Source organism: Erithacus rubecula, assembly GCF_903797595.1.
Source record: "Erithacus rubecula genome assembly, chromosome: 2".
Taxonomy (NCBI): Eukaryota; Metazoa; Chordata; class Aves; order Passeriformes; family Muscicapidae; genus Erithacus; species Erithacus rubecula.
This window is the reverse complement of record NC_136685.1, coordinates 98,437,610-98,581,788: the sequence shown is the minus strand read 5'-3', so window position 1 is coordinate 98,581,788 and position 144,179 is coordinate 98,437,610. Positions and strand designations below refer to the sequence as shown.

The following is a 144,179-nucleotide window of genomic DNA, read 5'->3' as shown; positions in this document are numbered from 1 at the left end:
AGTCTGGTTTGGCTTAATACACTTCTGTGAATTGTTTGTGGGAATAGAGTGAGGGAGAGAAGATCTGAAGTGAAAATGTTTAAGAACTAATACAGAAAATTATTGTCAGACAGACTTTAAGAAACATTCTTAGCAATTTTCATCAAGGTTTCTGTGTACTTTTTAATATATCTAATATTATTCTTATTCAGAGAGATGGAAAAGGAGATTTTCCTTTACATCCATTTTTCCTAGCAATACATATTAGGCAATAATAATTAAACCACCTGTAGTTGATCAAGGTATTTTGATGCCTGTGTGTTCTACATACTAACTGTGACTAAAACACAGGTGCAGAAACCAAAAATTATGAATCACTTTTTCTTTTTTTTTTTTTTTTTTTTTGTGTGGCTTCACCTGGAATGAAGACAAAGCTGTCTTTGGATCAAGAAGCAAATGTGACCTCATGATTTCCTGGTGTTGGGAACTGCTAGCCAGCCTCCACTGTCAGCCACACCTATGTCAACTCATGCAATTCAAACTAAGGAAATTTAGTTATTTCAGATTTAAATTACTCTAACTAAAGAATATTCTAACTAAAAGGAAGAGACAGACTTCCAGTGACTTTTACAGGCTTCAATGGAACATGTTTACAAGAATCTGATGTTCACATAATTAAATAATAGGAATAATGGGTAACAAAAGCTATATTTGGGTATTAATATTTCAGTCATATTTATTCTTCAAATATATGGAGAGTTGTCTGGTTTTGTTTAGTTTTTTTTTAATCGTTAAGCTTATACTACATAAAGTATGAGTGAGAACAATGCAAGCCCTGTTATACTAAAGTTCTGGGCCAGCAGGAAAGGGCTAAAAGCCCAAATATGCCTTGAAATAAACTATAAGATCCTCCAAGATGTGAAACCCACAATTTTAATTAGTTAGATTGCGAAAGATCAAGTCTGATTAAAGTGATCTCATTTTCTCATTAAAAAAGACTCAAGCTTCTTCAAGACTGAATTTCAGATTTTCACATCCACTGGAAAGCAGACTTCTAAAGTCTCAGATTGAATGATTTGGTATCACAGACAACAAGTCAGTAACCTCTGTGACTCTTTAAAAGAAACGGAACAAGAGCAATTTTTCCCAAGAGTGATATCCCAAAATTATGCATCTGGTGGGTAAAATCAGACAAGAAGTGACATACAAAAGTGACAAACCAAAACTGAAAACACTCACATAATGTTTTAGAAAAAACCTTTGCAAGAATTTTCCCTGTAGATCAAATTCAGCACTTGGAGAACTTTCAGCCTGTGTCTTAACCAACAGAATTTTCAAGCTCCATTTGCTATCTTTGCCATTTAGGAGAGCAGGATCTATCCTTACAAGATGAAACAGACTATGAGAGAGGTTATGCTTACATTCAGCTTGCTAAGAATGTTGGCTTGTTGAGAGGACCCACTGATTATACTATGTAAGTTCCTATGGATGGATTTAAGCAAGTTCTTCCCTGTATGGAGTACTGGAGCCATATCAAACACAATTAACTTCATTGTAACTCAGCAGAGCACACAGCAACCAGGTGTCATTGAAGCCAAGGTCTTGGCTGGAATCGAAGAATAGTGGAGGATTTATATGGCTGTGGAGACCATCTACAGTTATATTGAACAGGATTAAAAAACCCACACACATTTTAAAGAACATAAATCTCCAGGTTTTAAGGCATGAGGCAATTTTTCTCGGAAAAGAGAAGAAACTTTCCCTCTAAGTAAGTTATTTCACAATGGTGGTGGGGAGAAGCAACATTTCTAACCACAGAAAAGGGCCTCAGCCAACCAATTGTGATCACCTGATGTTTAACACTGAAGCCTCAGGTATGGTACTTGCATACCATGGCCATTTCTGTCTTACCTCAACCAGACCAACAAAACTTCAAGGGTTCAAATACCTCTTTTGAGACAATAGTAAAAATAAATGAAGTGATCACAGCAGTAATGTGGATCAGTGTTAATATTGCGAACATATAAAAGTTACCCTCTTAGTGTGAAGCTTAATGTAGAAATTCTAAACAAAACAAACATTAATTGTAGATGAGCAGGAAAAACAAAAACTTCTGAAAGGTGTAGCGAGTCCTCAGTAATTCCATTCCCATTGCTACTAGCTGCTGTTGTTAAACTGAAACCTCAGCTCAATGCAAGTTGCTGGGGATGTCATATTATTGACTGAGACTCTTATAGCCTAGGTATACAACCACCAAGCTACCAGTTCTCAAAATCCTTGAAGAGGCTGAAATTGTCAGTTGCTATCCCTGCTTCTTGCTCCCTCTCACACAATTCCAGAAGAATATAAGTGTGATCAGAGGCAGTGTCTCTGATCAAAAGGGAGAGGAAAAAGAGGGTAAGAAAAGGGAGCTACATACCCATCTGACATTATGCTGTGGAATGGGTACATGCAAATCCAAAGAAAACTGTGGTGATGCTGAAAGAGAGACTCACTGGGGTCTCTTGGGTAAATCCATGCCTGAGTTTCACCACAGCAACTGCAGGGAGAACATGGCCTAATTCTTTCCACAGTCAATTTGTGAGCAGGTGTGCTGGAGTGAGAGATTTCTGCTGCACAACACCAGTGACACAATCATAAAGAATTAAAAAAAAAGCAGAGATGAAAAATCAATAATAGCTGGACATTCACTTAAACAAATGCATCATCCCATAAACAGTGCAGCAGCTTTCAAATGTAAACAAGAAAAGGTGAACTTTGTTCACATTATGTCTCCAGCTGTTTTGTGTTTCAAGACTGTGCACCACAGCTGGCCTGATGAGCCCTGAATCCTGGGAAAAAGGAGAAATATTTAACCTAACTTAAACAGAAAGAAGCAAGCCTCAATGGTGAGAGATAACAGGTGGGAGTTGTGCTCTGCTGCTGTGCCTGGAGGGTAAAATCTGGCATGCAGAGGTAGCTTTAGAACAAAAGTCGTCACAGCTGCTGTTTGCTGTTCTCCTGAAGTCCTTCCCTATTTATTCAGCATCACTGACAGCACCCTAGCAACATTAGTTTAAGTCACCGTCAATTGTTATAAAATTAGCTTATGGTCCTGAAGCCAGGGCAAAATGTGGGTGACATTATCTGCACATCTGTGCTTCTCCATGTCTGTGCAGAGAATACATGGTGAAAATGTGAATTCAAGCCTCACTCCCAGCTAAAATACTGAATAATTGCAGTGAAACATGTTTTTAGCCCGCAATCCTAAAAATCACTCTTGTAATGAAAAAAACAAAAAACTCAGGAGCAGTCCATATTTGCCAGACAATGGTGTTAATAATAAACCATTCATTTATCCTAGCAAAGGGGAAAGTCTGATTTAGACCCCCCTGACTCTTTGTTTTCTTGCTGAATTTTTTCTCTAACTGGCTTTAATGTCAGGCTCTCAAGACTGCAGTGGCCTTTTGGGTTCTGAGCCTCTTTCTTAAGCACAAAAGGCAGCCCCAACATCAGCAGATTTACAGTGTGTGTTAAAACTGGGTGTTTGGGCCCTCCTTAATGCAGATACAGTATACCCACCTCCTGTATCATCAGCACACTACACATAATGTGCCAAACCTTAAGCCACAAAGATTCCAAGGTGTTTGCTGTTATTGATTTGCAGCTAACAAATGGAATATGACAACTGGAAAAACAGGTTTAAACCAGCATAGCTTCAAACTTACACTGACATGTACCCTTCCTTTCCTGATTCTCATCATCACTTAAAAAACCCAAATAAAATTTAAATACAGTCTCTTGACTGAGAAAGAAAATGCAGTAGTCCAAATCCAGCCACTGGCAAAAATCCAGGAAGTTTTTTCTTACAAAAAACCAGAGGTAGCAATGCATGAGCTCTTTTTAGTACACAACATTCAACAGGATTTAGCACTCTTCCTAGGGTCCTCTCAGACCACCAATGTGGATGCAGATGCCAGTTATTTAGCAACAAAGAGGGATGAAAAGGCAAAAAAAAAGAATAAGACAATAGCTTGATTGTCATGTTGAAATTGTCTTGTTTGTCATTTCCATTGCTTACCAGATTCAAAGACTCATATCAGTGCACCTACAAATCACATCATTAGTAGAGGGCTTTCAAAAGCAGATCTGCAGGGGTACTTCTGTATCCTTAGCACTATCAGAGACTGCATAAGAGAAAACCTGCATCCTTGGCCAGAATTTAGCACAAAATCCCTCTTGTGATGATCCTTACAGGGCACAACTATGTGGGTACTTTTCAGCAGAAGGGACCAGATTTTTAAAAATACAAGCACTAAGAGAGCAAGGCATAAAATCACCTTCAAATACTTGTCTCAGTACCTTTCAATCAATCCAGAGCAGTGATTAAAGAGAAAAGTACAGCCCAACTCACTCCCAAATGTTCTCAGCATAAATTATATGGAATCTGCCTCTTTTTCTCTGCATGTAGGAGAGCAGCCAGGATCTTGCAAAGACAGTCATTACTCCTCCAGTCATATGGGAAAAGAGCAGTGCCTGCTGAACACAGGTATTTCTTAATCTCCCTCATATAGGTCTTCCCCTCAGAAATGTTACTCAAGCTGCTGGAAACCCCAGTTGGGATATGAGCTTTACTGGACACAATACTCATGGTTCAATTTATGGCTTGAGTGTACTTGCAGAAATGTATTTCACTTCAGCATCAGATGAGCTGGATGAAGGGAAGCAAAGGAGGAGCTCATCAGAGGGTTTCTTTCTTTATTTGATTTGTTGTCTGAACCACAGAAATGAAAATGTTTGTCTAGCTCACTGATGGGTAAACATCTTTGCTTTTCTCTGTGTGTCATCTTTTCATTGGTAGGATTTACAAATTCTAACAGTTGTATTTCTGAAAGAGATATAGAGGCACATGCACACACAAAAAAGAAGAAAAGGGAGCAAAGTTTTCTACCTGCTGGGAACCAAAATCAGAGTTGCAGTTACATAAGACTGCTGTAACCCCAACATTATCAACTGGGGCATGTTGGTGAAAACAAACACAAAAAAAATTCATTCAGAAGAATAAATAAAATAAATAAAAATAATCTATAGTCTGAAATTCCAAGAGCAGAAGAAAGCCTATGGCTATGTTCACCATAACAGATCTCAGTGATGGAGGAGAGACAACTACCACTCAGTGCAGTTTGATCTGTATGTGTTTTATTTCACTACTGAGTACCAGGGCTGTCACAAAGCCAAGAGAGGGGGTTCTCCCTGGATGGTGGGTGTCTATAGTGAGGCTTGGTCACTGTGTCTGAAACAATCAGCCTTGTAAACCCACAACATGCAGCCAGCACACAATCTCATGTGTTATCATCCAGCCTATAATACAGCTACACTTCCATACATGTGCCTGTGAGCATACTTTAAAAGCACAACAGGATTTACCATGGAGATGTAAAGAACTTACCATAAAAAGTTTATTTTTGAGAGTTTCTAAAGTATGTTCAAAGTATCCAGTCCCCTACAGAATGTGAAATCAAAGAGTGAAAACCTGCCAGAAAGGATATTAAGACTCTCTTGATTGTGAGGGCTCATAAAATAAATGTGTTGGTTGTTATGGATTAAGGAGTGTACCAAAAAGATGAAGGAGCACCTAGCATCTGGAGTCTATATTGTAGTCTCTAAAATTCCTAATAGGTCTGTGTCAAAAAAAGATATACTGAGATTAATAGGCTAAAATGAAAATGTATCCCTTCAAGATGGACAGAAAAATATTTAGCCAGAAATAACCCAACCCCCAGGATTTATGCACTTCCAAAACTCACAAGACTGTCATTCCTCTATGCATTTCTTCAATTTCTAGCCTTAAGATTTACCTAAATACGAACAATACCTTAACTTCCATTTCATTACAAATTCTGGATTACGGGATATTAATAAAAATAAATGTGTTGTTTGCTTTCCTTGGCACTCATGACCTCTGCAAGAACTGGCTGTGTCATTGTTTAAATGTAAAATCTCTATGCTCTCTCTAGATAATCTCAGAAGAAACCACTATTAGGAGTTCAGTAGATTAATCTTTCCAAATTGACTTAAAACCTCCTTAAAGGTGTCATTATATCTTTTAAAAGCACCAAGGTATAAGCAGAAATTAGTGACAAAACTTGCATTTCCTTGTGCTGCTACTACTGTTGAAGGAGAATGAGATATTCTGTGTTTTGTGATGGGCAGCATCACCAAACACAGTTTCATAGCTGTTGCCCTTCACCAATAAAAGTTCTTTGTGAATCCAGTTATTTCACTTTATTACTACTGGAGGCCTGATTGTGTTTTGCATTTCAGCCTGTTCATACAACTCATAGGATAGTAGGATCCCTAAGGGACACATTAAAAAATCTGTACCTACTTTGGGTCCAATCTAAAAGGGCCTTTTCTAACATAAGGCAAAATCACCACCTCCCTACTCCTTTCACATGGATCTTACCATATAAATTAGGAGTAGGAGAGTCTTGTCCCATGTTTGGTGCTACCCAGCAGCAAAACAAAGAAAATCCTCCCAAGACAGAATAAACCTGTCCTTCCCAAAAAATTTCCACATACCAAAGACCAGGGCAGCAGCCTCCCAGAAGGATACCAGGGAAATGACACCTTCCTCATAACACAGAGAGGCACAAAACAACAGATGACCAAAGTTGAGGCATACCTGGCTCCTGGGGGAGCTACTCAGAGAGGGGCACTGCTCAAGGGAAAAGGAGGTGGATGCAGAGAACTGTGAGTGAAACACAGCTGCCTTCCCTTAACACCTTCAGGCTGCAGCTAATCAGGGAGTTCATTAGAGGAGGAACCACTCCTGGTGAATTCTGAATGCCAGCTCTACTCTTTATGAGGTTTTTGCCTCTTTTCCATGCAACTCTTGCTAGATAAAATATTTTTTTCCTTTTTTTTCCTCAAGATGGTGCCTCATAGCAACTTCTTTACGTACTGTGAAGGATTAGGTTCTGATGAAGAGTTGTGGTCTAGCAAATTTTATTTTTAATAATTATATATTTTATTTAACTACTGGATTGTAATTTCTTTTTCTTAGTTTGTCCTCAAAATTAATTAGGAACCATAAAGTGTAAGAGCATTTCTGTGTTTCCATCTACTATAAAGAAAATATCTGCCAGAAACTGTATGTACTGATTGTAGTGCTGTTTAAACCATTAACAAAATGACTTCTTTCTACTTTCAAAATAGCTCAAAGGCAACTATGATTGCAATTAATTGGTCCCCTATGACATTGGTACACACAGACTGATAAACTCCACCAGGATAATTTCAGCAGGAATGACTGAATGGCTCAGAATTTCAAGTGCTTAACGTCTTTTTACATTTTCTCACGAAGAACTTTTACTTTTGAAAATCATATTTCTTCTCTTTCACTCAGAAGCTCTTTCTCTATTCTGTCTTCCAGCAACACAACTTTCGCACAATAACTGCTTGGTGCCAAAGATGGCTTTAATCACTGTACAAGATGCTAGAAACTTGCTTCTATTTATTTTCAAATCCATCCCAAATGTGCCAATAAGACACAGAAACAGTACATCTGGAGTACACGTTGCAAAGACCATCCCATATCTGTGTAGATTGTCCATTTAACCCCAACTTGACAAGTTTACTACAATTATTTTCAGAGGGAAGAAAGTGGGGGGGAAATCTTGGCATCATAAATATCTCTTATACAGCAGTGGCATGCTCTGGTAAGGTGTCTGCATTACTGAGGTGGATCTGGAATTTCTTTAGAGAGAAGAAAAAATGAATTTAGAACAACAGATTACCCTCCATGTACAACTTGTGGGGGAGTTACATCTTCAAGTACACAAGTATTATTAAAACTCTTTCCCTCTTGAGTGTGTCTCCCATTTTTTCATTTGCCTTTCTGTCTTTTGCACAATTCATCCCCTTCTATTCTCATCAGGCCCTTTGTTCCTTATGAATGCCTTATATCTAAGGGTGTATGAGTCATTAGACTTTGAGACCCCAGATTCTCAAGAGGATATGAAGCTTGATAAAAATATTTACACCTCTCTTTTGTTTGTAAAAGACACAGCTAATTTCCCCATTTAAAATAAATAGATAAAGCAATCCACTCAAATAGCACCCCAGGAAACAAAGTCAAATACACTTGAAAATAAACATTTTGGAGAGTCCTAAGAAATTCTATGATTTCTCTATTTCTGAGAACAACCCAGCATATCTGCAGACCCTGAAGATCAGGATGGAATTAAATGTCTAACCAAGTTACCCACAGAACGCTTAATTTATTAACTGGTCCCTTGAAATTTCTGAAATAAGGTGACATGTCATATCAGGCTTTAACACTGATAATGAAAACAAGGCTGCCATTTTGTATTTGGACTGATCAAGAAGGGGCCTGCATTATATATACAGCTGCTTATACCCTTTATAAAGGATAATTTTGCTGTATTAAGTCCATAAATTTGATAGAGCCAGCAAGGCTTCCACTGCATAATAGCTTAATTTTTCATTCTAATAATAACTGGCTGCCAGTTGAAATGAATGGGAGCAAAAACAAACATTTCTGTTCCATGACATGATCCATGACAGATGAACAGTTTAGGAGGCCCTAGGGCAGGGTATTCCAAGCCTCTCCTCCCTTCACCCAACAGCGGTAAAAGCATTAACACCAAGAAAAAAGGCTGAACTGTAAAGGAACTCCTCGGAAAATGACCCAGCTATCCTCTACTTAATCCACAATTGGCAACACGCCTGATTTAAGACTATGCTAAGCATCCAGGATTTTCTAAAGTGCTTGCAGACGGTGTGTACAGTATAACATAAGCCTCTAAACTACAGAGTATGAAACATCCCTCTCTCAATCACACACAAAGGTTTAGTGGGGCTTTTTGCTTTGAATTCTACTTACTCTATTTATGTTGAGAAACACCCCTTCCCTTAGACTATACAAAGAAGATTAATAACTTGATTATTACTGTTTATTAGTAGTATCAATTTCATATAATGCAACAAGAAAACACGTATTCCCTTTTAAAGAAATAAAAAAAGCCACATGCTCGAAGCTTGACAAATTTTAGTAAAAACAGGGCTGCACAGGTTAGTGCCAACAAGTTACTCAGGCTTTATGTGAGTATTGATTTTTTGCTAAATGAAAATGAATAGCCACCATATCTACTGCATTGTTTTGCTGCCTCTGCAAGATACAGCACCTTTTTAAAGAAACCCTAAGTAGATTTAAAAGGGGAGTTGACAATGCTATCTTTGAATGTGAAAAATCCATTTTGAGGGCCAGATATTTGTATTGGTTTTGAACAAATGCCATCGGGGTGGAACTGGGGTTTACACCCATTTAGGATAGATTTTTAGAATTGGGTATTGGTTTATTGAAATGAAAACATGAATAAACTTTCTGAGAAAAGTGCAAAAGCAAGAATTAATGTGCAAACCAAGAAACTTTTGTCTGAGATAGGATCAGATTCATGACTGATGGACTACCCTCACTAAATTTTTAGCATTTGTGTTCTGACAAGGGGTCATTCCTTTGTATACTGCTAGGCTGGAATTTTTCCTAATGATTTTAGGTAAAGTGGTCATTATAGGCCAATAATTATTGTAATGTCTGAGAGGCTATCTAATTTGATAGAAATTAATACAACATACCATCAAACCCCTGGGAGCTCAGGAAAAGATGGTAAGAGAACTAGAAAACACCCTATGAAAGACATACTTGAGATCAAAAACTATATACAATGATGAAAACAGAACGATGAAAAGCAGCGTGGCCTTCTGAAATTTCCCAAACGTAAGTTGATGCACGATAGACCAGAAAGTACAATCCAGGGCTGCCTAAAGCTAATCTCCAGTTGTTATTTACCATCTAGGAGCATCTGGGTTCTGCAGAGGGATCTTGATTCCCAGCCCTCTGTATCAGGTTTTCTACTTGCATCCAAACCCAAGAGGAAGAATAAAAGCTAACTACGGCCTGAATATGAGACAGTTGGCATGAATGAGCCCAACATGGCACTTGTAGATAGGTCCTAAACTTACAAACCCTCTGCTCCTACTCAGATCCTTAGATTCTGCTTTGTCACAAGTAATGGGAGGAACAACCTCTTTTCTAAACAGAAATAATGGAAGGGTATTGCTGAACAGAGTAAAAGGTTGGTGGATACTGTCAGGATATGATCAACCAGTGAAAGCACAGAAGTGAATGGAAACACAAAGTGAGAACAAAAACAAAGAGGGTCAGAAGTCTGAGATAGCTGATACTCTGGAAAACTAGGGCATACTTCAGTCCTCTCTGGATGAAAAGGATTATTATTTCCAGAGAATGTTGAGAAAGCATGGAGAAAGTTAATGTGATAAAAGTTTGGGCCCCAGATTTCCATGGTGAGAATTCAAAATGTCTTCTTGATGGGAAATGTAAAACAGAGTATTTTATATGAAGGCCTTCTCTTTCCATGGTTACAAACACTCAGTGGCTGAGTGGTTTACCACTGAAAGTAGGGTTACTTTAGAGCACACCTTAAAGGGGCTGAGCAAGGCAACAGAAGAGAAACTCGGATTCACAAAGAAAAACTCACATCTTGTCAGCTGTCCATTATTAAATATATGGTTAGAAGATTACCCCAGCTTAGTGCCATGAAAAATGCCCACAACTGCTAAGTCAATTTTAGTAGTCAGTCTGTTCATCCCAAGGTATATAAAGGTGTAAAGGTAGAATGTCTTTCTAGTAAGAGCTGATGTAAGGTGTTCATGCCAACAAACAGCCACAACAATAACTACTATGGAAACATGGACATAACATGGCATGATTTTTACTGTTGAAGTCAGGTTTTAACTTAATGAATTCCTGATCCATAGTGAAATTCCCTGGATGTGAGGAAAATACATGGCAGAGAACCTTCCTTCTGCTACTGGAGTTTTGAGTAAAATATGCCAGCTCTCTTTTTTTTTCTTTTGTTTTCCCATTCCTTTCTTTTCTTTTTCCCCTGTAACTAGAATCAGGGACTGCTGCTGACCATGTCAGATTTGGATTAAAACAGAACTCCAAAGCAAAATTCTATTCAAAGGGTGATTTAATGTTCAAAGAAAAGGCATGTATTCAAACATCTCTCTCTCTCTCAACATTTTTCTTTAATTCCTCTAAAATGGACAAACGTTCATTTCTGCATGAAGAGTCAAGTAAAAACTACTGGCCTCTTCACAAAGTCAGTCTTTGGGTCATTTTGTTAAAGTTTTTTTATGGTTTTGGGAGTTTTTTATGCCCTCTACCTGCAGAATTTATGTGAAGACTTTAGTCTGTCATCTGTTGAAAAAAAAAACCCAAACCAACTAGGATACTAATACCACACATTTCCACTGGATATATTATGGAGAACCAGGGTAACATATTAATGGAGAAATTCCACTAATCTTGGAATGGTCATCAAGTCACTGTCTTGCAAAATGAAGTATTTAATTTTATGCATATGTGCATGGATGCTGAAGTAATATTCACATGCTGCCAGGCAGCTCCATATGCCAGCATTTTTCTTTCTGCATACATACCAGTGTCAGGTAGCAAATGTTGTGAAGCCAAATTACACATTGCCTTCATTTGTACACATGTATGCACATGCATGTGTGTTTTTCCCCAAGCCAGTTGGTCCTCCTGTTTTTCATGTTTGTGCAGAACGAAAGCAAAATATGCACAAGTGTGTAAATCTCTTTGAAAACAATAGTAGTAATAAATAAAGCATAATATCAAGGCATTTTCTAGATCCCACCAGCTTTAGCAATCATTCATACCACTGGTACACTAATACTAAAAAAGCTGACTCCTTGATGGTGCTGGTCATTTCTTCACTGTTTTATCATCCTACTTCTAACCAGGCAGTGGGAGAAAATGTGAGGTGTTCTCTGGTTCCTATTAGGAACCTCATTACCCCTCCTTTCTCTCTTTCTTGAATTAAAAATGTTTAAATTAGTTCCATATGTCTCAAACATCTTCACCACACTACTGTCCATCTGACTCACTTCCAAATTGAAGTGCATATATATAAAAAAAATGAATCAGTTCAATGATTTTAAATCACTCTTCAATGTGCAAAGTAATTTAAAGTTACTGGAGTGCTTCCAATTTTTATTAGTCCTTGAATTTGGAAATGATCGAGGCTGTTCTGGGCATGTGCAATACACTGTGACTGAAAATTATTATGTCCATACTTACTTTAAAAAAAACCAACTCAGATTTCACTTAACAGCAGAAACCAATGAGGAGTATTGTGGTCCAATTTTTGAAAACAAAATAAGGGGGTGCATCATTCCAGAGGGCACCAATCTTGAAAAACACTTGCAATTTTTAAAGAAACTGAGAAACACCATAAAATGCTTGGACTGTTCTATATGCAGCGTGGACTCCCATTTTAATTGCTACAGCACTTTTGCATTTAATTACTTTCAATGTATCTAATTGCTCTAAATTTAGCAGTTTCTCCAAAATCAATATAAGGACAGAATCAAAAAGGGCTGACTTTCTCCTTAAATCTTTTGAATGCTTACTGAGGTGATTAATCTTTATGCACAAGACTAGCTCTTATTGAACGTAATATGCCTCCTCACCTGTTGGAGTAGACTCAGTGAATGAATGCTACTCCCTTACCCACACGAGTAGATTTACTGCAGTTGTAGAGAAAATAAAAGGACTGCTTACAGGCAAAAGTGTTAATAATGCCAGTGATATAATACTTGAAAGAACTAACCAGACTACTGCTTCTCAATAGTCCATTCAAATATATGTTTGATGCACTCAGACTCTGTTTTTTGGAGATACAACAGTTGAAGTATTCCTTTAGGCTGAAGGTCTTCTTATTCTCCACCACCATAATTATAAAGTGAGGAATAAATTAAAAATACACTACAATAAGTCTTTATGACCTCTTTATATCAAATAAATTTATTTTACTACTGTGAAGACAGTCTCTTAAGACTATTTTTATGGATCTTGGGAAACCTTCTGGATTCCTCATCCATGAAGCTTCTTAGAAGCTAAATCATGGACATGTGAAATAAGACTTCCACCTCCAATCCCTTTCCAATAATGTTCACAAATAACCTCACAAGCCTTCATATGTTCCTCATAAATATTATGGTGCATAACACAGTGTCCAAGTCTGTGGGGAAGAGCACTGGCTTTGTGGGGAAGGGGTGTTCCATTCCAAATATACCTATTTGCTACAGAACTGAAGTGTAGAGAGATGAAGAGGTTTAAGATCAATTACCTGAAACCAGGTGCTGAGCAGATGGGAAAAATGATGCATCTGGAATGCACTCTTTTCTTGCACATCTCACCTGACTCTCAGTGTCTCTATGGCAGCTGATGCAGAGTACACAAAAAACTAAAGCCACTGGATTTTTGTCTTGGTCTCCCATGTTGTCCCATTCCCCAACTGCTATTACAGAGTGAAGAGAAACTACTCCTCAGTCTCTCTGTTTCTCTCATTGTATCTACACACTTTGAAAAAAACAATCAAGCAGCTGAACTTCAGCCGTGCAGAGGCATCTCTTGGCTGTGCCCGAATACACGTTGAAATCCGCTTCGCAGTAGCTGCAGGCATGCAGCTATGGGAGGGAAAAAAGGCCACACCATGACCTTATTTCTCATTGGGCTCCTGGGATCCCTCTCTCTCAACTAAACATCTGCCTAAGAGCTGGCCAGAAGGTAGCTCAGAAGCTGCTTTTAAGAGTAAACAACTCACTGTCAAAGCTCTTAGCATCAGCACTCTGTGGAGGAAACAGAGGATTTACTGTGTCATATGAGTTTAATATTTGATACATCCATCCACATATACCTGACTATATCCTGCCTTTGTAATGGGCATAGACTCAATGATCTAATAGATCTTTTCCATTTCTAGCTTCTATTATCCTATTATTAAAAGTAATGAGCCTCTAATCTACCAACTGAAATAATCAATAAGAAACTGAGTTTGTTTTTCAAAATTACTTTAATTTAAAAAATACAGCATGTCCATTCCCTGCTTCCTGCTTTTGACTGTGATAATAAAACTTTCCGAATGGCTAATATAGTTTAGCTAAACAAATTAGCCAACTGCCCCATTTAGGGAGAAGAGAAAGTTTCCATTAGCCATTCAGAGGTTCTTTGCCTGGTCAGCTAACAATTTCTGCAAACCAGACAGCAGAAGATATATGATTTTAAACTCACTATAAAGCTGGGATACAGTGCTCTACTATAAACTCACAAATAGCACAAAGGTGGGGGAAAATTTGCTTGGAAAATTTGATGGAAAATAAGCTTGTCAGTGTCTTGGTCCAGATACTGAAATGATTTTCAAAGTATACAAGTTTAACTGTTAGTTCAACCTTATGCTTTTTGTCTCATTTTGGGCAAATCACTTTAGCTGTCTCCCAGGAAGCAAAGCTGAAAAACCTTCCTTCACACTATTCACTTTATTGCACTAAGGTAGATTGTAAGCTCTTTCAATAAACTCAAGCCAAAATTCCTATGTCTTTACAGTGCCAACCCAGCAGTTTCATGACATTAGTAGGGATTGTTAGGTATTATTACAGTATTAAAAGAAATAGAATTTGATATACTAGTATGATATACTGCAGATTCTTAATAATATAATTAAACTAATTACCAAGTGCCACAGAAAATATACTAGCCTGGACAATCATTTAAGACTAGATGCCTTGACTCTATATTAGCAAGGTGTTTGGTGTCAAAAGAGCATACCAAGGGATTACTGCAGTTGATGCTGAAGAAAAGTGCATCTATAGAATATGCATTTTTCAGGGGTTATTTGAAACTGATTTTATCTGATTCCTTGGACAAAATATCCTTACCATATCATTATTTTGGACACCTGTTTCCTATAGGACACTGGTAAATGGCTGAGAAGTACCTGGAGTCCAACAACCGGTTCATTTTCCTTCAGAAGGAATCTAGTTTTCCTCCACACCACCAAAATCCCCATGAACTGAATCAAAGTGATGTAAGTGAAGAAAATCACATCATTTGCTTCTTCTCTAGGCCAAAGTTCCAATTCAAAGACAGCTTCTGAAGGGAAAGTACGTGGAGATATATCTGATGCTGTAACAGCTCTTTGTGCCCTTGTTACCATGCTCCCAATAATTCTCTGAGCTTCATAGACTGGAAACAAGTTGCTTGACATGCCACACTGTGATAGTCACTGAAAATCCTCTGATGAGAGAAAGGAAAAAGGAAGACATAAGAAGATAGACCTTTTAGAGCAAGACACTCTAGATGTTTCAGTCACTGCCTCCTGATTCATTGGTCCACCCCTCTCCCCCCTGCCCAATTAGTATTGTTACCAATACTAATGCAGGGCCTTGTCTGAGCAAGGGATGATGGCCACAGTAGCAGTATTGACTTTCCCCAAAATTTCAGTCCAACTGATTTTACTGCATTTTACTATTATTTCATCATGGCAGTATAACATCATGACTTTGGACAATTGCAAATTATTCCTCCTTTTTTTTTTAAAGAATCTTCCCAGTGATATCACACTGTTCTCATTAAAGTCTTCTGTACATGCATATATTTGTTTAGATGTTGTAAGAGCAGAGAATTCCTCTGCCTATGACATTTCACTTGATGCTGAGATTGTATTTCCTCTCCACTAAATGTAACTACAACCCAATGGCTGCAAGAAGAATATATCTGAGCATGACATATAGGCAAGTAATACTTGTAAAGTAAACACAAGTGAAATGAAAGTAATGCTACTGAGAAGACCCCTTGAGAAACCAGCCAAACCAGTAGCCCCTCTGGTATGACAGTCAGTGTCCCAGAAAGTCTTAGAGCCTGAAGAAGCCTTCAGTAACCATGGCCAGCTTGGTAACAAGACAGACAACATACACAAATTACATTAACTTGCTGAGATTTTTTATTAAGGGTTTCAGGAAATTATTAATCCATGCCTCCATTTACAGATAGTTAAACTGAACGTCTTTTATTGATACATAGAACATTTTCTAGTTTTCTGTGACATTTCACTGTTTAAAAAATGTATAATAGCTTACAGAATTTTTTTTTTCTCACCTATATTATTCTGGAAAATATGTCTATTTCTAAATAACTGATTTCTAAACAAATATAAACAAATTGCCTTGCTGACAAAATTAGGGAAGGGGAGACAACTTCACACTAATTTTATAGTCAGAGATTATTTAGCTGCTCAAGCTTGCTCCTTCCATAAATGTATGACTCAGGTTTATTGGAGAAAGACCTAAAATGAAGCAAAGACCACCAAAACAATGAAGAATGATGCAACAGTTTGTTTCTTGACTCATTGCTTTGCAAACCCAAAAATAAATACAAAAATGTTGACAGCTGCAGAACTTCCAGGAAATCTCTTAATTAAGACATAGAGTACCAAGAAGGGTTAATATTGTTTGAAAATAAAAGCTCTCATTCTAATAACAAGACCTCTCTCTGTGCACTGCTGGGTCAGCATGGTAATTAAGAAAATTGTCTTTAGTGAAGTTGTTTGGTAATGCTATTACAAAGTTTTTTCATCTTTTAACAAGAGCAAACTACTTGAAGATGTCCCCATTTACTCTTCTTGCTTCTAGTAACCCATGAACCCATCAAGTCCATACTATGCTAGCATTTAATGGCCTAAATGAGTTACTTTATCATCTGGCTCACTCTAAAGTCTTTTACATATTTTTCTTGACTTTTGACCTTCTGACTATTATTTTGACAACTATCATTAATGCTGTATCCTGGGCAACCACACATTGACTAAGATGGATGGCAAAATGACTAAGGAGTTAAAAGTAACACATACCTACTTTCATCTTCCTCTTGACTAAATCGAAAGCATACAAAGCCAAGTCATATTACGGGTCCCATGGAAGCACTAGAGAATATGAGCCACAGGTTTAGTAAGTAAAGCTGAACAGAGACAACAACAGAGGCAGAAAAGTGGCCTTATTGTAAAACAAATAAGCCAGATAAATTGGACTCCTAGAAATCTATATATCTTTAAAATTATGACTATTCATCTATGAACTTAGATGAATCAATAGGTGGTTAGAATGCAAATACTTTATACTAGTCGGTTAAAACATAGACTTGACAGTAAATTTTACTCAAAAATCCCCTCAGTTCACAACACAACAAAACCCCACACTAACATGGAAAGGACACAGTTAATTGGACAGAAGGTTTGATACAGCTTACTACTTTTTTAATAAGCTACCCCACTTCAAAGGCGAGCATGGCTCCTTCTGATCACTTGCATGGAACACCACGGACTCTGGTCCTGCACAATTGTAAGGTCGCAACAAATCATGCACCTTGAACAATTAAACTATTCCCCTTGGAAAAGCTGGATGATTTCATTTAAGAAAATGGAATCTAGATAAAAGGGGCAGAAGGAACTCCAAATAGTTCCATGTCCTTAAAATTAGATTAAAAAATGGAAGGAGATGTTAGTGTCAGATAAGATCGTATGCAAAGAGTCATTCTAACTGCATTTCAGATAGTTGGGGTAATCAGGCAGTAGGTTAATGGAAAGGAAGCAACTATATTGCCAAGGAACAGAAAAAAAGGGTGATTTAAGAGTCTACTAAAGTATTATCCAGAGACTAGTTTCAAAAAAAACCCAAGCTATACCATCAGGAAAATGCTAGGAATAACATGAGAAGGAAAGGCAACCAGAAAAATGCCACAAAGAAAATTTTCAGCCACTTTGTCTTGTTAAATGAATGACCCTTAGTGATCGAAAACTGAAATACTACAGCTCACTGATAGACCTGACACTTGACCCCTCTTACTAATTAGGGATGGAATCTGGAAACTACAGCACTTATTTGCTTTCAGCAGCATTCTTTAGGGCCATAACAATTTTTGTGATTGCTTTATGAGCAGAATTTTTACTATGCAGGGACCAGATGAAAATAAAGCAAGCAAAATGACTAAAGGCAGCTCTTGGGTAGAGGAAAGCTAAACTTCAGATGACCTTGGTCTCACTCTGGTTTGCACATGCCTAGTGTTTTCAAAACAGATGTTCTTCAAAAGCATGTTCCCTGGGAAGAGATTCAGATCTGATCCTCAAAAGTTGTACATTCCCCACAAGGCCCTAAACAGGCCCGAAAAAGGGGTATGTGTACGATCAGCCCTTGAGTATTGGAGACAAACTCTTAATGTTGAACCAATTCTGTGATTCTGGGCTCAAGACCACCAAGCTACCATATCTGGATCTCTCTACCCTCAGTAAAACTCTCCTTTTATAGAAGAGAAAATGGCCCACTACACACTTATGTTTTATGTCTGGTATTTTTAGTTGCAAATATTTCCAATTAAAACAATGCTTCTAGGGATGCGAGTACAATTCAAGGCACCAAATCAGCTTTCACATTACAATAAAGCAAGAATAATAAAACACTTCCAGAACAAATACTAACCCATGCACTCAGCCTCACACTGGCAAAAGCCTTTTAGAAGACCATAATGATGCATTAATTAGTCCTGAATGATGATATTACTAATATACAATGGCTCACTAGCTGAGAAACTCACATTAACAAAGCACGTGTACTCTGTGCTTCCTTCACACATCACACAGCACAGTCAAACTCACTTCTCTCTTCATCTCAGGTAAGCCAGCAGGATAAAAATAATCAAAACAAGAAGCCTCATACTGCACAGTTTTACTCCTGAAAATACAAACTTTCTTAAATGTTACTTCATGTGCAATACAATAAAACAGCTTGTGAGCTTGGGAACTTGCAGTAGTTTTAAGGAATAATTGATTTCAGGAAGATGACTGTAAATTAAGACCATCCTCTAAGACTAGAATCCCACCTAGACCTTAAAAACCTCCCTTTAAAACAAGTTTTGCTCTATCAAACTTGGGTAAGATCACAGCAACTCTACTTCAGTGCCTCAAACCACAGCCCATGCACTGCACCATCCAGGTGTCAAACAGGTGTGCATGGAGCCATTTTATTGCAGGGTTCAATGATCAGAAAAATATAAACGGGAAATGGGGACGTGTTGCCCCAGGAATTATGTATAGCTTTTTTCATGACAGAAGTGTGATGTATGGATTAGATTCAAAGAAAGGGGGAAAAAATTTATATTTAACAATAGCCCTGCATTCAAAAATAAATCAGTCCAGCTACAAAGACTAGTGGATTTTTTACTGGTGACAAACACCCTTTTCCTAAAGCACATTTACAAAAGCCAAACACAGCCAAAAAATATGGTTGTATGTTTTTGCATATTGCTGTGGATTAAATTAGGCAATTCCTAATTACATACAATATATTCCACTTACATTGCACAATAGCAAAACAAATTTAGTTGTTCCCTTTTTTGCCCTCAGTTCTTTCCTGTACATTTCTTTCCTTTGTTTGTCTAATAATAATGCAGGTTCATATTTAAAAAGTGAGAATTTTAGGTAGTCCAGGAGATAGAGTCATCCATTTCAACTAGAAACTCTGATAATTCTGCTAATACTATTCATGATATTGAATAACTGTAAAAGCTTTATTACAGCTTGCATATCATGGCAAAAGAGTGAAGACCTAATGCAGTCAGGTTCCAGAAGCTGCTGTGTGCTTTAATCAATGTGCTTCTCTGTCCTTATCTATGACTCTTCATTAAAATCATTGTCTTATCTGATAAGCAACAGTTGTTTGCTAAAAGATAATGATTTTTACAGCCACCACATCTTTACGTGCCTATGCTATCCAAATTAAGTGCTACTTTTACTTCACTGCATAGAATTTTCTTTCTATTTTTGCAGTGTCTTGGTAAAAATGAAACACCCATCCTTGAACCAGCAACTCCTTATTTACCAGAGGGAGCAAACCAAGCAGAAAAATGGGATATTCCAAGGTCTTTGAAATGTGTAGCACCCAAGCTGCAGTACAAGTAGCAGTAGTAAGGCAATTGCAACACCTGATGGTGAGCAGTATTTTTGATAAAAAATGAAAAATTCCCAGGGAGTGTAAACGACCAAAGGCTGGAGCTGATGCTTCCCAGGTTAATAAATCAATGATAATAAAGTCACATATAACGACTTCGTGGGTCTCGATCTTTTTCACTTTAATTTTTGGAGTGCATTTTTGCCCTGGGTGATGAGCATACTGAGTGCTGATTACACAGATGTGATTTGCACTCAAACTTTATTGCACCTCTTTATTTCATGTCTCCATCGCCTTTGAATGACTCTTTCCTCAAAAGGCTCGCCACTTTCTCCAGGGCTGCAGCAAGGGCTCTACAGACAGTTGATATTTTGATCACAGATCAGAGCTGAAGAATTTCAGAAATAAATGACTATGTGAAAACTACATATTCATAACTTATTTCATCAATGTGTTTCAGTTGTACAACCCAAATAGGAGAAGAAATATTCCTGAAAACAACCTCTTTTTCTTCCCACCTATTAAAAAGAAGCATTTTAAATCTCAGTGCTTTTACTCACTCAGATTTCATTGGTGCTAAAATGAATGGACTTTTCAGTAGCCATATAAGAGTATTTAACCTAAAGCGCACTCAAACATACATCTAAGCAGGTATGTGAATTAACTTACCTTATGTCATAAGGGTGTTTCCCTGGTAATTTGCTTACTGATAAGTGAGAGCAGATGAGAGGTTCAGCTCAATGTTAATTAAGTCAAAACTGTCACTAGTTCACCCACTCCCCTGAACACTGCACACCTGCAGCCTGTCTGTAGGACTGCACCAGAATTCACTGACTGGAATGCAAAGTACCAAACTGGTTGCTTTACTGGTTACTCCACATATGTCAAACTCAACAAATCTTGGCCAGTTGGAAGTACCAAATGGCCTGGCTTGCATTGAATTTGGCCTGTTGGGCATAATGTGTTAGATACAGTAAGTGTGGGTGTTTTACTTGCAAACAGTGGGCCATTATACCTAATAAGAGAAACTAAGACAATTGGTATGGATATTTGTACAGTATCATTGCACATAATAGTCAGTCATTATGTTTGGGAGAAGAGAAAATAATTTAGTTAAAATTTGTAAAATTTGGATAGCTCCTTGAAGGTGTTCACAGTGGAAAGATACTAAATTATGACTTAAAAAAAAAAAAAACAATCTAGACTAACCGTAAATCCTACTGCAGAAACACCCACACTCCCCAACCAAATAATACTCAAACAAAAAGCCAGCTATGATCAACCAATGACAAATAGAATCTCTCTTAATTTATTAATCTAATTAATTCATTCCTTGTATTTATTAAACTAATTGCATTGGTTTCCCAAGGGGAATTACATTCCCTACATTTCTCCTCAACACTAGGCAGAATCTTCAATATTTTATTGCCATGATTGAAAAAATATTTTTGGTATATTCTTACTCTATAATACACTGTGATCATAAACAAGGTGCCGTGATTTTTAAGTCATAAAAACACAGCAGGTGAACAGAAAGGGGATGTGATAACACTGACAATAAAGTCTACACTGCTGCCCCAAAAGTCCAGAGTAATGGCAGCTCTTGGCAGACTTTACAAGAAAATTTCCTACTGGATCAGGACATCATGAAATGCTTTGTAGGAAAAGAAAGTAAAATGCCTAATATAGGTAAGGCTTTAACAAAACATTTTGGAAATAAAGGAGGCCTCAAACAAAAATGTACTTCAGTAAAAAAAAACATCAATGTCAATGATGCAGTCACAGAATAAATTGAGCACACTTCAGCAAGACATGCACTGTAGTGGAGAGAGAGTGAAAAAGAGGAAAATGCATAACATCTTTTGGTATGGGATTTCTAGAATTATTTTATTCAAGTGTCTGCTAAAAAGCAGCTAAACACACCACTTATAGTCATCAAAGTGTTATGGATATGATTTTATCTGTACTTCCACTGTAAATGTGAAGTGATTCACAGTAAATCAGAGGATATAACATAAGATTTCTGGTGAATGTTCAGACTTGTGTCTATCTGCTACACATGAGTAAATTTCACATTCAAAGAACCTATGATTTCAGGTATTTGTTTTATATGGTTTTAACAGCTTTCATGAACAAAGTGGAAGAATTCAAAGCTGGTTGAAAAATAAAAAATGCCAGCATTGTTATAAACTTGCATCAAATCATACCTTGGGAGACATAAGTGAAAGCTGAAGGGAAAAGGGTACCTTTTAAAATCTCACAAAGAAGGGATATATTGAGCTAAACCCTTTGCAGCAGACAGCACTGCAACCAATGGGAATGTGGAAAGAAGGAAGTTTGGGACCTTCAGTGCAGAAAATTAAATGTCTGTATGATACCTTAATACTCTAACATTTTTTTTTTCCTAAATATGAACAAGGTAGGTTCTCTTCAGCTCTGGGACTGAGGAATGATCAAACCCAAATTTCCCATGTAGCTGTAGTTTGATTCCCCCAGGAACAATGACTGATGTCACAGCAAGAGATGAGGACAGAGTAAAAAAATGTAAGCAGATGGCTGCTAAGCTGAACTAAAATGCAAACAGGATGAAATTAAACAGGAAAGGTAGAGGGTGAAGAAGAGTCATAACAAGGAAATGCATTACAACAGGGGAATTGCAAGCTAGACAGATGATGATATTCTCCTTGACTGCTTCATTTAAAACTGGACAAAGAATTGTGAAAGTACCAGAAGGGACAGACAGGAGGACCTATTCTGCTGTTACAGAGATTGAGAATATCTGTCTGAATCAGGTCATGAAAAGAGTTACATTGATTCTCTTTTCAGAGGAATATAGTGCTCTGCAGGTAATATTTCATATTATATTAAATTATTTTAAAATATATTTGCATCAGCTTGTTCCCCAAATAAGAGCAGCTGCTCCTACACAATAAGTGACTAAATAAATAAACAAATAAAAATGTAGCTTAAAATTAATATTTACTGTTATTCTTTGGACAGCAGTCTCCTGCTAAGCATTCACTTCTAGTGGGACCTTTGACTGAAGCCAACACCTGTGTCAGGTGCACAACTTTTGAAAATAAAGTACCAACTGTTGCACATTATAATTTGTGAATTCTAATCATTTTTCTCACAGGCCTAGAGGCTCCAAATAAAATTGCAAACACAAACATCTAAAATACAGTGAGTTGTTAGCAATAACCAGCATAACAGATAATTTTGAAGATCCCCAAGTATACCATGAAGCTGAGCTTATAATTAGAGCATTTCTGATTATCAGATCTCCACCACAGTTGACTCCCTCCATTGTAGAAATCATTGCATTCCCCACAATCCCTAAACAATGCACAATCAGCCTTGTTTGTCCAATGGTGACCAGCATTGGTGGCATCTCCTTCCAGACAATCCATCTAATCTCTCATTTAACCTTGAGTAAAGGTGTGAAAAATCACATAGGTGCTTTTTTCCCCACTGCTGAATGGGTGATGGTAAGAATTGAGCAGACTCCGAGGAGTTCTATGCTCATTACTCTCAGTTTTAACCACACAAACATGTTCAGTTAGAACATCATCTGTGGAAGAAATATGAGAAAAAACTGGGAGGAACATTGATCTTGAACTGTGCTAGAGGAATCCCTTTCAATTACTACCTCCTCCAATTGGAAATCCTTCTCACAATGTGTCCTTATGAAAAAGGAAAGAGAGAAAAGAGCTACTGCTCTGAGTGCTTTGTACAGGGTGATTGAGGGCTGCTTTCCTCTTCTTGACTAATACTCATATCAGACAGAGAGGAAATACCTGGAAAAATATTGCTATGGTCAGTAAAAAAAAAAAAAAAAGCTATCATTTTGCTGATGGATGCTTCCTCCATACAGTGCCATCTGGCACTTTTCGTGTTTGGAACAACTAGCTGATTGCACTTGCCTGTCTTACTTTTGGTACTGTTTTGACAAACCTTAATTTTTATTTAATGATGATTATTTTTTTTCTCTGCCTATCAGTTGGGAACTGTTGGTATTTCACTTTATGCATCAGCTATTTCTTGGTGCTCCAAGTTGGTATCACCAGGCTCCACATGTACTGCTGTTTTCTCTACTTCATCATGCTTTATCAGTATCTTCTTCACCTGTTTATCAGCAATGACCTCCAGTTTCTCTGCCAGGAGACTCAGATTATTTCTTCTACCCTGTCCCAGAGTAAATAATAAGAGAACCCTTTCCCCAGCCTTACTTCTCATTCCTCCTCTTCCATCTTGCTGCCCCCAGAGTCCCTACTGTCAAGCTAGCAGACATTCTGGACAAAGGAAAAGCCTAGACATCTCCTCTGGATGCTATTGCTGAGGTGACTGGGAGACAAAGGGTCCACACTCATCCCTAAGGCTAAAAACAGCTTTTCTCACAGCAGCAGGGGATTAACAGTAAAGTGGTTTAGAAAGGGCTTTCTACACTGTAGTACATGGAATTAACACAAACAACATGGCTGACCAATATTTTCCATGCTAGATCCATAATCTGCCACCCCTGACATTTTTCTTAATGGAGCCTTTTAATGAATAGGATAAAAAATTGCACTGTCAGAAATTTTGAGTTAAAATAGGCAAGCCATTCTGCAAAAGCTGTGCATTAAATTAAATTTCTGGCATTTCACATGTGTTACAATGCTTGGATACAATGCTGAAGCTGAAATGCTTCTGTAAGTGGGATAAGACATTGAAGAGGCAGGCACATGAAAAACTAACATTCTGAAAAGTCACCAGCTGAAATGGAACTATATCAGTAAGTAATTCTGTTTCCACAGTGTAAGTATAGTGTATGTGAGGAAAGTGAACTGCTCTCTTCACTCATGGAAAGTGAGTCTCTTGAAGACTGCAAAAAACTTCACATTTAAGACCAGAAAACCACCACAAAGGGTATTCCCCATCTTTTGCAGTGACTGCAGCTTCACTTAACTCCACTTGGATTTGTAAGGACCTCTGAAAGGTCAGACAAACAGTTTTGATTTAGTGAAAAATGTTTCTTTCTCCACAAGTAAAAATGTTGGCAAAGATTTCTGGTATTTTCTACAAATAAATATTTTCTATTTATTTCAACCAAAATTAGTATATTATTTTATATATCTCATAGGTGAGTAAAATGATCAGTGCCTGAAAATAGATATATTTTTCTCCAACCACTAGACCTTTTTTTCATTATTTACCTTCTCCATGTTCTCCTTCTTAAAACTCCATGTTTAAAAAGAAAACTGGAAAGGGAGCTGAAAGATATGGAACTCCAAAGGAAAATAATGTATTTTAGAAAACAATCCTCAAAAGCCTGGCCACATGGTCTCAAGCTTTATTTAGATGTCAGAATATATCGCATCAATTTCCAATCTCCTAAACTTAGATAAAGAACAACAAAATAATTAAGAAAGTAAAAAAATAAGTGGCTGGCAACAAAACTGCTGAACTGACAGCCTGGTAAGTCATCTTAATCAAGTATTATCATGGCAACAGAGTAGACCTCTGATTTCTGACTCATGTCACAAATTGCTTTGTGACAGTTCTGTTGGGAACTCTTTTTTTCCACTGACAAGCTCTTGTTTTCACATCTGGAAGAAAGGGGTGACCAGAAGTTCAAAATTCAGTGGTCTAAAAGTGCATGACTGAAAATACTTAAAGAGCAGCAATGAAGAATGTCAGGATTTAAAAGCCAGGTTCCTGGAGCCTTGGTGATTCCCCAGTTCTCAGTCCCTCTTCTTAGCCTTGTCCACTGCACTCTTTTAGCACTGCTCTTTCAGCTCCTACACCTTATTGCTTTGGATTTAGAGCTAAGGCACAAACAGATAAAATATTAAGACCTTGAAAGACAGTGAGAAAAAGAATCCTCCCGAGATCCCATGATCTTATCTACCAGAATGGTCCATTGTACATTTTGTTGATGCATTACCAGTAGGCATAAAATGCTATGTCTTACACCTCTTACATTTCCTAATCCATTCCCATTCAGCAAAATATTGAAGAATGAAAAATGAAGAGAGGGAGTTCCCACAAGTTATACATCATGATTCCTCCCACCTCCAGGCTCTTCATTTATAGGTGATACAAAGCACTTCTGAGTGGTCCCTCTCTCAGTTTGCTGTAGAGACATCCTACAGTGACTACATTTAGAAGAGCAGGGCAACATTTAAGTAGAAAAAACCCTTGGACTTAACTCCTGCTTGGAGTTCTAACTTCACTGTAAAGTGAAAACCTGCTTAAATTCTTAGTGGGATTACAGTATATTTGCTATATCTCAATTATCTGTAGTTCTATTGACTACTGTTTCAGTAATTGTGTACTGGTATGTAATATGCTGTCTGTCTGTAAATAAAGGACAAATTTGGGTAGCTAAATTAGTCTTTTGCTTAACCCCTGTCCCTTAAATGGCATACTATTGAGATATCACTGTCCTTGGTTAACACAGGTATTTCAATGGCAGAAAAAAGGAGCCATAAATGCACGGTGATATCCAGCACAACATAATAAAAAGAAAGAACTCACATTATTTTTCCTACATTCTGTGGGCATGCACCCACATATTCTCTGCGCTCCACCGTGAATAAGCTCCCTCCTGTGTAATTTCCAAGGAGGAAAATCTCTCCTGATTTGCTGCACACATTAAACAAGACAACATGTATTTTGTGGGTTGTATAATACACACGCTTTTTTCCTTTTTTATATATGATGCATTCTACACAGCAGTGGTGATCTAAGCAAAGGAATGTTCTAGGTTGCCTTAAACTTATATTCTCACTTTCCATGTAACATTTAAACAAACAGATACTGCTCCTTGAACAAGGTCAAAGAGGTCTTCAGATGGTCTATTTCCTTAGCTTGCCTCTGACTCCACATTGCTTTGCAAATCAGATGCTAGATATATTTTGATTATTTTGTACTTTAATGGATCATGTACAAAGAGTCCACCCTTCACATCATAGTCATTAATTTTTTCTGGAGTCTGATGGGAAAAGCAGGTAGAAGGGTGGTTGTGTGTGCGTGCGCATACCAGTGTATACATGTGCGCTGATTGAAAAGTGATGGATTATTTTCATGTGGTAAGAAACACAATGTTTTCTTTAGCACAGCAGGATATTCTGTTTGCAAGGTCTAACAGTGAAATATTATGCATATCTGGAGCTGGCCCACTGCCAAAAACCTAACAGCAGAAATCAGAAGAGATTTTGAATCTGAATCTTAAAAAACCAGTACAGCCCTAGAAAGCAACTAATGAGACATTCAAAACAGAGAAGCACTTGCACTAAAGCATGACTGCTATCAGATACGTCATCATTTACAAAACAATAAATAATTATTCATCTAAATGTTACCTTGAACTTCAATTTAAAATATATTTTCAATGAACTTCCACATCTGTGCTGATACAGGTTTATTTATCATGACCTAAAGTAAATTAAGTGATACATTTCCCAAGCTCAAAGAAGCAATCACTTAAGAAGCAGGAACAATTAAAAAAAAAAAAAAACAAAAAACCCCCATACATATCCTCAAAACACCAAATGCGTGAGAACTGTAGCACACCAAACTAGAATATACTAGCCCAGAAAATAACCAAAATATTTTCATTCACCTCTTCAGAGAGAGGATGGGGCTGTGAGTAACAGTCAACCAAAGGGAGCTGAGCTGGGATCCAATGAGACACTGCTGGAACTAGCTGGAGTTTTACCATTCACTTCAGTGGTGGACAAACCAAGCATTGCCCTTTAAAAATCAGGCTTTGACACCTTTTTTTAGTGCTAAGGTCCAATAAATAAGATGGGAGAAATACCAGAATACAGTCAACACTCTGATCCTTACGTATGTAATTCCTGTGAAAAGGTTCCCACAGCATACACAATTGTGGCTGTCTGGGATTTTACAGCTTGCACTGTAAACATGCAAAAATCCATTCAGTTCCAGGGCACATAACTTGCAGCATGGGATCTGTAAAAACAGTTCTTCCCTTGGTAAACCTTCTTACACTGGTGTGCAGTCATTCCTTGATTAATTTATTGCACTTGACTAATTACAAGGTAACACTGGACAGTGTGGGTAAAGAACATATATGTATATATACATATGCATTTGTATGTGACCAAGTGTAGATGTTATTTACCATTAGCAAGCCCTTCTGGAAAATCTCACTCAAGCTCTCATGGTGCATCTTTATTTCCACTGCATCCCTTTTATCACCAGATCTTCACACTGGGGTTCAGAAAATGCTTACAGTACTGGAGAGTTTATTAAAAACAGGCTAGTGGTTTTATCAACATAGTTAATATTCTAAGAGCAAAAGATTTAGTGTCAGGACACAATCAGTGTCTGGACTATTAATATGGAAACTGCAGAATTTTGAAAAAGGAAAACCTAGGAACTCAGGATATGTATTTAATAAACTTCCAAAGTAAATCATGTCTGTTTTTATAATCTCATGGGTTTGGTTTTGGTTTTTTTTTAATGATACAATGCCTACTAGAAATTTAGAAACCGTAATGGTAAGACACAAATATTTTTTAATACTTTGAATAGAGAGTTTTTCACTTGCCCTGTTGCATTTCTTTTGACACTTTACCTCAGGACCCTTATTTTGAAATCATTAGAAACTGGTTTGAAGTAACAACTGTTTCTGCCAAAAAAAAAAAAGGGGGTCCACCAAGTGATGAATTTTCATTTTCATCTGACAGGATACATTACTATTGGGAATTTTCTGCTAAGTTTCCACTAAGGATTTTCATTGTTATATTTTGATACACTGAAGTTGACTGGCACATCTTTTCAAAATCGTTCTTGCTTTTTCCAAACATAACTAGCATATAAAAAGAACCATAATATGTATTATGGGAAAGCAGCACAGTGATATAAAAGACTTCCATACTAAGAGCAGACGGAAAATGGTAGTTATTATTAATTTAGAAAAAACAAAAGAGCTACCCAGCATTTCAGTAATGTAGCAAGTTGTGTGCTATTGAGGGAAAGAGGATTTTATAATTGGATTTTAGAGTAATTTAGGAGACGAGATAAGCTGTAATGGTTGCATATTAGAGGTTAAAACTACAGTAGGAACTCATAACGTAAGGGTTCATTGCACTGAGGAAAACAGAACAAAGGAGATAACACAGGAGCAGCCTAGCTTAGGTAGCAGCAAGGTAAGTATAGGCTACACAAAACTGAGGGGCTTTTTTATTAGCACCCACAGAAACAGGTATCAAGCAGCATTTCTTCCCTTCCCCTTAAAAAAAAAAATTATACCTATACCTATATCTATATCTCTATCTATTCCTATATGCATGTATAACAGGGTAGTATTACTACATTCATTAGGTAGTATGCATTACTTCCTAAACTGTGCAGGCAGTAACACCTTGATTTTAGGAGAGGAATGAAAATAACCATTTACATCTTGCTCGCTAAAAATGACAAAAGAATATATCACAATGCCACCAAGCATGGACACAGGACAAAACTTTTTCACAAGGAATCACTCAAATTTCAGGACACAATAGCTCTGGAGAGTGGGGGGTACTTTTCCCTACTAATTCTTCCCTGAGCAAAAGGAGACACAGCAGAAGACAGAGACCTCTCCCTGGGGGCTTCACACTCCCCCAGACTGTGCAGCTCTCACCAGCTCTGCCCCACATTCTCAGAAGGCTGAAACTCTTTTCACTTTCCATCTGTCAAGTCAAAACTTAAACCAACCCAGTCTCCAGAGCCTCAGCAGCTCCAGCCACTTCTGGAGCACACAAGTCATGCAGGCAGCACTTTGCCAATAGAGAGAAGGAAGACAAGGAGCAGAGGCAAGAAACAAAGGCTAGGCCATCAAAGTCATGCAGAGCAGAGATTGAGACAAGCATCTAAGTGACCACTAATAATCCTTTTCTGACACTACTCTCTGCCTTCACGCTGCCTGCAAAAAGCCTGTTTGACACAGTGCCTAGTAAGGAAGACTCCTGACCTAAGCCAGCAGGCCTGGATGCAACACAAGTGAAGGGCAGTTGCTTTTTAAATATAAGCTGCTACATCCCTGCAATCTGCAGTATGTCAGCTAACCAGCCAAGTCCCATTATTTTGTTGGGGATGGGACAAAAAGGGAAAAATATTCTCCAGCCTTTTTCCAGGCTGATAACAGAACACATTTTTCAGTTTCCATCACAGACAGATTCGGCTGCAAAATGGAGCAGTTGTGACCGAGTTCTTAGTTGTGAAAAGTGAGCACAGGCTCAAGATCAGTTGCTTTATATTAAAAAGACCCAGCCTTGGATTTTTCAAAACCAGGTGGTTTTTTGTGGGAGTTTGCCAACACTGAGATATTTTATTTTTGCCAGCTGCCAGTCTCAGTTTGGAAAGCATAGCTTTACTCACTTAGTGATGCAACTCCATAGGCATAGCAAATTATGTACACGTTTGGCAAGCAGCTTTGAAAAAAAAAAGAATGAAAGAAAGAAAGAAAAAAATGTATTCCATGCTATGAAATGTGAACGCTTGCAAAAACACAGTAGTTTACCAGAAGAAAACAGTTTCCCCTCGTGTTCGCCTTCCAAGGATTTAGCTGGGGAATATTCACCTGAGCAACTTAAATTCTCCGCATTCCAGAAGTAAAGGGGAGAGGAGAAAGAAAGAAAAAGAGAGAAAGAGAGAAAGAGAGAAAGAGAGAAAGAGAGAAAGAGAGAAAGAGAGAAAGAGAGAAAGAGAGAAAGAGAGAAAGAAAGAAAGAAAGAAAGAAAGAAAGAAAGAAAGAAAGAAAGAAAGAAAGAAAGAAAGAAAGAAAGAAAGAAAGAAAGAAAGAAAGAAAGAAAAAAAGAAAGAAAGAAAGAAAGACAGAAAGAAAGAAAGAAAGAAAGAAAGAAAGAAAGAAAGAAAGAAAGAAAGAAAGAAAGAAAGAAAGAAAGAAAGAAAGAAAGAAAGAAAGCATATTATTCTGCATGGCAAATTCCCTGTGTGCTGTGGCTTCTCCCAGCAAACACACCACCATTGCTCACCAACAGGGTAAATAAGCCAAGCCTTGAGGAAGCAAAATCTGTTTAGAGAGTGCAGGCTCACTATTGCTATCCTTAGAATAAAGGATACTCCAAAGTTGGAGGCCTCCTTCGTTACCAGTGCTTGGCTACCCCCTGCTGGCTCCCACGCCTCAGACCCTTCTGTACCATCAGGCAGCGACAGCAGAGCATCCCAAACACACCAGGTTCTTCACCAGCACAAGATTACTAAAGCAAACCAGGCTGTGAGGCTTTGCTCTGCTTAGTATCAAAAAAATGACACGGCCTGGTCAGTTGAGATTACGGGGATGGCTGGTTATTGCACTGCAAGTCTCTATTTTTTATATTATGTGTGAATTTATCATAGACGTCCTCCAAATTCTAAATCAGAACATATTTGAGGAGTGGATGGTACACTCAAGAAGCAAATGAGACTCCAAGCAGTAATATTCAGGAAACCAAATATTTTCCCTGTAAACACAGAACTCTAAAGCAGAAAATTTCCTTTCTAATTCTGTGTAAGTTGGATGAGCACATCTGAAACACTTTCTTCAGCTTGCTTTAAAAGCATTCCTCAAATGCAATTCAGAACTGAAATTCCCAGTACAAACCCCTTATTTATGTATTTTGTGGATAAATTTAAACAGGAAAATGTGCTGCAAGACGTGTTCAAACAACTAATAGTTACTGTAAAACAAAAATATATTTAAAAACAGAAAAATGAAAAGAAAAAGACTAGTTGTTTTAAGCTATAACACAGCTGTATGCAACTAAAGCCAGAAACATGTGAAATGAAATTGGATTTTGGAGCAGGGGGTGGGGTAGTGTACAATGGGGTTAAGTTTACTAGCAATTCAAATCCTTTTTTCCAAGTTGCAAGATGTTGTTACTGACACTTTTATTTTTCTTTCATTCTGTTTATTTTTGTGAACAAGGCAGAAAAGAAATTGTTATTTGAACCATATTAGCAAAGGCTGCATGTGCTCACTTAAGGCTCTTGCTTAGGTAGTTACTGCTTCCAGGTACAGAAAGGTTAAAAAAAAGAGGCAAAAATCCTTTGAAACATTTATTAGTGTCACATAAATAGCAGAATTCTATATAACAACAGATTAATAATAGGCTGAATTAGTCTCTAACCTCTTTGGTTTCTAAGTGCTGTAAGACACTGCCCCCCTTGTTCCTTTTTCTAAATAAAGCATGTGTATCAAACAAATATTCCCACAGTGTTACCACAGGAAAAGGGAAGAAGTTTTCATGAAACAGAGTTGTAAAAGAATCATATTACTGAACTAGAGTCACATCTCTCCTCTAAACTGTTGTCCTTTATGCTGCCTGCCCTCTACAAGAAGAGAAATGGCAGCAGCAGACTTTGAGATGGGAAAGACAGAATACTGTGCCTGTTAGTCAGCAGGTGCTGTCAGCTAAAGAGGATGGGTTAGAATCCATAGCTCTCAAAATCTAGACAACTAATCTATTTTTTCTCCTATATTTAGATTCTGGTTTGTTCTCAAAACACATAACCTTTTCAAAGGTTCACTTCTGAAACAACAGAAGTGCAAAAAACTAGCATTGCAAAGCTACGGGCCAATAAGTAATAGAGGGATCTGATCCTTCAGCTGCCACTATCGACAAAAGGCCTTTGCTTTACTCAAAATGGCTTTGTCTCTGATGTGGATCTGTTCACAATTTATTTGAAAGCAGAAGGCACTTATTTAAAAACAGAGCCAGAACCTATCACCACTCTGACAAGTTTTCCACACAGCTCCAGCCCAACTTTTCTCTCTGTTGTTTAGCAGTGGCCATACATTGCTAGAAAATGAATAGGGCATGGGAATCATTTAGCAAGATGTCTAGAGTGAAAGTGGATGGAAAGATATGTTAGTTCCCCCTGACTGAGGACCAGTCTGAAGAAAGGGATGGGCATCCCACCTCCATCCTATCCTGCAGTCCTGGCTCTTAGGTGGGCATGCTTGGAGAAAACTTTCTGTGTGCCATGGGATGCCACTAGAACTCACCTCTGAGCTTTTCCTGAGTTTCTGCATCTCATCCCAACAGAAAGTTAGGACTAGACTGGGATGAATATCCAGAGTTCAAAACTAAGCAACATTTGCAGTTGTCAGAGTTTATCTTAAATATTCCTTAGAACTGCATCCAGCCTTCTGTCGCCGTGTACGCCCTCATCTTCATCACTTCGTCCTCACCTTTGCATTCCTCTTCTAGCTCTCCCAAACACCACCTTTCCTGCTCTTGCCTGGATGGCTTGTATCAACTTTCTTTTATGACTTTTAATGGCCCAGTCCTGTGTTACCAAGATTCCACATGGGGCTAAATATATATATTCTTACAGGTTCAGATTGCAGAGATCTTTCCTGGAGCAACACAAAGTCTAACTGATGTCATCTCTAACATTTGTTACCCTTCTGCTAGCCTGCTAAGTCGTGTTTCTCTTCAGCTTCTGTCCTAGCTTGCTTGCAGACATCTTTTTCTGGAAGGTGCTGAAATCTTCTTGGATTTGTCAGGCACTGCCTAGCCACTCCACTCACATTCACAATCTAGCCACCTAGATTCTCTGATGAAAACCCAGAATGACTTTGTGTGCCATTCCTGGGTGAAAACCTGTGAGATGCATTCTCTGGCAGCCTTTCTTTTGATAAGTAAAGAATGCAATAGCTAGACAATTTGGGAGAAATTTAAGAATTCCAGTTAATAGTCCTGCATCAGCTATAGATATGAGCAGAAAATGAATATGAAAGATGTGGTGGATATAAGGGAAATCAGGAAAGAGAGAGAGGAGTTAATAAAAAAACTGTCTACTTTGAATAAATCAGTAGTATTGATTATTTTAGATCCAAAAGATTTCAGTTCAAACTGTGAATGATCCAAGCTATATTATCAGTAAATGAGCAGTTGAAGATCACATCTCTAAACATAAAGGAATATGCTCCAAGGGAAGCCATTGCTATTCCTCAGCTCCCAACCAACATGTCCCACTGCAAATCACAATAGGTATCACCACAGTTCCCAGCAAAGCCAATGACTGGTGGTGACATGATTCATTCCTGGTTTCAACATCTGGCTGGAATTTTACGCATACGAAGTCCGTGATTTGTACAATCACTTTAGAGAAACAAAAATCTTTGCAATTCACCATGTCATAACCAAACCATCTGTCCAGAAGGCCACTATGGGATCATACAGATAGAACATAAAGCAGAAGTGGCTCATTTTGTCCAGTATGTTTAGTTCAAAATATCTGCTTTGGTCTTCATCATCAATAACAGAAGTTTATGCACATTACATTATAAGTTCAATAGAGACCAAAGGTCTTCTCCTGCCAACTGAATTATATCCATACCTTAACTGTCAAAGTTGTGGGCAAAAACACCTAGCTACTGAAGCTCTGACTACCCTGCAAAACAAAAGAAATCAAGACAGCTGAATAGAAGAGTTAGTATTTAATGTGCAGATCAGTTTGCTGCATGCACAAGTGTTGTTAATAAAATTCATTGATTTTTTTAAAAAAATGGAAGCACTGGATATATGAAATTGTTATGTTTCTTTTAGCACAAGAGAAGGCAAATCCCAGAATATGTATGTTCAAGTCAAATCAAAAGCATTTAGATCTTATCACAAGTTCAGTTTCTTATGAATGTGAGTAACTCACTGTACATATGGCATTCTTGCCAGAACAAATTAATGTTGAAAGCTGAGACATGAGAGACACCTTCCTTAGCCAAGTTGTGACTATCCTAGCCTAGAGCACACAGTACATGCCATTTAAAAGGTTCTGCCCCAAAGAATGAGCTTTCCTGGATTGTGTCATATTCCCAGAGAAAACCAAAAGATGAATGGGCAGCAACATAAACATAAGCCTTGATGAGAAGGCAGAATTTTAGATAACTCGTGCTATGTCATTCTGGTACCCCTCACTTGGCAACACATAGACTTAAAACATCTCATATTAAGATAAGAGTTTGTTCTCAGTTTTAGCATAATCAAATAAACACAGAAAGCAGGATGACCTTAATTAAAAGGTCATTTACATTGTATGTCCTGCCCTTAAAGCAGGATGAGCTGCACCATGTTATTTTTGACAGATATTTGTATAAACTGCTCTTCAAAATCTTTGGTATACATTCAGCAATTTGCTCTGACAATTTGTTACACCATGTAGCTGTGCCTGCACTCCATGAAGCTTCGAAAAAATTCCAAAGGTCTTAGAGGCTAGTAAAATAGAAAGAGGAGGAAAGGTCAAAGACTGTGTCCTAGCTGGGCAAAATGAAAGAGCATTTGTTATTTAATAATTATGCTAGGAAAGCAAAGCCCCAGGGGTGAGCTCTGCACTCCACTGTCCAAAGCTCTGCCCAGTGACAGCATTCCAGGTAATAAGCACACCAAAGTGAAGAGACATTTATCCAAGGTGATACAAAAGCAGCCTCTATCAGCACTCCACAGACTCTTCAACACTCACAGCAAAGTTTATGAGCAATCTGTATAATAATAACCTACACCTGCAGCTCAGTGACCAGCCCCTGCACAGAGCTGAGGGTGCTACACACCACAGCCATACCAGAGCAGAGGAGCAGCCTGTGCTGCCTGGCTTTTTAGCTCAGACAGAAATAAAACTCAGGGCAACTTCCACGAGTGTAGCACAACTTATTAAAAAATGCTTTCTAGAGAAGGTGTTTATTTTAACTTAACACAGATTTGTAAATTTAAGAGATCCTTGAGGTTTTACCTTTTTTTTCTTCACTAAACAACAGATTTAGAGGGTATAAAATCTCAAGGATTTTTCCGAGATGTTGGTAATGCTGATCCAGAAAAAGATGTTTTATTTTTACTGCCATGGTGACACTGCGCTTACCAGAGAAACAACTTATGTCACATGCAAAAATCAGGAATTCCTCTTTTTGTCCCTGATGCCTACTAGCACATTGGCTGGCACATGAGCAAACATGCCAAGAGCAATGTGTTGTCCAATGTAATTTTCATCTTCCACAATGACTTGGTCTGACTTTTCATGCCATTCACAATTTATTTCATGTTGTGCACAAAGGTTGCCAGGAACAGCACCCTCTCTAAGGCATGGCAGCTAACACTAAGAAAGGCTTCAGCTCACCCATGTGCTGTGGCCTGGCTATGGAGCAACAGCAACTGTGTGGTGAGATGGTATTTTCAAAGAGCTATCCTTCAGGAATTAGAGAGATTCTGTGCTGGCAATAACACTACCAAGCAGACCAGGTTAGATTAGTAACTGCATAGAACATTGTTTTAAACCCATGTGTACAGTCTGAATTTTTTTTCTTTTTTTCCTCCTTTTTTTAAACTTAAACTCCTACAACCAGCTTTTCTATTGATATAGTAACTGGGGACCACACTTTAACTTACTCTTTTTCCATAAAGAAGATGTCTATTCTTGTGAGAATTGGCATATTTTTACCCTCAGAATGATCCCTGCTTTTATACGCCTAATTAAATTTTAGCGGTCCCTTGCTTAAATAAAGATTTATTAGCTCTTAAAATAGTTGCATAATTCTTCTACCACCTACACATTATCCTTTAATGTATTTACAAGCAGACTGGCTTACCCACAAAAAAAAAAAAAAAAAAAAAAAAAAAAAAAAAAAAAAAAAAAAAAAAAAAAAAAAAAAAAGTGGATGATTTAATGTTGTTATGTTATTGGTGTCAATTACTAAACTTCACAATTGGGCTTTCTGAAGATACTACTCTTTAACATTGGAGCTGTCAAAACACTTGAAGAAAGAGAAGGTGTCAATCTTGGAGATCAAGTACCCAAAAAAATTCAAATAGCAGAGGCAATCAGCAATTTTCAGCGCCATGTTCGGACTCTGCCACAGCTGTGATATGAGCTGACACATCATTAGTCAAAGGAATCCAGGGATTTATTTTAGGAGCTGAAATTTGCATCATTAGAAGCACCTACTTATACATTACTTCTCACTTCTCTTTGTGAACAACAAAGACAAAAACCTGTACATAACACTTTTGTACATATAAATTAATATATACTGAAAGACAAACAGTAACACAGTAAAGTACTGTGTTTGCCAGACTATTGGAAATAATTTCTTTATAGTTCTGAGGTTTGGGGGTTTTTTTAAAGCTCATTTATTCTCCAGGATTAGAAGATTAGTAGTTTGTTGGTCTTTCATTAGTTTTACTTTATTACAGTCCTGCTTGCTAAAATATTTACATCACAGGGAATATCCTTTTCACTGAGCTGTAAAACCTCACCTGTCTACCCTGCACACTGACATCTTTGCACCTTGTAAACACCACTACTACAAGCAATTGTGTTCCATGTGTTTGTCAGATTGCATCAAGAATGCTGAATTTCATCTTCCTGTCACAGTTTTAATATCATTCAGCAAAAAATAAAGCTTTTGGTATTTTAAATGCATTTTAAGTGCAAGAGATGACTCACTCTATTCTGTTCTACGAGATTCTCTTTCAAAAGTCACAAAAAGCAGGTCACTCAAAAACATTTAATATATGAATGTCATACAGCTGGCCTCACAAATAAATCAGCATACAAATCCTGTCTTAGTGAAATTTGTCACAGTAAGCATCAGAAGCCGTAAAACGAAGCTAACAGGAAACTGCCTTGTTGTGCAATTTGTGTGTATGTGCCCAAAAACACACATGCACACATACCCCATCCATAGCTTTGTACTTTTCCATATATGTGCTATATTCAAAAAGCAACTTACTACAGCCAAGATGCCATCAAAATCTGGGACAGACATGAGAGAAAAAGCCTGGGAAACTTCAGTTTTATAGTAAGCATTGAAATATCAGTATGTATTGTTCCTTTACCTTGCAATTTTAATTATGGCCACCAAATTCTTACAGTACCTCTGTTTTTCATGCATATATGTCAAATTCTGTATAATATATTAAATGCATATATAGGATGCTACATGAATATACACAAGCCAAGTCATGTGAAAACCTCTGTGCCCAACAGTGACATTGGAAAGAAGGCACCATTGTCAAGGCTGGGCTAGAGGAACACATGTCTTCTACATCCTTTGGATAATGCCTGGATAAAGAAAGCCCTGCCTGATGAAAAAGAGATCCATACACACATTTAAGACTAGGATTTATCATTGGCATTCAAGCTGGCCATATCTACCTGAATTTCATACCATTTCTGGACTCCCTCTGGCACCAACTCCAGGAGGAGTACTCCAGGGGCAGGAAAATCTAGTAAATATCATTATTGACAATCCTGAACAAGTTGTTGTTTGGCTTGTTTGGAGAATGCAAATTCCCAGTTGAGGAAGTATGTTACTTATACAAAGACACTTAGGTATTTAAAGTGCTAAGACCCTCAGTGTGACTTACTCAAAAAATAAAAAATGAAGCAACTTTTGGATATCAGTCCAGTCAGGAGAAATAAGAAGTCTCTAATTCTGTCTCACTTTTCCTTCTCTGTTTTTGAGGTACAGGTAACAGTATCTATTCAAAATGTGTTAAGTATGTAGCACATACATATGCTCTTTTCTTAAACCATTATCTACAAACAATTGCATAGGCACGATTGAGTGCCTATACAAAAGAATCCTCTGAAATAGTTGTTTCTGCAAAGAATTATTCTTCTATATGATTATGGCTGCCAGGCAGGACGATACAATATCTCCAAGAATGGACAAAAATATTATGGTATCTCCCTAACAGTTTCATATCTTAATATCACTGCATATATGTAATTGCCGAACACTTAATGTTTCAGATGCTAAGAATATGGGAACAGCAACATTACTGAAGCAAACAGCAAAGATTTACATCATTTGTCTCTACAAAACACCGTTCTAATGGAAGACCATTGCTGCTTGACAACCAGGGTAGGATGCTCAAAGGAGTCATTCAGTTCCTACGAAATTCCATAGGAGTTACCACTGAAGTATTTTTAAATTGCTCTTTTTTAAATCACTTGCTTCAGTAAGGGGAAGGTAAAGATTTCTAATGGCATCTCCCAGATTTTCATTGCTTCCATGCCTTCACCATCATTACTCCCCAGCATTCATAACTGCTGCACACCACTGCATGTACACGTCACTGGTGGCATCTGTCATCTCAGACTGCACATTTTCCACTTCAGGTTGGCAGAACATACCACTGCTGCTTGCAGTGGGCATGGAAGATTTAGAGCATTAGACTGCAGAAGAGAAAAACAAAACAGTCAAAACACAGCACCATAAGCACTGACCCAACACTTTCCAAAAGGTGAACCAAGAGTAAAGTGAAGGAGCCACAGGTGTAGCTGGCCTAGCTGGGGATCTCCAGGAAGCATGAAGTCCTTCCTCCAGATAGTCTGAGCAGATAGCAACCTTCAAACAGAACAAGATCATACCATGCCAACATTAAACAAATCATCTTAGCAGATGAAAGGAGAAATAGCTGTTTATGAAACTCACATAGCATTGGGGGAATGACACAGGGAAGGACTGGCAGGAGGTATAGGGGGAAAAAAGAGCAAACAGAAATAAATGGAGGTCACTAGAAGACACAAGTCATAGTGGTTCTTAACCATTACAGTCAATTCTGTTCCAAATTTATGAAACTATAGCACTAAGCACACAAACATAACAAAGATATGAGTCTATACACATAGTCCACATTTCAGCTCAGTGGGGGAAACCAAAATTTTTTCCCAACATTCTCTCAACAGTCATTCTTGAGAATGAGAGGACATATGAGCAGCTTTGCCAATTGATCATAATTAAAAATTGACTTCTGCTTCTGCTGAAATGACATCACAGAGGACACATTTAAAGAGGTAAAAAAAATGGACTACAGGATATAGCCCCTTTCCATCCACCCCTAAAGCCTACTGCATGAAGCCATTTCTGTCTTCTTTATGAATTTAACAGCAGAAATAAAGATTGTGTTATTCAGATTCTGTCTAGAGGAATGAAATCCCCAAACTTTAATATCATCCTATTTAAAACTCTCCTTTATTTGCAGTGCACTTTCTTGTGCAATGCACCACAGAATGAGTCTAAAACCAATACTCCAAGTGCAGTAAAAGTCTCATGTAGCATTCTCAGGGCTCTCCCATTTGCTTGTAAAATTACATTAAATTACTTTTTGAAGAAATAAGGAAGAAAGAGCTGCTGCTGGGACATTTAGTCTATCAAAACACAAATAATTAATGGTTGAAAATACGTTTTGTTTAATAATTGCTGTTCTTCATTAGTGTGAACCAAGGACACAGACTATCTGAGACAATAGCATCTGCACCCCATATTTCATTATCACCAAACTTCACATTTCACACAAAAGCATAGCTAGCAAAGCCTTACAGCTTTAATTAGTTTCTGCCATAGCTGTGAAGGTCAGCCAATTATTGTGTGTGAAATTTCAATATGAAGCAGCTGAATTGAAGACAGCATTGCAACATTGTGAAACTGCAAAGCTGTAAATCTAGCATGATAGAAGCTTCTTTTCAAAGAAAAACACCCACAAAATAACATAAATTAATCATCAGGTATGCACAGCTTCAAGGCTTATAAGCTAATTTAACGTGTTCGAGGCAGGGACAAAAAGGTAATTTTTGATAGCATATGATGCTTTGCAAGGTTTCTTCTTATCAGTGTCACCAAACATTACAAAACACTTATTTGGGTCCTCATTTCTATGAGAAAAACACAGGGGATTTGTGGGATTCAGAGTCCTACTGTCAAAAGAAAACAACAGCATTGAGCAGATGAACTTCAGCCATCTAGAATGAGGGTCATGAGATGTACAGCATGCCCTGAAAAAACAGGCACTTCAAAAGTTGGCTCATTTAGGCTCCAGCCTTATGCTTGGCTTTGGAAAACCTTGAGTAAAGTGTGTTACATGTACGTGTGTGTTGGTGTGTAAAAAGATATATAAGAATTTGGATTCAAATGATATCCAAATATCTATGCCCCAGCTGGCACTGAGGAAGGAGTAAAGGATTCAAAAGGATGCACATATCTCTGACCCAAGACACAGCCTCTTTGCACATGCCATTCTGCCAAACATAAGTAATTTATGTGGTGTGTTGTGCACTGGGATTATAGATGTGCAGAAGATATAGCCTGAACCTTGAATGCATTCAAGGCAAGCCTAACCTCAAATCTGGACAGTGGATGTTTGTTAAATAGAAAGATCTTTTGCTTGTTTCTTGTTTTTTTTAATAGATGAGAACTCTGAGTAAATTTTATCATTTTATGTAGTGAACAGTGAGATCTTCAAAGATGCACTTGAAGCTATTTTTTTATTTGGGTACCACCAGATGACATATTTAAGTCAAATAATAATGATACAATGGTTCTATACCTCTAGCTCCAGTGAACTAACAAAACCTGTCCTTGATTATAAATTTACATGTGAGATTACTGGGTTTCAATGGGAGAAAAAAAAGGAGGGCATGAAGCTTAGGGATTAGATTTATTTTTTGTGCTGTTCCTGTTTAAGCCCTTTTTTAAAAAAGGAAATGATCCTGACAGAAAATATATGCAAACTCATTTTTAATCTTGCCTGGGACAGAATATACAGCTCTAGTAAGCACATAGTTTTATTCATGTGGAAATACCTGTATGTTCACATGTATATATGCACATCACAGCCAATTCCCCCTTCTTGTGCCCCATTTTTTTTCCTGCCATTGCCAGGTAAGTGGTTGTGCAGAGCCTCTGCAGACAGAGCAAAACCAGCAAGGCAGTTTCACTGCTCAGATTCTCTCCTGACTTCCTTCTTTCCTGGCACACTTGCAGCTATAATGTGACTCTCAGCAGTTATTGCCAGAATTTTTTGGTATTAAAAATAAAAAAAAAATAAAAAGCATAACTAGCATTAGATACTCAAGCATTAATGCATATATTCCTGGAGTTATCAAAATCCCCAGTTTTTGCTTTTCAGAGAACTGTATCCTGGGCTGCATCAAAAGCAGCCTGGGCAGAAGTTCGAGGGAGGTGATTCTGCTCTTGTGACACCCCACCTGGAGATCTGGAGGCCTCAACATAGGAAGGATGTGGAACTACTGGAGGGAGCCAAGAGAAGGGTCATGAAGGTGATTAGAAGGATGCTATGAAGACAGCTGAAAGAGCTGGAGCTGTTCCACCTAGAGAAGGCTGCGAGGAAACCTCACTGTGATTTTCCAGTATATAAACGGGATTCAAGAGCACTCGTAAAGGACTTTTGACAAGGGTGTGGAGTAACAGCACAAGGAGGAATGGCTTTAAACTGAAAGAATTGGGTTAGATTAGATTTTTGAAAAATTCTTTACTGTGATGTTGGTGAGAACTGTCTCTGATTGCCCAGGAAAGTTGTGGTTGCCCCAAGTCTGGAAGTTGGATGGGACTTTAAGAAACCTTGTCTAGTGGAACATGTCCCTGATCATGGCAGGGGAGTCAGAAGGATCAGAGGATCTCTAAGGTCCCTTCCAACCCAAACCATTTTATGATTCTGTAGTCATAGATTATTTAGAATTAAAACCACCATCATGATAAACATACATTTTTCCTTCCTCTTAAATAATCCCTTAACTAAACCCAGCTGAAAGAGAGATTGTAAAGTAATTGAAAATTTGTTTCCTGCAGCACCTTTTTCAACATCATCAAACAAATCCATGCATGGAAAAAAAAGTAAAAAAAGAAAAAAAAAAGAAAAAAAAAAGTTGTTTAGTTTGCATTGACAGAGCAGGACTGATTCCTTCTAACAAACAAAGGCTGAGCTGGCTAGAACAGGTACCAAGGATAAATTAAAAAACAATAGGCATAATGGAGATCTATGTTAATTGTACCAAAAAAAAAAAAAAAAAAAAAAAGGGGAGCACAGTCTTACAGTAAGACTCAGATGTTCAGTGTGGCACCCTGAAACACTCTGCTCCAACTCCAGAATCTCAGCTATATACCAAGGAGGTCTGGGAGTCTGAATTCCACTTCAGCTGAGGCCTAGAGCTCTCTGACACATGGTACAGCATATTACTTAAGCTGACACACCCTCCAGGACCCTCTGCAGGTACATCAGTATCTCTACATCAGCAGAGCTAAACAAAAGCCTAAAATTAGCTGTGAATAGGTAGCTTCATGTTCTTTGGTTTCCCTTCCTATTTAATTAGGAGCATATTAGCTTCCTTCTGTGCAGATATCTTGTAGCCCATACCAGGAAGTATTTTTTTACTGTCTATAGATAAAAGTAGCTAGCAGCACAAAATCCAATGTTGAATTCCTAGGTAGTGCTTTTTTACTTCTAAACACCAAAGGAGTTAGTTGTCCAGAATTAAAATCATGTGTAAGTCCCGGACATGTACCATCCACCACAATGTCAAACAGTCAATGAAATCTAAAATACAAAAAAATAGAAAAGATGGGTGAAATAATTAACAGTGGCCTCAAAAATGCTAAAGAAAGTGTGTATGTGTATACATTTTTGTATTTGCATAAGCTAACTCCATCTTGTGCATAAGATACAATATTTATCTGAAAAAAAATCAGTGAAGGAAATAATCTAAACATATTGTTATTGCTGAGTAACCCAATGCAGAATACAACAGGATCACCTGAGTAAAAATCAACTCCAGAGCAGAAGTGAAAAAAGAAAAAATCAGCCAGACAATCACAACAAACACACACTCACACTGAAGAAAACCAAATTATTATTAGTGAAATAGACTTAAACCTGTCTTAGGCAGTTCACTGAAGGGAGCAGCAAAGCTCAGTAGCTTGGATGAGGGTGTTTGTTACTAAAGGTCAGACTAAACTGCAAGAGAAACATAGGGGATGTCTTAAAATTGTTCTCTCAGAGAGGGGATACCTAATAGAGGTGGAGAGTTGTGCAGGTTTCACCGTGTTAATTAAACACATACTAAAATATTACATGTGATAACAGTGGCTGGGCTAAATCAAACATGCTCTAAGTGTGATACAAATCATCGTTAGACAAACAAACACTCAACACACACAAAGACACACAAAGCCTTTATTGCAATCCCAGCAATTGGATCCATCCCCAGAGACATGCCACCGGCACTGGGAGCCCACAGTCCTCAGAGCCTGCCTTAGTTAAGGACATCTGGGACAGGCAGCTTTTTGTGAGAGAAGCAATTCCTCCTAAGTGTCTCCCATGCTCACTCACCCCACCCTGGCTCTGCTCCAGCACCAACACTTCCCTGCAACACAGTCTCCACTCAGCCAAAACACCAGGGACAAGATCGCTTCCAGTCAGCCTTGCCAACAGCAGCTGCTCCCAACCCAAGAGTCTCTCTCTGGAGAAAACACTCTCTCAATGCCAGTCATGCTACAAGTACTGTGGCTCCTAACATCAGCAATCTCCTTTCAAGAAGAAATACAGGGAAAATCCTCACAGCCAGTCTCTTTCCAATGGGAGCGGCTCACATGTTAATCCAATGAATAATTCCAAGCTGGAAGATAAAATATTTAAAGCAAAAAAAAGGCACAAGATCTTAAGATATTCACAGTTTTCAAGCCAACCTTCAAAGCTCACAAACTCACTACCATTTGCCAAGCAGGATCAACATGAAGAGTATGTTTAAAAGAAACATGAACAATCGTACCACCAAATCAACAGGGACTTCAACATTCAGCAACAATAGGAGTGAGTGGAGCTTCTGAAATGCCAAGGTCAGTAATGGCAAGCAGAAGTTCACCATGGTGCCATCATCTAATGTATGATGCAACTGATAGCCATATCACACAGAAAAAAAAAACCCACAGGAACTGTCATATTGGACAGACCCCTCTCAGGGACCTAATACTAAAATCTACACTGGTTAAGCAAAGGAAACCCTCTGATGAACAGGTGGGGCCTAGGACCATCCTTACTGTCCTGTTTCCTCCTTACCCTATTATTCAGAGCACAGTTTATGTTCCAAAGCCTAAAGGTCTGTTTGCCCTCAGGGTTGTTTTTATCTCCATCTAATATGAATATGCACAGAGATGTCTGAACCTGACCTAAAATAAGAACTGCAGGGATTCATATGACCAATTTCCACCTTACTTATCCATTGCATACAAAGCGACTCTCTTAACACATTTCAACTGACTCTCCTTTAATTTTCTGAAATAACTTCTGATTCCTGTTTTTGTAGAACAATTAACAGGAATGCTTAACTCATCTTTTTTATACCATTCTACAAAACCAAGCAGAATTGCACTGTTTCTGTGGAGAGGATATAGGCAATCCAAAGTTCCTCACTCTTGCTGCAGGCTAAGTGCATGTACACAGGCAATTGCTGTTGGATCAGCTGATGCTCAATAACTTTTTAACACTCACACTACTGAGCTTTTCACATTCAGCAAAGCCCATTACAAAACTTGCGGTAATGCTTTTTGCTGATCAAAAAATTTTCAAAAATCCAAATAAGTTCTTAAGTGGATCTTTTTTAGCCATATTAAATCTGCATAAAATATGACAAGTAGAGCCTTGTGCCACTTTTTGTCTTCTGGTATAATAGATTATACTTTAGCACTTTCTTCCCAGTATTTCAGCCTCTCTAGTTTAAGATCCTTCCCAACTCTTATGCATATATTTTCAGATGGTTTCTCATCATGACTTATCATATGGTAGTAACATTTCTTTTATTGACATGTCGATCAATCAGTGGCTCATCTTTACTGGCTGAAAAATGGTATTTGCTCAAGATATTTGAAGGGTAGATAAAAGCAGCGAAATCATTTGACTTCTCTGCCATGTCCTTAACATAATTGTATGGCAGGTTTTCTCCTTCACAGATACACTGAGACTTTGAATCAACTGTTGTTTGTGCTTATCTGATTAAATTTCCCACCATTTCTTTCCTGCAGTATAGTCTGATTTCTATAAGACCAGTTCAGTTTTCAGAAGGACGGTTGTCTGCTGCAAATCACTTCTTCAGCTTTAGTTTTTAAACAGGCATGCAAGATTTCATACAGTGTGCTTTGAAACAGCACAAGTTTGACTAAAGCTTTTAAAACTCTCCGAGATGTCACTTAGAGCAGCTTTATCAAATGTTGAAAGTATCATCATGCCATGCTGGCCTCTTCCACCCTTCACCTCCTGCTCACCCTCCCATAAGCCTACACCTAGGGCCAAAGCTACAAGGTGCAGTCTGGGCAAGAAAGGTGTTTGTGTATGGCTGGAGCTCCTCACATTACATCATTCCTACTGAAGGAAAAAAAAAAAAGAAAAAAGAAGAAAAAGGAAATTCTGTTTCTGATCCTTGTTTTTGTGGAGATACAATCAGAAATATGATCCAAGAGTGCTGACTGAATGCTGTCTGCTCATGCCTTGAAATGTCTGGCAGCATGAGTTGTCACATGATTTTTACTCATTTTAACAGCAAGTCTTTCTCCTTTGATCTAGTAACAATAGACAATGTGATGCATCAAGTATGTTTCAAGCTCATTCCAGGCCCTCAATCATAATATAACAAGGATTTTGATTCTTAATTCTTTTTAACAACTTAAAACTTTTTCTATGGTATATTGTCAACACCTTATCTATCTAATCTGGACCTTTTTGGATGGCTGGACCAGACACATGGGAAGGTATTTTTCCTAACCTGCTTCCAGTCTCTAGCAGTTCCACTGTATTTTATCTGGGCCACATTCCTATAGGTAGACTTCAGCCTAAAATCCCTGGGCAAATATGCTGTGCATGCTTTAGCCTTTTGCTCAACATCCCTGCCCTGTAAAGCAGTGCACCAATGTCTCAGTGGCAGTTTTACAAAAGTCCATAAGGAAAGCCGTGTCTGAGAAGAAAATAGCCCTAATGGAATGACCTTTACTGGGACTTGACACCTGCTACCTTGTAAGCTTCTTATACACAAAGCTTAATCCACCTGGAGGCTTTTTTGCTTGATGGAAGGTGATAAAAAAAGCTGTTAGATTGTAAGCTCTGTCTTAGATTCAAAGCGTGTAGGCTCCTTGATATTCTGAAGCTTAGCGCACACAGAGGGGAAAAATATTTCTTAGCTCAGGTGAAATTCTCAAGTTGCTTATTAGAAATGAACCCCGGTCTAAGAAACTTTATTGGTATGAAAGCAAAGAAAAAGCTTCCTGATAGGAAGAAAGGGGCCCAGTTCCACAGTGCTTCAGACAAGATAAAGTAAAAGTGATCATAAAGCTTTCCTCAGCAGACAAAAAGAAAAAATGTAGCCTAAATCTAGAAATTTACAATCCACAGAGGATCTAGCAGATTGCATTCTGGACACCTTAAAGGTGAATGCTCTAAAACATGCATCAGACTACAGTGATGAAAACCCATCCCCCTCTGATTATAAATAATTCTCTCTTTCTTTGAGACAACCAAGATCTAAATCAAAAATTTCTATCACTGTGATTTTTAGCATGATAGAAAAGAGGGGCAAACAGAGTAAAAGAGAGGCCCCACTGCAGCACTGTCCTCCACAGCTGTTGGGAGAAGCCAGGACACAAAGCCTCAGAATTAGAACAGAAGAGAATTTTTTGGCAGTTAGCTTTTAGAACTTGAAGGGTAAAGAGAAAAAGAAAAGAGGAAACAAGCAAACAATCCCCCCAAAGAAATGACCTTCTAAATAGATGATCTCCCTGAACAGAATCACTAAGTGCTCAAACTGTAGAGGCAGCACTGGTGAGAACAGCAGAATAAAAATGCAGTTGTGACTAAGAGCTGAACTCAAGTTCTTCAGGTCACTGCTTCTCGCTCTCTTCTCCCACTGTGCCAAACATCATCTCTCTCAGGGAAGCAAATCCTTGGAGCTCATCTTGGCTCCTGCCTGAGCCAAGGTGCATCAAAGCCACCAGCTCTGGCCTTATTCAACCTGGAAAAGGAAATTGTGCAAACTTGTTATTACACATCAAGAGAGAAAGCTCAAATAAGCTCTCTTCAGCTGAAAGCTTTTCCTAGCAGAAGTTCCAATTTCATAGTCCCCTGGGCACTGTTTCTAGGATTTTTATTTTCTCTGCAGGCCAATGTTGACAATCTTCCATCACCCTGGAATCTTCAAACACTTTGTCCTTCTGAAGCTGGCCCAGATGACTAACTTACTGTTTTAAAGGGTTGGACACAAAAAGCTCAGTATGGAAAATTTTATATGGAGATCACTGTTTAATAAATACTATGAAACAGAAGAAAGCTTTTGTAATTTTTTTTTTTAAATTTCTTTTAAGGTGGCTGACACGTCTGTTGATGGCTTTAGTCACTTAGATCTAAGGTTGCTTGCCTGTGAGATTGGGGTTTGTGTTTGCTACACCCCACCTGTGTCATACACACCAGGCTCTAAATGTAGCAGTCGCTAACCTTTATCTGATGGGTTTTATAATATAGGCCATTTATATGAAGTGAGTGGAACATTGATCCTCCTGTTCAAGTTTCCTGAGATTATTCAGTATTAGCATTGCTGAGATTAGTCACACCGTGGCTGCTGTTCATGTAGATTGTTTGATACAGAATATTTCCCATTATACACAAAGCAGCTCTGTAGGAAAACCCAATTCAATCAATTTGAGCAGCCCTTCTTGTGCTACATTGGTATATTATGTATTGGACAGATAAAGTTGTGATTCTATCTAATATATTCTTTGCCTGGTTTGACTGATGTACTGAATGAATGGAGATACCTAATGCTATCCAGTCCTGCTGCTGAAAGATAATGGCATCATTATTTGAAAAAAGACCAAAAAAGGGAATGGGGGAGGGAAGGATTTAACCTCTGATTCCCACATCTGTAGCAAACATGGACAGTACAGCGTGGGAAGGAAGAAAATCAGGCAGAGGAGACTTTTGACAGCAAACTAAAGTGAAAACTGAGGATGACAAAAAGCTCTAAATACTGATGCAATGTTTACAGCTGCGAAAATTGAGGTGTGCCAGCCTCCTTTTCAAGAGCTGCTCTGCAAACAGCAAAACACTTTTGCATAAGCAAACTGTCTGAGCCCTGGGCTTTTTCACACTTTTCCCAATTTTTATAACTATTGGTTGAGATTGTAGAAACACCTAATATCTCTGATATGGCCACCACATCCCTGTAGCTGTTTGTACCAACTGGCACAGGCGAGCACTTGCAGCTTCTGTTATGGCAACTCTCTAGTGACAGTGCTCCACAACTCCAGGCTGTCAAATTTTAGAAATAAAAAGGAAAAGAATGTTAGGGACTTAAAAAAAAACAAAACAAAACAAAACAAAAAACCACAACAACAACAACAAACAATCCAGTTCATCTTCTGTTCAAAATCTGTAAACAAATAGTTAAAGCTTCCAGGATTTAGGCCGACTTTCTAACACTGGAGATGTGCTGAACATTTAAAAACACATCGGCTTTTACATAAAACCCCTTGGAGCCAGGAAGGGAGCCAAGAAATTCTCCCCTAGGTTGTATAATATGAGAAAAACAAAAAGTAGCTCAGAAGAATTATTTTAAAAAAGGGACAGACACAGCAGATAATGGAAGTGTAGCATCACCAAATGGTTAAGGTGTATTCTGTCATAAATGGGAAAGTCTGAGAAATGGAAGACAATGCCATAAGACCAGAGAATAATGGTGTCATCAGGTGACATGTATTGCTAAATCTTGTATACAAACACCTTTGATTTCTTCAGTCTCTCAGTAGCCTTGTGTTTGTTGTTCCTGGTGGGTTGCAACAGCACTAGATTTACTGATGACAGACCTCAATCTGGAAGCAGCACCGTTTACAGTGCTTCAATTACAAGTTGCATTGCAGTTTCATTATTATTTATTATATATAAAATATGTATATATTATCTATTATCTGTTATCTATTATATTATTATAATATTTTTATTTATTATTATTTATTATTAGCAACATTAATTCAGACAGCTTTGCTAATAATATGCTGTAGTCACTGGGGACTGTTTGGGTCTAGTGCTGATGTTTTAAAGTACTAGTTTAAAAATCATTAATTGGTTAGTTTCCTATAGCAAAACACTCATATTCAGTGGAAACAAACAACAGTTCATCTAAGGAATGCATATGTATGGAAAGAACCAATACACTGTGTTTGTAGAAATTTTCATAGCAGTATGATCATGAAGATTTCAGATTAACTAGATACTTCTGCAATTGGGACTGCAGATAGGCAACAAAGATGGGTAAGCTTTTTCTCAGCCTATGTGATTACTTTTTAATTAACCTCCCCAAGGTCTTTTACATAGATATTTTTCTCAGTTTTAAATACAATTTTTAAAAATTTACTTTTAAAAGAAAATTTATTAGAATTACTCTTCCCCTGTGATTACATTTATTTTCACACTTTGTCTCGATGCTAATTTTGGTGTGTTTAATTAGATTTAACCGTGTCCCACACTGCTCACCTTCAGAAGTACTTCAGCTATTACATCATCCCAGCTATTTTTCCTATATAAATCTTCTAACTGTAAAAACCTTCAAGCAAAACCAGTTGGTTTTATTGCATAATCACACAATGAATTAGCCCTCATAGTTACACCAAATTTAATGGGGTTTTGGCAGTTTTTTTTGTATGTGTTTCTTGTTTGGTTTGGGTTTGGTTGGGGTTTTTTTGTTTATTTGGGGTTTTTTGGTTTTTTGGGGTTTTTTTGGGTTTTTTTTTTGTTTATTTGTTTTGGGTTTTTTTTCTTGTTTGTTTGTTTTGTTTGTTATTCGTCTCCACCCTGTATAGGAATCTCACTTTCAGCAAGATAGTAACAAAAAGCCAGACTGTCCACTAGGAGCCATCATCAGCTGTTGCCTATAAGGATGCTCCAGATGACCTCCAGAGTCGTTTTCTGAAGGAAATTTTTTTACATTTCTATTAACTTCATGAAAAATCTCACTTGAGCCTTGCAACTCAAGTGAGTGTTTAAAGTAGTGGGATGGACTTGGAATACAGTTATTCCCCATGAAGAGCCTACAAGAAAGAATTACTAGAATTTTCTGGGTTTCTGCTGCCACAGCATACTTCTTTCAACATACTGAAAGCATTTCTTTTTTAATGTTTATCATTAACATTAATGCCTCAAGAATTAGAGTAACAGTGATACTCGAAGCAGTTCCTATAGTATTACAGACTGAGCTAGTATGTTTCCAGACAGTTGTTTGATGTCCATAAATTCAAAATAGTATTTTAAACAGCGCAGTATTTTTTTTTATCCTTGTGGAAAACTTCAACCTGCTAGACTAATATTGTATATCTGATGCTATTTCTCAGGTGTCAAATCCTTCAACAGATGAACTTGCATCTGAAATTTCAGGGAAGAATAATAAAATAATCTGAAATCTGCTGTTATTTACAAGAACAGTGAAAATATTATCACTACAATTTCCTCCCAAGCAGATTTCTCAAAATTAATTTGAAAAAAATGATAAATACTTCCCACCTTTACAATAAATGAAGGCATCTGGATTTCAACATACACCCTCTTTCTAGGAAATAAAACAGGAGGAAGTATCTGAACATTGTCCTTAGCCAGTTTCACAGGTGATAAGAGTTTTTTACCTTGAGTAATACAAGGCAAATTTTTCTAAATTATATTAATGATTTTACACATCACTATAAAACACCATCAACAGACCCTGCATCTGCCTGATACAGATGTTAAGGAGAAAGAGGAATGTGTTCTAGCTGACTGATCCCTGATCTGGACTGAACTGCCCATTGCAGAGAGAGAGATATCTACTGGGAGATCCCTACCCACAACAGGCATGGATTCAAATTCAGTCCCCAGGAGGTTTTCAATAGCAAACCTTGGACAATTTTCTAAGTAATTTGTGCTTTATTAACAAAACTCAAAATCTAGACTAAGATGAATTTAACGTGCAAGAATTTCTTGGCTAGGCATCTCCAGTTTTAAAGAGCTTGTAAAGCCCAGAGACAGTCCCTGTGTAAACTAAAAGGTTCTGCTCATCCACAGCCACATAACACACAGAATTTTTCCAGCTTTTTATAGGAGATTCAGAGATTCCACATTTTTACTTTGTGAGGAACAGATCATTGTTTACCTGTGTAACAGCACTGACATCCTGAAAACTACAGGGATTTTCCCAGCCACAGTATATGAGCTCTTTAGCTAAATTTCTTTATGGCACACAAGCCACGGATTTTCCATCCATGCCTTTGATATGCTTCATCCACTGTCTGGAAGAAGGCTAAATGGGATAATTAAAATAATGCTAAGATGAACAGCCTGACACTGGCCTTATGAAAAGCTATGAAAACACTGATTTCAGATTAGATACATATAAAATTAAGAAAGATTAGTATTACTGCTAATAAATTAATTAACTAATTCATTACTTTATAGTGGGGAAAAAAGAGACAAGTTTTATCAACTAAACAATTACTAATAAAATACTTTTTGGTTAAAGGCAATAGCATTGACTAACACACTTCTGTAAGGTGTTCGGAGTTACCCAAAAGAAGGTTAGGAGTCTGATTATTGCATCACATGATGAAGAGTTATCCACTTTTGAATATGAATGAAAGACATCCATTCTTGATCTCTAAACCAGCAGGAAATATGTGCAAGATGATGAAATAGTTGAAATAGCCACAAAGACAAAATTAATAATTAACTAAGGTAACACTTCAAGCAAGGAAAAGGTGGTACATTTGTAACAGTTTGAAATCTTCTAGAAAGAAGCCTTCCTAGTGTAAGCATCTAGTATGCTCAGATAATAAACATTAGCAGCTTAATGCAAAATTAAAAGGCAAGGTGCTCTGGTTTGTATTACAAAAGTAATAAACATAAAAGTCTTTTCAGGCCTTAAAATGAATCTATTAGCATGGTTCCAATGGGACTCCCCAGCATGATCTCAAATGCATTTTTGTTGATAAGCCCCTTCTCTCTTGAACACTCTCAGAATTGTTAACCCCAATGTGGTGGAGTGTCTCTTGCTATTTCTACTTGCAATGTCATTTTCATTCCTTCTGCCCCAAACCTTTTCAAGTGTCATTCTTTAGAAGAGTATTTGCTTTCCCAGAGGCTTCCTTGATTCATCCCCTCACTGTGCTCCTGTGCCATTGGGCCAGTTTCCACAAGAATCATCCAGCAGCCCATATTACCAACCTGACGTATGTTATTTAATGTAACTCTTTCAGATTCTGGTAACATCATCTGCAGCTTGCCAAAGTCATTCTGCAGCATTATACCTTAAACATACATCTTATTTTGTGGCATTATGCCCCTAAATGCCATCTATCTTCAGTGTCACCATGCAGTGCCTGTGTTTGGGGTTAAGTGTCCACCCCTTCATTTGTTCTCCTACAGCTAGAACAAATCCACTTTATACTACAGGATATTTAAGTTATATTCTCATGTGCTTTAAGTGAAATACACCTTGAACTCCTGCCTATCAGGGGAAACTGTCACCAATAAAGTATATTGGCTCCCTCATCACCCTAGGTTGGACCAGACTCTGGAAATACCTCTCTCTGCTACAGTAGCACTACCAAAACTAAAGCAAACAGGATCCTAACTCAAACAAGGAATGATCTGAAAGGCAGAATGAATATAAGCATGTAAGTTACCTTTGTAGATCCAAGAGAACTGACAGCAGGTTAGATCAGCATTTTCTTTCTTTTCCAAATCACCTTTTTCTTTAGGCAGTTTCCTGTTTATGAAATTTCTGTACCAACCTCAATGGGTATTTTGACCCAATGTACCTTGTGATAAATGCCATAATCATCCATTTGGAGGCTGTCCCATGTTCTCAAGACCAGAGATTTTTGGATGACAGCCTTTTATTTCATTTTCATTTGGCTTCTGTTCCTAAGCACTTTGCTTATTATCAGGCCCTTTTGTTGTGTGTACTCCAGTTTCATCCTACTAATTGGCTACAGTGTAGGTCTATGATCCCTATCAAATTAACTTCTACTGTAATTGAGCCTGCTAGAATCGAATTGCCTGCATAACCTCCTCTTTAAGTCATGTTCTCATTGCTGTACACTGAATATCAAATTTTCAATACTTTACACTTTCATCAGTGACTATGCATCTGAAGCTATCTTGGATAAAAGCATCGCTTACATAAAAATTGAATCGAATGCCTTTTTATAACCACAAAACAGCTGACACAATGGTCAATATCTAATGCTAAAATTAAAAATCAGTCCGCTCAGCTAAGTTGGTTGACTTTGTTGATTTTAGTTGGATGAGAGCATAGTAGTAAGTAGACATAGTAATTTCCCTTGGTGGTATTTAGACATGGGTAGTTAAGAGTTTCCTTCTGGATAGGTTAGCAAACTTGAGGATGGCTGGGAAATCCACTTCAAATGCCCAAGAGATTTCATTTACTCTAGTCATTAAGGCTCTGTATAGTAAGTGAAACCTCCACGTAAGCCAGGCACCTGGCCATGCTGTAGAAATACATTTATTTCAGTTTAAGTAATGTAATAAGAACCCACTCAAGACAACAAAACGTTGTTGAAGATTTCCATACAGATATTGTTACCCAGAACAAAGCCATGAGGTACAGGTGCCAGGATTCATGGTGGGGAAAAAAAAAGAAGAAAGAATGAAGTATAGGCAGTTCTTAGTGGTTTAGTGAAAATAATTAGAACAGGAAGTACAGTCAGCTCAGTAAGAAGCTACTTTAACACTCCTTTTGCTATTTTTATTTGCACTGGTTAATACCCTCCTACACCTTAAAATAACTAGGCCAGCTTGTCTGAGGGAATGGAGAACAGGGTGCTAATCTCATCTCTGCCTCACAATTCACCAGGGTTAGCACCTCCTAAATTGGAATTACATATCCTGTCCTATCAGATGATGTCAAATAGCAAGTTCTATACATTGTTACTTTTTAATGTTAAATTACAGTGAAAAATAAGATTTTAGCAAAACACAGCGGACTCATAGTCACCCATTCACTTTGTATCACTTTTCCCACCTTGACCTTGTAAGATCACATCCTGTCTTCAGCAGCTGCTGAATATCCCAAACTTTCCAGTACCCTTTAGTTATTACAAATTCTGGGAGAAACTGAGTAGTATATAGATTTTATTTGCATAATAGATGATAATAGAGAAATATCTTCCTTGTCATTGAATAAGCCTGGCAGGCACAATATGCATGTTAGGAATTTCTTCTATGGAATATTACCACAGAAAGCATCAAAATGTTCATGTTCTGTTTGGGGTGACACTTCTAAAAGACCCTGCAGTATCTTCCTGACAAGTCATTGGGTGTCTCTGAGCACATGATTTGCACTAAGGTATAAATACATGGAAATTTCAGCTCAACTGTTTGTCATCAGATTAGAATGAGGATGAGGAAAGGTAGGTGAGATACCTATAGTTGAGGTTCAGGAAAAAAGACCCCAAACAACAAATTTGTATTAATTTATTCTGACAGGCAGGTGTTTCTGACTGTGAAATTCCTATTTTTTGCATGTGTAATTCTCATTGAATCTTCTTTTTGGAGTGCAGAGCCAGCCAGAATAAGGAGGGAAAAATGGAAGTAGTTTAACATAGAGGCATTTGCATTAGTGAGGTAAAAGGTGTGTTTTAATAGTTTCTCTTATTATCTGAAATAAAAGTTATTAGAGGGCATATTTCTTTAGGTTCATAAGCAGTTAACTTATGAAAAACCTGCTTTTAGTGAAAAGACTTGCTTTCCAAATATACAGTGACTCACATATCTTTAAACCAATTATTTTTTCTATGAGTGATACTGAAAGCAAGAGCAATCCTTCTACTAGAAAACACCTAAACCCTTCCACTTCTCTATTTTCACTTCACTCATACACCATGTATGCATTAAAAAATATTCAGAATAAATATGATTTTATTTGCACAGTTAAAAATAATAATAGCAAACTTATGAGAAATGTATCAATTCAACACACTGATGAGCCTTCTCCCCCAATCCAGTTTGAAACTGGAACCAAATAGAGCCCAAGGTACTATTTAATTTTCAAGAGTCAAGACAGATCCTAAACTTGCCACTATATATAATTCTTGGTCAGAGACATTCCTTCATCCTTATATGCATGTGCCGTATCATCCATATAATATTCCTCTTCTGATGCCAGAGGCTGCCCAATATTATGTTATTATTTAATGCCTCATGCAAAAAACTGCAATAACCAGCAGGAAGTAGAGAGGACATAATTTGTTAATGATTTCAGAAAAAGAAAAAGAAAAAAAGCACTCATTTCTTGCCTCTCCTTTGCACTGGAAAGAAACACCACATATTTACACAATCAGCTAAGATCAAACAGAGACTTGTAAAATGTTATCTATTACTTTGTATAGTCAATTTGCTTTTCTACACTGTGTATCCATCTATACTGTTTAAATGCAGCACACTCATAACAGGAACAACAAACAGAGGAGAAAATTTTTCCTTTCAAAACAGAGTAGCCTCTACAGGATAAAATTTAACATTTTATATTGAGTAGAGGGAAAAATTTACAAGAATTTAAAGCTAACTACAACATGCTCTCTATAAACAAAATAAGCACAGAACTCCTTATTCACATCATTGAGGTGTACAAACTTCTCTCATATGATTCCAGATACCTGAATAAGTGTCTGTGGAGGAGCCTGGTTGTCCTACACTCCCTCTCCACTTGCAACAGAGAAATTTACTTAGAAATAAATTTCCTAATGTGTGATAAATTCCTGTCCTTCCTCAGCAGCTCTAAACAAAACCTTTCCTTCCCCACAATATCTCAGAAAGACTGAGAGGTACACATGCAATTCCTTTCAATTCTTGATTTATTACCTACATGGACACAAATTATGGTTGCTTTATATGAATGCAGGACAGGAAAAAATGCCCTGGGCTGTCCCACCAAGACTGTCCTCTCCTCAACTCCCCATGTTTACTTCCCCTGAAGTATTTGTAGAGAGGCACAGTCCTTCTCAGCCCTCATTCCATTCATCCAAACAATAGGGTCCTTTGTTTTCTCCTTGTAAGAACAGATCTGCATTTTCCTGATCATGCTAGCAGCCTTTTTTTGGCACTTATTCCACATGGAATCAATCCTTTTAGATTACATTGACCCAAACCGCACATAATTCTGCGAATGCAGCTTCATTCTGACCTTATACAGCAACAGCAGTGCTGCCAGATCCACTGGAAACACTTGGTCTCATACTTCTCTGCATTCCGGCTGCATTTCTCGTGGTGGTGTCACACTGATATATCACAAACCTCCTAAGTTACACAAACAGACATCAATCTGTCTTTTTCATTCATATTTCCATGTCAGAGATTCCAGCTAGTCATGCCTGTCCCTTGGCTACAACAGTCTTTTTGAGTTAAATGAAACAGGCAACAAGCATTTTTGTCCTAGCTTCACTAGCTGAACACATACTAAGGTTGTTATTTTAGCACTATCTTCTCAGGGGCTATGTCCAAGCCTTCCCCAGGATTAGCGAGCCCTATTCTGAAGCACAAAGCCATCAGCAGCACAGGGCAATAAGGCTAACCTGGTTCTTCCCACCAAGAGTAGCCAAAAGTTTGGGCTGTCTCTTCTTTTTTTTTCTTCTATTTCTGAAATACTTTATTCAGCTTGCCACAATGACTGAAACCAAGAAATTCAAACTGTATAATGATGCAAAGTGGTTTGTATTAGTGTCTGTCTTGTTTTTCTCTGTAGTTTAGGGATCAATATTAATGAAGAGAGAAGCTATAAACATCAGTAATGAGGATGAAGTCGAATATCCCTCACCAGAGCTGTAAGAGCTTGCGTTTGCACCAAATGAGGATGACATCTACTATTAAAGGCTGCATTTTAATCCAGCCACAATAATAAAAGTGAAGTTAGCGCTATTGGTAAATTTTAATAGATGATGTCTTACAAAAGCAGCCTACTTGAAATTCAGACCAAAGACTAAATTAAAGTCAAAACCCTAGTCAGTTAACTGTGCTATAACATGTGAAGAATTGATTTTCTTATTTTCAGCTGTCAGACCTGCTACAAAGAATGAGTTTTAATTCTGGAGATGTTATTAAACTCCTTGCTTAACTGGCAGAAAAATGGAACCACTCGCCGGGCGACAGTGGTGCGGCTGTCGGAGTGAATGACACCTGTCAGAGTATGATGAATGACCCTCTCTGCCCCACAGTCCCCCGCTCTGTCACTCAGGTGAGGGCCATTAATCTTCATCGAGGGCCTGTCAGGCCAGGCGGCCACCACCACAACACGTCTTCTTGCATTTGCCACCACCACGCGCGTAACAATGTGATATTCTTATTGTCACAGCGATGCCGAATTAGCATAATTTATTATGACTTTCCTCCCCCTGAGCCCCCTCCCCACCCAAAACCCAAGTAGGGGAGAGATGCGATTAGACAGATGGAGGGTAGGCCCAGTCTGCCAGCCCTGGAGCCCCCCGCAGTGCTTGATGAGGAGTGGAGCATCTCCACAAACCAATCAAAAAGCTGGCAGTTCAATTACAGAGTAATAAAGGGACATTCATCATTCAATTAGGCACCTGTCATGGTTTCACAAAAGGGAAAACTTCTAACCTGAGACTCCAGGGAGAAGATGCTACAACCAAGAGGCAGAGAAATAAATGAAAAAAGGACAAAGTCAATTACTGGCCAAACCAGACAAAGGAAAATATGTTAAAATAAGGGAAAAGTTATCCCTGGGCAAAAATCAGAAAAGTTACAAGACCTTACAAGGATTATAAAGGGCCAGCATTAAAAGAGCTATGCCAGGCTATGCAGTGACATGCACACTATCAGTTCTCCCCCCTTGCCACATTCAATGAAAGCTGAATGTGATCACGAAGAACACTTTAGGGAAACAGGATTGTGGTTTAAAAGCTCCGACTTTATTACTGCGCACACCATCTTTAGAAAGAACACGCCTATTCATCTCACCTTGCTGCTGTGCCTTGTTTCAAATGCTATAAGCACCTGGGGTTATTCTTATCATGTTAAAACATTAGCAATTCCACTAACCTCTCACAAACATAGATAAACCCTTTTTGAAAACAAACAAAAAAAGCAGAAGCCAAAAACAAACAAACAGAAAGAAATCACTAACATATCATATAACTGCCAAGCCTTTGGCATGTAAGCCACAGAAACTAAGCAGGTTTGTTTTATTCAAAGCTATTTTGTTCAATTTATGTGCTTCATAGTTTGCAGAAGCCAGATCTTGAAAGTTATCAAAAATTAGAACATGGCAGAGATGAAATTGTTTGTCAGGCAGACTGAAACTAATGTGGATTTATCCTGTTCTGCAGCTGCAAATAACAGGTAAAAAAAAATAATAATATTAGATTGCTGAACAGCTGCTTGTGCAATAAAGTCTGTTAAGTTGATTACCTGCCTGCTAAGAAGGTTTATAGTAAATTGCAATTCTAACATTAAATTACCAGAACAGCTAAGGTTGGATTTGGTTGGAAAGATGTAAGCCTAATCCAAAAACATTTTTTAGAGGTGATGAATGAAACCCTGTACAACCAGCTGGAATGGCTAGAAAAGTCTAGAGTGTCTTGATTTTAATCCAACACTCATTTTCAGACAGGCTGTTTGAATCCTGGTGCCTGCTTACAGAGAGAGCACAGGGGCATGAGGAAACCTCCATTTATCACTGTACGAGTGCAACACTTGCTGTCTTCTCACCCCCTTCTCTGTCACAGTAAGCCCAGGAGCACACCACACCAGCACAGCTACAAGGCTTCCAAGAGACAAGCCAATTCCAGCCTGGGGTTGCAGTTTGACATGTGGATGTGTCACATCACCCATGCGTGGGTCAAGCTCCAGCTCTGAGTGCTCATGTCATAGCAGACCACAGGATTTACATCTCCAAACTATGCTATGGTTTTTAAAATTCTGTCTAAATGAGTTAATGTAGTATAAAAATAAGATAACTCTTTGGGATTATTTTGTCAATTAATGAGGAAAAATATCGTCAGATAAATATTCTCAGGTTTAGCATATGGCTAATTCTGAACACCAATTATTTACAGCAGTAGTCAGAGCTGGTCTTGCTGGGGAAGTGGCAGAAATCATGATTTCACAGGGCTTTCTTTACAAAAAGATCTGAAGCTACAACAGGGTGCAAAATAACATGAACTGATTCCTGTGCTGAATACAGGGCCCAATGAAGTTCTGATACAACATAACAAAGAGGCTACCAGTGCCTACCTTGTCCACAGGAGTGCTGCAAAGACAAAGCTGGTATGGTTTTAAACAGGCTTGAAGATTAAAAATGCTACATAGCATAAATAGAAGCTGCAGCATTGTGTGCTGCCCTCATTACACTATTTTGAAGGAGTCATCATAGACTGTTGCATCAGCTTTCTCAGAACACCAGATAGAGAATTTTTTCTTTTTTCTCTTCTGATATAAATACATTCTAAACACGAGCTTGCAAAATCCAGAAGGTAGAAGAGAAAAAAAAAAAAAAAAAACTGCTGGAATTGGTGAATCTCATAATTTATTATTCCTTCCCTATCCTTCCCCCTAGAAAATATAGTTTATCAATACAGTGGTTGCCTTTGAGATTAGTTGCAGTGTCAAGATTTTCAGAAAAGAGGCAGGGAATGGTACATGTGTCTCAAAGGTGTTTGATTGTATTGGCCCTTGAGGTTTTCTACATACTGTTCACTGCTGCTGTGCAATGGTTCAAAAAATTGAAAGCCAAGGGTCCAGGGAATAGATTACAAAATTAGTAACTTGCTGTTCCTGCTTTGATGTCAAACAGAAAACAAACAGAAATAATACCCTTTTCAGGAAGTCTAAAAATAACTAAATAAAACAGAGTCAAAAATACCACAATTGGTTTCAGATGCAGAGTTGCAATTATCAGGCTCCAAAACATCCAATTTGCCTTCTCTTCTGCACAAGCATACATTATAAACAACCTGGGAACTCACAGACTAAAGTCAGGGAATCTCATAAGTCCTGTAAGAGGGACAGGTCTGGAAGAGGGAGAGGAAAGAACATGTCTATAAATTCCTAGTAGGTCACTACTATTTGAAATTCTGTTTTTCCACATAGACTTCTATATAGATAGTATCACAATAACTTACTAAATCCTAAAAATTAATTAAGAAATACATAAATCATTCTGAATTTCCATTGTGGTAGTCTTTGACAAATCAGGGTCTCCAAGGCTGTCATGTCAGTGATCTGGTTTACTAAGTCTTATTAAATGCAGAACAGTTATCCAAATGCCTTCAAAGAGCACAGTTTACCTATCTGGTTCCTGTGGATACTGTGAGGTTGCTTCAAAAAACAGAATTTGCCAGGGAGGAAGTGCTACCAAGGGTACACGTCAGCAAAACCACAAAAGGAAAATGAGGATACAGGGAATAAAAAAAAAGGTAATCATATTGAGACAAAACGGGAAGACAGTAAAGTACCAGGACACATGCAAGATGAATAATTGATGAGTTGGTGGTTTACAGAAGAGTTTCATTAATATTATCCTCCAGGTTCATTAAGCACTGTCCCAGTCTTGTCTTCAAAGGTTCCTCCTGAGTTTTGATTAGGTACTGCAAGTCTTTCGCTTAGACATCAGAACTTCAGGCCTTTGGTGGTGACAACCATTTCCTCAAATTCAGTCCATTCAGCCAAGCACCTTTTGGAACTGCTTTTTATTCCCCTCCCACTAATCACAGGTCCCTAACCATGACAGCAAGTCTTAGTAAATAATATATCAAGATAAATGATAATTGTTCTGTTTTAAGTGTCTCCTAATGAGCATCATAAATTAAAAATTAATATTGCAAAGACTGTATGAATAGCATCAAAACCATAAACAGAGCAGCAGGGATCAAGAATGCAAATGAAAGGGAAATGCGCCCTTATCCACCCCCTATATGAAAAAACTCTGGAGCCAGAAGACTGTTAGGCATTACAAAGCTAATAAATGGCTTTAATGAAGTTCTGTAACAGGCAATTTCTTCTTAATCTTCCCTTCACCTTCCAATACTTGGCTCTTCTGGATTGTGACATTTCTTTTGTTGCATTTTTTTCCCTTTAAATCATCTCTCAAGAATTGTTTGTTTCTTGTTAGGTGCAAGAGTAATCTCAAATTACAGTATAATGCTACAGCAAAACCTAGAGAATGGGCTGGTTAACAGATTGCTGATCCTGATGATGATGCAGGAAGGCTAAGGCGATTTGGCAGAAGCCATTCTGTTGTGTGACGTTGTTATTATCATTGTGCCTTCTATTCAGAGAGTGCATTCAAGTGGTGTCTTTTTCTGGGTGACTGAATAAGGTAAGCTTAGCTACGCCCCTGTACCTCCAAGTTTCAGCTAGAAAGAAAGGAGGCAGCTGGAATTTTTACTCTTCCTTCTTCCAAAGCCTCAGTTTATTCAATTTAGATGTAGCAAAAGTACTTGTACAAGCAGTGTTTGTCTCCTTTTCTAATGGCTGGACTAATCTATAGCTGAATCCCACCACCTTCATTTTTGCAAATACTGAAACTGATCCATTTGAAGCAAATGTCTTTGAATACTGTATTTGTATCGTCATGGCCCTAATTGTTCCTAGACAGTAAATCAGGTCAGACTTTGAAAAACACACAACATACTAAGTCAGTAAACTCTGAATGACACAAGGCACAAGTTCGTGGAGGAATTTGACACTAGAGAGGATTAGAACACTTTGATAATTGACTATTTTTTTAAAGACATCTGGTAAGTCTTCTAGTCCTTGTCCATAACCAACAACCAGGAGTGCACAGAAAATAAGACTGGATCATTCAGCACAGACTGTATCACTAAAAATGTCATTTCACTCCCCATTCTATCCTCTATCCTAATTTCAATCCTCCCTCCCTTTTTCTTGCTTGCCTTTTTGTCCCCTCATCTAGCAGCTATGAGGTAAGATATCCTGCTACCTAAATTATACCAGACATGGGAATAGTGAGTTTAAGGAAAGAGAACATAAGTTATACATTATGAAGAAAAGCAATTACTGAGAAGAGGCTACTTTTCTGTCTCCATAATTTTTAAGCCTAAAGCAATGGAAGTGCTAGTCACTACTCTGTAATTAAGGCTGAAGTCTGCATTTCAAAGAAGTTCAACTTCTTTCCATGATGCACCCTGCACAAACAGAGAATATGCCCTTTAAAGCACAGAATTACTTCAGAGAATTTATAAATGTTTCAGTTCAGGCTCACTTTTATGACAAAATTAAGACAACCTCGATATTCTATTGTTCCCGTTGAAATAAGTACCAAAATAAGTCAGATTTGAAATGCAGTAGCAAAATCTCAGCATAACAGAAATATTTTTTAATAGAGCAAATGGTTCTCTTACTAACTCTTAGACACTGTCAGAAAAGACTGAGACTCCTCTTAATAAGACTTCAATGATATCAGAGATAACTAAGCTACTTCTTAACAGCTAAAAGACTTTTTAAAGTTTTGTGAGACATTTATGGTCCTCTAGTGTTAGGAGCTTCCTTGGTGGAAGTCTTCACTTTCACCACTACACCTCAACAATTCAGAATTGCTTGCCTAGGTTTGTTGCCCTGGCAGAAGCACAGGCAAAGCTATTAAAAACAGAGAGTCATTAAAAGTTGGAGACTAATGTATCTTTGGAATTCAATTTCACCTCCTTTGGGACAACAAACAGTAAAATCCATTAACCATAACTGTATGGTTATCTCAGGGCATCACGAGATGGAAGAATTAGTGCTATTCCAAATTTCAGGAAGCCTCGATTTGTTTTAAATGAGATTTTGTTTTTAAGCTACTTAGATTGATAATTTTCATCTTTACTAAACATATTATGTAATGTCAGTAACCTTTAGATTACTAAAATCAGTCCAACCACAGTGAGTTCTGTTTTAATCAGCTGGTGATATCACTGCAACTACACTTCCTTTATTTATGCCAAATCTACACCAGCCGAGGATCTAGACATGTCTGTTTGCTCCCTTGATTTTTTTAAGTTCATGCAAACTGTGAGCATTATACTCAAGTCCAATTCCTCTTTTCTCCCAACAATTGGTTTTGCACTGGCACCCTCAGGTCTGATCTGTGCTGAAGACACCTGCTCTCAAGGCAGTGAACTGGGACCACCAACTCATTTCATAAAAGGCCACTGAGCAGCTGTCACATGATAGCAGCTCCCAGGCAGTACTGACCTGTAACAAATCTGAACTCCTGACCCAGAGGTGAAAGGCTCTCTATCCAATTACCAATCCCCTGAGTGACACACTACTGTTTTGTCTTGAAAACACAGATAAATACACACAAAAGAATAAACAAGAATGAAGTAATACAAAAGTTGCATAATTGTTAATATTTTTCTATACACCAAATCTTGGAAATCAGATATATCATTGCCACTAGCAGACTTTCTGAACTCTGAGCCCATGTAAAAAGCCTATTGAGACAGACTGAAGAAATATTCCCCCTTCTTTCCTCATACATCCCTAATAGAAAACAAGAATACCCACACAAGATTTCCATAAGGAAAGAAAGCAAAGAGGTCAATTTCATGTTCTCCCCTATGAATTTATCTATGTAAATAACATTTTTTCTGCAAATGGCTAACTCGTAAACATAAAGATATTCTGTGGAGCAAATAATTTCCTCTACATGCATGTTGAAGGAAAAAAGGCCACTTCACAACTGAGAGTCTTATAAAATGAGCTATAATGCTATTCAGTTAGGGCTCAGGGAAGAGCACACTTTTCTTTGATTCCATGTCACTCACATTATTCTTAACAGTGTCAATAAGCAGCAACAGAAGAGCCCAATCTTCCTTTATTTTTAGTAATATAAAACTCCAAGAGAATTCTTCTTTTCTTCTCTTCCAAATATATACAATAAGACATCTACCTTAAGAAGCAATAATAGAAAAAGCTGCCTTAATGATTTCATCTTGATAATTTACTGCAATTACTACATAATTATATCCATGCCTCTTTTTAATTGTGATAATACAGGCTTAAACTAAGGAACCTTTTAACAAAGGTAAGTAAAAAAGTTATTTGAAATGAGTCACTGCAAGTTCACTTTCTCTTTTAGGCTTCAAATCATGCGACGTGTAGCCCTCTGGGTCCAGGTAGCTGTGGACTGCAAAGCTCCAGGCTGAGTGGCAGCTTGCCATCCATCTGCCCATCTTGCCAGCATCTTCTTCTGTCCCACCCAAGAGAACAGGGGTTTGGTAGAAAACATGCTGACAAGAAAGAAAATGAACAAAAATGCTGTGCAAGTCCTAGTTTCAAGCAGCAACTTTAAACACTTTTTTGAAACCCCAAACAAAACACAGCCTTTGCTACTATCTCAAACAATTTCTACCACAATGGCTGTCCCTGCTTGTAACAATGAAAGAATGACAGTCAAGTCACTTGGTCAAATGGAAACTTGGTCAAATGGAATTTTGTGCACTTGGCAGAGGTTTCACAGAGCTGTTGCACATTAATGCTCTCACCTTCCCAGGCACAGAGAGCCTTGAAGGCAGCAGAGCCAGCACAGAGAAGAAGGAGCCCCAGGGGTTAGCATAGGGTTAGGACTTCAGTTCCAAGCCTGAGTCTGCCCTGTCTTGCTGTGAGTCTGTAGCAAGTCTTTAGAGCTTCCTCTTTACTGAGAAAGCATAAGGGCATGAGTACCCTTCTCAAGCCACATTTTGGATTATACATCTATGCTATTACATTAAAAAAAAAGAGACACTCTGTGTGCACTGAAGAACTTCCTTGTCCCTTGTGAATGGGACCACATACGTAACAGAAGTAAAATGGACAGAGAAACTCTCTTCTGTGACTTTTACACACCCTAATGTACTCTGCATTCATTTCCACAGTACCAGTAAGCAACATGCAGGCAGAAAAAAACAATAATGCTCTGAAGTCTCAAGGGAAGGAAGTAATTTTTTTCTTACCAACCTTTATGGATTAACCTGGAGTCTAACTTGGCCCTTCAGGCTGGAGGCTGGGATCAGCATTTGCCCCTCAGAGGGAGCTGACTGTGACAGGGTGAGTTAGTTTTTCAAGAAGATCCGTGTAATCTCCCTCCCGCTCTCACACAGATGTCAGGAGGGGGCTTGTGAGGAAATCCAATACAAGGCTACACCAAACAGCTCCCTACACTGTCATATCAAAACTAAACCTGAAATCATGGTGTCATTTACTCCCTTCAGAAGAGAGCACAATGGAGAGCATTAAATACCAGATACACTTGCAAAGAAATTATCTTGTTCCATAAATGTTTGTTGGCAGTCTATCACATGCAGAGTCATTTACACTTCAAAATGTTGTATGCATCACTGATATTGAGCTCTGTTTTAAGGAGGAGTAGCAGACCCTCCTTTAATGTATGGAAAACTTGGAAAGAATTTGCAAAGTTGACTTGTGCATTAAAAACTTTTAAGACAAGTGAAAGGTGATGTCTGTAGTCCCAGAAGTAGGTTCTCCTCTATTGCCATTTTTAAAGTTTTGATAATAGTGTTTAGCCTTTTGGTATCTCATCCCTCCCAGAGGGATGGTAAATTTGATTTAAAGAAATGTATCTTCCTTGCTATCAATTGTCAAGAATCAAGCATCCTACCCTTTATCTCCAGTCTATAAAGACTGCAGTTTGGATATTTTTCCAGCTAAAGAAAGATGGGATGCCATGTAAGCAACACTTACTGACTACACGTGGAGGAGGAGATAGTAGAAAACTAGCCTGACAAGACTCCTAACTTCTAAGCACCCTAAGATTCATATGTAGTAATTGAATCTTTTCCTACACAGTATTAGTCCATGCCAGCAGCCACAAAGTGAGCCTCAGAATGCCTAACATAGTATTCACCAAAAAATCAATGTGAGTTGGATCGGTCCCTCAAAATCCAGAGGACCTGATTTATTTTTAAGGAAATGCATTGGTGACAATCAACAGGACTGGCATGATGAGGAGGGAGTAGGAAGGGAGCATCTTTCAGCCTACCTACTCTATAAATCAAGCATCTTTTTTCCCCCAAATAAATGTATAAATGAATGGCCATTTTAAAACTGATTTGAATCAGTCCAGAAGGAATTATTTTTAAGAAAGTTGTTAGTGAATGGAAACAGGTGGCTACAATTTGAGTTAAACTGCAACCTTTACTGTAGTGTTTGCTATCATGAACACTATAACAACAGATGCACAGTTGCACCTTGGGATGAATTCATTATGGCCTGAGAAACATAATCATGCCATTCAGACCATATTTTGTCCATATGCTCATGTGGTTTACACCCCTGGTTTATTGGCATTGTACTTGGTTATATAGCAAGAGACTCCCAGGATCATAATTTGCACTTACTGTTACAATTCAGGAAAATCCCTTTGTAGCACGGGTTTCCCATTAAGGCTCAGACTCCCTTTCAGAGCAGGGAAGGAAGTCCTGGGTCATTGCCTTTGTGAATACTGCTGAAATTTAACATCACTTTGGAAGCCCTTCATACAAGAGGCGTTGCACACCTCAAAGAAACAGAAGAGAATATAACCTGAAGAGTACAGGGACTACTGTTCAGAACATTTTACAGCTACAAAAATGTAGATTATACTGCTATCTTATCCTGTAATTTATGGGATGAATATTGTAATTCATTGAATATCATGACTTATCTTTTATTCATATAGTTACTATTCCATTACCAGAGAGGGAAGTTTGTCAAAGGTTAATTATTTTAAATAGCTCAGGCAAATTTATTTTGATTTGTACAATTTTTTGAATAATCAAAGGACTATATATTCATACTGCCTTATGAGGATTATTTAAAAAAAAAAAAAAATATCCCTTCATGATAAAGTCAGATTGAACAAATGCTTTTGAAAGGACCAAACCCAGATTCTTCCAACTCTAAACGTAAAAGAGCTAATAAAAATTGGCAATTTTTTTCTCGCCTTTCAGCTTTACTATTAAAAAAAAAGTCCCTAGCAGTCTTACACTGCTGAATTATCCTTCCCTCCAGCAATCTATTTACAAGCAAAAAGCATCTTGCCACAATCTCAAGACCCCTGCCCCCAGGGAAAGGACTGTTCATTTTAATTGCTTCCAAAGCACCTATCACAACAGACTCTTGATCTGTGCTTCTGCCATGATAAAAAATAAGTAGAACCATAATATTGAAGTACTGATTGCTAAGAAGTTGCCTACTGCTCTGTACCTCTCGGTTCCTAGAGATGCTGGTTTGCTATCAACTCAGGCAGCCATTCAGCTTCCAGCACCTAAGGTGAAAGTAGAGATTTTGAAATGATCAGCAGATCCACTCAAACAGGAAGTGCTCTGAACACAGAGCTAAATCCCAACACGGTGCTGCAGAAATATCTGCCTTTCTGCTGACCCACAAGAGAAACCTGATGGCAGCTGGAAAAATATGTCCAGTAGGAGGTTGTGACAGGCACTAATATCATCATGATGACATTACACCCTTAAAGTCTTTTAAACACAAAACTTACCTCTTCTTTTAAGAAAACATCACTTTGCCTATTTCTGCGTCTGTTTCACTATAAGCAAAGTGAAGAAATTGATACTTAACCTGTAGGAGGGCTGGAAGTTTAAATCCATGCACAATCAAATGCTGTGAACGCCTTAACAGAAAGTGCGAAGCAGGTGTTCAGCACTTACTGAAAAAATAATTACTTTTATACTGAACTTCTGATGAGCCTGCTGGAGCTTTAACAGCAGGGAAGATGATTCTCATGGTTTGAGGAATTTTTATCTGGAGCATTTTCTGCACTTTATGTTGGTACCTAACTAGTAAATGCTGCTGTTGAGACAGAAATGCTTCTTGGGAGGGTGCAGTGTCACAGCAAGGGATGCACAGCTGCTGTGTCAGCACACCTATGTCTTGCAAGTCCAAACTAAACTTCAGGCCAGAAGAAAAGTACGAGGCACAGTGTGGATCAGACTTCTGGAGAAAGCTTTACTTTCAGCAGCTGTGATAACCAGGAGACTACAGCAAGTAGCCCATATCACTACAGACAGGTTTGGACCGTGTGCTGCAGGGTGGTGCTGGCTGAGAAGCCAACAGAGCACTAAGACATCCCTGTCAGTCTCCCTCTAGCCCAGTTGGGCAGTGGGGTACAACACTAGCCAATCCATCCTCCTCCCATGCCAGGCTGTAGGCAACAGGACATGGAGTGGGGTGGCTTGGGGCAACAAGGAAGGAAACAGATCCAGCCACCCACCTTGCCTTTAACTGATCTGCACCCCTGGAAACCTTTACCTCTCCTACCTGTGAGACTCCTGTGGGAGAAGCACATAAGTCCTGGCAGGTCTTGGCAACCCAGCACCATCAGGACTTCAAAGCCAGCTTTCACTGGCTCCTTCCCAACTCACCACCACCTCTCCCACAACAGGCAAGGTTGCATTTAAATTCTCCCCTCAGATAATATTGTGCTTATGCCAGCATCTGCTGTGACTTGAGCCAGGGAAGACATCAGCCTAAAAAAATCTACCTTGAGTTACCTAGAAGCCTGGTAGCTGGAAAATAAAGCTATGCCCTATTGTTCTACAATCCCTAACCCTTCATGTTTTCATAAACTCTTGGACAATATTGGGGGTGGGGGAGAAACAAAAAACTCTGGGGAAACAGCTGATTAGATTCTGGCAAGGCGGACCAAACATCTGCTTCAAACAAAAGACATCTGCATATTTCACATTTATTTTTCATAATTTACAGAAGCAACCTGCCAAAATTTAGCAAGGGAGAATAAACTAGCACATAATTAGCTGAAGTTTGCTTGCTTTAGAAGTTATTAGCATGAAGCCCAGCAGCTCACCTGGGAGGACATCAAGGAATGTAGATAACTACAGTTTGGTTTTGCAAATTCAATTTTCGATCTGCTGTGCCAGGCCAAAAACCAACATTGCTATGCCAATTAAGGCAAACCAGCAAATGTCCTGATGTCCCCATGTCATACAGCTGTCTCAAAGACATTGATAACTGTTTATTAAATAAGGATTGATTAGACAGATGTTTTTTGCTCCAGTTTACAGGGTACAGAAGGCTGCAGGTCGAAGAGCAGAACAACACCCGTTTTGTTTGGGTTTTTTGTAAAATCAGGAGGTAAACTATTTACTGTATGTATAGATGGTAAAACAAGTTCTGGTGAAGTAGGCATGTGAATTTTTCAAGGCAGCCAAAGAATCTTCTTTAAAAATGCAGAAAAAAAAATCCAGGAATGTATATGCTGTCAATGAGCTACACTTCCTCAATTGAATTTTGCCATTTATTGGGTCATTTGATAGCTAGCACATTTCCAATTTTAATAGAGTTAAGAGAAATAGCATGGAATCTTGAGGTTTTGAAATTCTGCCTTAAAATCAATAGGTGCTTCACTAAGTATACTTACTAACTCAGTATTTGGCCTGTAAGGGCAATAAACAGAAACAGGCAAACAGAAAATCCTGCCATTGCTACAAATGGGAGTAAAAAACTCCTGTTAACTCTGACACAGGCAGGGTTTTACCATGGAGTTGAAACAGGAATAGAAGAAATAGGAAAGGGCTTTCTTGCAAACCCCAAATTAAACCCAGGTTCATAAAGCATCTGCAAATCTTCTGGATGAACCAAATGGAGGTTTGCCCTTCTCTCTCCAAGGAAGGATTTATTATTTCAGACAGAAACCATGGGAAACTCTCTCACTTGGACTGAACTCTGCTCCACATTTCAGATTTATTTGAACCTGAATCTCAGGGCAAAACTCAGGGAGTGAAAATTTAACTGCCAGAAAAATTCTGTCAACCCCAAAGGAACACAAATTGCCAGATACAGTATAGATCTAAAAGAATTTCAAGCTCCTTAATCTGAGCTTTATGGCTTGCACCATTTCATAGCAAGGTGAATCCAAGACTCACTTTCAACACTATGAACTTTGTAGGAATGGGGGGAATAAATGAGAAATATCTCAGTCAGATCTGGGAGGGTTTAGTTCTAAGATTTTTCATCTGCATCCTGAAGGATTTGGGCAAAAGTGGTCTCAGGAAGACTGAAGTAGGAACCTCTTTATGCCAGATTGAAACATTCTCACCTAAAAGCAGACCAGCAATCTGAATCATGCACATCACTGTCTTAAGACACTTTCTTTTCCCCAGGCGGACTTACTGCAATTGAATCACACAATCAAACCCATCTAATTTCACTATGTAAGTGACAATCTCTAACATAGTCATCTCTGTAATATAAAGTCATTCAGATGCAGCATTTGAACTGGTACTAAAGCTGACTGTACCATAATAGCCATATTATACGATGAGTTTCCGCCTCCTTTTCTACCAACACATTTCAATGCCACCATCTCTTCTACAGGTGAGGAAAACAGAGGCTTACAGTAGCAACACGAACTTCCTAGACACAAAATTACCTCTTGGCAGAGGCAAGAACAGGACAGAAATCCCTTTACAGTGCCAACAGCAATTGCAACATTATTTTGCCTTTTAAAACATGCATATAAAAATGAATAAATCCAGAATGTTACAGTGGAACTAAGTGACTAAAAGCCTGTGATAACCTACATTTAGTGCAGAATACTCCTAATTAGAGATACAAAAAGTAAATATTCATTCATTTCAAACATGTACTTAGTTTTTATTTGAAGAAATTCCTAATCTTGTTTGAGAGATTCAAGATTGCTGCTGTTGCTCTGTATTTATTAAAACAGGATTGCTACAAAACTGAACTACTTATTCCAAAACCACTCTATTTAATCAAACATTTTGAAGTAAAAATATAATTCCAAATAATTAGAAGCAGCTCATTAAGAATACCAAACTGGTACTCAAAATCTCGGGATTTTTAATTTTGGAGTGAGAACATTGGAATATTGATCTTCCAGCCAGTCTGTAACCAAGCTTGCATTTACATATTTCAAATTCCCCAAAAGTTTCACGTTTTATCCAGACATAGACATTCGGAACAAGTCCCACCCAACTTGAAATGGCAACCAGTCCATTGGTGCTATGGAACTTTGCTATAAAACATCTCTTCCTTCAAATTTACCTGCTATCTGTATTTCAAATGCTCTTAGCCACTTCATTTACTCACTTTAAACACTCCAATTTGGTGAACACAGCTGACCCATTTCCACTGCCTTGCCTGAAACAGTCACAAGATGAGCTCCTGTTGCTTGTTCAAACTGCCAAGCCTGCCTTGATGCCAACTCCTTACAGCCACTATATCTCTGACAGAATTATAATTTGCAGAAACACTGAAAGGTAGAAATAACTTTTTTTTTTTTCACTGCTCTGGACATAGTGCAAGAGGAGTAGAAACAGATAAGGACAGTGGTAATCAGACAATACTAAGCAATAATAAACACTCATCCTCATAAAATGGATCTGCTGCAATACCAATTGTGCCTGCAGTAGCTTGAAAATAGTGAAACTGTGTTCCTGTGAGGGTCCTTTTCTTAACATTACGTTGGATCTCACACGTGTGTTTTCATTCTCCTGCTTTTCATTATTCATTTTGTTAATTTCTTTACATTTAATAATTAAATTTAAAGGATTATATGTTTAACATTATCTAATGTTTAATTCCCACACATTAATTTATCATATATATATATACACAAACACACACACACACACATATATATATAATGATTTAATTAAACGTATATTAATGCAGTTTAATGACCAAAATTCTCCTGTAGATTAAATAGAAAAGGAGGCATTGAACCTAAATTTTTACAGTAAATAAACAAAACACAGACAGCCTTGTAAAGTAGAAAGAAAAACAAAGTCTTCGTGGCTGATCTGTTTTAAGAATGTTACAAATGGGAAGCATTTACTATTTTAAAAACATTAATCATATACTCTCCCCATTTATTCAATTATATATGTTCTTCATGAAAAACTTTCTTGAAAATGCATAAACTCTTCAGAATTATAAACAAAAAGTTAAGTCACATCTGGTATTTCACCTGTTCACACTGTAATTACTAACTTTGCTGAAAGCTGAAGAATCAGAAGTTTTCATTTCTATCTGAACCTTTTAGGTGGGAGGAATTTATGCTGTATTTTGGTACAGAAGTGTATGGGTTTCTACTACATGAGGTAAACTGTAAACCTACCTGTATTCCTGCTCTGACCCCATGGATGCTTGCCACAAGTTTCCTCACATTTACAAGACAAAAGACAATTGGCAGTACACAAGAGCAGATATCCTGTATGGCTGAGTAACAAAATACATGAATGACTAATTAATTCACATTCCAATACACGCTATCACAAGCTCTGGACTACATAAACCCTCAATCTTGTGTCACTGTTCCATGTTTTGTCTTAGAAGACTAAATATGCGAACAAAGTCAGAGAAGAGCTACCATTGTTTGGCACAAGTAGGAACTAAGTAGGCTCTGCAAGGTCCTGACTATATGCCTTGTATTTTCCCTCTTCTGGAAGCTGATTTTAGTTTATTTTGTCTTTTGAGATACCCTGCACAACCCAGCAGTCTGATATTTTTTCTTAGTTTCACAAAGAAATGTCAGAGTAATATTCTTTTTTTAACACTTTCACAAGACTGGACAGGGCCTGACACAAGCAGAGATCCTTTGATGATACCCAGAAACCACTTCTTGTCATCTTATCATTCTCTACAGCTATGTGACAGGAGGCTGCAGTGAGATCGGTGCTGATCTCTTGTCCCAAGTAACGAGAAATAGAACAAGAGGAAATGGCCTTAAGTTGTGCCAGGGAGGTTTAGAATGATAGAGTGGTTTGGGTTGGAATGGACCTTAAAGATCATGTAATTCCAACTCCTTGACCACAGACAGGAAGACCTTCCACTGAGACCAGGTTGCTTCAAGCCCTCTCCAACCTGGCTTTGAACACTTCCAGGGATGGGGCAGCCACAGCTTCTCTGGGCACCCAGTGCCAGTGCCTCACTACCCTCTGGGTAAAAACCTTCTTCCCAATATCTAATCTAGATCGCTCCACTTTTAGTTTAGAATGGTATTAGAAAAAAATTCTTCATCAATACGGTTCATCCAGCAGCGGAATATTCTTCCCAGAAAAGTGGTTGAGTCATCATCCCTGGAAGTATTTAAAAGACTTATGTATGTGGCACTCAGAGACATGGTTTAGTGGTGGACTTAGCAGTGCTGGATTGATGGTTGGACTTGATCTTAACGGTCAGACTTAATGGTCTTTTTTGACCTAAACAATTGTATGAATGTCTAAGAACTGTGAGAGGAAATAGTTACTAGTGAGGCACCCTAATGTCATACTGCAGATCTTTCAATGATGCCATACCTCTGTCCTACAAGTTTCTTTTTACTCACCATTTGAAACCAGAGGAGCCATTTATAAAAAAAAACAATATTTGTTTCCTACTGTGAGAGAAAACATTTTTTTATGAGCATTTAATGTTCTCTGACTTCACAAGAAAGCCCCACACAAGTCCCACACTATTTATTTTGTTCCCTCCCTGAAATAATGAACAAAGCAAAGGACAGTTTTCAACACCTGCAGGACGAAAATAAAGTAATGCATAGCTGCAAAAAGCTCAGAGGGCCCTTGCTGATTGTCATCAGTGCCACGAAGACAGGTGAAGAACAGTGGTCATCCTGCAGGCCCTCTCACTACAGACAGCAACAAAAGGACACAGACAAGTGCAGCAGTCAAGTTTGCTGACTATTTAATTGCTTTCTGGAGATTATCTACAAAGGCAGGTGTGGCTGAGCCAAACACACTGAAAAGTTTCACATTATACATCCTTGAGGTCTGGTATTCTGGGAAGAGTTTGAGAGTCCATGGGTTATGCAGAGGACCTGGTTTTATATACCAACAGGTGCTAAGCTTAGCTGCTAAGCATATGACACTCTGAATTGCAATACATTTGAACCTCTCCCAAGCTCCTTTGGTCACACAGAACCTAGGAATATGCTTACATACCTTTAAATGCCTGCTATAAAGCCCACTAACTTCCCCTGCAGCATCTAATCATCTTGCACAGCAACAATTATTCTTTTTTCTTCTCCACTGCATCCCCGGGACCACTACTCAGCTAAGGATATGATGAACACCCAAAAAAAAGGCGGAAACGTGCATTTCTATGAGTTAGCATTAGTAATTTTGGAGCAGGGTTCTAGGTTGTCCTGCCAGCAGGAACAATTGGAAGATTCAAGGAGCAAAAGCAAGAAGGCTGTAGTTTTACAAAGTTCCTTCTTCCAGCAAAAGCATTTAAGACCTAAAGGGGGGGGGGGGGTGGGTGGGGAGATCTATTAATGATAAAATCCATGCTGATCAGTTCTTGTGCTAGTTTTTGCACTTTCTTTCTGAAAGCACTGGGCTAAATTGCCAGGATCATGAGATAGGGCAGGCAGCTCTGGTTTGCAGCATAGCAGCTCCTTCCACTGAGAGGCAATCCCCTCAATACCACTCCAGTTGAAGCCAGAAAGTCAACTTCAATTTGTAAAGAAGATGGAGGTACTGTGCTATGTTCTTTGGGAAATGCAGTGACCAAGGCTCAGATCCCCTGAAATCCAGTTCCATCTGACCAGAGAATATGAGCATTAAATGTATCTACATCTCACTCTATAAAACAGCATATGCAGGAGCAAAAGCCTTCTCATGTGCCAATCTGGTTCTGGTAAGGGTGTCATCTGGTCATAAATATTCCTTGGAGATTTGCTAGGCAGTCGCTGATCTGAAGCCAATCTGTTTGGATTAAGGAATTTTCAGCACAGTATCACAAGTTGTTGTTGTAGTACACACAGAGCTAAAGCAAAGAGGACTTTTTTTTCTATCAAAAGATCTTTTTTTGGTCAAACCTGAACAAAAACATTACATATTGATACTTCTGTAATGTAACAAACTGAAATGAACACCAACTGAAGAGGAGGACAATGGCTATGCCAGATGACAAACTGATATAATCATCATATTCATCAACACCAACCAGTCAGATCCTCCTCTTTGCTGAATTAGCCATGAATTGTTGTTTAAGCAAGAATGTGTTAAAAGCACGTCTCAATGGCAGATCAGAATGGACTAAGAAGGTCACATCTGAGGAGTGGGCAATTAAAGGAAAAAGCAAATCAAAACAAAACTTGTTAGGAAGGACTAAAAAGAGATGAAAAAACTCAAAAATGCAACAGTCTGCTAGGAAAAAAAAAGTATATTAAATACTAAAAAGCAGGAACATGTTTAACAATAAAAATGTAATGCATAATTCAGGCTTGTAGAAGAGTACATGAACAGAAGTGATGACAAAATCTACAAAATTCAGCATGATCAGCTGAAGGTTGGGATTTTTTGCAAGCAAACACACTACAGCAGAGTCTCAAAACATTGGAAATAAACATTGAAATTTTATACATTGAGTTATAAGCTTGTTTATAGGCTTCACGTGGTCTTGGGTCTTTGTAATACTAAGAAATCAAACAGCTGCATTGTACACATGGTATTTTCAAGTGACAGTGACATTTCCAAAGGAGAAATCTGTACAACAATTTGGTATTTGGGTCTCTGTTTTGAGACAAAAGCATCCATATCAATCCCAGTTGGAAGAAAAAAATCATACCTAAGGCTTTAAGTACAAACCATTGAAAAAGGGAAGACCTTTTAAAATTACTTCACACTGACTGATTTATCTTTATAATTCATTGTAAGAAGGTGCATAAATATACCAAAGTAAAGCCAGGACATCCAAGAAAAAAAAGGCTGATTCTTCATTTTTTTTCCAAGCATCGAATAAGGTATAGTCAAAAATGAAAGAACTGAATAGCTTCAATTAATCAAAAAGCTGAAATTTTCATGTTTGAAGTTTTTTTCACATCTTTATCAATCTGACTTCAACTTTCATGCAGGTTTCCAAGTAAAAGTATCATACTATCACCCCAGGAAGCGTGTGGTCTCAGGGGCCAAAGAGAGAGGAGCTGCAGAGCTGCAGAAAAGGTCAGACACTCCTGCACTTGGATTTTCCCTGATACCTTTTCTTCCCATGGCTTCTGCCATGAACTTCCTGTAAAGTCAGGAGCTAAAGTATATCCTCTGTGCAAAGGGTCTAATGCAGCTTGGTCTGGCAGAAACTCTTCTAAAAGTCAAACCCCAAGTACCCACATGTATTTGCACTTCCTTTCCCTGCACACCTCAAAATTAAGAAAGGCAAGGCCTGATCCACAGCCCACTGAAAGGACTGATCAACTGCAGCAGGCTCCAGACCAACCTGAAAAAATAAAATGCTTTTCTTCAGACTGAGAAGCATGTTGATGTCTTTCCTACATTTTTTTAAGCCTCATTAAAGCCACAGGTGTGGGGGAAACGGTAACTAAACAGAAACAAAATTATGAAAGACTACTTCACCTATGGACCTGAGATGGGAGGTTTTGTTTGCTTTTTTAACCTAAATATTTCTTTTGGAAGCACTAGAAATACAGAGAGAGACAAAAGAAAAAAGGATTACCTCATTTGTCATGATCTCATTTTTTAACATAGCCACTTAGTTTTCTGCAAGGCCTGGGGGCACTCAGAAGACTGAAATACTTTATTGAAGAATAAAGGGGGGAGAACAAATGACAAATGAAATATCTACATAGGTTGGGCTACTTTTTCCTAAGCTCATTTCACATTTGGGCCTTCAAATAAGGCTTCTCTTCATTGGTGACAGAAGCCTTGTATGAGGTCCAAGCAGAAGTCCATCAGACCTGCCTTTGAAACACTTTGTTTTGTTCTGCAGCAATTCTTCCAGCCTTAAGTCACTGACTTACCACTCTGTAAAAATACCTTCTGGCAACTTGTGATGACCCTCTCCATTTTTACCTGAAGTTGGTCTAGCTCCAAAAAATATGGCACATCTTTGAAATGCTCTGAGAGAACTTGTGGTGACAAGGTTTACTTTTTTCCCAAACCACAGAGGGAACAGCACTTCCAAAAGGGCCACAAGAGACTGACTGAGAGTCAGTCAAGATGAACATTGCTACACCTTGCTTTTCTTGTATTTCTCTGAACACCTATTATCTGCCACACAGCCCTCTCCTGACCCACACCCAGTGGTTTTTGTGATCTCCAGTGAGCAAACCTCCCACATACCCTTAATTAAGATTATCCTGTGTATTACACCTGAGGAGGAACAACTTAGGAACAACTGCCAGACACTCTGCTATGAAGCAATGAAGGATTTCAGAAATGAAGACAGAGAATTTTTAAAAATGTGGTTATTTCCCTTGCAGGGGATGGGAATAAAGCACATTCTGTGGCCTGGTTTAATTTCATGTCAGACACACAAATTTTTCAATAAAAGATGCCCAAATAAATTTTCTAAGAGCACTAATCAGAAGTCCATCAGGGTTCATACAAAGACTGACTTCAGTAAGCTTCATACCAGACCACAGATAAACACAGAACTTTCAAAAATGGAGAAAAACTTCAGTGTAATCCAGTCTTGTACGACAAACTTATAAAACCCAATATTTTCCACTGTTTATTCCTTTGATTCTTTCAGGACTATACACTTCTCTTAAGGAAGAACATCTTCATACAGTACCATATCATGGACTCTGAGCTTCACAACTGGTACTTCAATCACCTAAAACTCTCCTCAATACCACACAGAAATGGAAACAGAGGTTAAGTCTTTTATGCAGCAAGCTGCCAGAAGAGCAGGCAGAACAGGTTACTTACTGAAATACGGTTAGACTGAAACTATTAAAACTTTCAACAGTCTTTGTCCTCCTTTATACAGTAGTCCAGGTCTCTAAGACTGTTACAACGTTATGACCTTTAATTTTAAGTGGAGTAGAACAATTACTTAATAAAATAAAACTGTGCAAATGTACAGGTTTTGAGAATTTCTGGAAGACTTATCTGGACTCAGGAGTCATATTTAGAATTGCTCTCTCAAAACTTTACATTTGTATTCTGCTGTAGATATTTAAGCTCATTTGCACTATTAGCCTGAGTGCTCAAGACTGACAAGGGAAGAAAGGTTTTAAGATGATTATATACTATAACTTGACATTTTATTTCTTCACCAATATTAACTAGGCGCCTTAAGTTAATTTCATGTTTTTACACAGTGACTGGGCAGAAAGAGAGCTGTTTACAGATATATCTGTGAAATCTTTTTGTACAGTACATTTCCCATCACAGACTGCAGTTTAGTATTTGGGGTAAGTACACTGTAGTGCTCCAGGGCCAAAATTACACTGTTACTTTATTTGGCACCTTAATACTTTTGCAGAGATGGCCCAAAGTAGTTAACAACAGAGAAAAAATTCGTTTCTCATCACTGATGCTAAAACAGCATGACAGAATTTTCCCACTGCTATCAGAAGGAACTCCTGCAGTCCAACAAGATATTTTTAGACTATTTTGATCTCTAAACAGGTATTTTTCTCATTCCAGAAATCTGATTTTTAATAGTCTCTCATAGCCCTGAGTATTTTTCTGTAGGTGAATATACTACAAACTCAGTCATGACAAACATAAACACCTCTTTTCTTATGTTGGATAAAGGAAAGTATATATTGATATTACTGGTTTACAGTAAAGTTTTGTTATTTCAGAGGGAGAACTCTTCCCTTCAGCAGAGGTTCTGATCACAACTTTTCCCCACTCCCCCCTTCCCCTAAGGAAATATTAATCTACTGGCATGCCATAAACACACTTCTGCATTTGTAACAAAAATGTAAATTATACAAGGCAATAGGAGAATCTTGTGTGTTCTGGCAAAACCATTGATTTTCATCAGAGAGACAGTTTTGGCTCAGGTTTAGAATACAGTACATTCTTTGGCACTAGGGATTTGCAACATCTTTGGGAAAATACAGACCTGGGATACCTGCCTAGAATGGCCCAAGAAACATTTACCTTACCAATAAAAACAGAGGCCCATTTAACTATTTCCCCTAAGGGGCAGGTATTCATCTAATCACATCTGGAATCCTTTCCAACTTGGTTCCTGCAGCTAATGTTGGTCTGTCATGATCTGATGGTTTAATCCTAGTTATTAAACTGCTTATTCTAGTTGATAAGAAAAAAAAAAAATATTGAAAAATGCCTGCCTGTCAATGCCCCAGCCTCAGAGCAAACACTGTGAAGTGGGCCCCCTGCTTTCTCTAAGCAAACAGGCAACACCAGTTGGAATGTGGAGTCACAAAGAAAAGCTGCCAGATCTAATGAAAATATTGGCAAAATTACGAGGGCTGGGTTTTTTTAATCCCTAGACAACAAAAAACCCCAAAAACACAACAACAAATCCCTGCCTTTGCAAATCTAGTTTTCCTTACTATGCACAAAGAACTTATTTTCAGTGGTCTCAGCAGACAAAATATAACACATACATAATGCATACATAATGTCTGAGCCAGCTGTGATATACTTTCGCTCAAAATGTTTTTAACAATAAACGATTTGTTAACAGATGCATCAAGTTCTTCATGATTTTACAGGAAGAAAAGCAAAACCACAATTCCAAGTCTTCATTTCCCAATGCTTCATTAAAACCAAATATTTTTAGATCCAAACGATAAAGCTTTGCCAGCAGCCTCTGCTGACTAATAAGCCATTTTCTGTTGAAAACCCAATATTGATGTGAAAATTGCCAACTAGCTTTTTTCAGAATTATATTTATATAGCTATAAATAAAACAGACATACCAGATAGACAATACACCACATGTGAAAACAAACTGAACTTAGTAAAGCAAGAGGCTTCCATTTCCATCAGCACAAACCTGAACCTTGTCCACACATTCCACAGTGTGGGACTGGATGGATTTGTCAAAATCCAGTGGCACAGCCCAGAAGTAATCCATAGCACAAGTCATTCCCTGACAAGCTGTATGCATGTGCACTAATTTGATCACAGAAGATAATAACCTCTAAAAATCTCTGATTTCAAATAAAGTCTGAACTGTTAAATACAAAATTCAGACCTCGATTTTTGGCCCCACATAAAATTCTTATTTCAGACTTCAAGGCCAAGGCCATAATTTCATCACTCACTGTCCCATTTCAAATATGTTTTCCCTCATAGTTTGTTAATCCAATTAATTTGTCACTAATAGGCATGGAAAACACTACTGCACTACTGCTAGGAGGGTCCACTCCAGACATTTTGACAATAGCTCAGGTCTCAGTCCCCTCATCCTGCCAGCCACTTCCCAAATGAGATATAGAAACTATCAAGTCAGAACAGCTCTATGAATAAATATGCAAGTTTCCATCCAAAATAAGATATTTTCTGGTCAGAGAAGATGCTAATTTTCCACCTGTTCTACTATCATTTATCGTTAATGGAAGGAGATGCCAGATTAGAACAGAAGCTCTATTTATTTTGCTGCAGAGGTTTAATTTCTAATTATCAGGCAAAAAGTACATCTTAGAGCTAATTTTACTGAAGGACTTCAGTTTTATTAACTTTACAGAAGTACTACTGGGTTGTACATGACAACATCTACCATCAAGACGATTATGTAAGTTTATCTTTTGATAGACAAGACTCTTTTCCGTCCTCTCAGACAAACAGCACGTCTGTCCTGGATGCCTTTATGATGCTAACTTGTATTCCTATTCATCTGTTTAGCCCAGAACTAAGTTCTGCACCTTTAAGACTGGTTCTAAGAGTGAAGGTGGGAGAAGTGCACAGCTCATCTGCACAAACTACACGTGCTCCCCCACATTCTTCCTCATGGCCTGTGCTGTCTGCAGCAGGCAGAGAGCTCTCCTTTGCTTTTAGTTAGATTTTAGCTAGCTGAGGCAGAGAAGTTCCCTGAAAAGACTGTGGCTTTTCTTTTTCTTGGAACTAATCAGCCCTGCTCTGGACTGAAAACCCAGGAAAACCCCTGGAGCTCATGTCTGTGGCCCACCGGGGCCGAGACGTGGCATCTTCCAGCAGGAAGGGCTGATAAAGAGTCTGAGCAGGCCGAGCTACACCCCACGGAATGGACTTTGTGGATTTGCCATCTCTTCTGAGCAAGGAGAGCTTCCATTGTTTCATAGTATCCACATTTTAAATGGTTTTGAGTACTTTGCTTGTTAAATAAACAGTTTTTCCACTTTTCTCAAAGGAGATTTACCTCCCAAACCAGTTGGGTGAGGGGCTGCTTGAATTTGCTTTCTAGAAAAGATCACTTCAGAAGTTTCCTCCCAAAGTTTGCCCCAAACCAGGACAATGTCCCACACTGAAAGACGTCTCAGATTTTAGGAGTTTGCTGCTGCATAAGGGTAATTAAACATTTTGGTCTGTTTCTTTCAGTAACTCAAGTGCAATTTCACAAGAGGGAATCCCTGTTCCTATCTCAGGAGCATTGCTGGATAATACTTTTGGACCCTATCGGTCAGCACAGTTAGAGGCCTGTGCAGTGTGAGAAGCCCAACACTACCTGTCACTGCTGCTGCCATTAAAAAGACTGAGGAAAGTCACAGCAACAATGGGATTTGGCTTTTCCCCTCAGTTAAAGGTTAGAAGGTGGGTATCAAGGATCATGGTTACAGCTGAGGGTTTCCACTCTACAGGGCAAGCCTCTTTCTGCCACCAGTCCTACTCCCCACCTTCACTGCAGTCAGAGGCTCCCTTTGTTTTCTTGGGATAGTTTCCTGCCATTTTAGCACAAGCACCCAAGCTGAAGCAAGAGAAACAGCAGGAACACAGAGCCAGGAAGTATCAGCAGGCTTTTAGATCACCTCATCCATCTTATGGTACCTCATCTGTAACTGCCTAAATTAGAAATACAGTCTCTTTAGTCCCATACATAATCAAGAGAGAAAGATTCAGAGTGTGATGCCAAATGCCTAGGGTTAGTCCTTTCACAGGAGGTTTCAGAATGGAAGCTCCAGCCTTCCCCAGAAGAAGTCTGCAGAGATTAACCTCTAAAATTAGGAGTGTAGAACAAGGCAGAATGATTAGTCCCTAAAGAAAACAATTCTTGAGTTGAATCATCCACTGCTACCAAGATTTACCTTAAAAAGGCAAAATTAAATCAATGCCTAAAAAAATACATCAGGAAACCTCAGGGCAGGTATGACAAAGGCATCCATAAGCTGCACACAGGGTAGTGACATCCTGGCAGCCATCTGGCAGGAGAGAACTCCAGTCCCTCAGACCTGCTAATACCTATTTCCAGCAGCATTTACTCACAGAGGCAGCCGCTGCTCATTTGGCTCCTGGGGCTTCATGGATTGCCTCACCTCCAACGGGGCCAGAAAGCAAGAATTTTAATTCCAAGTGCCTTTTCAGGTGACACATCAGATTGCCTGCTGCTATGATAACAGACAAATGGGAAAGGTATGGATTAGTCTGAGATGCACCCAGACACAGATGCCAGGGCTCTGCATTTCAGGTGGACTAAATGTTTTTTCTTTCTGTTAACAATAAGCAGGAAGAATGAATCATTTGACCACCTATGAAGGATGTGTATTTGAACACTATGCATTGACTACAACTAATGCTTTTTTATCTCCCCTGTGCTCATCTCAGCAATGTGTCTTCAAGTCAAAACAGAATGACCAGGTCTGATCCAACATCCAGAAGTCATTGACTTTGTTCCAAGTCTCAGCCATTTGGGCCAATGGTAAGGCTCCTGCTGGGTTCAGTGATCCGTGATCATAATCCTCAGGTTTTTTGGCAATCAACACTCAAGAGCAACTGCTCCAGTCAGAAGAGGACCAAATGCTGCCATACCATCCCAACCACGTCTTGAGAACAATATACATTGCCAATAATTATGTTTCATTTACTTTTCTAGTGAGAAACACAAAGAGTCAGGGTGTGGTGGCAGTGGCTTACTGACAAGCTTGATATGAGCTTCTTATGAACTGCTAAGATTTTGCTGAGTAATATTGGCACGATGCAAAATGCCTGACTGTAAAAACCTTTAGATTATACCATATGACTGTTTCAAAACCAATGGCAGCTATTTGACAGATGCTCAGAGGTTCAGAATTTCAGAAGTAGACCTAAAAAAGGCAGATTAATGAGCAGATGATGGTGATGTAGTAAAGTTGCACAATAAATGAAACTTAGCAGATGGTTCTGCAACTATAAAAATCTCCAAATTCCTAGATTCGATAGACAGAAAGGACACTTCCTTTATTTTCTTGAATTATTTCTGCCTTTTTCTCATGAATTTGGCAGTATTGCTGCTATCTTTTTAAATAGTGCAACTTTCCAAATTTGTTTTCCCTTCTGCTTTAAAAATAATAGATCTCACCAGACAAACTTTCTACTCTATCACCATGAAGGAAAACATTAGGGCGCACATTCAGAGCTGCATATGCACAGCCCCATGTTTCCTAGGAAACAAGCGATTGCTCATCTCTGTGCCAAAATAAATTGATGCATCAGTTTCAGCTTCCTACAAACATTAGTATTTTGTCTTAGGACAGAATGCCAAACACCCCCAGCATACTATCAGTTGTGATTGTCATCATTCTGCCTCTGCTGCTTGTCAGCAGTCGAGACGCCAGCAAGCCCATACTGGAGCTGTTACGGATGCATGGCTAAGGCACTGGCAGTGCCCACCTGAGGCAGGCAGGCAGAACCAGCACCAGTGCTCCCTGCTCAGAGGCCAGCAGAGCCATATGCATCCCTGGGTGCTCCCATGCAGCCATCTGGGGAGGAAGGAAATCAGGGCCTCCCACTGCAGCACCTTCTGTTGGTCTGCACAGAGATGGACAGGAGTCACAACCCAGGAGTTTTGGCTTTGAATTATCTTCACATGACCAGCTCCAAGTTTAAAGACAGTCATTCTGACATAAACTGAATCTCCCCTGAGTATTTCCACATTCCCACAAAAGAGAACGGACTTCTCTTCTTTCATTACCTCCAGGAGATACCTCCCTTTAACTTTATTTACTTTCATGATTTATGGGATTATTGTTTTCCTAAAATCATATTCCCAAATTGACACTGATGTATTTCTAAATAACATTTTACTTCTGACAATTCCAATATTGATTTAACACTGTGTTCCTGGAACCTGACTCTTAATAGCACAGTTACTGCAATATTAAGCTAAACGCTTGTGACTGTTTGACCCTCAATGCCAATACCACAGTAAATAGAACTCAGGATGATTCCACAGAAAGGGCTATTAAGGAATATATGGACACATTTCAAGTGTTCTGCCATTTCAGGCTCTCAATAGCACATATATTAGGAACTCAGCTATCAAAATCTAAATTTTCTGAAAATTCCCTGTCGTCTGAAAGATGGTCATGTCCCCCGACATCTATTAATTGCACTGGAAATTTCCACATTATTCAAAAATGTCGATTATATGAACTTATTCAATGTCTCCCCTGACATTTGGATAATCAAGGCTGTATTGCATATGGGCCATTCCTGAAAATCTTTGAAGACAACTGACCACCCTCAAGAGTAAAGGTTTGCAAGATCAAGCCATATAGCATGTATGAACAACATTCATCAAAAATAACGTCAAAATAATTTCTTTGATCAAATGTTAGTATCAATAAATGGACATCACGGTAACAAGGCTTGAGTATATAGGTCTTTGCTAATACAGAATTATTAGTACTTGATATTGATCAGCCAGCCAATCTGAAACCTCTTAAATAATTTAAATGCTTTTTCTTTAGAGAATGGAAGTATAAGTTTCAAAAAAGGCTACGTTGCAGAAATATGGTAGTTTAAATTTTTCCACTACTTCCCTTTAATTCTTTCGCATGAGTTGCTCCCATTTGTCATTGTAAAGATTTCAGAAACTGAATAAAGGCAAGCTCATTAAAGAAAACCAGGAGAAAATAACCAATATACACTTTCAGAACAAAAATGAAACACAGTTTGGAAGCTCAAAAGATGAATGCAATTTTGCTGCCAAGTGAAGTTACATACATGACCCCTTTTGTCACAGGATACCCAATTCTGAGTATTTGCATGCAGTGTAAGTAAAAGCAATAAAACTTCTCAACTATTTGTGCCAACAACTTTGCTTCTTTAACAAGTGTTTGTGTGTGCAGGGATAGGTGCTTAATTCTGCTGCAGCCTGGACCTAAGCCAGCTTCTGTACATATCTAACCAATGGCAACCTATTGGATGGGGATCAACAGCACAACTTCCTTCTTGTCATTCCTTCTAACACTACATGAAATTTCAGGGTTATTTTACTTTATACACTAATGATTATATCCTCTGCCCTCACAGCACTGAAGAAGAATTTATTTTGCATAAACTTCAATAACTTGTGTGCATCCAAAGAAACATACTAATATTATACAGGCTACTAATTTCTTCTTTCTTCACGTGGGCAAATAATAAAGTCCTGAACTCAAAAATTATTTCCACTACTGCTAATAATTCCTGCAGTACAAGCAGCATTACAGAGCTGCAAGACCTAGACATCCTTCATTCTGGAACAGTCCCTCAAGTTTAACTTCCCAGTTTCACTTGTTCCTCAACTATGCAGCACAAGTATTGCATTCTGAGTCTATGGAGAAAAGAAGGTGTTTTCACTCGTATCTCATAGGTCCCTTAGTTTTGGATCTATTGCCTTGGATCTCACCTCTCGTTTTGGCTCAGCAGAAATTTCCTGAGGTTAACAACTGGACTCTGGATGTCATAAATAAAGCTTGAGAGCACCTTATGTTTACACTGAATATAGTACATGGATCTACAGTATAGTGTCACACACATAAATAAATGCCAAGACTAGCATTCTTTGCTGACAAACATAAATGAATGTTAGGGATGGAAATTTTTTCTCTCTCTTTCACTTTTTTCTCCTCATGTGTGCTGCATATTAGGCTTGGTTAAAATATTTATGGGCCCATACAGCTAAACAGCAGCATTATATGACTTAGAAAAATCAGGTAGTAAGATGCAGAGAGAAAAGTGTTGTTGGGGTTAATCTTGAGAAAAAAATGTATTAGAAGTCTTTGAATGCTGTTATTTCCCTTGTGTTCCAAACCCACAAAATTTGCAAGAGACATATTTTCAACTTAATAATGTTATGTACTAAATGCACATTACTTGTGATGCCCATCTAAGGATAAGTCCAAACCACGGCACTCCAATATGAACATTTATTCCACCAGCAAAGAAAAAAAAAAATCTCACTCTGTTCTCTAAGCATTATACACTTTGCTTTAGGGCATAAGCCATACATTCAGTTCCCCACCAGGAGTTGAGGCAACTATACTGCAGAGAATTGACTGGGTAGTATTAGTCTGCTATGGGTATCCAAATACCCTGCTGGAGGAGGGTGAGGCTACGGGCAAGAAATCAAAATTCAAAATACAAATACCAACCTCAGTGAGAAGGGGGGCATTCAGAGCTTGCAGTCCTACACGTCTCATCCCTAAGGTGACTCCCTTTACCCTGGTAACAGGGGTAAATCATACTTAGACTGCTTATCTATCAACACACTATATGTGAACGTCTTCCACTCACTCCTCCAGGATGTCTTGGCCACAGATTATGCACAGGTACAGGAGTACCACCCCAATGGCAACAGGCTGCATTCTTGGGGAGGGTCTACACACTGGAAAGAAACCACTGCAGTATTTCCGGTGCCACTTTGCATCAACAAAGCATTTCAGATTTTTTTTTTTCCCCACAAGATTCACTTAAAATCATTATATAACACACAGAACCACCTGTGTTTTCCACATAATCAGGGTGGCAGGCATTGCTCAGTTTTCTAACCAGGTGTCATGAAGGAAGTTAAGAATCCCTATTCCCTCTATACTTATTTCTGTTTAAAAATAAACAAAACCAAAACCACCAAAAAAAGTATAGCAAGACTTTACAGGTTAGATAAAAACATCCAATTACTGCAGTCAGTATAAGCACGTCCTCAAGGTTCAAAGAGGGAGCTTTAAACAACTGTTCCAACTTACTCTCTCCGTTAATCATTACCTCACTTTCCAGCCAGAGAATCATCAGAGATGTGCTCAGCAGCCTAATTTCTCATGTATCTGCCAGTGTTACATTTAAATGCCACTTGTCAGCATCTGAAAGAAGACAGCACTTGCTCTGCACACTAGTAACAGGTGACTAATTCAGGCTACAATGCAAATGAAGTATTTGCACAGCCAGTAGTCAAGGCAGATGGAAATATACAGCAAGGCACAAGTCGAACTTGCTTAGAACACAGTTACTAACATCCTGCATTAAACCCACTCCCTATCTGCAGCATTAGAATTTTCAGCCCGCACACTTATCCAAGATCAGATGAACTAATAACTACTAGAAAGACAATTAATATATGAGATAAGATCTTCCTTTGGGAAGAACACTAGATTGCTCCATTAAGATTATTGCAGCTGTAGAACGTTAATAAAGGCATATCACTTTGCTAATGGGGCCATCACTTCCAGAAGATTCCTTCACTCTCATATAAACTTTATATGAATGAGGCTAATTTGAGTTCATTTTCTGGATCATGCAGTGCCAGACATCTCACTGCAAAGCCTCTTTTGCATCCATATTTTGTAACCATAGCCCTAATTGCATTTCCATTCTGTCCACATTCTGAGCTGCTATATAACAGCATTTCCTTCCTAAATTAATCTATCCTTTTATATTTTGAAATTCCTTAAACTAGTCTTTTTCTGAATTAATTTCTCCAGGAAGGAGAACTGCATTTTGTCAGATTTTCAGACAGACTTTGTTCCCACAATCCACCAGTTCATCCCTCCCCCCTTTTCTCTCTCTCAATGCAATTTAGGTCACTTGAATACAGGCATCTCCAAGTCATGGGTGCAACCAAAGTATCACACATAAGTGACCTACAAAGAGGCCTGGTGAGGGCTGAGCTGAAAATGTTAATCCTAAGGGATTTAAAGAAACATCATGTAATAAACATCATTCTTTCTTCCTACTCCAAAGTGATCACATAAAAGAATTCAAAGTGCACATTTTCTTGGCTGCATGCAAAATTGTTGCTTTATTAATTTATGACAACACAACAGTAAGATGGTAAATAACATCTCAAATCAGCATGCAGTCAAAGAGAAAAGGATCTCCCTCTGCTATAGAAAGGCAAAAGAGAGCTTCAAATGTATTGATGTAGCCAGTTATAACCAACACAGTTTTCAGGTCCAGAGGTTTGCAATTCACCCCAGAAAAATTCACCTCCCATAAATTCCAGGTTTACAGGCTGACAGATAATGCAGTTTTAGTCCAGCCTCCTGGGCACATTCCTTAGGCACCAGGGTAAGGTACTGAGCATTGCTCCTCACCTCTCTGCTTAGATTTGACACTTAATGTGTTTTTTTGTGGAAATTAACAACTGCAAACAATCCCTCCTTTAAGCCTCCTATACACACATACATATATATCTGCTTCTAAAACAATTGGTATGAACCCTACACTACTGTTTCTTCAGGAAAAAGAGGTTCAGCTAAAGTATATTCCACTAAACAAAAATTTGAGCTGAAGGTAAACACTGAGAAATAATTCTGTACATATGTGTTTAGTATCCCTATGTGGACAGTTTTGCTTTGAAAGCAAAACGATTCTTTTACATCACTGCATAAAACACAGGGGTTAGAGCAGCAGGAGACTCGGGAATTACTGGGCACCAGAAGGACTGAAATCAAAGGGAGAACTGAATTTGGAAAAAAAAAAAATAGTATGTATTCCATGAAGGAGTCTTTAGCATTTCTAAAGTTGTCACTTCAAAGAACTCTCTAGTCTTACTGGAGCTACTTACCACAAAATTCTGATCAAAAAATGTATGACTAAGTGTTAGTCATGCACAACAAAATCATTTTGAGATCTTAAAAGAAAGGCCCACAAAAATTTAATTTAAGGTAATAGGATATAGGATGTAGAAAGGATCCTTGAGTCACTGAGTCTACCCCAGACAATCACACCTTAAATTGCAAAACTCAGGGAGACAACATCCATGTCCAACAAGCAGGCTGGTGGCACTCTTTTGAACCTTTTCTCTCAAGGGGTATCCCTCAACTGCCAGCAAATACTTGGGAGATCATAAGGAAGGAGAGCTCCATCAAGAACACAACTCCTGAAGGTGCTCTCTTCTCAGCTCCACAGAGGAATTTAGTAGACCTTAAAGTAGGGTATAAACACCAGCCCTTGACCAGACAAGATCTCAAGCACAATATACCTTTTTCAGCTTAACCTGAAGCCCGAATAGCTCCTGCAGCTCTACCCTCCAGAGGAGTCCATAGGTGAGCCCTGAGAGCTCTCCTAGTCAGGTGAAAGGGCTCTTCTTGGATTTAGCAGGAGGATCCCTCAGACATGCCTCATAGAGTTTCCTCTTGTGGTATGAAGCACATGAAGTGTCCACTTAGAGGGGAAAAGTGTTGCTCTTCTCCCTCTTACATGCTTTCGACACCAGCTGCCTTCGGATTGCCAGATTAGACATGGAAGTTTTCAAGTGCTTAATTAGGAGAACCCAATCCAGGTTTTGATTTTGTTCTGCATGAATTTCCTAGGTCTAAACTATATTTATATTGCAAGCTGGATTCCTCTGGCTCAGCCTTAGCCACCAGCTTGAGGTACTTCTTTTCTAAATTTCAAAGTCAGTGATGAGGAACAGACACCTGCAGAGTATGGCTGAACATACCTGCTGGCACAGCTGCCCTCGGGAGGGAGGGTCTCATTAACACAAGAAGTTGCTGAGAGCAGATTCCTGGCTTAAGCCCCTCAGCTAAGGGCTTAATTTCAATGTAAGATAAAGCCAGACCATTTCTACAAGACACTTGTTAGGAATTTTGACCTTCTCCCAAAAAATGATACACGAGTAGCTTCTAGCTGTGATGTCCATTACAAACCAGAACTTTCATCAGAGAAACAAGACCTATTCCTTCATACTCTGCCAAATGAAACTTCTGAAAATTTGTTTCTTCCCCTAAACAAGGGTATTTTCTCAGTCGCTATCACACCCTCTGTCTCTCTGATACAGGTATTTTTTTCTCACTGTACTCAGGGCTGAGCAGCTTGGTGGGGTAAAGCCTGTACAACATTATAAAGCAACTGTAGCACATAAAATAATTTACACAATTTCTTTCTTATTTTCTACCCCATACACAAACAATCAGGTTTTCTTCAACAATAGCTTTTGCCACAACCCTAGGGGCAGGAACCTAAACCATATGTACATGAAAAAGGCAACCTCGAGTTTCCTCTTTATAGCTCTGAAATGAAATACCATAGGCACATTTAGTCAATTGTCCTTCAAATGTCTTCTGTACATCCTTTTTTCCCCTTTATGCTTGAGAAGACCTCAGAGACTCTGCTTCAGGGAACATAGTCGAGTTAGACTCCTGTTCATTTCTGTTAGCTGAATTTATGTTGTGGGCTTCTGTTGGGAAGTGTCATATTGTGGCACGATCTTAGTTGTGTTTAAAGTGGTACTCTCACATTGGCTTTTCCCTTTGGATGAAACTGCATTTCTTTGGATGGCTATAACTCAAAACACTTGGCACTAAATCCAGAGAACTACGTAAATTGCAACATTAGTTATGAAAGGAGTGGTGGTGAATTTTTCATCCTCCTCTTTGTCACACTTTTTCCTCCAGCAAGAAGTTCGGCATTGACAGTATACACTGGGCAGGAATAAGTCCCCATCAGAGAAGTGAACCCAAAGATGTGAGAATCTCACCATGTGCCACTTCATACACAAAACACTAAAGGTTTTGCTCCTTAAGCTAAAAGTACAGCATCTCAAAAGACTCTTCTTCTCTAGGAGATTTACCAAGAGAAACATACTATAGTTGTTGAGGTGAGTAGGTGTTAGTTCAAACCTTGTAAGTTAAAAGTAACATCTCATAATCTCTGCTAAATGTAATGGGTAGTGGAAGAAATTAAGCTAACCCAGGCATAATGATTAATCTTAGTGTGAGTCATGACCCTGGCAGCTGCATCCTGAACCAGCTGCAATCTATATAATGCATTCCCAGGAAGACCAGACAACAAGGAGTTGTATTAGCACACAGTGCAGATGGTATTAATACATGTACCAGCAGCCTCAAACCCAGCCAAAAAGAGCAAAGGTCTTCATTTACTAATGTTCTTAAAAGGATAGCAATTTGTCTAAGATATTTATTATGCTTATCATAATCAAAGAGTTTGATTTCTAGAATTAATCCTTTTATTGATAACAAAAAATATTACCATGAAAAAAGGTTGGTAGAGGGGATGAAAGTCTCTGAGCAATGCATAGGATTAGCCATCAGCAATACAATTTTTCCTCCACCTCCCACTACACAGTGTCAGGGTCATGTAAAGTCAAAACACTAAATATAGGACAGCATCAGTGGAAAGCAAAGCAAGCTTAGCTGGCCACTATGGAAACACAGCAGAGGCCAAGGTAAACCCATCAAAACAGTATGATTAGGCTAAAACAACAACAGGAGACTTGTGAAACCAACAGAGTATTTGTTACTTAACCCAGTTCTGTTTTATGAGATTTATTCTGGAGATCAGAATAGGTTATTGCAAGAAGGGAAACCAGAGCAGACAGATTAGGACTGCTTGCAGGATCCTTTGTGGGGGAGATCTACAGGTTTGAAAGCATTTCATGTGTGGATTGTCGTTCGGAAAAGGCAATGCCCCTTCCAAAGCAAGGGAACAAAAGTGTTTACCTGAATTGGAGCTATCTGGACTGACAAGCCTCATGTCTGCAGGCAAGCACCAGGAGATATGGAACCAGTTTCTTCAGCCTGGGAAAGATCTTTTTTCTGGAGACCTCTCATGTCACTCAGCTCCTGACTTCTTCAATCTGTCACACACTTTGAACAGAACTGCTGCTTTAGGCTTTCACTGTCTACACCAGTTTTTTCTTCCCTTCAGAGCTGTCAGTTCAAAACGAAAAGAGTCTGGCAATAAACTGGACTTTTCAAAGTTTGTACTCTATTTTTGGTCTTGCTCTGAATAAGTCTTTAAGCAGCCAGTTTATTGAGGAGAGGAAGCTGTAGCCATATGGTAAGTTTTGCAGTACCTGGACTTTGTGTTGCAGGAATGGTGACATGATTCGCAGGACTAGGTATGTAAAGGTCTTAAGAACTTCACTGGCAAAATGGTAAAAGAATTAGAATCAGTATTGAAGCATTTTGGTGTTCAGTCTGCTTATTGGTACACAGTAGAGCAGCTGTCTAACATGCTACTACATGCCTGTAAACTGAGTTGAAGAGCAGGTTTAATTTTAGGTTTAATGATTGCTGACAAGTTCCTTTTTATCACATCTTTTGTTTCACTTTAAAATATAGTTTGAAAGGAACTTGACATACAGTTTCAAACCAAAACCCAGCTCCGGATTTCTCATCTATTCTATCATTTCCTCCTAAGTTGTCTGTCACTGTAGCAGCTGAATACCAATCACCCTCATACTGAGAAGCTCAGGTCTCCTTCTGACCTGCACTGCAATTCAGAATCTGTATGGAAAGTAAGACCAATTGGGAATGGTGCCACAAAATTTCATTTGCTGTAGAGGCTCTTTTCTAAATTAAACTAGTTAGAACTAAGCTGATTCATAAAAGCATGCTGCATTTTTTAAAACCCTACTTCTAAGCTATTCTCCCATTGCTTGAAAAACATACACCTATTGATTAAGGCCTGTCCTAATTCACAGTAGCTCTTCAGTAAAGCTGCAGTGTGAGCAGTTGTCAATACAGGGTACCTAGATCATCCAAATAAAATGAAAGATTTTCAGCAGTCAACAAATACAGTGACCGGAGAGCAGAAATTGCATGAGAAAACCAATGAAATGTTTTTATTTCTGCAAGCTGGGTTTTGCCCAACTGAGGACAGGGCTTTTCCTGGGTTAAGCTGTGCAGGTAATGACCCTGCTGCTTGTGGGAGGGAAAAAAAGAATAGTAACTTTGAAAATAAGAGATAAAATTAGTTCTTTACAGTAAATTTTCCCTACATTATTCTAGGCAACCTTTTGGAATCTTTTGATCCTTAGCCCACTCTAAAACAAATACAAGCATTACTTTATCCTCTATATGTTCCAGGGCACTTGCAGGAGGAATAACATGCATTCTTGTATTAATCTGTCCTGGATGATAAGCATTTGCTGTACCACTCTGTCTCCCAGAAATTAATATCCCAGCATCTCCTGGACCCAGATGTAGGGCCCAAAGCAAAAATGGGGAGGCATATGGAAAAGTGACTATGGTCTGAGCCATACTAGTTTAAATTTTTCCTATTCCTAGTTTCTGGGGAGTAAATGGGTCAGAGGCTCACCAAGCCTCTGACTGCTATGCTACAGAAAACTCTTCCTTAGGAAACCTGATCCCCTCCACACAGCAAACAGTCATGCCTAGATAGGTTCCTTCCTCCCAAGTCTCTTACAGGTTTTAATGACTCAGAGAGACCTGATCTTGGTTCTGGGCTCCAACAAAACAGAAACAACAAAGGTGGCTCCTAAAAAAGATAGCACAAATGAAGGCACAGTATAAACCAGGCACACACCTAAATGAGCCCAGTGTTTTTCATTTGCAGTATGCTTACCCCCCACACCCATAACAGCAGATTATTATTCACCTACAGTAACATCTGTTCCTTTGCCACAGTCTCACTGGTGTCAGAGCTGTGCTGGAGCAACTCCTACATCCCCTTCCAGGAAAATCTCCAGTGAGGCACAGTATTATAATGCCCTGACCACTGAGAGTTGTATACACCAGATGGATACTACCAACCGGAGCACTCTAAGCACATACACACACAAATTAAAGCAATCAGTCAGCCTCAAAGAGGAGTAAGAAATATAAACAGATTTTTTTTTTCTGCCAAAATTTAGCTTCACAACAAAAGCTGCAATGCTGCACTTTCAAATAGCAAAAATGTGTATTTTCATTAAGATCATTAGTTCTTATCTTCTGACTTTGCTTTTATCTTATGGCATGGTAAACTACCAACACTGATATTTTCTATTTACTATTTTAACATGCCAGAGACCTATCTTCATTTTGTTGAAACAAATTCATTGTCAGATTCCAGACTGAATTTTTTTCTGAATTTTTCCTTTTAAACTGAAGTTTCAGACTCTGCCACAGAAAAGCAATGGTGTTTCCTGAGCTCTTTTGTGCAGAGTATATACAGACACTGCTCTAACCTGTATAACTTGAATTACTCTCTTTAGCATTTACCAGAGGTTAAAACACCCTTGGTAAGCTGAGGTGTTAAAGTCCTCTGAGAATTCCTCCCCATTCCTGAGATGTTGCATTGTCTGCCTGGAAGCCCTCAGTCACAGATACCTTCTTTGTCAGGGCAGAAGAGGGTAATCTGGAAGGGCTAAGTGAAGCAAAGGCACAAATAATGTAGTCCTTAACCCAGGGGCTGGCCACGAAAATGAGCTCTATAACAGCCAGAACCTTCCACAAAGAAGAGAAATATACCTGTCTGGCTGCAATTCAAGGTCCTGTCTGATACAATTCAAGGTGGTGCAACTCATTTTTTGGCAACCACAGCAATGCATGCCAAATTTGTTTCACCATTATTTCACTCTTCCATTAGATCAGAGTGCCAAAGGTAACATGCCAGCAGTTTACTCAGTTTGCCCCTTAGTTTCTTCCTTCCTGGCTTTTAGCATCTCATCTGACAGCAAGCTGCCAGAGTTTAAACAATCTCAGCAGCACTCACAAACCATATCCTTTTTGTTGTTCATTTTACAAAATTAAAAACATTAAACATTAATGTCTCTTGAGTTTCCTCTCCCCCTCAACCCTCCCACCTCCTGAAGTAAAATATGTTTTTGTGTTTCCACATCAGAAGGAAACAATACTCTGTTGTGCCCAATACTTTGTGGGTGTGGGTGTTTTCAGGAACCACATCTGAGAAGAAATCCCAGAGGTTATTGTAATCATTCCTTTCACTCCTGGGTACTCAAAAACAGGATTGCCTGCAATCAATTTGCTCTTGCATCCTAGTATTAAACTCCCTGTGTATAAAAGTATCACTAGCACTTTCTATATTAATCCATGTAGCAATGTTCTAAAGAGCTTTTTATTATGCTGTAAAGAAATTACAATGCAGAGCAAAAGCCACTAAAGCCTACTTGAGAATTACCACCAAACACAAAAGTTGGGTCTGATCTTTCAGCCAGTGAAATGGAGAAGTCTTGACTGCACTCACTGATTTTTCAGGGAAAATTCAGGTATGTGTCTCTGTAGCCTACCTTAATTCTATAACAATGATAGTTACAAATCTACAAAAAACGTGACAGGAAATTACAACACATTAAATGTAAAGTATATGAACAGAGATCCTGATTACTTTCAAGCTGTTTTTTGGGGCTTTTGTTTTGTTTTTTGGTTTGTTGGGGTTTTTTCTTTGTTTGGAGTTTTTTTCTGGATGGGTTTTCGCTTGTTTTTTTGTTTATTTTTGGGGTGGTTTTGTTTGGTTGGTTTGGTTTGTTTGGTGGTGGTGGTGTTGTTGTGGTGGTGATTTGTTGGGGGGGTTGTTTGTGTTTTTTGGTTGTCTGTTGGTTTTTTTTAAGTATAAAATACTTAAACCAACAAAGATCCCAGCATCATAGATTGGTCTACAAGGAGCCCTGCAAAAGGGTTTAACCCTTAAGCACTAGGCCCTGGAATTGTTCATTTGAAGCCACCCTAATATTTGCTAATAGTATAAAATGTACTATTTAGAACTAGTTTTTGGGGAGCATGAGGGATTAATACAAGAAACTTGAGACTACTTTCTCAACTGAAAATTGGCTTTAAGGAACTCACACCACTCTTCTGTCCAGTTTTCTCACTCCCAGACAGAAAGTTTCTGAGCTAGTCTGTTTCCAGCTATACACAGGAAGCATCTCTCCAGCCAGCATTGCTGGATATAAGTGGAAGACTACAGGCAATAATTTTACATGTGGCCTTTGCTGATTTTCACTCTGTTTAAATTTTCTACAAAGAATATATGACCGGGACATGATGCCTCACTATGTTTTTACCAATTTTCAAAAAGGTTGGGAATGAAGTAGTTCAATTCCAAAAAAAAAAGATAATAGATTTTCAGTGTGTGTGTTAAGCTGTGCCAGTTGAGAGGACAAAAGTCCTGTGGCTTTGTTTCCCCTTCCTGGACATTCACACAGACATTTCTACATCATACATTAATTTCTTCTCAGCTCCAAGTGCCTTTCCCATGAATGCTCAGGCACCAATTGTAAAATGCATGTTGATGAACATCCTGAAATAAAGCACTGTACTGATTCAACCCCAGAATCATACCAACCTGTCTATATTGAGAAGCTTCTCAATATTTGAGTGATTATACACAAAAGTACCTCAAACCAATGAAAATGTACATTCCCTCTGCCCACTACAACTTGTGGTAACTTGTGCAGGCTGGATTTGATCCAAATATCTTGCAGGGAGATTCCTTAGCTCTGCATTAATCCTTCACATCAACTTTAATCCTCTCAGTAAACTGTTTGCATTTTGCAAGTTTTCATCATAAATGACAAGGAATTTTAGGTTAGATATCAGACAAAACACAACAATGTAAGAAAGGAATAAATAAAGCAAAGCTATTCAGGGTCTGACAGCACTGGATAAGTAAGCAATATCACCCACAGGGCAAAAATAAGAACAAGAATGAACATGGGACTATATGTTGTAGGTTTTGTAAAATGCAACATAGATTTGGAAGAGCCATAAAAGAAATCCACACAGTAAGCAAATGCAGCTGTAACTGGAGTTTTATGAAAGTGATGGATTCCAAGAGCAGAAAAAGAAGCAACTCTGATCAGGAAACTGTAAAAAACACAGGAGAGTTTTGTGCTGCTGTAGGACTATTGAGTGTGTGAAAATGAGAGGAGAGGAGAGGAGAGGAGAGGAGAGGAGAGGAGAGGAGAGGAGAGGAGAGGAGAGGAGAGGAGAGGAGAGGAGAGGAGAGGAGAGGAGAGGAGGAGAGGAGAGGAGAGGAGAGGAGAGGAGAGGAGAGGAGAGGAGAGGAGAGGAGAGGAGAGGAGAGGAGAGGAGAGGAGAGGAGAGGAGAGGAGAGGAGAGGAGAGGAGAGGAGAGGAGAGGAGAGGAGAGGAGAGGAGAGGAGAGGAGAGGAGAGGAGAGGAGAGGAGAGGAGAGGAGAGAGAGGAGAGGAGAGGAATCCTGCAGCCTCTGAGATCAGTGGTAAAACTCACAAATGGTTACACAAATGCTCAGCATATCCACAGAATATAACCCAGCTCCAGAGGCTTTTCTCACACATAATGAAGTCTTCCTTCTAAGGTTAGCTCATTTATTTCTGGTTTTTTTTAGTCATTCTATGTAACTGACCCATTTATGACAAAAATCCTGCATCATAACAGATGCAGGGATATTTGTAAGACTTCAAAGGAAAACACATCTTTTTCCTGACAGACTTTCAGTATAGACACTTTGGTATAATAACAATCTTTATCATGAAAAGTGTATTGACAGTGATCATAGAAAAGTGATGTTCTGTAAACAGGCCATTTTCCAAGGCATTGTAAGGTAATATATGCATAGTTTTCAGCTAAATCTCAAATAGCTATCCACAAATCAGTATCACAATGATTTTTATTAAGTGGTGCACCAAAAGCAAATCTGAATTTGTGAACTTAAAAAGAACATGAATGAGAGGAAAAAAAAAACAGTAGCAAAAATGAAACTCAATTCTGTAACAGACTTTTTTCACTTCAGTTTCAATTTAGACTGTGTTAACCTAATGAAGAGCATAGAGAGGAGATCATCACGTCTCAAGTGTTTATGTTTATGCACCTGCAGCTTGGGAAAGTTATGAATACAACAGGGATTCTCCTGTTACGCTTTTTACTTTCATCACTCATGCATTTGCAAATAGAGACCTTTCAAAACTCCAACAGCAATGACAGTGCTTCCAGCTGCACAGGATTTTCTGAAGGCCATCAGAACAGACAAAAAAAAGCCAGCCAGGGGGTCCTCTTTAATAGCTACACAAGCTCCTGATGTTAGGGCCCAGCTCTGTGTGCTCCTAAACTCTGTCTTAGGGCTCACAGAGTCAAGCCCTGAAGTGTGGTATAAATGAAAAATAAGCAGAGGCTCCAGAACAAAGAATAGCGACTTGAAAGGCACAAATCACCCATTTCTGGAGGTACATGGATTCCATCAGCTGCACATCAGAGAGTCTTTGAGCATGTGGCACTTAGACTAAGCTACCACTTAGTCTGCTCAGACAATTTCCTGCTGGTAACTTGGGGAAAAAGGATCAGCATCCAAGAACCTCTCCTTCCCTTTTGGCCTTCTGAGTCCCTTCTGCACTTTCTGTTCATGATCTTTGACATCCAGCATCACAACTGCACTGGGAGAGGCAGAAAGCACCCGTATCTCTTCTCACTTTCCTCCTTTTTCTGGTGAAGGAACATATGTAACAGGTATAATGGCAGCATATTCTCCTGTGAGCTGGGAGATGGAAGTTTACTTATTTGACACTGAATTACCCTCCACCCAGACATCCCAATCCCAGCTGGAACACCCTCCAATGTTTTAAACGTGTACCACTTGTGCTGTTCACTCAGTGAGGCTATCCAGATCTGTCTCAAGCTGGTGGAAGCATCTTCTGAGCAAAGTCTATGAATTCTGGAAAGCACTTAAGAATTCTCACTGTATCTCATCCTTTTGCCAGCTCCTTTAATAGCATAATGCTTTTGAGACTCTTCAGACACTATAAGACCTCCAGCATAGGGTTCTGCTTGAGGGGGAACCTTTTCCTCTCAATGGATCTGCTTCTACCCTGACCCCTGTCTTCACTGCCTTGATGAACACAAGAATTCAGTCCAAGAACAAGGACAGCATCCTTTCTTCCCCCTTTCTTTCCTCTCCTACACATACCTAACTGAAATACAAAGGTTCAAGACTGCCTACTACATGCAGGATCTGTCTGGTGTTTTAAAGAAGCAAAATATAGGCCTAGTGCTCTGTAACAAAAGAATAGTGTTCCATGAAAGACACCATGCCACAGGATGCACATAGTGCCATGGCATGCCCATCTGTCAGGAGACTTCCTTCAGAGTGGTTCAAAGTCTGATGTCAAAAGGGAGTGGCCAAAGTGGATTCCATGTTAAATACCAGACCTTAAGCATTACTTGAACACACATTACTTGATTTTCAAAATGTGGGTTTTGTGGATTTATAAATCTCTACTTTGTAAACTGAGTGCTTTTCAAATAGAACTCCAGAGCCCTAGAGAGCTGACTTCAGGAGTCTTTGATCTTTCTAGAACACCTATCTCTGTGTCTTTGCAACTGCTGTAGTTTAGCAAGGCTCCATAGCATTTCAAAAAAAGAAAAAAAAAAAAAAAACCCTTTTATTGGGCCTTTAAACCTAAGTGACTATAGTGATATAATGTGCTGCTATGGGTACCCTGAAAAAAACCCCAAAAGAAGAATCTCCATGATGAAATGAAATTAAATATTTATTAAACATGTTGCCAATGTCCCAGGTGGTACGAAGAAACCTTGTGGTATGCTGAAAGGCTTGATCTTTCTAAGTATTATGAATGCTGATTTAAATGATTGGGTGAAAGCTGAGGAAGTTATGGCTGAAATTTTGGCTAAAGATGACAGGTCTGGGTTTCAAGTTGCACAAAGCAGTCTGAGGGATTAAGCCAACAAAACCCACTCAAAGATATCCCGTTTCAAAAAGGGTAATCTTAGTATCAGTGATTCACACTCAGACAATGGTGAGGATTCCTTATTACTCTGACTTTGCCATATTAATCTTACTTTACAAATACATGCAGTGATTTATATCATGTTTAATTAACTGATTGAGGGCTCCTGTGGTAAAATGGCATCACATTAAGCTCTGTCCTTATGGCAAATGCGAATCACATCTTTAGCCTTGCAAGAACAAAATATCATGGGATTCACTGATGACAGGATGTAGGAATCGAAATAAGGTCCCTCCTGTTGTTTGAGAATCCAGTAAGGGTGGTTGCCATATGCTCATCATTTCCAAGGGAAAAAAATGACAGGATAGAAGAAAGAACTGCTCTAGTTCATCCAATATGTTCAAATCTCAGATGAAAATGATTGTACAGCAGTTCTGTACTGAGGCCAAGTTTTACATGAAAGTGCATAGCAAACTTTCAGAAAGCTCATAATGAGAGATCTTTCTAATGTGATTTTTTTTCTGTATTTAAATAAACTGCTGCGTGAAATTACTTCTTTTTTTAGAGAAAAAAAAAAACCCAGAAAAAAAGATATGAACTAAATAAAGAAAGGCTTCCCTGCCAGCAACATAAGACAACACAAAATTAACTTAGCTTTTGCTATGAAGAGTTATTCCCCTCAAGCACTCACAACCTGTTTTTGAAGATAAAAACTACAACTGTTATCATCTGATAAAATTAGATGTTGTATATAATTTGCTACTAAAACTACCAAGATTAAAAGCCCTGTTTATATTATTACAAAGTTTCTTAAAATTCAGAAAGTATTTTATTTTTAAAAGCTGTCCTATTAAGAGACTGCAATTTTTATACTTACAATGAACCTTAAATCCAGTAAATTCTCTAGCAATTGACAAATTATTTTAAATGAGTCAGTTTGCTCCCAGGAATTCAGTGGATTTTTGCAATTTCTACGGCAAAGAGGATAGAGGTGGGATGGGAGAAGCAGGTTTGCAAAGCTATTATGAGATTTCAGAAATGTTCCCATTCCTCCCAAGACTTTTTGAATTTTATACACAAGAATGAGAGATGAGCAGACAGTATTTAAAATGTGGGTAAGTAAAGTACTCAGTGGTGCCTGCTTTGCCACTCTCTCCCATTCTCCACAGACTGCCTCAGGTCTTAGTCTCGTCCGACACATCAGAGACACACCAGGTCTCAAGATCTCCTGCTCTAGCGGGGCTCCAGTTTACATAAAGAGTTAAATGCACAGCAAGCAGCCACCTCAAAAGCCGCGTTCAGGGCACTCTGTAAATCTCACGTTCAAGTCCCCAGGCCTGAACCTTGATTTTCCACATTCCAGGTGAGTGCCCTGACCGATCGCGGCGCTACCTGATACCTCAACTTTGCCATCTCCTCCTGGTCTCGACCAGAAATTCCATCCGATGGCTGACAAATCTCTTCTGATGAAAGTTTCTTTGAAATTGATACCTGCCTGCAAAAAAAAAAAAATTTAAAAAAAAAAAAAAAAAAAAGTTTCAGTTTCCTCAAGCCAGCCTTTTCTATCAAAAAAAGAGAAAATTCCCAACTCCTTCTTACCATTTCACTGATGGTTAAAATTGAACCACTTGTATAGCTGGGCAACCATCAGCTGGGTTGGTGAATTTGGCAATGCAGCCAAAATCAAGGGGTGACATTATTGCCCTTAAACACCTGGGCAAACCATCTTTCCCATCTAATCTTTGGAAGAGATGACTTTGTAACACTATGCTCCTGTGCCCCCTCTTCATCGTTTATCAGAAGTCACTATGCTTCACTGCTGCTAGAAGCATTAGCATGGTTTTGTGATTAGAATAGTTATGTACCCTTCAGAGTCAGTCACGTCATCCTGCCCTGTTCAGGTCTCTTAAAACTGAGTAGAAACAGGGTAATTTTTTGTCCTTTGCAATATATAGAAATTCCAAATCTCATCGTATAACTTCACAAAATTTCACCATGAAGTAACCCTCTTCTCCCTCCTCTCTGTGCCCATTACATTTGTTATTTTCAAGTTTTGAAATTGCTTTCCAAATGTGAAGCACTGACAGGATATCAAAACCAGCTAGGTTTGTGCTTACTTAGTAGGACAACTGTTATCACAATAACTGCAAATAAATGTGTACTTTTTCATACTTTCTGTTAATAATTTTCAAACTTGCAGGGATTTTAACATCTGTGCCTTTAGTCCACGATAATTTATTATAATTTCTGAAGTTCTGAAATGCATTTTTAAATTTAAAACATCATTTAAAATGCATTTTTAAATAAAGGAATTCAACATAATCTATAACTATTTCTTTCCAGAAAAAAAAGAATGTCTAAATATTCTAATAATTCTGATCCAATGCTAGGAGAAATTCAAAACTGATTGCACACAAAAGAGCATTTTGATGCTGAACAAACTGATTTTAAGACAAATCTGGTTTAATATCCTGAGATTATTTTCACATGCTATGCAAAATTAGCCACTTGTAAAACATACTTTTCATTTTAATGTTTTAACAAGCCTTTTAACAGTTTAACATATGTAGATATAGATGTAAATATTGATAGAGATAGAGAGATATATAACATAAAATATCCCGAGCAAGGATGATTAACTATTTTTGGCTAAGTTTTGCTTAAAATTTACTATCAACTATTTTGGGGCTAAACTGCATTTCCCTTCAAAAATAATTCACATTTGAATTTTTTAATATTTAGAGAAGAGCTTTAAGCTATGTAAAAGTACCTTGAAATATGTGCAGGTCAAAGTAAAGCTTCATTTTAAATATTTCAAATTGTTACAGTTACTACTTTGAGATAATATGACATTTACAGTAATTGCTGAAATTCCAATTACTTTCAGTAAAAGCCATTTCTTTTGCAAGCTGTTAAAAAAAAATAAAGGTGCATTGGATATTGCATTGCTGGAGACAGTGTCTGCAAGTAAAGGCAATTAAATGTGGGTTTGATGATACACAGAGTACTGGACTAACATTAAAAAGACTTTTCCATGTTTGACTGTTTACCAGTTTTGTCGTTAAATAATAGTCTTCTTTTGGCATGTAATGTATATCTACTTGCACTAAACATAATTTATGAATATTTTAACACATGTGTACTCAGTGGGGTGTATTATCATACTGATATAAATAGAATTAATGAGCAGTCAACCTGCCACATGTCATGACATATGACAGGGCAGCCAGAGCATGGGAATAATTCTTTCTGTTTCATATTAGAGCTTCTTTTCCCAGTTGAATTTTTTTTCCCAGATGCCAATGGACCTAATTTTCTAAGGACCATTTACAAAAATAGTAAGAAATTACAAACCTGGACTAATTTATCTTAGGTCACTTCAAAGAATAATTATTTTTATGCCATTTCAAATGCAGAAATAAACAGATTAAAGTAAGTGGCTTTTTTCAGTTAATTTTTAGAGTTTTCATAACGAGAGGTTAGATATCTCCTCAACTTTCCTTCCTAATAAGCAAACATCTCATTTGTCATTGATTTTTAATTTGTTTCAATGTCATGTTATCCATTTCTTCTATAAGGATCTAGAACATAATGACTGCCTAAAATACAAAGATGACATGTACGAGGTAAACAGTTATTTTGCAGAAAGAAACACAGATGCAGGTAGGTAATATTCTTTTAGCCAATAATTCATTCCAACTTCAAAGGCTAGGTAACAATCTTATGCACAAAACTACTAACTCTTTTTTTACAAAGATATAGAGTAAGTTGACAGAACACACAGAATACAAGGCTTGACCAGATTCCCTGTTTGACACTTTATTTGAAAGAAATATTGAAATATAGTATCTATTTTGTTTACTGCTCAGGCAGTTTAAGGCTAAGGTTCATAATAAAATTAACAAATTAGTATCAGTCAGACTGACCAGCTAGCATCTAATTAAAGATCACTGACTTGAAAAGTTTTCTTTTCAGCAAAGAATGCAAATGTTCTTTGATGTTGCAGTGCTGGACTACGGAAAACAGGGAGGAAGGTACCTACCCTCTTCTTTCGCCTTGTTGACTTAAAATCTTTATTTTTTTTAAATTATTTTACTGCCCATGAATCTTTGAAGTCATGACTCATTTTCCAACAGGAACAAGAGAGTCTTCTAAAGATGGATTTAGTTCAGGTTGGAAGGCTTGAAAGACATAAAAGAGACTTACATTGGACTCATAATTATATTAAGGGACAAGGAGACACTCCAAGTTTTTGTGTCCGATGCTTTTCCCGGCAGGGCACCATGTCCCTTGGGAATCCAGCTCTGTCACTCTCAAAGAAAAGGGGCACCATCTAGTGCTTTTTTGAAGGAAAAGCTGCTAATACCACTAGGATGTAGCGGGAGCGGGGCGGGGGACGTGGAGGAATACACGAGGGGGAGGAAGAAGAAATGACACTCCATTTTTTTTCAAAAGACAAGGAAAAATGTTGGCCTGTTTCATCTTCCATTTTGAGGCACTGCAGTATTTAGCTTCAGGCTGTAAGTAAAAATTGTCAGCTTTCACAAGGTGGAAGGACAGATTCCTAACAGCTAAAATAATATATACAATTTAAAATGAAGAGGGGGTTGGTATATAGATATTATTCTGCTTAACAGGTATTTCTTCTGCTATATTACTATAGCAGAAGAAATTATTACTACACCTTAATTATTACTATACCTAAATATTTCCCTATCAATCCTTTCCATTTTATATCCTCTTTATTAAACTAAAGAAAAACCTTTTTAAGTAATTTTCATTTCATTGAGGACTGTGTTGTAAAGTTCCTGAAAATGATCTTACAAATAATCTTTCTAGAGTTCACCCAACATAACAAAGAGATTCTATAAAAAAAATGATTTGTAGCAGAAAATCATTTACAGTGCAATAAGATCAAGTTAACGACTCATACTGCTGGAAAAAAGCTTGACAAGTTTTATCTGATTGGCAAAATATGTTCATATCTGAATCCAGGGAAAGAGTGCCCTTTGATAAAATTTCACAGCACTAAAGTCTCATTATATGAATGATTTTTGAAATCTCTTTGAAAACAACTTAGGGGGAGAGATGCGGAAATATTCTTTTCTGCTGTAGCTTAGGGAATTAGATGACTTCCAAAGAATTGTGAAATAGTAGCTCAATATTTTTTAATTTATTGAGACTATGAATTGACAGAAATTCTATTAGTCAAACTAATAAGTGCTCAGTGAAAATAACCAACGTTTCAAAGGTACATCTGCTTCTTGGGAGCCCCAGGTTGGAAATGTTTGTTGTGACTTACAGGAGCTGCTGCCTTCAGACACCAGAACAATCCCAGCTTTACACAGAGTCAGGGCTCAGGACATGCTGAAAACTTGAATGTTTCAGAGCTCCCCAAAAAACACAGTTAAAATCAGTGCTTGTTTGTTTGCTTTCTGGTCATAATCTTGAACTCCCTGGGTGCTTCAATCTCTTACTTAAATGCATTGTAGCAACAAGGGAATGTCAGACTTGTGGAAAAGACTAAATAAAAAAGAAATACTTCTACTAGAATACTGCTGAGCAAAGCAAATATGTGGCTTAGTGTGTAATTCTCAGAGGGAAGCCTATCCCAAGAAACAAAAACAAAAATATGCTTTATATTGCTAAAGAGGGGATTTTTAGTGAAATTGATCATGACTATTAAGAGACTTCTCACTCCCCCAAAAAATGCAGGTATAGAATTAAGAGACTTGGCTAAGAGCACATTAGTAGGGAGCAAATAACAGTAAAAAATGTCAGATTCCCTAATCCTGAACGGGGCTAGGAACTGCATGCAGGTCCTGACAATCGCTCATGAGTGCTCTGGTCTAGTGGTATGACCACAAGCTGGGGAACCATACTTGGGGGACACTTGCTTTGCAGCAGATTTAAGCACATCCATTCAGGGCCTGCTGCATGGATATTCTCAGCATCCTTGTTTTCTAGGGAAATCAGGAGCTTGGAGCTTCTGCTGTTTGGATCATGGACACAAGCTGCTTCATTTTAGGCACCTATATTTTCAAATTACACTATTCAACCTCTCTGTGCCTCGGTTTCTACATCTATAAACTCAATAGCTACACTTACCTTGCATGGGTGTCTGAAAGATTATTTCAGGTCTCTGGAGAACTTTGAAAGGGACAAGCAAACCAAACTGAATTTATATATTATTTGTCATTTTTTTATCCCATAAAATGGAAGTCAGATGCAGCCCAGACTGTGAACTATAACAGAATGTTCACCTAAGTCTTTCGTATGGCTCTAATGGCAAAAGAACTGATGAATGCAGCATGGCTTTGCAGGAAGAAAGCAGCTCCCCCACCTACTGACCTGGCAGCACTCAGAGTAAGTAATAAGTTTGTCTTAAATAACCACAATATTTACTAACTTATCAATCTATATGTTTTCATTATATTGTTTAAATTGAACTATCAGTGCAGTTTACTATGTATTTCTGATGATTTAAAAAACATCTCTTAAGCAAAAGAATCCTGGACAGGATACTTACTCTAGTGGGAAGAAAAAAAGTTGCCAATAAAATCTATCTTTGGGGTTTTCCTTCGTGCAGAATGAACTCATTAGATTCTAGGCTGACTCAATCTTGCCTTGGCAGGTTTCAGATCTTCTAGATTTGATTAAATAAGCCCATTAGAAAAGTCTGCACCAGTTTATCTCTAAATCTGAAGACTAATGGGACACTTTACCTAATATATCCCCTTCAAAAGCAGTGACTTGCCTCCATGCTGGGTACCTTTGCTCTTAATGTGTCTCCAATTTTTTTGTCTGAAGCTTCCCTTCTCTTGCTCAAAGTGTGCCATTTTTCTCTGGTCCTCCCAGTATCACTTTTCTGACTCTATTGTTCAGTGAAACCCTCTGGTAATGACAGCACTAGAATGATAATATACTTTCCTGATTTCCCGTTAATAGTAGCACTTGATCCAGCAACGAGTGCCAGGTCAGTAGCAGAAGGATGCTTTAATATTTTCTAGAGGTAAAAGGATCAGTTCAATTTATAGCCTTGGTTAAGTCAGCAGTTTTGCTCTGCCTTGGCACAGAAACGAGTGTTTTAGTTAAAACAAAGCCAAAAGACAAAAAAATCCCCCTTTTTTTTTTTTTTTTGTTCAGTTTCATGCCAAAGAAACAAACTACAATTGTTTTTTTCTCCCTGAGGAAACTTGTGAAAGCTGCAAAATGCAATGAAGGAGTTAAAATAACTGAGGGAAAGGAGGGGAAAGAGAAGGGGCTACACAGCAGCATCGAAAAGCAAAGCAATTTGTTTTTCTACTTTAATAAGAGACACATAATCACAAACTATCCAACTATACATGTACCCTTGCTGAAGAGCTGCTGATATTCTACATTAACCTTTGATAGTGAGAAGTGTATTTCCCCTGCTGTTTTCCACAATAAATTACGTTATATCTGGCATCCAAAGCTCTAGGAAGCATTCAGCCAGCTGGAAGCACCAGATTGGCCCAACATCCCTAACATTCAGATTATAAATAAAGGGTACCTCATACTGCTCGTGTAACAAAAACAAGAAATGCAGAGGAAGGGCAACTTCCCCCCTGCCCACAGAAGCAAAAAAGTGTCTGTTGAGGGATGAACAGGAATTCCAGAGGGCAGAGTTTCTGCAGCGAGATGCAGTCCCCAGCACTCCAACCCTTAGACAAATGCAGGACTTGAGCAGAGAAATGAGACTTCACCATTTGCATGTTTACTGAGGATTTGCACATAAATAAAAGCCAAGGGGAAGTATATGTGGCTCTGCTCTTCCCAGATGGTATAACCACACAAACACAGGCTCACACAGACACATATCTTCCCACTCTTTAGGCAGCATTGTCTGTTCTCTTCCAGCCATGAAAATAATTAGCTCAACCACAACCTCAGTTTCAGAGGATGTGGTCAAATGTGGCATGCTGCATGTTTCTCCCATGCCCCCAAATCAAGGGATAGTATGGCTGTAAGTATGTAACAGCACCATGATAAGGCTGAGGAAACCCCTGCCTGTTATGATCTTGCAGGTGAAGATATCAAATAAGAAGAGAATAAAAGGTAGTCCCAAGACACAAACTCCAATATCTGAGAAAGGTTATAAATGGGCTTTTTGGATCCAACTGTTCTCAAGAAAATCACTTCATTAGCTTCAGTGGGAGCACAACTGAACCACTGCTGAGAGCTGCTAAACCAACTCTACAGATGGAAAATTAACCTAATCTATTTATTCTAAAGGCTAGACTATGGTGGTCCCTGGTGAGGATGTAATGGGAAGTCAGATACAAGGAGCTGTTCTCCTCACCACTCCTTTTTGGTAGGGGCTGGCCACAGCTGCAGTGCCTGTACTCTCCTGAGGGCAAGAATTAGCCCCAAATTGGTATATTCCATCTTCATTACTCCAGCTATTATATAAACATGGCTATATGCTTGCTTACTTAAGCTGAAAAATGGAAAAGAGGAATTAAAATTAAGGTTAATAGAGCCAGACAGAGTATTCCCCATTTACTTTGCTCTCACCATGGCAGCTTCAATCCTTCTGCCTTGAGTGGATGCATTCTCCCACAAAAGCACTGTTTTTCTCTTCTCTTCTCTTTTCCCTTAATTTTATTCCCTTATGCCCTCTTCTCTCCCACTGTTGCTGCTGCTGTGGCTATTTAACTTTGTCTATTTAATATGCAGCTTGAGATTTTTTGATAGACACTGAGACAGGAACTGTCCCTCCCATATCTATAATACTATGGGTAACACCATAGCTCTGAAGAATTGTACTAATATTATTTTGGAAATTTGCTTTCTCTTGTGATGAGTTTCATGACTGGAAGGATTTTGAAACTGGGCAAAGAAATGGCCAGAAAGATGTCTGCCAAGCTTTATCCATCTCTCTCTCCCTAAGTTGGTCTGTGCCTTATTCTGAAAATTTCCATTTAATTCCCCTTTAGGCAACTGAGATGCTGCCTGAAAAGCCTCTGATCTGTTGGGATTTGTAGGCCTGAAAGGGTTGCTGAGGTGAAACACACACCACAGAATAAATCAGATGCCCTGATTTAACTCAGAAACATGTAAGTATTTGTGCTCCTCAAAGGGACAGAGGGAAGTCTAGGCTGAGTGCAAGAATAACAAGTTTGGTACTGCCTGTACATCCCAGGTTTAGACAACCCTTTCATGTTGTAGTGGCTGATGCTTCCCATTCAAAAGCTAGCTTGTTCAAATCCAGTTGTTCCCCAAAAGATGGTTTGGAGTTTTTTTAAAGGAATGGTGCTCCATCCCAAAGAAAAAGCATAGATGTACTATCTTTTCTCTAATACTTGTTATACCAGTATGTGGTTTTTCAAAGAAAAGAGACAAAGTTTTGAAGAGGCAGATCCACAGCATTGCATCCATGCTTTTTTATCACTGTTAGGGACAACTTACTGCACAGCTTGTTTAAGGATTCTGGATAGTGTAGTCCCAGCAGACATTTCCTCTAATGTATTCTCATTAGAGATACCAAAAGGGAGTATTCAGAACATTACTTATCTGCACATAATCACTATATCATGCCATGTATCCTTTATTTTAATTCCTACTCGCTTGCTAATTACACACCACACTGAAGGTCTCACAACTGCTCCCCTTTCAGCAGCTTTGTTTGCAAAGTGTCTGGCAATAATCTCCCAGCAGTGTATTATCATGCTCTTTTCATCACACTATTTAATCAATGGGGTAATGACCTCATACAAGCTAGTTCCAGGACCTAACCATGCCATGCTAAATAAACGAAACAAACAAAACTTTGGTCTATATGCCTCCTGTTTTAAAAACCTGGATATGAACCATTCCATCACTGAAAATCATTATAACATATAGAAATGGCAAATTCTTCACATCTCTTGCCAGGAAAAAAAAAAAAAAAAAACCATTCTACAGTACTGTGGGGAAATAGCTGGTTTCTTTAGACTGACATAATTGCAAAATGAGTGTTCTTGGTCAAGTATTCACAGGAAGATTTATACTGATAACACTGGAAACAACCCTTTTCCCCATTACATCATGTCATCACTTACAGGACCGAATGGTGACCATCACAGCTAATGGGATGAAATCACATGCAGCACATTTCCAAAGCAGAGGTTGGAACCAGCATTCTTTTCAAAAGGATTTCTGTTGTTGTGAGCAGAAGGAAAGCAGCTTCTCTCCATTTCCTGAGCTGTAAACTCACAAAGTGTCGTTCACTTTGATGATGTCTGGATTATATTCTGTCTAATAAAGTGCATTTGAGATGTGCTTAGTAATGTGTGAACTCTGGGGCTCATGTAGCATCACTCTAGTGCAGCAATTCTCTCATCCAGAGGAATGGTAGTAGTAAATTGGATCTGTCTGCTATTTTGAACCAGCACTTTTTCTAATACTAGTAGGAATTTAATTTCAGAAATATTTTTATTTACACTGAATTTTGTTGCAACTGATCAACAGAGAGAGGAATACAACTGACTATTTGGCACATGGAGTGACCGCATATCCCTTTATTCTTTGGGCAAAATATCCACAAGAGTACAGAAGTTTCACCCCCACAAAACCTCTAACAAAATGGCTAGGAGAGAACATAAATTGTTTTCATGACATTAACACAGCTGGAGTAGTTCAGGGACATCTGAAAAGAGGATGAGTATGCATTAGAAGAAGCATAAAACACATAGTTTTGTGCTACCATGGCAGCATATACTGCTTTCACATGAATGGAGATCCCTTCTCCCCAAATAGTGTGAAACAAAAACAATAGTTTTTAATCTGTTTTATCCTAAACATTAAGTGAAACCAACCAATATACCTTGAGACAAAATTTTACTGGAAATTTTTTCGCTGCACCAATGCCACTTAGGTTCTTTTGCCACCTTCCTTTAAGGTGTGTTATGAAGATGACAATGTGCCAGTCATCCAAGCTGTCAGCACCAGCTAAAATCTGTTCTGAGGCAGAGTAATTTACATTTGGATGAACACCTCCCAAGAAATAATCATGCAAATACATTCACGATGAAATACAACTCAGTGCTGGTTAGATAACTCCTATAATGAACCTAAGTGTGATTTGTCCCAAAGATCTGAAATGGCTTCAGTGCAATATTCTTTTAAGATGATGTAGGAGATGTTGGAGCAGTAACTATTCAGTGCTGTGAAGCACTTGCTGTGTTGCAAGATATTAGTTCTGGACTAGAAAACTGCATTTTGGAAAATATTCTCTTAAAAAGTCCTACATGACACTAGTCTGGTAAAGTAGGAATTTAAAAAAACCAACATCCTCAGACCTTTAATGAACTGAAACTCTCCAACTAGCGCATTTGGTAGTTTATCCCCTGCAAAATTTCTCCCCTGCAAAACTATTATGTTTACTTCTGCTGCAGAGGAAGAAATAGCAGACGATAGAAAAAAAAAAAGAGAAGGAAGGAAAGACTAAGACTATGGAAAGAGAAGAAAGAAAATTCCAGACACCTCCAACTGAGGTGAATTAAATTCCAACAGTGGGTGATTTCACGAGACATTAAATGGATCCCTGACACTTATCAGAAGGCTCAGAATTAGGCAGTGTGAAATATCATTACCAGGTAACACAACATTGTGCTTTCATCAAAACCTGTCCTTGGATACTCAGAAAGAAGGACATATAATTGAACTATTTTTCTAATCCATCTTTACAGAAAATAAATTATTCCTCTAATTGTTGACATTGCGGCCCACCACCTGTTAAGTACAAGAAATCCTGAGGCATCCTGTGAAAGGATCCACTGCTACACGTGGCAACACATCCCTCCAACAGATGAACAGGAGTGACTGGAATGAAATATAAGACCCTCTGTCCTTTGAGGTGCTATTCAGAGGGATCTGGCTGGACAGGATAGCAAGGACTTGCCTTCACAGCTCATCACTCAGGTACCAGGTAGATAAGCATTTTGGTATTACAATTGCCACCATTAGTTTCCAAGATAACATTGACTTGAGTGAACACTCTTGCAAGAGTATCTCTTGTCTATCAGGCAGTTTTGAGTTTTGGAGAGTATCCATATCAGGAAAACACCACTGTGTACATTTTCTCCTATTGCTTTTGTTCTGCAAGCATGCTTTTAATTTGAAGGCAAAACTCCTTATTCCAGAGCATTCTGCTTATGCAACAATATTACATAAAAAAAAGATTGGTTGGTTTTCATCTCTTACCATGCAAATAGTACAAGATTACAGCTTTCCCTTCAGCCTAGTAAGCCTTTCTGCAGTCAGAGGGCAACAGACCACCTTGGTCTGTCTGTTTTCTTCCAGACATCTCTATTCTACAAAGAAAAATAATTAAGGAAGATGAAGAAAAATAAAAAATGTGGTAACTTTTCCTCAGATATTTAAAAAAAAAAAAAAAGTTTAAGCCCATACATATTTGGAAAGAGAAACACACAATCTAATATATTTGTGAAATGTTTCACTTTAAGCCCTAAAAAAGAGAAAAAGCAAAATTAAAACCAAACCAAAACAAAAAACTAAACCAAAACAAAAAATAACTAAAAGAAACCAAAACCCATTACCTCCATTGTGCAGGTTGCAGGACTTAACCATATGGACAAGCTGTATGGAAAGGACACCTTATCAGAAATGGCTCTGTCATCCAGAGACCTCCTGGTGTCTGTTCAAGGATTGAAGGAGTACCTCAGAGAAAAGTCCATCTGATGTAGATGGGGCGGAAGCAAATGAAAAAAACTAAGACATCAAAGGCTCAGATTTTTCACAGTTTGGATGTGTGTCAATATTAAAGTAAAAAAAATAGGGATTTGATAAAAGGATCTGATAAAAAAAGCAAAAGAGGCATATAAGTGATAACTAACCTGATAGAGAACTAAAAGCAATAATCAAATTAAAGCTGATCCACATGGGTTTCTGGAAAGCAGATTTTGTCAAGCTAAATTGATACCATTTTCTGATGTGATTACAAATGGGACTGCTAAAGGAAACCATCTTGATAGATGCCTATAAGAGAACTGGCTTTGCATCACACTACAGTTTGACTGAAAAGCTAAACAGCATAAGAGGTGGGATTCATCCACAGTAATTACAGCTGTCTAAAAGTTTGGCAGCTTGTCTTAACTTCTCTATGTTCCCATTATAGTCTATGAAAAGAAAAAGACACTGTCAAAAAGTGATTTATGGTTTTTGAGGTAAGTCCACTACATCTTTCTGTGAAAGTCTCCATCTCTCTGGGATGACTATTAAGAGCTTAGAAAACTAGCAATCATTAGAAACTAAGTTTTAGATGGCTAAAATGAGATACAGTGAACCAGAATGGTATCCCAAACTATTTAAAACCTATGTAGCAGATACATGTAACCTATTGCTATGTCATGGGAACAAGGCACTGGTATTGGAACTGGCTCTTGCTTCCGAGACTATTTTTCACTTTTGTTTAAAAAAATTGTATTTTCACAATATGGGAAGATGACTAGAAAATGGAAAATAATGGAGAAGACAGTTGGATTCGGTGAGTGTAACCAGACATTATGTACTTCAGTATAGCTAACAGGAAGGCCATGGATCAAGGAATGAGACATATATAATGAGGGAAGTCTCAACTCTGGAAAAAAGAGGAGGCAAGGTTTTGGGAACACAGGGCATGACAAGTAACCAGATCACTAGGAATTATTAGAGTACTGCTAGAGTACTGCTAAGAGGACTGAATTTTTAGAGTAACAAAAAGATACTCTACTCATCAGATGTACAAGCAATAATAAATAGGAGTAGGAAGGTTGTGTTATCTTATTTTGCATCAGTGAAATGACTAGTAATTTCATTGTGTTCCTGGTGTTGTTTTAAGAAAGACTATGAAAAATTCCATAAATTACGAGAAAACCAGGGGAACAATCACGGTATTAGGAAACACGTCTTATTACAAGAGACTCAAGGCACTCAATCAATTAACTTATCAAAGCAAAATTTAAAGAATTATTTGATCACAGGCTACAAGTGCTTCCCACAGGGAACCAAAAATTGATAATAGAAGGCTTTTCAATCTAGCAGGCAAATAAAAAACAAGATCAAAGGGCTAGAAGTTGTAACAAGATGAATTCAGTCTAAAAATAAGGTGCAAATTTTAAACATTTAGGGAATAACTTGAAACAACTTGCCAAGAACTATGATTTATTTTCTGTCACCAGAAAATAAGTTTTAATCAGCACTTGGCCTTATTAGAACTTCATACTTCTAAGCTTATTAATACAGTCATTCTAAGAATCTTTGAACAATACTATGAGAAAAAGAATAAATGTTTTAAGTTGGGAAGCGCTCACTGCAGTCCATAAACAGCCAAGAGATTTATTTTCCATTTGACCACCAAATCACAGACCCTCAACCAGGAAGCTTCCCTAACTGAAACACCTCCTTACTACTTCACACTGTGTAAACCTTTTTGATTAATGAGTACTAACTCAAAATGGATTGTGCTAAAATTGGGAAGCTGGATGAAATCACAATTTGTAATTATCCCTTGCAGAAATACTTCAGTACAACATTTTTGAGTAATTTTAGGCATACCATTGTTTCCCAAATGCAAATGTAAAACACAAATCACAATATGGTAAAGATGTCTCAGTAGGCAATTAAAAATTAATCAGCTAATTAGATCAAATGAACAAGAAAATAAGGCTCAGGAAAACATTCATTCTAATTAACAGAATATTAAGTTACAAAAGACTTTCTCAGACAAAAAAAAATCATCTTTATTTCAAATATCAAACCAATCAATAAAAGGAAACAGTTATTTCTTACCTTATTATCCCCATGACCAAAGCCAAAAGGAAATGACAGTAACAGCGAGTCAACTGCCTGTGCAACTGTATTAATTTCTTATTATTTCTAATCTTGTAAACTATTTGAATCCATAATTTAACCAGCTTGCATTAAATTTATGGAGATTATACCTATATTGAGCTTGTTCTATACTTGCTGTGTCTCTTAAGAATCTTTTAGGTACTTAAAAATAAAACTCATGTGATCCAAAGTCTCACCTAGGTTTCTCCTTAGCAAGGTTACTCCTAATAAAGCACAGGACATTACTGTGGAGACAGAGGATGTCAAAATAAGAAAAAAAAAGTAGAGGGATCCTTAAGTCTGTGTTGGTGATGATAACATATATTCTCAAGGAAGGAAATAGCATTATAGGACACCTTATTGAATAAACCTCACTGGTAAAGCGGAAATGCTCAGGCAATCAGACAAGGAATGGGGCATGGTTGAACCTAATTAGATAGATTGCTCAGATTAAAAATACCTGCTATTATAGAACAGTTCCTAAAATATTTTTTCAAATATCATATTGCTCCAGCAAAGACCAGCCACCTCAACCTTCTGGTTGGAGTCACAGGACATATACCCCAGACTTCTGGGCACACCAGGCAATTTGACAGCTGGGAGATGACCATGATTGCCAGCACCCCAGTGCAGCGACCGTGTGGATGGTTCTCTGCATCACCCACAAACAGAGCATTGTGCAGCCCCTCACAGGTCCATAACCTTATCCAGATTCATAATATCCAGTGACCCCTTTGCCAAGCAAACACAGCTTCTCTGTCCTTCTCATGAGACAGGCCTTGTTTGGGAACAATCCTTGAACTGCGCAAGAGCTGCATGAGGTGAAGTGTTACAGGCTAGGCATAAACTGCAAAAAAAAAAGAAAAAAAAATCCAGAAAAAGTGTGTAATGGTTTAGAAGCAGGCTTTGCAAACCAATTCCACAATGACTGTATTTCACTTTGATCACCTCTTCTAGCCCGTAACAAAATTGAGGCAGTATTTTGTTTTGCAGAAATTAGTACCTTCAAGACCTGCAGTGGATTTATTATTTCTGCTAGGGCTTGCACTTCCTTTCTGATCCATGGCTGTAAAATCCAGAGGGACAGAACAGCACAGAGAATTACTGCAAAAGATGTAGTGTGACATAGGAAGAGTCAGAGGCATTATCTGTGAACAACACAACAAAAGGAAAAGCCATCTGAAAATAAATGAAAAAATTAATAATCAAAAGGGTGTCTAATTCTTATCTGGGCACTAGTTTGCTCTCTCTACGAATTTGGACCACCAAACCATGGCATATAAAGCTGGAAGGGACACTGGGCCCAGAACTCAATCCTGCTTTAAGGAAGGTGCCATTCCTCAAGGAATGCTTGTGGAATCAATTATTCCAGAGAAAGAAATTCTTCCACCAGAAAACAAGAGAGGCATTGGAAGCATAAATTTTTCTATGGCCTCATTCCTGAAACCAGGGCTCTAAAATTCCAAGTCAAACCTCCATATCCAGTCCAAGGTTGGTCTTGCCATTGAAACAAGTAATAATGGCAGTTAGGGCACCTGTGGAAACATGAGGAACCAGTCATAGACTTCGAATCATTATACAGTGATTACAAAACTGCTATTGGGAGAGGGTAACTTCTAATCATTTCAACATTAAAGCCAGCAGCAGTTTATGTTGCATAAAAAGAGACACAAATACACACATGGAATAGGAAGACTTCACTGTTAAGCATTTCCATGTAAACTGTGGCTTATAATTAATGGAATACAGGCTCAAAGGATAATGCATAGAGTTTATAAAATGAAAGCCTCAAAAAAGGCACTTTGGTAACAGAAATTGTTTTCTCAATCACAAGCCATGAACCTTGACACTAAAATAGTCTATCTAAAAATTGCTGAGTATATTGGAGAAACACAGAGAATGACTGTGTTTAGAGAATTTCATACTAGTTTGATCACTGATTTTTTAGCAAGCTATTTAGGCTAAACATTCTCCTGGAACAGTTGTATCATCAAAGCTAAACTTGCTTTAAATAAATAAGCAGTGAATATTTTCTTCTCCAGAATTTGTGATCAAAAAGCTCTCCCCTCTGATCATCCACTGCTTTGTGTTTGGTAGCTGACAAAATACTTCACTAATTTAAACTGCAGCATGGGAGAGTTTTAGCAAGTCGAGGTCTGAAATACAGCTCCGTTTTTGTCACTGATGAAAAAAAAAAATCTACAGGATATATAGCAGACCAAAATTTGTCAGGCTTTCCAAACAAGCCAGAAAACTATTCTTTCTTGTTCTTTAAAGAACTCTCTAACTTGTTTTCATATAAGGGATAAAAAAAAATCCAGAAACTAAGAGAACAGAATTGAAAACCTGTTTCTCACTACTTGATAGCCTGGAGGTGTAATATAGCAGGATCAACAGATTTAAGCAAAACAAAACAAAAGAAAATAAAATCTTGCTGTTGTAATTTCTATGAACAGTTTTTGATACTTGTTTATATCTTCTCTTCATATATTAACAATAAGGTAGCAGAGGGTGCATCTCAGCTGGGAGAGCATATCCTCCATGCCACAGCACACAATAATAGTATGGACATGAGTGAAAAACAGTGAGAAGCTCTTAAAGCTCCTTGGCATAAGGAGAGACACAGCAAATAACTGAGTGGATGGGTGATCACTGTCTCAAGACTCTTCCTGGTCTTTCTCAGTGCAAGCCTCCACAGTGTGAGCCAGCACAACACTGATGAGCCCAGGTGATCATACCTGTTCCAGAAGAAGCTGTTGAGCTGTCTACAGGCAGCAGTACACTGAGTACACTGAAGCTGACTGGCCCAGATAAGGTTTAAAGTGTGAGTCTTGGCTGTCTTGCACAACACTGACTCCTCTCCTGAATGCATTTCACTCTGATCACTGGACAATAGCTGTGGAACTAAGCCTACATTATAATAAATACTTGGAAGGCCCTCCCAGTGGCTATCCCCAGCTTTCTGCCAGGGGTCTGAACCTCCAGGGTTCTCTACAGAGCTCTGCAACTTGTAGTCTGCTCATTGCCTGACTTAATTCTTCTAAATGGCTCAGCCATTCTGGCTGACAATTTCCTCTAAATGCCCAGACACCAAGCAATGGAAAATTTTCTTTAAATTCCAGTTAATGAGCAATGGAAAATGTCATTGCAATGAAGTTATGCAGGTACTTAAGTGGTCTGCTGGATCAGGTCTTTGTGAGCTACATTTTAGTCCCACATTTGATGAGATTTTCTGAGTATGATAAATAAATTAAGATGAAGCTCTATGATAAGAAGAGGGGAAAAAAAGAAAGAGATATATGTAAAATATTTTTAATGCTTCTATGGTTCTTGGATGGCATGGCAGACAGAAAGAGGAAAAGAGAATGCAAAAGCATAAACTAGGCTTGTGTAAATTACTCTGACATTTAATAACTCTCTACTAAAAATTCCCAAGCAAGGCTACTTCAGATATTTTTAAGGTCATGTATCATTTACTGTCTAGGTCAATTTATGCATCAGCAAAAATTGCTGCAAACCTTTCTGGACAGCACTTTAAAATTAAAGGTGTATGTAACTGTTTTGGCCGTATTTTTTTCCTCACCAGTTTCTGCTCTGCGAGCACTTCACCTTGGAAAATTAAAGTAACATTCTGTAATAAGTGAAGTCAGTATGATATTTCAAGGCAAGCCAAGGACAAGCTTTATAACTGTACTATCAAAACGCTATTAATAAAAGCAAAAATACACACATGATGCCTGTGTTCCCTTATGGATGGAAAAAATTATTGTCCATTAAGTTAACATTTCAGATATTCTCTCAGTTTTTCCTAAGGTCCCAAAACCAGCAACAAACCACAAATCCCTTCTTGTTAACTCATATAATCTACTATCACACAGTGCTCTATTTTAGTAAACATTCCAAGGCTTTTCAAGAGAATATGTGGATAAGCAGGATTTCTGGGATGAGAAAAGGTGAAAGGTATTGTACTTGCATAGTTAAATTTTATAAATGTGTCTTAGTTTATTTTTGTTTGGGCCCACAGGGCCCAATATGCATTTAAAAACGCAGCTTATATTAAGAATCTAAATTCTCTCCTCTGTTTGTATAGTTTCCCTCAGTGCTGTACCAAATGACTCCACAGCTTTCCCCAGGGCAATCCAGGCTGCAGTAAGTACTATTATCTCCTATGAAACCAGACATACCAGGTGAGGCAGTGCAGCAGAGAAACAGTCCAGCTGGCTCTGAAGGGGCAAAGCTGGCCAGAAGATATCAAGTTCCCTGAGTTACATCCCTCAGTGTCCATCTGCAATCTCTGAGCATTGCTGAGCCTCCCTCTGCAGAAATACACAACGAGAAATATAGCTACATACACATTAATTAACTGCTCCTTCTTAGGAGAAAATGTGTTTTAAGTACCACATAACCGTACTGAGGTTTAGAGTTTGCACCCATACCATTTTTAAAAGAAATTAACCAATAAAAAAAAGGCTTGGAGATTTGCTTCTTCACCTGCTCTCAGGTGACCAAAATGCATAGATACGTGTTTTCATTGGAGATAAATTATGAGTGTGTGTGTATGTGGCTTGCTTCCTTCATTTTCAGTGGTTAAAAAGAAATTAATTTCAAAATGAAAATGTACTTTGGGAACAAAAAAGCCCAAGACAGCTCACTTTGAAAATATCACAGAGCATTTAAAAACATACTAGAAAAAAAAGCAGCATTTTTCAAATTAATTTAATTATTTATAATAATTTCCATGCTCTCATAAATCTTGATACTTTCACTGAAATCAGTATTATTGATTTTCCCTTTTCCCCAGTGCTAACAAGAATGAAAGGTGAACTATAACACAGTCAGCTCCCTTTCTTTGTTACATTGATGCGACACATTTGATATTCTGAAAAACTCACTAATGAGACATACTCTGTCCAAGATAAAAATTCTCACTTTAAAGCTCTGTGCTCAAAGAACTTTAAAAATGAGCCTTTTTCAGTCTTATTTTCAATGAACTCATTACACCAGTGGGAAATTCTCAGGAAACTTCTCAGATCTGCCACATTTATTTAATTTCATTTTAGATTTTGTTTCATAAAATAAAGTGAAAAGTTCTCAGGCAGTTTGTACTACTATTAAAAACTGAACTACCTTTATTATTCATTCAATCTCCTCCATTATTTATCCCTTTTGATTTGAAAGTAGGACTCACAACTGCAGCACTAGGACTTTGCTGCAAGTCCCTGGAACACAGCCTTGCCACAATTAGCCACTGATCCAGCTGCTCAAACCACACCAAGGGAATGCAGACTCCCTCCTCCTTGAGGCTACAGCTCCACAGAGAAACCCTGCAACATCACGGGCTTTTAACACTACATTCCTTAACTTAATAAACAGTATCAGCTCAGAGTTGAATTCTTAAGCTGCAGTGACATACACATTTTTATTCATTAGGAAAGTGGGATTTCTTTCCCATTATGAACCTGTTCAGCTTATCTGTACATGCAGATTTTATTTAGTTTTTTGACAACTTTTGGTAACACAAATTTACATAGGCTTAAATTAATGCAACAAGATCTCCCATGCAGAACAAAATACATGTTAAACATACTCCCAGCTTTTCCTCAAAATGCTTTTACTGCATGAGTAAAACCTCACAAATGTGTGAAAGACCTGTGGCAAATATTCACATTTTATGAATGCGATTAGTGAACAATGAGCTCAGAGAAAGGAAGAAATCAAAGAAGGCACTGCAAAATTTGTAACACTGTGAATATGACAGATGTTACTTAATTTAATTACTGATGACAGTATTTCAGATTATGCCTGTTAACAGAAAGAAATACAAAGGCAAACCACTGTACAGTACCCAGCTGCTAAGAGGTCGCTGGAAAGTGGTAGGAGACATCAAGATTTAGGAATACATTCTAGTAAGTGTGTCAATTTCAGTGTTTTGCATTCCCTCATGATTCTATTTACTGCTGCTGTAAAAAGTTTCTTCTCATTATCTATTTCAACTGTAAATAAGCACTGGTACCTTACACAGTGCCTATTGCATGGAGTCCACTGAAGACATTTTTTAATTACTATATTGCAAACCAGCAATCAAAAATATCATGCACAGCATTGCCACACTTCGTGCTGATGTAGAGATCTACACACTTTGGTATGATTACAAGGCAGTAGCAATATCTATGTTGGATTTTGAAGCCTAATTCTTGACCCACTTTTTCAGCCCTCTTTATATTTTCAAGTCCACTTTGTATTTTACAGGTCTGGCATAAATAAGTTAACTACTCAAATGCCACAACTTTATGTGCTTGCTATAAATTTGCCAACTATATAGTACAGTTTTTCTGTTTAATACATAGTACCTAATTTTTTTTTCCTTGTTGAAAAGTCCTCTATTGGCTTTAATTACACTCATGAGAATGAAGAAGTGAAAAAACATATTGTTTGCCTGAGGCCTCCAGTGAAAAGAAAAGGTTTCATGGCTCAGAGAATCAATTCTTAGTGACTTCAAAACTTCTTACTCCTGATCCAAGCCTGAAACCCACTGCTTACATGTTACAAATTAAGTATGATTCCAAAGTACTCCAAATCAATTAAACAAAAACCAGGCAAAAGACAAGAACAGAGTAGTTCACTCCTTCACCCTATATGCTCAATAGATATGTTTGTACATTTATTTTTAGAGGCTCAGGGAGGAAATACCCACATTGGTATACAACATATTATGTTATATACCAATATATATACCATGTTAACTTCTTATCTGCCTAATTTAGCTTCTGTAAGCCTATCTTCACCAGCACCAGATGCCTCACAGAGATGAAATGGCTTATGTCTGCTGGGTTTCACAGAATCACAGACTCAATTAGATTCTAAAACTCCTCTGAGATCGAGTCCAACCTATGATGAACTAAGTCAACTAGACCACAGCACTAAGTGCCACAAGCAGACTTTCCTCAAAAATCTCTAGGGATTGTGATTCCCTGGGCAGCCCATTCTAATGCAGAACAACTCTTCTGTGAAGAAAGTCCTCCTGATGTCCAACCTAAATCTCCTCTGGCACAGCTTCATGAAATTTCCTCTCATCTTGTTGCTGTTTGGCTGGAAGAAGAGACCGACCCCCATTTCGCTACCTTCTCCTTTCAGGGAGTTGTAGAGTAAGGTTACCCCTGAGAATCCTCTTCTCCAGGAGGAACAGCCCCAGCTCTATCAGCTGCTCCTTGTAAGAATTGCTTCCCAGACCCTTCACCAGTTCCATTGCCCTGCTCTGGACTCACTCCAGCACCTCCATGTCCTTCCTCAACTGGAGGGCCCAGAACTGGGCACAGCAGTCAAAGAGCAGCTTCATCAGTGCCAAGCACAGGGGGAGGGAGAATCACTCCCACACTATTCCTGATACAGGCCAGGACACCAGAAGCCTTCTTGGCCACCTGGGCACATGCTGGCACAGGTTCAGCTGCTGGTGACTACCACCCCCAGGTGCTTTCGCTAGAGCCAATTTCCAGCTACTCATCCTCCACCTTTCATCATGAATGGGGCTGTTCTGGCCAAAGTGTAGAACTCCCTTGTCGAACCTCATACTCTCGGTCTCGGCGCATCACTCCAGTCTGTCTGAGATCCCTCTGCAGCGCCTTCCCACCCTCCAGCAGAACAACATTCCCACACATCTAGGTGTCATCCCAGAATTTGCTAATGGTAGATTCGAGGCACCTCAGGCCAAGCCGACGGCAACGGTCCGCAGGAGGGCAGGCTCATCCTGCCTCTCCACCCACGGCCGAGCTTTCCTTCTCCCCGCGGCGGGGCCGGCAGGGTTTCACCGCCCCACCGGCGGCAGCGCCGGGCACCAGGACCCGGAGCCGCCTCACGGCCGGCGGGGCGGGGCGGGGCGGGGCGGGGCGGGGCGGGGCGGGGCGGGGCGGGGCGGGGCGGGGCTGGGCTGGGCTGGGCGCGCCCGCAGTTCTCCGCCGCGTCCGCCTGCCCGCCCACGCAGCGCGGGGCCAATGGCCGCTGGAGGCGGCGCGGCCGCGGCCAATTGGCGGCGGGCTCGCGAGCTGCCCGCCGGAATGGCGGCGCTGCCGGTGGCGGGGTGGCCGCGGTGCCGCCGCAGCGGCCGCTATGCCCGGTAGCCGGCGGAGGGGGCTGTCCCTCAGGCCCGCCGCCCTGAGGAGGCGCAGCGGCGGCGAGGAGCAGTCCACCCGGCTGCGGGCGGAGCCCCCCGCTGAGGAAGGGGCGGCGGAAGGCGGCGCGGGCCGAGGCCTGCCCGCCGGGGAGGCGGCGTGCCCGCCCCGCGCTGCAGGTACGGCGGGAGCGGCCCCTGGGGGCACCCGGCCCTGCCCGCCACCTCTCGAACTGCGGGGGAGGCGCGGCCGAGCCGTAAGGAGGGGTTGGTGCCATGTAAATCTGGCTCGCCCGGGTGGCGTGCCCTGGGAAGAGGCCGCTATTGTCAAGAGCGTGTCGAGCCAGCGTGGCACGGCCAAGCAGGCCTGTGGTACCCTGGCGTGAGTTGAGAAGAGCATTGCAGCTGGTCAAGGCGGGTGTGCCTGCCCCTCTGTTCAGCCCTGGGGAGGCCACATTTGGGATACTGTGACCAGTTCTGAGCTCCTCAGAGCAAGAGAGACATGGAGCTCCTGGAACTGGTCCATCAGAGAGCTACAGAGTTGGTTAGTGGTTTGGAGAATGTCCTTTACGAGGAAAGGCTGAGGGAGTTGGGCCTGTTTAGCCATGAGAAGAGAAGAAGGAGGCACATCATCAATGTGTAATAAATAAATAAAGGGAGGGTGCAAAGAGTGCAGACCAGGCTCTGCTCAGTGATGCAGAGCAGTAGCACAAGAAAGCGGTAAAAACTGATGTACGGGAAGTTCCACCTGAACACAAGGAAGAACTTTTTTCATTGTGCAGTGACTGTGCACTGCAGTGAGCTGCCCAGAGAGAGTGTGGAGTGTCCCTTAGTGGAGATGTTCTGGAGCCATCTGGGCACAGTCCTGTGCTCTGGGATGACCCTGCTTGAGCAAGGATGTTGGACAAGGTGACCCAATGTGGTCCTTTACAACCTGACCTATTCTGTGATTCCCACAGCAAATATTGAGAATAAAACCTGGCCATGCTAAGTTTTATCAGGGCAAAACATCTTCTAAGATGTTCCATAGTAAGAACATATTTTAAATTATTTCTGTAGGCTTTCCATCTGCAGCATTTCACATCACATAGGGTGTTTAGTTCACTTACTGATCAAAGGCAGCTGCAAGCAAGTTTTGAATAGCTATATTCCTGCTTTTAATAATCTTAGCTGGAAAGGCCCAGGGAAGGAAATATTGATGAATGTAGGTTATGACCCTAGTCATTAGTTTGGAGTTTGGTAGTTTGGAGTGGTAGTTTTAAAATAGTAGTTCAGCTCAGAGTCTGGGTGAAAGACACAAAGCAAGCAAGAATACAAATATTTTCTCATAGAGGCATGCAAAATTTTTCTCTTGATATAAGATTAAGTTAATATTCTCTCAAGTGTGAAAATTTACATCCTCACGATCAGATGCTGGGTGTAAAGGTATCAGGATTACATAATGTTCTCTTATTTCTAAGGTGATGTAACTGGCAAAGCTAAAAGTCCTGTTCTGTATTTAATGTCTAGTTATGAACTATTCCTGTTTTGAGTACAGGAGTTGTAGTGAGAGTGAACTTGATTTTTATTCTTGGTGTTCCTAAAGCATCTTCTTTTGCCTTGACCTGTTCTGTGTTGTAACTAACTTTTCCCTTTTGTTTGTTGTTTTTTACTAAAGATCCTCTCTTTTTACACAGAACCATGTTTGCATAAGACACCAAAGAGATCATTGAGTAGGAAATCCCGAATACCTACTTTCAGCTCTCCTATTAATGACACTGAGACACAGCAAGAAATCTTTTGGGATTCTCATTCACCAGTTGCACCCAGACTAGGTAATACCAAAATCCAGACTTGAGGACACCTGTTTGAGGCATGCAGTGGGCATGTAATAAAAGTTTTAAAAGACTTATTGGAAAAAGGTTCCTTTATTTTATAATGGCTGGTTGATTTTCCTTTCATTAAAAACCCATACATTTTTCAATACAGCAGTGGATCCAGCTCCAATGTTTACATATTTATTTGAATAATTTGAGATGTACTGCACTTCATAAACTGAATAGATTTCAAAATTTTAAGAAGTTTGTTTGTTTTCATAGGCAGTGGAAAAACCAAGCAGTCAACCCGTACATGCGCAGTAGAAATTTCGGAAATTGTTAATCGTATTGCTCCTCAGGTAATTGTAACTTTCTAAAACAATGTTCTGCCTGTGCAGTAATCAAGGAAAATAGTGCTTCACCCTTAGCCTTGGTTTTAGTTACAGTAGCATCACAGTAAGAGTTGGGCATGTAGAAAATTGATTTTTAGAACTGGATTGAATTAATATAGTGAGCATGCATTGACTGATTGTTGTGTGAGTCACAGATTCTGTAAAAAAGGACACATGAAGAAACTTGCAGCAGTGCCATTTTAGAAAGGTTTACATGTTATTGCCCTTGGTCTTAGGAATACTGTTTTTATTTATCCTTAATTACTCCTCTGTTAAAAGGTAAGAGTTTCTTCACATACTGGGTTTACTTGACAGTTATTTTTAAGCATTTTGAACTGTCTCAATTGACTGCTAATTTACAAGAACAAGACCCAGATGAGAGATGTTTGCAGTTATCTGAACATAGTAACCTTGGTTCAATACTGTAAATAATTTTCCTCTTTAACCCAATGTTACTGCTGTTTCCCTCTTGCTGTGAACCTGATGTCCATAGCCCACAAAGTTGAAACCGTCTTGCTGTTGCTTTTTAAGTGCAAGAAGAAAACATTTAATTCCTAAAATAGATCTGTAGTATTTAGCTTGCAAAACATGCCTACTTTTTTGACAGGGCTGTTTAAAATATATTTATTATTTAGCTTATTAGTGAGAAATTATACTAAAAGAGTAGGAAAATCATTGATAAGGGATGCTACTGCCCATGTTTTAAGTAGTTACAGTTCTGCCATAAATGTAGTCTGCTGTTTATGTTTTTGTTTTACTTTAAAGAAAAATAAATTTTAAAAATCCTTAAATTTACAAAGAATAATAAAACCTATTTAAAACTACTCTAGTAGTTAGTAAAGTTCAAATTACTTTTGCTGGCTTGCATGCAGTAATTGCCCACATCCTTCTGCTCTGCCCCTCTAAAAAATTCATCACAGTGTTGTTCGCTTCCATTTCAGAATTCAAATTCAAGCCTGAACTTCGAAGCTCTGAAACAATTTTATTTTGTTTCTATATGTCACTTAATAATGTTTAAAGGCTCTTTTTATCAATTAAAAAGTGGAAGAAGTTGTAATGGAAGGAGTCAAAATTATTTCTGTAAGCATACAGAATGTAATTTATTTTAAGATCTCTACTCTGTTTCTGCTGCTGGCCCCTCAGCTCCTTAGTAGTGTACTGAAGTAAACTAGATCACAGTTTATAGCATGAGTGTGTGTAAACCTGAAGCAGACTACTAGATTTACATGCCAAAGTATAATTCAGTTATTTTAATTGAAGTTCCTGCTTTAAATTGATATAATTAAAGTGATACAACTACCAGTGGACAATATTACAGTAATCTCACGTTTTTGCTCTTATCTGTGGCTTTCGACAGGATTCATCCAGTTTATTTAGTTTAGCAACTTTTAACTCATGTAAGATGTGTGTCCAGTCCAGTCTTTATCTGAAATCAAATGTCTAAGTACTATAAATGTAATTTTTCAGGATGAAAAAGCAGCCTGTAATGAAGACTCCCTTTTAGGAACATGGATTGGTGAGGATGCTATTCCCTGTACACCTGTAGTAGTAAAAGGGCGAGTTAGGACAAAGTTAAGTTGCACAAGGTAAGTTACAATCTTTTCTTGCCCATCATAGCTGGGCATTCATGAAAAAGACTGTGTGGTCTTCTGTATATAGTGACCCATATAATTGTACATTAGCATATAGAATGTTTTGAACTGTGGGCTTGCTATGTCTTCTTGAAGGGGTGGCTGTGGACTCCACATTGGAAGTGGTAGGATTTAGTCATACCTTTGTAGTTGTTAAACTGTAGAGTGACCAGCTCATAGGGTCACATAACTGAACTTGGCTAAACTTCTTCAGTAGCTCTGACTTTATTTTCTGTATTTTCTTTTTAATCCAGAGATGTCAAAATAAAAAATCCTGAAGAGGAGCTAATGAAATTGGCTAAGGAGTTTGATAAAAATCTAGTAGAGTTAGATGCTGTTCAGGAACAGAAGAAGCTTGGTCACAACTTCATCCAGACCGCCTCAGAGCCTTCAGGTAATTCTAAAGATGAAATAACTATGAAGAACCAGAAATCACTCCTTGCTGAAGGTTCTGAAACAGATAGTGCTGTGTCCATGAAACCAGTTGGACAGAGCACTGGCATCCCTGTGGCAGAGCCCTGTCAATCCAGCAGTCAAAAGTCTGTAGACCTTGAGGCTGAAGTAGCCCTTCATGCTCTTTTTGACTCCTCTACCCAGAAGTGCAGTGGACACTTGAGCCAAGGGCTGTCAGATATTTCTTTAAATAGTAGTTTTCATAAAATTAAAAGTACCTTGGAGGAGGAGAACCTTCCTGAGAAAGTTGAAGACACGCAAAAAGATACTATGTTTACTGTGGGAAGTGTGGACCAGACTGTACCAAAACCTGATACTGACACCCTGACAAAAAATCCTCATTTGAAGACACAGTTGGTGGCCTCTGCTAAGCTTGCTGGAGTAGTTAATGATGACTTTGATGACTGGGATACAGATCTTTTGGCAGATGACTCTTTTGTGATGCAAATAACCCAAAATCCTGAATTGATAAGTACTGAAGAGCCACCACAAATTCCTGCAAATCCAGTTGTGCATGATTTCAGTGATGTTAGCAGAACAAAGCAAAGAAGTAGTGGCAATTCAGCAGCTCTTTTGGGAACTGTAAATAAATCTAACGGTTCGCAGTGTTCACCTTTGAAACATTCCAGTAAAAACTCAGGAAATGTTGTAAAATCACTGTCTTTACAAAAGCCATGTAAGACAAACTCAGAGACTCATGCCTTGCATGGCAAATGTGATGTTAAGCCAGATAAAATTAAATCTGTTTGGAAGAGTACCCAAAATAGTGATTTGAACCATATTCCTGTTTCAGTGCATTCTGAAATGAAGAATGGAAATGAATCTACTAAGCCTAAAAGTGATGCTCTTCCTCTTTTCCCTTCAAGATATAATCATCAGAGACAATCAGGAGTAAAACCTGGGAATAACACTCATACTATTTCCTGTCAGTCATCCAGTGTTTCTACCAACATGAAACCTAATGATCTAATCAAAGTGGTTAACCAAGCTAATACAGGTCACTCAAATCAAGTTGAAATACCAAAGAAATGTCCTATGTCATTTGATGACTGGAATGAAGCAAAATTCTCTGATGACGTATTGGGTATGTTTTGCAGATCTGATAGTCTTTGGGATGCAAACTATGAGGATGATGAATTGTTATATCAGGTGTGTGATGATATAGAAAAACAAACTCAGAGCCAGGATGTTAAACAAGGAAATGAAAAAACTAAAAGTATTCAAGGAGCCAGTGTTAATTTCAGATCAAGTACTGATAACAGCTTCCTAACATCTAAACAAGGACTACCTGAACTCCTCTTGGCACAAAAAACAAATGCTAAAGAGCAGGATGCTCCCTCACTAAATGATTCCTGTAGGAATTCATCCAAGATAGTGCATGGGCTGGCCACAACAGGTCATCTAGTGAGCTGTAAGAATACCTCAAATCCTCAGACTGTGATCTCAGGTCCTTTTGTGGAGTGTAAATACACAATGCCTAAAAACTGTCATCAAGATGCTTCTGAAGATACTGCAAAGACTTTTTCAGGGAAATGGTACAGGTCAAATTCTGTGCCAGCAGGAGAAACAGGTTCAGAAGGAAGTCCTGTTAATGCAGTAAATGTATTTAGTAGAAAAGCACTTGACAGCTCACATTTCTTGTATAATGCAGAAAAGATTCCAAGTAGCAGCTCTGGTAACAAAACTTCGCTTGTGCCTTCAAAGTTCAAGTTCCGAAAGATTAACAATTCTCAGAGTGCTCTTCATGTAGGGTCTGAAAATCCAGGGAATCATTCTGGCATTGGAATTGCACTGCAGGGTTTGGAAGGAAGCAAGAATCAGGTGAATGTGACTTTGCACAGCAAGCTTGACAATAAGAAATCACCTTTCAAGAGGCACCTTTCAGAGTCTTTTGCACAAACTGCATCAGGTATTTGTCTTTATTGTATCACTGTTAGATTGTTACAGTTTGTTTCCTTACTATAGTAAAAATGTCAGAGAAATTTGTACTATATTGCAACTTAAAATAGACTTCAATATTCTTCCATTTAGTTAAGATGTTAGCAGATGTTCTAAGGAGAATCTGGAGGTTATTTTCTCAAAAATAAAATTGTCCTGATCCATATCTAGAATTTCTATAGTTCAGGACACCTGTTTCCATTCCACTTTTCTAAATACCTCCACCCACTCTCCATAGACACTCAGGTTCCCTTGGATCAAGTATAGGCTGGTGCAGCATTAAACATAGTATTTTCTTAAAGCATTACTTAAAAATATTGGTATTTTTATGCATAGGAAAACTCTAGTTAATGATGGGACAGGTGATATGGAGTGCCAGTTTCTTTATGTTACTGTACACATGGAATTTGGAACCTCAAATTGCTTGACACTTTATTCAGAGCTCAGCCTGTATTGTTGTTTGCTCTGTGGCTGAAATTGCCAGTGAAATATTCTTGTGTTATCAGTCTAAACACTTAAGATGCCCTTTCATCTGGAGGAGATGTCAGTCACTTCTTTATTGCCACACAACTGTCAATAATATTCCATGCTCAGTGTTACTTATTGAGGAAATGTGGAACCAGTCAAGTGCCTGTCAGTCTTATTTTTACTTGATCTCACAGCTTGGCAAAGTTTTAATCAATATTCATTCTGATAAAACATGCCTTTAAGAGTGTCCTATATTAACCTCCATTTTCAAGAAGCACTGTTGCAAAAGCAGCAAAACAATTTAATTATTGAAGAATGAGTATTTTATCTGTTTCTTTCCCAGCAGAGAAGCATATAAACGGAAAGTAGCAATTTTGGATTATAAGGAGGAATAATTGATAACTAGTTATTCTTTGGAATGTTTAAGAGAGTGAAGGAATGAAAGAAAATAGCATAGATTTTCTTTACAGATATACCATAACTTTCTTCATCTTAAATTTTATGGGAAAGGACTTTAACCAAAAAATGGATATTAAGTGGTCGTTTCAAAAATTGTTACTTAATTTTTCATGGACACTTCTCTGTGAGAGGAGAATATACTCTTTGTTCTATTTATTCAGTTTGAATACTTATTAAAAATATATTAATTGGAAATTGGTGTATAAAATAGTAAAATTATTGGTCTATGCAAGGAGTGTTCTCGTTGGTTGTGGTGAGATCAGGATTTTGTAGTATGGAATTTATAGTTCTGTAACGCAGTACAAAATGCTATGCTTAGCTGTCATGTTCTTGTCTCCTTTGCCAATTTTTATTGCTACTTTTGACCTTTTTTCAACCTATCTTGTTTTATTTGTGTGACACCTGTACTGTATCTGACCCCTGTGTCTGTACCATCTCCCTGTCCATATCTCTGCCTAACTCACTAAATTGTAGAGTCCTTTTCACTCTAATAGCCTTAATTTTCTTAAACCATCACCATCTCCTATGTTGACTCTGATGTCATAAGGTTCAGTTGAAGGGCACCCGAGTAAAATTTCCTTTGAAGCAAATGTGTGCATCCCAGTGTTTTCATTCAGAGGTAGTAATCAGTAGCACTGCAAAGGTCATGCATCTTGCCCCCTTCCTGCCTTGGGGACAGGATAGATGAGCCATTTTTAACGAGGGTGCCCGGTATGTCAGAATAGCATGCTCCTGCCATAGGTCTTCAAACACTGAAAGTGGCTAAGTTAAAATATATATTGAACTAACCTGAAGCTCCTAATACATGTTTTTTATTTACAGTGTCTGTGGTAGAACAAAAAAATAGAAAATGTTCTCAAGAAGAGATTGAAAGGAAAAAACAAGAAGCTCTTGCACGAAGAAAATCCCGAACACAGGCATTCTTTAAAGATGCTTGAACTTGGAGTGTATTTTGACTGTGGAGTAAGTTTTTAGTAGGGAAATACTGTAATGCTAGAAGACACTTTTAAACTCTGTTCACAGCCATTGATGACAAGCTTTTTCTGTTTTCCAATCTAAAAAGATCTGGACCTGAACCATAACTAATACTTTGGAGGTACTTAGTTTTATTTATTATAAACAATCATTTATAAATGTGTAGTCCCAAACTACATTCTGCTGGATGAAGATTGTTGAATTCACATGTTGAAATTATATGGCCTGAAAATCATTTACAGTATTGGTATACATGCACAATGAAGGTGTTAAAAACAGACTGTATGTGTTTTGGCTGTATTATTACAAGTATTCTAATCTATAAGAAGACTCTCAAGTACACAGTGACTAAGAAATACTAATGTTTGCTCTCAGGTAGAATAAAGTTTTGCAATTTTGGGTTAAATAAAGTAAAATCTAGGAAACATCCAACATTGGAAAACTAATGGAAATGAACAGGTTTTGGAAAGTGTCCTCAGTTTGTCTCAGTTACCTGAGGTAAGAATTTAATATAAAAGTTTCATTGTGCAAAAAATATCGTGCAGAGGGCATGTTATATTCTTTTAAATTCTTTTCAAGAAGAACTGGAAATACCCTATGGAAATTGGATCACCTTTTTTAAATGCACATCACCTAGCTAATTGAAAAGGGTAGCCTGTGCCTTTTTACAAAACCATGATCAATATACAATACACCAGGTGGAATCTCAACAACTATGCATCAGTTCAGCTATATAAGTTGTACATATTTTCAAACTAAAGGCTGTTAAATTATAAAAATGCAGTGTCATGTCAGCTTAATGGGCTGATAGAATTTTCAATCTGATAGATGGGTGTAGAGCTCAGATTGCAAAAGCTGCCTCTGGGTAAGCTGCAAGATATTTTTCAGCTGAGAAATGCTTATGTGTAAACATGTGACACTATGAAAAGTGATTGTAATTTTTCTTTGTAAATAAATAACTTGGAAATATTCCTCCAAAGGTTGGAGGGAGCTTTTTGGTTTTTGTAACTCTTAAAAATGTAAGTACTGTATATTTGTAAGTCATCATTAAACTTCTTTTCATATTTTTCTAGTCTGTTTTTGAAAATACTATAGTACAGAAACTGGTAAAAGGGAGTGGGACGGGCATTCCATATGGACTTTACCTGATGCCCTCACTTGGTTATTTCCCTAATTACTCAATGCCTCAGTTTTTTACCCATAGTGGTGACAAAGTGTTTCCTTTGATCCATTTAAACTAACAAGCCTTGATGGACAAACTGTTTCAACACACAACCAGCTGTGGTGCAGTCCTGAAATATTTAACTGGGGTCTTTTTCCTTGTATTTACCACCGTGGGATCAGTGTCAGGTGATTAGGGACTCAGCCCCCAGACCACCAGTGACCATGCAGGTGCCCAGTAAGCATTATAGTCTGTGGCTGCAGCTCCCTGCCTGGCTCCTGTTGTGCAATATAGGATGACTGGGCTTAGCTTACTGATCTGACTGAAAATTACTCCGGAAAAATATTTTCAGCTTTTCAAAGAAGTTCATAATAATAATGCCCTCAACAGCTAACATACCATGAAATAGCAAGATTTTGTTGTATTGTCAAGCCTCTGCTGGCAGTTTTCAGTTTAAAAGACAGAAGATTTGCATGTCCATATGACAAATAAGTGTAAATCATGAACAGCAGCTATTGGAGAAATTCGATTTATCCAGAGAATATAATTTGCTCTGTGTATCTGAGGTATGCTTGTCTTAGTTTAGATTCTCCTAGAACACCTCAGTCAGGTAATGTGCCAGATGCCAAGAAAAAGGCAATGAGCAAAAGCTACCACTATCAGTATTAAATATGAGAGTTATAAAACTGACTTTTAAGGTAGTGATGCACTAGAGTGTTAAACATTATTGGGAATGATGAAAGAGAGCTTTTCTAGAACAGTGTTCAGTTTAGCAATCATTCCCAGTATGTTTCCCTAGATACAATTCTATAAAGGAACCAGGATAATTTTTGTTTTCTGGGAAATTTCGTTAATTATTATTTGAAAAGTTGAAGGAGCTACTGTAGATGTTGAGTATTTTTCTTAAGGTTTCATTCTTGATGTGAAAGGACTAGCTTTTAATCAGGTTTGAAATTGGGATAAATAGAGATAAATAATGCTGGCTAACCACGTTATAGCTCTCCAAGCTCTGAATGGAAATGATGTACTCTGAATACTGTCACTGTGTGTCCTTGAGCATGCTCAGAAAGTTTAAAACTAGCTAACTACTGATTTTCTCAGCATCCACAATAGAAAGGCACTGGAGCTGCCCACCTAAAATGCCACCACTGCTCTGTCCTTGAGTATACTGGCCAGAATATACTGGTTTGCCCTTTATCATGACCTGTAAAATAAGTGCTGTAAAATAAGAGTTCAGTGTATGACAAGGGGAATGCTCTTTGTATGAGGGGTGTGGAAAGTACCCCTTGAAAACTTTCCAATGCAATGAAGACACTCCATTTTAACCAATTACTATCACTTCTTATTCAAGTACTTCCTATGTGCTGCTTATTTAAACCATATTTATAGAACCTGCTGATCAGTGTGATACATACCAATTTTGATAGTGAGGCAAATACAGTCCATTGCCCTCTGCTTTTCAGCTGATCATGACAGACTTTGTTACTTATTTTACTCTTCATATGTACCTATTTTTAGCATTTATTAGACTTCAAAAACCTGTAATTTGTTTTTTATTAAACATTGCTTTCCAAATAGAATTCACAATATCTTAGGAACATGGTTTTCTTAATGGTGAGACAAATTGCCAAGGTTGTTTGGTCACAGCCTGACTATCCCCAAATGCCCTATTATACCATCTCTCAGTTAACAAACTGAGTAGAATTGCTTCTTTTTGTCACTTGACTTGCTTCCTCTCCTCATATCTGAGAAAGAAAGTTGAGCAGCAACCTCACCAGCTCAGGTTTTACAGGTTGTGCTTAGTATCCTTTGTGCTTCTTGGTGAGTTCTTTGTGGCCCACTGTTATGCCTCAATCATGTCAAAAGACTGCTTGTAGTAGACAACAGATCTTCATTAGGAAAGTATCTACATAATTTTAATTAATTAATAATATGTAAACTTAAGTTTAGTATTTCAATAGCTGATATTTCACTATGAAGCCACATCTTCCTCCAGGCAAAAAGTCCTATACAAATAGTAACAGCAATCTTAAATACATTCTAAATTAAATTATGACTGTCAGGTTTCATTATAAATTAATTTATGACTGTTTGCTTAAGCACTCCTCTTCATTCAGAGCATACCAGTTTTTTATGTCAGCAGAGCAATCAGTGAGCTTAAATGTAATGTAAATGGAATTCCTGTGTGTCCCCATATCTAAGTATAATTTTTATTCTACAGATAATGATGGATTTCACAATAAGTGATGTCACTTGCTAAAATCCAAGTATTAGATTTTTCAAGTAAAACCTATAGTAGATTTTTTCGTTTCTTTTAGGAAAGGCAGATACAATCAGGTAGAGGATCCATTCACCACTATTCTCCATATCTGTATCTAAAATTCTACACAGACATATTCACACCCTTCTTCATGCCAGGGAGGGATCACATTTAAAGCATTTAAGAAATTTAGTAATACTGGGGTTTTATTGTGTTAGTTGTATCAGATTTTCAGAGAGGCCAGCACCCAGCAGTTCTTCAAATTTTGGCCTATAAAGCACAATTAATCTTGAGGCTGCAGTTCAGGAATAGCAATGTAATCTTATACCATGTGTACCACTTATTACATCTAGACCTTTATACCCAGAGGAATAACATAGATGAATTCATTGATTTTATCTTCTTAAGCCTAAAAAGAGCTACAATTTTTCAAGAAAGAATAGCTGGAAGCAACAGATAGTGACCTAAATAGTAGAATTCCTGAGATAAAATAGAAGAAAATGAACACAAATGCTTCATTGTTTGAGAGCTGTATTGTCTGCAACACACTCCAGTGAATCTAGTGTTTGTGGAAGAGGCCAAGGCAGATATAATCTGTGGAGCTAAAAATGACAGCCGGAGTAAGTAGCCATCAGAGATGAGCTGGGAAGACTCTGGAAATTGTGCTGTAAATCATAACTTCAGTATTTGTTCACAGCTCTGGTTTCTACGCGTGCTGGTGGTTTTGTCAGAATAATCAGAGAAGTCCTGCCTCATAAAACACTTAAGGATATCTAATGTACTGTTCTTATAAAATTAAATACAAATTTCAGTGATAGTTGTCTGGATATAATGCTGGTATGGAGCTGGCAGATCATTAAGGGCCTGATCCTGCTCTTGCAGTGAATTCCTTAAAGCAGTGGAGGTAAGGGGGTGACTCAGGTGAATGAAGTATCAAGCCTGTGCATTTAATTATTGTAAGTAGTTCTTGTCTTTAGCACAAACATTTATCAAAAATATTACTGATTATGCACATTTTCAAAGTTTTTTGGGAAAAGGTTGCATTTACACATACCTTCTAAAGACCAAAGTTAATAGCTTTCACCTCAGACCATGTGGTTATCAGAGGTGAAGACTAAAGGACTTACAAATTTCCATTTTAATGCAGCTTGTACTCATTAAAGCAAAAGCTTGATTTCTGTTTTAACTCTGGAAAATTAGGATCTGTGTAGAAATAGGAATGAAGCTTTGCATACACTGCCACACTCCATGAACAAAAGAGATACAAATAAAATATTATATTCTAACTGATCATGGCAAGTTAAGTTTGGGGCATTACTCCTTTGCTTGGCTGAGCAGGGGGCATTTCTTATATGCCTAAAGCTGAGTGTACATCAGGCACATTTTGCAGAATCATGGCTCTAGGGCCAAGTGTCAAAGGCTATTTAAGCACCTTAGGAGGTTACTCATGGGGAGGCACATTAGTGGTTCAGAGTGGTTTGATGAAGAGCTCGATGAACTGTTGGTTTGGAATATCCCAGTAGATACTTAGCTGCACCTTTGGTGTCAGAGGCCTTCAGAAAGCTGAAATGTGACAACAAAGAAAATGGACACCGTGAGGGATAGCAAAATGTGTTCTCCAAGGCTTGAGTAACAGTAAATGAAGTGTTAACCCTTCTGTTGTGGATTCATCCCAGCCAGCAGCCAGGCCCCAGGCAGCCACTCACTCACTGCCCCACCAGCAGGGTTGGGAAGAGAATTGGAAAGGGAAAAGCTAGAAAACTAATGGTTTGAGATAGACAGTTTAATAGGGAAAGCAAAGCAAATCAAGGAATTAATTCACTACTTCCCATGGGCAGGCCAAGTCCATCTCCAGGAGAGCAGGCCCTATTATACCTAACAGTGACTTGTAAAGACAAATGTTATGTTATGGAGCACAGCAAATGCTTCCTCCTTCTTCCCCCCACTTTATATACTGAGCATAATATCAATATTGTGTGGAGTATCCATTTGGTCAGTTTGGGTCACCTGTCCTGGCTGTGTGTTCTCACAACCTCTCATGCACCCCTGACTTCCTCCCCATTATGGCAGTACAAGAAGCAGAAAAGGTCTCGGCTCTGTGCAAGCATAAACAAAAACATCTCTGTATTACCAGCCATGTGTTCAGCACAAATCCAAAACACAGCCTCACACCAGCCACTGTGAAGAAAGTTAACTGCCTCACCCAAAACCAGCACAACTGGTTCCTTCACCAATAATGACTTGCAAAGGATTCTTTTTAGAAAAAGTTCTCTGTCCTGTTCTATCTACAGAAAAATCCTGAAATGTGCTTAGAAATTCACAAATTTGAATTCCTGACTTTTTGGTTGCTTCTTTTAGGTTATTCTATGCTTGGATAGGGATAGTAGGGATAGATGTTTTTGTAAACACTAAATGCTGTAAAAGAAGACAACGACACTAATTGCAATACTCTTTCTTCATTGAACTTGAATAGGTGTTAGCAATGAATAAATGACCCTGAATTTTACTCCATTTTCCATCTTGCTGAAATTGGAGCATGCTCACTTGACCTTGTGACTTCAATATATATCACATATCAGAAGTGACAGTCAAACCAACAAAGACCTCAATATCCAACATACAATGTCAAAAGATTTCAAGATTTTCTCCTTTTTTTTTGCAATGCCAGGTTGCCAACCAAAAATAAGAAATGAGAAGAATACTGTGTTTATGGGCTGGGAGTGAAATCTCACAGACATATTTTCTGTACAATTTTCTCTCTAGGCCAGCAGAGGCTCTTCACAGAAGCCTGCTAGCCATATCTCATATGGACTTTTTTGAAACTCCTCAGGGCTCTTTTCTTGCCTTTTGTAACTGTAATGCCACAATGATATGATGTGCTGTCTAGTTCTAGCTAGGAGTCTTGTCCTGTTAAGTCTTCCACAACAACCAGACTCCTTTGTGGGAGACTGGAGCAATCTACTATTTCAAATTTACATTAATTTTTAGTTAGATCTGTACCTCAGATATTTTCTACTTCGTAAGTCAATTACTCCTGACATTTGAGAATCCCAAGTTTGATGTGCTAAAACTGCAGTCTGTAATCTCTGGATGTGGAGGGGAGGAAAAGTTGGACTGCTTCTAAAGGATGTGAGTGGAATCAGAACAACAAGCTTGTATATGCTATACAGAAATCTGCAAACCTGAAACATTTTAAAGGCTCCACATCACAGATGAAAAATGTGCAGAAATCAAAACAAACTTTGAATATACGCCATCAGAGTGTCAAATCTTGATAATATAACACATTAAAAAAGGTCTGACCAAATGGCAGTTCTGTAATAGATAACCAGAGAGATATGAAGAAAACTTGGAGGGCAGCCTGGGGAAATACTTATGGAGGTGAATGGAAAGAAGTTTGACAATGGTTTAAGATAATGGTGATCGGTCTAGTCCAGGTAAAGACAGAACCTCTTTTCATTTTCTTGAAAAGTCTGAGGCACCAACAAATCTACATAAAACATCTGTTAGGTATAAAACTGTCAAACAAGCATACATTGGGGAAATGAAAATATTCAGACATTCATGAAAGGGAAAGAGAGGTTCTTGGAAGACATATATTTGTCATCTCAGCAATTTGCCTGTATTCCAGAAAAAACAGGGGTAGTTTTGTGAGCACTGAAAGCAATTAAGCCTGATTTCCTACAGACTAATTAATGGAGTTTTTTAAAGATATAGCTTCAAACTGAACCTTTTCTGGTTGGGTCCCATATCATGAGAATCCACCATGGATTCTCTAGTAAGAATGATTGCCTACATGAGTTCTTTGGCAGATGCAAGGATTTTTTTTAAGATTTTTCCTCCATCATCTCACTCACTTTCATCAAACTTCTGAAAAGTAGTGTTATTTTTTAGACTCTAAAAGCTGACTTTTTTCTCATCCAGTCTACTCAGTGAAATTTCTCCATCCTTTCCATTTCATGGTAGTGCTGTGCCCATGATGGCCTGACCACAAATGAGAAATGGTTACTTCTGTTCTTCAGATCTGATTTTTGTTATTCACGGGAAGTCTTTCAATTAATTAATAATTTATTTGGTGCTAGAAATTAGAGAAGATGGGAGAAGGCCTGAGACTGTCATTCCTTCCATTCTCACCCTGAGAAGTCCTCTGTGTGACTGTTTCCTCCATGATGTTGTCAGCCAGCTGCCATACTGCTGATTGAAGCTAGGATGCTTGGTAGGTATACATATTTTAATTCATTTTCTGTACAAGAATATCTATCAGCTAAAATAAAGAAGTAAACCTTTTAAATTAAGGTACCTTTTATATTTGCTGCAACTGAATGACAACATTGGAGAAGAATTTAATTACACTGAGCCAGTTACTATATACATTGTAGTCATGTATAAGTCCATACCATGCATAAGTCCATGCCATGGGACTTATTTTAAAGTGTAATTTAAAGTATATGTTTTAGACTGTTCCTCAACAGGAACTTAAAATATTTCCACTGATGGAGCACATTCTTCAAAACTGATTACAATAGTAGCCACAGTACTAAAGGAGACTTACTGTAATTGTATGTTTTATGGTATAAATGGTTTGCAAGAACAGTCCTGAGAAGTTTTGCTGTAATTTGGTATCATTAAAGCTAAAAATTCTACAGAAATATCTCTTTTTGGATGACCTACTTTTCCCTATTGTGTTACCTAGAATTACATCTTTCATATACCAGTTCTGTATCCCTTGCAATTCACACAGGACATCTGTAAAACACATTGAAATGTCATGTTGTGCTCCACAGAATCAGCTTCCCCAAAAAAGTGGACAATTGATAAGGATTCACAAGACTGAGCTTTTCTTTCCTCCTACTCACTGCTGGCTTTGTGCGTGCTGATCTCAGGGAGATTTACAAAGTAATGGTTTCCTTGTTCACTGTTACCTTACTTTTCTGCTGGTGCCACTCACAATGTTGAGGAATGTGTTCTGAAATGTCTGTTTCAGGGCCTTGCTGTGAGGGTGACACACAACCTTTTCAGCATAGCTCATCCCACCACAGGGACATGTTAATTACCTGTGTGAACACTCAGAAAGTAGTTAGCCACACACCTTAATTCTCATTTACATTGGTCTTTTTTTACTGCAAAGAGGAGTACAGAAGAGCTGCTGCTCCATGTCAGTACCTTAGGCCTTGCCCTTAGGCTGCTCTCTGACTGTTTAGCAAACTTAACTCAATAAAATGGCTGAGGCCATTCCCTGAATGGACAATTTCTAGAAGAAAATGTAGGTAAGCTAGCACAACAGCCTGAGGACGATGAGGAGCTCGGTGTGTTTTGGGATGTAACTGCTTAAAAACACAGACACAAATTAAATAGGCTATGCCAAAACACAAACCTGTTTATCCTGTGTTGCAGCTTTTTAGTGGACATTATTTGTAGGTCTTCACTTAGGTAAAAACAGCTATATTTCATATTGCTGGGGCACCATTTTATTGTAAGGTTATGCCAGGCATATGCTTGAGGAGGCTTCTACTTTATAGAGAGGCAGGCTGTCTCCTAACTGTTCCAAAGTCATCAAAAACAAGATTTACACGTACACAGTGCTGTTAACAGCTCCACAGGGGCTCTAACTAGCCATGAGTAAATAAGGTCCATAACCAAAAATGCTGAGCAGCACCTCATCTAGTGTAAATTGTCACAGCTCCTCTGTGGAGCTGGGGACACTTTACACAACCAGAAGATTTGTACATAGAAAGTGACCTCTGATACATAAAAGGTCCTTTTACAACAGAAACATGCAAACTTTCTTTTGAGCTCAGATGTAAACTTGTGGTTTCCTACTCCAGCCCCACAGGTGTCCTTCACTTTTGTTGGCCAAGATAGGTGTTTGCAATGGTCCCCTTGGTAACAGAGATGCCTTTTAAAGTTCATTTTTCTAAGACATATTCTTTATACCTGGGAAAATCTGCTTGCAGCTGGATAACTCATACAGCACTTGGTAATGCACACAGATTTTCACTATTCCTAGGTAAACACAGTACTGCATGGCCATCCAGTGCTGTGCTGAAGGGGTCATGAAGCTTGATTAGCCCTGATTGGCTCAGAGGCCAGGAATTTGCAGTAATTACCTTCACAGAATCACTGAATACTCTGAGTTCAAAGGGACCGACAAGGATCATCAAGTCCAACTCTAAAATGAATGGCCCATACAGGAATCAAACCCACAACCTTGGCATTATTAACACCATGCTCTGACTAACTGAGCTAATCCTGGGCACTTGAACTGAATCATGCAAACCATGTAAATGTGTTCAAATCAGTTTTGTGATAGAGAGGGCAGGCCTAGGCCTGACTGCCAAGGGACAGACAACTGGTCCTGCTATCAGTACACAGACAGGTGTGGGAGAGGAGAAGACAGGATTTTGTGCCACAGGGTCTCAGCAAAGGAATGGTGGTCACCTTCAGATTTTCTAGACTGCAGAGAAGCATTGAACTCTGAGTCAGAGGTCAAAACTGGCTCAGAGCTGAAGTGTTCCCAAAGGAAAAACTTTCCTATCACACTGTAAAGAAAAACGGTTCAGCATAATATATGGATTGCACAACCAGGAAGGCAAATAGAGAGGTCATGCAGTGGCTTGAAGTATTTAATTTAATTTGATTTCCTGTACTGGAGGAATTTTAATTATCATAAAGGTTGTGACATGTGGATATGGAGATTGCATTCTGGATTCTTCCATTCATTTTTGTGGAATTCAACACTTAAAACCTTCAGCTGTAGACTTTGTCCAAACTGTATCATAATCCTCACACAAAAAGAGAGCCATTTGCACAGCACAGAATACATTGGTCTGAAGTTCACAGTATCAAGGGTAACCCTGTATGAACTGGAAAATGGCTCACTTGTCTACAGTGCATCTGGGCTCTTGAGTCAAGGCCTACAGAGTCTCTAGATGATGACCCTAAAGAATTAAAGATTTTGTACTATTATGCATCATCATTCTCTTCCTATATCAGGGAGAATATTTCTGATATCTCACTTAATGGTCCACTGCAAAAACCACACTGCAGTGTTTTTTTATTTCTGTTTTAGGGAGTTTGGTTGTTGCACTCCTCCAGCACTCCTTTGAGGTTGGCAGGAGAAACTTTGCAGAATAAAGTAAAAACCTATACAAAAAATCACCCTACTCTGCAAAACTGAGATAATCTCCTTCTAACTCCTACATAGCCTTAATCGTAAAAACTCACCCAGTAAAATTTCTGTGTATCAATGCTTTCTAAGTCACAGCAAGTAATTGGGTGCACCAAGAACTCCTGTCCTAACTTTTAATGGAAAACTTTCAAAAGAGTAGCCAGTGTGTTTCAATGCCAGATAAGAGCAGTTGTAGAACTTGCAGCTTTCAGCTTTGCTCTAGGCTTCAAGTATTCACCATTTGATTTTTCTTTTCACTACATGAGGAATGCAATTATTTCAAGTGTTAGTATAGTATAGTGACTATTCTACATTCTTAACAGTGATGTACTGTAGCACACTGAGGGTTGTTCTTGCATTTCAAACATGAGTACCAATCTGTGCTCTCAATCATCTCAAGGCAATGTGGGGAACAGTGACTTCACTGAGGCTGTGCCTGGGCATGAGATGAGATTACAGTAATAAGCCTCTGGCCAGTATCACAGTTTTTGTCTTTGAGTGAATTAAAGGCTCTGCTTGACTGAAAGGCACAGTTCAAAGTTGAGAGATGAGTTTTAATGAAAGATTTCAGAAAGCAAAAGAAAAAATTGCTCAGGGATGACAACAAAAAATGCTTCCTTCTCTATGGAGCAAGACAGCAGAAAGCACAGAAAGAAAAAAAAGGGGGCAGAGGAAGTCTGTAAAAGAGAAGAATGGGAGAGGCAGTCATAAATTGAGTGGAAGATAAATGGCAGTTAAACCTCAAGCAGTAGATTTCACTGATTTTTTAAATGGCTTGCATTTCTTCTAGCAGGCAGTAGAAAATCAAGGAAAGAGCTGGTTGGTGGAGACAAGGCAGTGCTGGAAAGCAGTATTTCAGGGAAGGAGAGGAAGTGAGGAGATCTTGCTGGCATCATCCATCAAGAACAGAGATGATCATAGCATTTTTAGCTTGTGTTGATGAAAAGAAATCATTATTGCCACCTCAATAGAGAAGACTATCAATGGCAGAAAGGCCAGCAAGATAAGAGAAAAGATGGTTTAAGAGGCAACTCAGGAAACTGCAAGTGTAACAGGACTGATAGAGATGATGAGGATCTGAAAATCAGGAAGAAGTGGTAAATAACTAACCTTAGGAAGTCAAGCCTTTGTGTGAGTGACAGCAAGATGTACAGAAGCAAGTGACTGTGAAAGTGCAGATATACAGAGGAGAATAACTGTCATAGAAAGGGAAGTGCATCATGGATTCTGATATGGATACCTCTGTGAGGCAATGGAGAGAGCAAGTGGCAAAGAGAAGCACAAAAAAATAAAGGAGCTGTCAGTGAAGGTGCATATCCAAAGCAAATTGAAATAAGAGCAGATTACAGAAGCCAGAGAGGGAAGGATCAGTAAAGAAAAGGACAAAGATGGCCTTCAGATGAAGCAAAGTATAGATCTTGGAGAAGTAGATTTTCTTACCAGAGGCTGAGAAGCTTCGTAGTAATGACAAGAAAAAACAGCTTCTGAGAAAGTGGAGGCAGACATGAGGAAATCAGTGTGTTGTTAGAAAGATTGAGTTACAGGAATTTTATCTTTTCAAGAGCATCTTTGAATGTAGAGTTGCTAAGAAAACAGAGTGGTTAAAAATACATAATAATTGAAGAATCAAGAGACAACAGAAGACAGAGAACTTGCACTGGCCTGGACAGATATTATATCAAGTATAAAGAGAAGGAACGGAACTGGGATTTGAAGAAGACAATGCAAGAGGAAGCTAGAGGTCTTATCTTATTTACTCTCTGTTTAAAAAAAAAAAAAAGAGGACTAGATCCTGACAGAGAGAGAACAAAGGTTAGCAGAAAATTATATTTTATTAGTCATGACCAAACACAGAGGATTTGAATCTCCCACTTCAGTCTGAACATCTGTATGAGAGGGCAGTTCAGTCTCTGGAAAAAGTCCTGACCCTATTAAAGTCAATGACAAAACTCCTGTTGCCTTCAACAGAGCCAAATTTTCACCTTGTGTCTGTGGCCAGTCCATTGAGAATTCCAACATGAATGCCAATTAGTGCCAGTTTCAAAGATGACACAGATATGTGGTCCACTGGAAGATGAGTTAAGATTATCAATTTGAGTTTGCATAGACCAGTAAAGGTAACTGTGATATTTGCTTACACACATAGGAAAAGCTGAGATTTTGAATACATTGAAAGCATGCTAAAAATAACACCATGATTGATCTAAAGACAAATGAATAAATAAAATAAATTAGTAACTCAACCTGTGTGTGGCAGGTCTAAATAATTAAATTAGCAAGTTAGAAGACATGCATAAAGTAATATTTAATTTTTGAAAGGAGGAAGGGAGAATTTAA

General features: G+C 38.5%; 1 protein-coding gene and 1 long non-coding RNA gene across 2 annotated transcripts; one reads left to right on the top strand and one right to left on the bottom strand.

The window, feature by feature from the left end:
* Window positions 1-51,812: 51,812 nt before the first annotated feature.
* Window positions 51,813-122,884, bottom strand: LOC306797945. Its single transcript, XR_013773239.1, has 3 exons — window positions 122,690-122,884; window positions 119,221-119,350; window positions 51,813-51,943 (listed from the first exon to the last, which is right to left on the bottom strand). It is a non-coding gene; the product is annotated as an uncharacterized lncRNA (long non-coding RNA).
* Window positions 122,885-123,061: 177 nt separating this feature from the next.
* ETAA1 (ETAA1 activator of ATR kinase) lies at window positions 123,062-132,319 on the top strand. The gene is made up of 6 exons (XM_079297585.1): window positions 123,062-123,320; window positions 124,817-124,954; window positions 125,219-125,295; window positions 126,796-126,914; window positions 127,214-129,321; window positions 131,100-132,319. The coding sequence occupies exons 1-6, from the start codon at window positions 123,140-123,142 to the stop codon at window positions 131,213-131,215; spliced, it is 2,739 nt and encodes a 912-aa protein (XP_079153711.1). The 5' UTR covers window positions 123,062-123,139; the 3' UTR covers window positions 131,216-132,319.
* The last annotated feature ends 11,860 nt before the right edge of the window (window positions 132,320-144,179 follow it).

Excerpts from the sequence above, each read along its gene's own strand:
- ETAA1 (XM_079297585.1), top strand. The coding sequence starts at position 123,140 with ATGCCCGGTAGCCGGCGGAGGGGGCTGTCCCTCAGGCCCGCCGCCCTG. Across the intron at positions 124,955-125,218 it reads ACCAGTTGCACCCAGACTAG|GCAGTGGAAAAACCAAGCAG; the intron begins GTAATACCAAAA and ends TTGTTTTCATAG. Across the intron at positions 125,296-126,795 it reads TTAATCGTATTGCTCCTCAG|GATGAAAAAGCAGCCTGTAA; the intron begins GTAATTGTAACT and ends GTAATTTTTCAG.